Raw genomic sequence first — 144,179 nt, 5'->3', positions numbered from 1 at the left:
TTGGACCTACTCAACTTAAGTGTCATGAGATAACTTTAGTTCTGATTTGGCGCTATACAAATAAAATTGACTTGACTTGATTTACATTCTTACAGATGATATTTCTACTCTACAATTCTACAATTCTACAATTTCATTTAGCAGATGTTTTTGTCCAAAGCGAAGTACAACACAAGCAAGAATTCAGACTCATAATTGCATCAATAGGCACCTCAGTATTTCTTAAGTGGAAAACAGTCAGTGACTTGTAATATGAAAAATAAATGCAGGTCATCTTCTGTGAGCTTTGCCCAGTCCAGCATCTCACTTGGTTCATGGCTGTCATTACTGACAAGCTCAGGTAGACCCTTGATATTAATGAACATAGAGAAATGAATATGATCTGCTGTAGGCAGACCGTATAAGAGCTCTGCCTTCTCTACAAAATCATGTACATCAGATGTAGATATACTGAGGTCCAACCAGGATTTAGTATGCCAAGCTTCACTCACGTGTACAGCTACCAGCTGGCAGTAGTTCTTTAGTGGACAGAATAACCTTGTTATCACTGCAAAATTGTCTCAGGTAATGACCAAAAAGTCAGTTAGAATCTGATATATCAGCATTCCCCCCAAGACAAATATGGATGTGTACTCACCTCCTCTTATATAAGACCCTATAAAGGTAAGCTTATTCAAGTACTCATCTTCATTTTTGTGACATTTATATGGAGTATATACATTTAAGATTATAAAATCATTCTTATCATGCACCACCTTGATTCCTTTGCACCAGTCTACATCTAACCTGAACACAGTGACCAATGGATCAATTTTCTCATGCAAGAATATGGCCACACCTCCTGGGATCCTGCCCCGCTGAATACTGGTGTTGAGGTCAGTCGTAGATTCCCCTGCCCCATGGAAATCATTATGCACAGTATTCAGCTGTCCAGATTTTAAATAGCTAAAACAGTCTCTTGCAAACACACCACATCAGCATTCTCAATGAGCTTGTCAATAACAATGTGTTGGGCTGTCACTCCAGTTACAGTCCACGGAAGCTATAAGACACAACTCTCATTGCAGTTTATCATTGCATGGGAAGCCCTTTAGCCCTTTTTTAGTGCATGGCTCCATGCAGGGGACATCATCACACCAGTCCCCCTGTCAGCTGTCTCAGTGGCAGTCAACAGCGAGGGTCCGGGTGCAGGCTCCCTGTAACTTGGGCTGTGGTGTTTGGCCCCCTGACTGGTCATGGGTGTGGCTTCATTACCCTTGCTGGCACTGGGTTGCTCAATCACACTCAGGCTTTGGTTCATGTCTGTGGTTATTCCACGAAGGTTGCCACATGCAGTCGACAGCTCACTCACAACATTTTTTATCTTTTATGAAGGCTATCTCTGCACTTGGGCGTTCAATCTTACTAACCAGGCAAGAGACATCAAGGCTATTAAAAGTCCGTCCATCCATCCATCTATTCATTTTCTACCACTTATCCTGTTTAGGGTTGCAAGGGGTGTGGAGGCTATCCCAGCTGCCTTCAGGCGAGAGGCGGCGTTCACCTTGGATGGGCAACCAGGCAATGCAGGGCCAACACATACACACAGACAACCGTTCACTCTCACAGCCACACCCACGATCAATTTAGAGCATCCGATTAACTTAGTCAAGTCTAGTAAAGTCAGTTTTATTTATATAGTGCCAACTCAGAACAAAAGTTATCTCATGACACTTTACACATAGAGCAGGTCTAGTACCACATTCCGTCAAAGAATTTACACCCAACAGTTCTTCATGAGCAAGCACATCCTGCAACAGCGGCGACGAAAACCTTCCTTTTAACAAGCAGGAATGTTGAACAGATCCGGCCTTCTGCTTTGACCAGTTGGGGGGAAAGAGAGCGGGAGAGGCAGAGACAAAGACAGATCAGGTGGGGCTACGGGTGGCAGCTTCAGCCTCTTCAGGTCTGTAGCCTCCTCCAGCAGCATCCGGCATCTGGGATGTGGGGAGCCCAAAGGCTCTGGAAAAGAAGACGAGTTAGTTATGAGTATGATTTATATGACACATATAGGAGGACAGAGAAGAAAGAGAGGAGAGAGAGAAGCCCAATGCACCCTGGTAGATCCCCGGCAGTCTAAACCTATAGCGGCATATCTAAGAGCCAGCCTAAGTAGCCCTAACTATAAGCCTGATCAAAAAGGAGGGTCTTAAGTCTGCTCTTAAAGGTAGAGAGGGTGTCTGCATCCCGAACCGAAACTGGGATATGGTTTCACAGGAGGGGAGCATGATAGCTGAAGGCTCTGGCTCCCATTCTACTTTTAGAAACTCTAGGGACGACAAGTAACCCTGCATCCTGGGAGTGAAGGGTTCTAGCTGGGTTATAAGGGACTGTGAGCTCTGTCAAATACTGTATGAAGGTGCCTGATTGTTGAGGACTTTGTATGTTAGAAGGAGAATTTTAAATTCTATTCGGAATTTGACAGAGAGCCAATGCAGAGAAGTCAGTACAGGAGAGACCTGGTCTCTTCTACCAGTTCTCATCAACTTGCAAGCAGCAGCATTTTGGACCAGCTGGAGAGTCTTTAGGGACTTACGAGTGAAGCCTGACAGAAAGGAATTGCAGTAATCCAGCCTGGAAGTGACAAAGGCATGGACGAGTTTTTCTGCATCTTTTTGAGACAGGATGTGTCTGATCTTAGCAATGTTATGTAAATTAAAGAAAGCAGTCCTAGAAATTTGCTTCATACGGGAGTTAAAGGACAGATCCTGATCAAAGAGAACTCCTAGATTCCTTACGGTAGTGCTGGGGGCCAAAGTAATGCCATCCAGGGCACCTATATCATTAGATAGGGTGTCTCTAAGGTGTTTTGGGCCCAGCACAATTACTTCAGTTTTATCAGTATAATAAAAGGAAATTATGGGTCATCCATGTATTTGTTTCATGTGGATGCATTGATAAGTACAGCTGTGTATCGTCTGCATAGCAGTGAAAATTAATTGAGTGTTTCCTAATAATGTGACCTAGAGGAAGCAGGTATACCATAAAGAGGACTGGTCCAAGCACAGACCCTTGTGGAACACCATAACTGACTGCAGTGGTTTCAAAGGCATTATCATTAGTCAGTGCAAACTGAGATTGACCGAGTAAATATGACCTAAACCAATTTAGTGCCGTTCCTTTAATGCCAATGACATGTTCCAGTCTCTGTCGGATATGGTAGTCAATGGTTTCAAAAGCTGCATTGAGATCTAGAAAGATAATTACAGAGATGAGTCCCTCATGTGATGCTAGTAGGAGGTCGTAAGTAACTTTGACTAGTGCCAGTGTTTCTGTGCTATGATGAACCCTGAAACCTGAGTGGAAATCCTCTAATAAGCTGTTGCTATGGAGAAAGTCACAGAGTTGTTTAGCAACTGCTTTCTCCAGAATTTTTGAGAGGAAAGGAAGATTTGATATTGGTCTGTAGTTGGCCAAAACTTCTGGATCCAGGGTAGTTTTTTTGAGGGGTGGTTTAATTACTGCTACTTTAAAGGACTGTGGGACGTAACCAGATAACACTGACACATTGATCATGTCCAAGAGAGGTTCTAATGAAGGGTAGAGAGTCTTTGAGCAGCTTAGTTGGGATGGGGTCTAGCAGGCAAGGCAAGGCAATTTTATTGTATCGCCCATTTTCACAAACAGTTTGTCTCAAAGGGCTTTACATGGCATCATAACAATATCCTCTGCCCTTAGACCCTCACATCGATTAAGGAAAAACTCCATAGAAAACCCTTTTAACAGGGAAAAATCTGAGAAACCTCAGGGTGAGCAACAGAGGAGGGACCCCTCACCCAGGACGGACAGATATGCAGTAGATGTTGTTAAAGACAAGAAAACAGTTTACAATACAAAATTTGGGAAACATGGAATTGTTAATAAAAGTTGAAGAAGGAAGCTTCTGGTAGGGGAGGCAGGGAGAGCAAGCCATCTTGATGGGGGACTGGATGGCAGACTGGTTCATGGGAGGGGAGCGCAGGCCAGTGTAACAGCAGGGGATAAAAAAGGGGGTGGGGGGGCGATGCAGGCGGCGTTTGGAGCAGAGAGATGGAGCTCCAATGGATCTGTGGAAACACAGAGAGACTGCGAGACACCAAGGCCAAACTACAAAGTGCAACAAGTAATGGTAATGACGAGAGCTGGGTATCACCACTGACCTCCCGATACGATACGATACGATTTCGATACACTAGGTCCCAAGTCGATACGATTTCCGATACGATTCGATACAGTATACGATACGATATTTTAGTTACAATACCAATTTTGCTTTGGTAATGGAAGAGATTCTCAAAGGACTAATGCTGTAAATTCAATTGTAAAAGTAACCCCTTAACCTGGTGCATAATTAAATATTAATACTGTATTTACATTGAGAACTGACCATTAAACAATAGTTATACAACATCATGCACTTTTTATTTAAATATATGACCGTCATTCAAAACAAAAGGGCAACTTAGACTTCTACAAACCGTCAGCAGCTCAGCAAGATGACTCACAGTGTGGCGAGCTTCAATCGCCCGCGTTAGCAAAACGTGGGACATGAGGGACCAGTTACTGTCAGTGTAATGAGAGGTGATGGTCAAGTAGGAATCCATAGCTCTGCTTGTCCAGCTGTCTCAAGTGATGGCAACTCTCTCTGCTGATTTCATTGCAGTTGCGACATTGTTTTTAACATCTCTGTACATTTTTGAGATTGTGACTTGACTCAGTTGTTTCCGTGTCAGTCGCACATAGCGTGGTTCCAGTGTCTGGATGAGGTGTCTGAAGCCTACATTTTCTACCACACAGGATGGTCTGAGATCCTTGCAGATAAAAATTGCCAGAGCAGAAGTGATGTTTTCTGCACATGGAGGCGTGGATGGAAACTTCATCCCAAGTGCTTTCTCCAGCGAGGGTTGTTGCAGTGACTTGTAGTTTCCTGGTTGTTGAGTGTACTCTGGGTGATGCCCAGTGAAATGGCTCCTGAGATTAGTTGTATTTCCGTTGTACTTAACTTCTACTTTGCACATTTTGCGCACATTATTATTTTTGTCAAGTTGGGTGCAGTTTTCTCGCTTCTTGAAGCCTAAGTGCTGCCAGACATCTGCGCTTAAATTTGCCGGAGATTAAAGTTGCGCTTCCGCCATCTTGTTGTTCTCTGATCGGAGGCACATGAACTGGATCTCGCGAGATCTGATAATCTGACTGCAATAACGTTGCACTATGCACAAAATCACGCCACACTAAAGGGGCAAACAAAAAAAAAAATAAACGGGTAAAATCTAATGCATTTTAAAAGATCGATACTGGGATTTATGTATCGACAATCTTTCCTACAAATGTATATCGATAGAATATCGGTATATAGAAATTTTTAACCCACCTCTAGTAATGACAGTTCCAAAATGAGGAGGAGGGGAGAAGAGAGGGCTCCATGTAACCTGATGTGTCCCCCAGCAGTCTAAGCCTATAGCAGCATAGCTATCAATGGTTCAGAGCTACCTGAACCAGTCCGAACTGAAAGCTCTGTCATAAAGGAAAGTCTTAAGCCTGGACTTAAAAGTAGTCAGAGTGTCTGCCTCTCTGACCCATGGAGAGAGCTGGTTCCAATGTAAAGGAGCCCGCTGATTGAAGGCTCTACCTCCCAGTCTGTTTTTAGAAATACTGGGAATCACTAAAAGACCTGCATTCTGGGAGCGGACTGCTCTGGTAGGACAGTAGGGACTAATGAGGTCTTTCAAATAGGATGGCGCTTTATCATTGAGAGCCTTATAAGTCAGCAGAAGGATTTTGAAGTCGATTCTAGATCCTACAGGAGGCCAGTGGAGAGAAGCTAAAATGGGAGAGATGTGTTCTCTCTTCTTAACTTCCGTCAAAACCCTCGCTGCAGCATTCTGGACCAGCTGGAGACTCTTTAGAGAGTATTTAGGACATCCTGACAAGAGAGCGTTGCAGTAGTCCAGCCAAGAAGTGATAAATGCATGCACCAGTTTCTCAGCATCACTCTGGGAAAGGATATTCCTAATCTTAGCGATACTTCGCAGATGGAAGAAGGTGGTCCTAGTCACATGCTTTATGTGGGAGCTGAAGGAAAGGTCCTGGTCAAAAATGACTCCAAGGTTCCTTGCAGTCGTACTCTGGGTCAGGGTGATGCCATCTAGAGAAGTGATCCGATTAGAGAGCATGTCCCTGAGGTGTTTAGGTCCAAACACGATGACCTCAATTTTATCTGAATTTAGCAGTAAGAAGTTAGAGGACATCCAGGATTTAATGTCTTTCAGGCAGTCTTGCAGATTAGTAAACTGGTTTGTGTCGTCTGGCTCCATCGACAAGTAGAGTTGCGTATCATCCGCATAACAGTGAAAGTTGATTGAGTGCTTCCAGATTATGTCACCTAATGGGAGCATGTTAAGAATGAAGAGCATTGGTCCTAAAACTGAACCCTGTGGTACACCATATGCAACTCTGCTATACTCCAAATGGTCATTATTAACATGAATAAACTGAAACCTGTCAGATAAGTAGGACTAAAACCATTTTGGGGCAGTTCCTTTAATCCCAATTTCATGGTCTAGTCTCTGAAGTAGGATGCTGTGGTCAAGGGTGTATAATGCAGCACTGAGGTCCAAAAGTAAAAGTACTGTACAGAGATGAGACCTCTGTCTGAAGTTATAAGAAGATCATTAGAGACTTTGACCAGTGCTGTTTCAGTGCTATGGTGTTCCCTGAATCCAGACTGGAAGGCTTCAAAGAGATCGTTGCTGTGCAGATGTTCATGTCGCTGCTCCAGGACAACCTTCTCAAGGATCTTGGAGATGTAGGGGAGGTTGGATATAGGCCTATAGTTGGCTAACACATCTGGGTCAAGAGAAGGTTTTTTTAAGTAAAGGGTTAATGACAGCCACCTTAAAGGCCTGTGGCACATAACCTGTGACTAAGGAAAGATTAATTTGGTTCAATATAGAAGTGTTGACTAGAGGAAAGGCATCCTTAAGTCGTCTTGCCGGGATGGGATTCAGCAGACAAGTGGCTGACTTGGAGGAAGTGACTGCAGAAGTTAAGTCTGACAGGTCGATGGGGGAGAAGCTGTCCAAGTATGCACCAAGTCTGGGAGGTGCTTCTATGGGAACTGTAGTCTGTCCTCCATTACTGGCAATCTTTGTTCTGATATTCACAGTCTTTTCAGTAAAGAAAAATTGGAAGTCATTACTACTGAGAGTTGGGGGGATGCATGGCTCAACAGCACTATGGTTCTTGGTTAGCCTGGCCACAGTGTTGAAGAGGAGCCTTGGGTTGTTCTTATTCTTGTCTATTAAGGATGAGTAGGAAGCGCTTCTAGCATTACGGAGTTCTTTTTTATATATTAATAAACTATCCTTCCAGGCTTGGCAGTCTTCCTCATGCTGGCTGAAATGTGTCTTCCTTTCCAGTTGTCTGGTCTTCTGTTTGAAGGCACGCAGCTCTGGGCTGTACCAGGGAACTATTCTTTTTTGGTTGATAACCTTCTTTTTCAGGGGAGCTACGGCATCAAGTGTCCCAAGGAGTGCTGCTGCAGTGCTGTCCACAAGATAGTCTACCTGCGAAGGGGTGAAATCAGCATAACTGCCCATTATATAACTACAAGGTGTGGCAGCAAGCTCTGCTGGAATAAGCTCCTTAAATGTAGAAACAGCAGTGTCAGATAAACATCGACTGAAGCGGGATTTTTTCCCAGGTAGGATACAAATGATAAATAAGTAAATTCAAATGTAATTAAGGAGTGATCAGACAAGACAGGGTTCTGAGGAAGAACTGTGATGAGGTTAGCTTCTATTCCATAAGTGAGTACTAAATCAAGGATATGATTAAAAGTGTGAGTGGGTTTGTTTACCCTCTGACAGAAGCCAAAAGAATCAAGGAGCGACTTAAATGCAGTGGCCAGACAATCATCTTCGACGTCCACATGAATGTTAAAGTCACCCACTATAATGACTTTGTCTGAATTCAATGCCAAGTTTGACAGAAAGTCAGGGAATTCTTCTAAGAACTCAGAATAAGGTGCAGAAGGACGATACACCACAGCAAGTAAGAGTGGTTTCTCTGCTTTTCAGTCTGGGTGGGAAAAGCTGACAGTAAGGCTCTCAAATGAATTAAATGAACAATTAGGTCAAGGGTTAATTTTAAGGGTTTAATTTGACAGAAGACAGGTAGACAGTTTAGAGGATGAAATTATTGAAATGAGCTCATGAAGGCTAATGGGAGAAAAACTCTTAAAATATATGTCTGGTCCTACAGCTGCCTCTAAAGCTTCTGAGGTTATAAGTGCCATGTTGTCATCTGATGGCAGGAGAAGATGAATTTTCTCTCTAATAAGTAGAATTTTGTCATTAAAGAAATCTATGAAATCTTTGCTACTCAGGTAAACAGTAATACTTGGTTCAATAGAGCTGTGGCTCTCTGTCAGTCTGGCTACAGTACTGAAGAGGAACCTGGGGTTCTTCTTCTGCTCCTCGATTAGTGTTGAGTAGTAGGCTGCTCTAAAGTGCTCAAAGGGCTATCTTATAGGTTTTAAGGCTATCTTGCCAGACTGTATGTGACTCCTCCAGTTTGGAGGAGCGCCATATTCTCTCCAGTTTCTGGCAAGGCAAGGCAAGGCAATTTTATTTGTATGGCCTGTTTTCACAGTTTGTCTCAAAGGGCTTTACATGGCATCATAACAACGGGGTTTTTTTGTTTAAGCTGTCTGGTTTTGGAATTGTGCCAAGGTGCTTGTTTCCTCTCCTGTTGTGAATACAATGTTTAAAATTCTTTATATGTGATTGTAATGTTGCAACTCTCTATTTATTGAATTATCGATCAATCTGCGATTTTATCGATGAATCGGATTATCGCATTTTTTGCACTTACCTTTACAATTTAGCATGAAGTTGTTTTGGGCATGTTTTAACTGACAATAAAGACAATAAAAATTTAAAAAATAAAACATTTATTTTTCATTTGAAAAAATACATTCTTGTCATTTCATGTTCTTGATTCTATAATCTGGCACACAGCAGGTATAGATGTATAGATGACGTAGATGTCTCCGCTTTAAGCTGCAGGGCTGCATGCTAAAGCCTGGTTTCTATTACTGCTCAAAGCTTGGATCCGATCTAGACCTGCCTACTGTATCCGGTAATTACACATACAGATGCACATACACGCACATAGTGTTTCCGTCCAAGACCGGATCAGCAACCTGCTAAGTAAAGTACATTTTAAATGTTAAAAGCCATGACAACTCAGTCTGCTACAGGCAAGCCCACAAGTTAACTTACTGAGACGAGTCTTCATCCAGCTCCGTTAAAACTCCTACGTGCTTTCTGCTCCGATGTTCATTCATGACGGTCGTGTTCCTGTGTCAAGGGAAGTCCTTCTTGCAAAGTTTGCAAGTGTGAGAAAATGAGCTTTTGATCATGTTCTGTTCATATGTCACCACCATATCAGGAGTTGATTGTGTATAAGTACATGACGTGATTGTTTATGTTAAGTTGTGCAGGCTGCTAGTTGCGCCCAAACTGTCAAGGCTGAATGACGAAAACAACAGGACAAGACGACCTGACTGTGCAGGAGGCTGGAGTACTAATCAAGAAGTGCATGAGTGTAAAATTACGTATGCAAAAAATGTGTGGCTTCAAGCATATATTCACTGTCTGTTAATATCTTATTCAGACTCTCTGCTGCACTCTCAAGGTGCATGTAGTGGGGTCTCCAGATATATCTGTGTCTGCTTTGTTGTGTGAAATAAAGAGTTGATTTGATCTCTTCTCATCAACGGACCCGGTGAAGTCGGCATACTTCAACACAAGTAATTTGGGCCTGAGCCAGAAGGTACTTCTGGCGAAGACCCTATTATGTTTGCTTGGCATACTCGCCACTTTAAAAGTTAATTTGACCCCCTAAACATGCTCGAAAACTCACCAAATTTGGTACACACATCGGGTGCGGTAAAAAATTTGATAATTAAAAAAAAAAGAGGCGCTCTACTCAATAGCGCCACCTACATACACAAAAAAACCCGCCACAGGCTGTAGGAATGTCCTACAGACATGGGACCAACACCATTGGACTCGTCTCATCAAGACGGATAAATCATACACTCACACCCCTGACCTAACTGTAACAGGATGTCCACAATTTGGACACTAATGTCTAATTTTGGACAATTTTGCACCCCGAACAAAATCTATCTCCTCCTAGGGCATTAATGCTATCGCTTCCAAACTCTCACACATTACTCTCCCAACTGTGCTGATTAAAAGTTGTTCAAGGTTAATATACTACTCGCTCGGTTTGGATTTTATAAGCCCTCAAATTGGGGGAGACACTTTTCGCCTTACAATGGAAGTCTATGGGGAGAGCATGTCCTCTCAGGGTACATACTGTCAAACAAATGCTTCTCATGTCTACACCATACAACCCACAGCTTTTAAAAACACACCACTGTATTCCTGACAAAAATTCCTACAAAAATATGGTATTTTGTGTTACTTTTGACCAACGTATGCCGATTTATTCAGCTTTTCCACACTACAATTCTGTTAATCCTCCACTCTCTCCACTCTAGCACACATCAGAGACAGTGCAGCGGGGGAGGGGTTCTTAAAGGGCCAGCTGGCAGTTCTGCTCTCACTCTCTGCAGCACACTGAACCTCTGCTCTCCACTCTGACACAGATGGCAGAGAGCGAGCAGAGAAGGGAGGGGCTCTTAAAGGGCCAGCTCTCAGCTCTGCTCTCAACTCTGCACTCACACTGTGCAGCAAACTGAGGCTCGTATCTCCTAAACTACAAGGCCTAGGGATTTGCCCATTACACCGTTGGATTCGGGCCGGTGTCAAGGATGCGGCCATAGGCCGCGTGGGGGCTCAGGCCCTAACAACGCTGCTTTCAGCTTTAATTTTTTTTCTTTTCTTTAATGAGTGAAATACTCCCAGACTTTAGCTCTTTTCATCCTGTCACTGCAATGGACGCCTCCATTGTTGTTGTGATCTGCGGTCGCTCGTGCGCCCTGCGCACGCGCAACTCTTACAGAAGCGAGATGGCTCGTCTCCCCCTTACATTCGCGGCATTACATGTCGAAAAACACTTGCCTTTCTTTGCCGATGAACTATCGATAATCAAATTTGTTTGGCAACAAATTATTAGTATTAATTGACTTTTAATGGATTTATCTATTCATTGTAGCAGCCTTATGTGATTGCTTCACTGACATTTCAACTAATAGTGCGTAACTGTTCCATAAGGAAACAAAAGGGTCCAAAAATCATTCAGTAATGTTTAACTAAAGTTAGGAATGTTTATGAGGCAGTTAAGCATCTATAATATGTTTGCTAAGGGATACATGTGTTACACTTTACAATGTTTAAAAAAACAATCACTAATGGTTAACTATGGTTAAGTAATGCTCATGAGTTACCCCTATACATTTATTAAGGTTTATGTCAGGTTACTAATGTAAATTAATTATTTATTTAAGTTTAGGTAAGGGCTACCTGATGGCATACACATCACAGCATTAGAAAATGATTACTTAAAACTCTAATCGTTTATAAATGCCCATCTAGGTAACATGTACACCATTAGCAAATTAGTAGATACATTACGTAGCTGTTAATTAATGTGTATTCAACTCCCCAAAACAAAAACCATTAGGAAATGATTAGTAAAGGCATTTTTTAAAGGTTTCCTAATGTATTAACTAATATCTTAATTAATACTAAATAATACATACATAAGGATGACTAATGACATTGTGTAACTTCTTTTAATGCTTAATGTATTAATTTCCTGAGCAGTATACATATATTAAATGCTTATTAATGCATTAACTATAATGAGAAGTAATGTTAAGTAACACATACATTACTTAAATATGAATAAGATTCTAATTAATACTTAATAATGTAATTATTAATGTTAATTAAGGAACACTTATAGTAAAGTGTTACCCTTGAGGGTACTAGTCCAAGCACAGACCTTTGTGGAACATCATAGCTTTCTGTCGTGGTCTCAGAGTTATGATCATCAAGGGTAAAAACTGAGCTCCACCTAGTAAATATGACCTAAATCAGCAAGGCATTTGCCAGCAATTTGCAGGCAACATAGAAAACTGCCGTGAATTTCCAGAAATTGCCTTGCTTGGCCTGTGACCCCCTTCCCCCTAATTCTGGAGTAGGCTTTAACATGTCAATGAAAATGCTGTGACCTATAACAATGTAAATCAGGGGAGCAGGGGGAGTTTTACTCCCCACTGACCAGAGGGGACATCTTTTTTTAATGCTTTTTGTGTTATATATGTTATGTTATGTTATTTGTTATATATGTGTTATATATTTTTAAAGTTATGTTTTCCTCATTTAATGCCGGTCTCCTGGCTTTCTTACACTACATTACTTATTTGCAGTACCCTCAACACACACTGGTGTAGCCCCTAGATCATTCATGTGGTTTAGCCAATAGGACTTGTTGTTATAATCCCCAAGATAATCAGCACTTATCTGGTGTTTGGAATGGGGAAGAAGCAATCAATTCATTTTTTTTTTACCTGCATGAGGGCCAAAGGCTTCACTGGGGTCATCAGGTGGGTGCCCTCCTTCATCTGTGTTTTGTTGATAGGCCCACGACTCCTCGGGAGGGGTTCAACAGTGACACCTGCATGCTTCGGGTGTGCCCCCCTCTGCCTCTGCTCCTCCTGTTCGTTAAAATTGGGAATGGAGAAGAGTCATTTTATGCTTTACAAGGTCTTTGAAGTCTCTTGTAGGTCTTTGAAGCTTTGAAGTCTCTTATGGTACTTTTGTCATTATGACATCATTGTGATATCAGGTGTTCCTCCTCCACTTTTCCTCACATTTGACATCGAGCAGCCCAAACGGGGTCCTTCCTCTTTATCCAAAGCCAATTGCTGCCTCTCTTCACAGCCTCTGAGCAATTTCACACCTTGTCGGAGGGCCTGGCCTCGGATTCCCCTGCTTTTCGGGAGTCTTATTGTTGATGTGGCTACGAATCCTACACCCGACCTCCACAGGGAGCGCCTGTGTATGCCCCTGTCCCTCAGGTTTTTGCGCTCATAGGCTTCATCCACTGCAGACTCCCATGGGACTGTTAGTTCCACGATGTACAGGAGTTTCTGCGAATTTGACCATAAGATCAGGGGCCTCATGTATCAATACTTGCGTGGATCTCATACTAAAAAAACGGCGGTCGCAAGAATCCCGAAAGTTGCGCACGCAAAAAAAAAAAAATCCAGATATATCAATCTGAGTGAGCGGCGGAATCCACGCATGTTTCCTTGATACATCCCAATCAGCGTGGAATTGAGCACAGATGTCGGAGTGACCGGGCCCTCCTCCATTACGCCCACCTATGAATACGCAAATTTATTTAAATAGGGTCTCCGCTGTCCGCACCCGCAAAACAATGTCAAAGAAAAAGATGTTCACGGAGTGCGAGCTGGAGGTGCTGGTCAGGGAGGTGGAGGAGAGACAGCAGATTTTGTTTGGCAGCCTGTCCAGTGGTGTCAGTACAAAAACAAAACGTTGTGAGTGGGATAAGGTGTGCATGAGGGTGAACGCGGTGGGTTCGGAGCAACGCACCCCTGCGGAGATTGAAAAAAAGTGATCGGACCTCAAGGTGGAGGTCAAGCAGCGTAGAGCTGCCCTCCAGAGGAGTGCCAGCCAGCACCATACTGCAGCCTCTTCCCAACAGTGCTGTTGGACAGAATGTGCGAGTTGTGCATTGAACCAGGCCACCTCGTAACAATGTTGAGCAGATTCATCTGCACATCGCAGATGATCTGCACATTGATGGAGTGGAAACCCTTACGATTAATGTAAGTGTATTCCTCATGGGATGGCGCTTTTATGGCAACATGAGTGCAGTCAATGGCTCCGATTACATTAGCCAATCCGGCTATTGCTGCAAATTGCACTTTAATATTGGCCTGTTCAACCGCACTGTAAGGGAATTTAATGTACCTGTGAGGAGGCGGATGATCAGATCCACCACCAAGGGCATGGCCCGGTTGAGGGTCGAGTGGCTCACCCTGGAACGGTCTGCCATCTCCCGCTGGAAGGAGCCAAATAATGTCAGTTACCAAACACCGCCACACAGTGTCGCCAATGGACCAAAGTGCAGTCAACACAAGAATCAGCTTTCCGCCAACTTCTGTGGTACATCTGGAGTTACCTACTTGGTAAATGGACTCAATTTTATATAGCTCTTTTCTACCTTAGCGGCACTCAAAGAGCTTTACAGTGTCATCTCATTCACCCATTCACACACACACACTCACACACTGATGGGGGAGGCAACCATGCAAGGCACCAACATACTCATCAGGAGCAATTACGGGTTCAGTATCTTGCTCAAGGACACTTCGACATGGTCACCGGGGTCGAGGATCGAACCAGCAACCCTTCAGTTGCCAGACGGCCACTCTACCCCTGAGCCATGCTGTCCTCCTTGAGACTTACGGTGAGCATGTTGCATCATTTCCTGCCTGTAATACTGTCGCTGTGTTGTTCGACTCTCTCAATCCTCCCTCAGGTGTACTGCTAACTTAATCGCTTTAAGCACCACTGTATACTACGTTTTGGTGTAATACATAGGTTTCTGTCACTTAAGTCTTGAGCAGGACTTTGCTCTGAAATTCCTCGTTCTATTTGTTATATTTGCCACAGGTCCACTCGTTCACCTTAGCATACTAGCTATGGCCGCTCTTTCCGCCTCTCCCCCCACCTCTCCCTCCCTCTCCTGCTTCATGTGCCAGATGTTTAGTTACTCCTCTGCCTCCTTTAGTGTTAATGGTACGTGTAATAACTGTAGTTTGTTTGTAGTCCTGGAGGCAAGGCTTAGTCCCTAGCTTCAGGAGCTTCTCAGTGCACCTTAGCTTCTCAGTGCACCTTAGCGGGTGCGGAGCTCCCGAGCAGCCGGGAACTAGCCAGCTGGGTGACATCACGAAGGAAACCTAGACACAGTAAGCCCGTGTTTGCCCACCAACCCCTTCATGTTTCCAACCACTTTTCCCCACTCAGCGACACACCCGCTGAGAGTAAAACTCAACATGTCGGCTCTGTTGCTTGCAGCCCCGCTGTGAAGCCGACATTAGACTTTGGCAGCTCTGTTCTCCACAACGTGAAGGTAAAGACCCCAGCGAGCATAAAGTGCATCCCAGGGGCCAGAGCGGGTGACGTTGAGGCTAATCTAAAGCTGCTGGCAAAACAAAAGGTTAAATACAGTAAGACTGTAATACATGTCGGCGCTAATGACACCCAGCTTCGCCAGTCGGAATTAACTAAAGTTAACGTGGCTTCAGTGTGCAACTACGCTAAAACAATGTCGGACTCCATAGTTTTCTTTGGCCCGCTGCCCAATTTAGCGAGTGACGACATGTTTAGCCGCATGCGTTCATTCCATCGCTGGATGTCTAGGTGGTGCTTAGATAACAACGTGGCTTATATAGACAATTGGAGCTCCTTCTGGGGAAAGCCTGGTCTGATTCGGAGAGATGGCGTCCATCCTACTTTGGTTGGTGCATCTCTCTTATCTAGGAACATAGGCCAATTTATTAGCCATACTAATCCCTGACAAGCACCCAGAGTTCAGACCAGCAGGCAGAGCTGCAGTTTAACACGCCCCTCTGCTGGTTCCTTCGTGTTGTCACCCACCCAGCCGATAGAAAGTGTGTCTGCCCCGAGGCTTTATAAGCCTGCACCCAAATCTGGAGGAGTAACTTATAGCAACTTAGTTAAAATTAAAACCACTGCTCCAGCAAATCAACCCAATACAACTATTAAATGTGGTTTGCTTAATATTCGATCTCTTGCATCCAAGTCTCTCCTAGTGAACGATTTAATTACTAATTATCAGATTGGTGTATTAGCACTCACTGAAACCTGGGTGCAGCAAGATGAGTATATTAGTTTAAATGAATCTTCCCCTCCTGGCTACATTAACTACCATGTACCTCGCACCACTGGCAGAGGAGGAGGAGCAGCTGCAATCTATCAGTCAAATTTGGTGCTTAACCCTCGACCTAACAGTTCATTTAATTCATTTGAGAGCCTTATTGTCAGCTTTTCCCACCCAGACTGGAAAGCAGAGAAACCACTCTTACTTGCTGTGGTGTACCGTCCTCCTGCACCTTATTCTGAGTTCTTAGAAGAATTCTCTGACTTTCTGTCTAACTTGGCATTGAACTCAGACAAAGTCATTATAGTGGGTGACTTTAACATCCATGTGGACGTCAATGATGATTCTCTGGCCACTGTGTTTAAGTCGCTTCTTGATTCTGTTGGCTTCTGTCAGAGGGTAAACAAACCCACTCACACTTTTAATCACATCCTTGATTTAGTACTCACTTATGGAATAGAAGCTGACCTCATCACAGTTCTTCCTCAGAACCCCATCTTGTCTGATCACTCCTTAATTACATTTGAATTTACCCTAACAAATTATATCCTACCTGGGAAAAAGTCACGCTTCAGTCGATGTCTATCTGACACTGCTATTTCTAGATTTAAGGAGCTCATTCCAGCAGAACTTGCTGCCACATCTTGTAGTAATATAATGGGCAGTTATGCTTATTTCACCCCCAACCAGGTAGACTATCTTGTGGACAGCACTGCAGCAGCACTCCTTGGGACACTTGATGCCGTAGCTCCCCTGAAAAAGAAGGTTATCAACCAAAAAAGAATAGTTCCCTGGTACAGCCCAGAGCTGCGTGCCTTAAAACAGAAGACCAGACAATTGGTATTGCATGACCACCATATATTTTCAGTTTTATGTTGCACTGGAGCAGCCTTGGTCATTCACTTCCTCAGAATAACTTCTTAAATATTTTCTCTGACATTATTGTAAAGCCACAGCCTGTGTCTACTTCATAGATTACATCCTTCCCATTTACTTTTAACACTTGTCTTATTGGTTCCTCTCTGGGAATGATTATTTCTTCCTGCATGTTGTATATGCCACTTTCGTTATCCTTTATGTGGTAAATAGTGAAAACTTCCTCCTTATCACTATCCTCCCCCTCTTCCTGCGTGAAATTTGCTCTTTTGTCAAATTTTTCTTTCTCTCCTCGTACATGCTTAGTGTACAGTTATGACATCTCTCTCTGGCAAACCTGCAGTCCATTGCCACGTGGTTGTCACCCTTGCATCTGTAGCATGTCCTCATGTCCTGCTGAGTGTTGGCGCGAACATCGCTCACTCTGTGCACCAACCCCACTGCTCGGTTCCAATTTGCCTGCTCTTTGGCTCCCTGTAAATCCACAATGTCTCTATTTGCCTCCATTGCCTGCGCCATCTTCAGTGCCTTGTCAAAGGTTAACCCGTCCTCAAACAGTCATCTCCGCTGTACATTGTCATCATTAATGCTGCAAACCAGCCGGTCCCTCAACATCACCGTCAGTGTGTTTTCAAAGTTACAGTTGTGTGCGAGCTTCCTCAGCTCCACCACATAATCACTAACACTTTCATCTGGCAGTCTGTTCCTTGTATTAAATTTCCACCTCTGCATTATCTCGCTGATCTTGGGGTGATAATGATCTTTCAATAACTTCACCAGATCCTCGTAGGAGCGATCTCCCGGTTTAACCAGGCTCAGCAGGTTCCTCATCAGGGCATAGGTCTGTGCTCCCACGCTGCTTAGCAGTACAGCTCTTTTCCGTTCTGCCTCCTGTACACTCAAAAAAATAACTCTTTTGAATGAACTTTAAAAAATCATGGAAAGTATTTCCACATGATTAAATGGTTTTCTTTCAGCATTGAAAAATTTTGTTCGTCCAACCTGATGTACTGATGTTGTTTCAACTTAATCTATTAGGGTTGATTAAACTAATTTACTATTGGGTCCAACTCAATTTAGTTGGGTTAGGTCAAATGATTCATTAGGGGTCATAACTTGTTTACTATGGTTGGGACTGACTAAATATAATAGTTTTTTACAGTAGTAAAATTACACCACTATATTAATTTGATCCAACCCAGGTAAAATAAGTAAGCCCAACAGAATTGCTTATTGCCCAAAGCCATTTAATCAAATGGAAATACTTTTCATGATTTAATTACAGTCATTCAAAGAATACAATTTTAACTAACAGTTCGGTGTCAAGTGGAAAGAAACGTAAAACAGATGGTAGACATTTCCATACAATTTTATTTTTCAAATTAGTCACAATGCTTAACACTGGCACGAATACCAAATGGAACAATGTTTTACACAAGCAGTTGCTTGCAACAACACAAATGTTTCCTTTTTTGGCAAGCTGAAATAAACACCATATAAACTAAATGGTGGGCATTAACAGAACTTTGAGAAACAGGAAAATGCTGCCATAAAATAGTTTTTCTCCAAATAGGCAATAATAGTATAACAAAAGCAGTTGCTTTAACAAAATGAAAATACAGTTCTATTTTTTTGAAAAATAGTAAAATAATAGAGCACACTGCTTCCCTGCATTTTTAAAAATGCCAAGAGAATAAATCACAGTACTTAGTACTTAAGCCATCAAAAAACACAAAGGTACTGTTAACTTAAAATAGTTTCTCTTTTTTTCTGACTGATAAAACAATACAGCACTGCTTATTTTTTAGGGTTAGTACAAATCAAATGGACTGCAGTACTTGATACTTAATCCACTAAAAAGAAAAAAAAAAGGCAGTATATAAAATGAGACTATGGCAAGATCATGTCTTGCCTAGCTTTTGACCTTCGACCTGTTGGGAAATTGGACAACACTTCCACAGCTGAGAAACTCTCCAAAACACAGGTAAACAAAAGAACATAGCCATACCATCTTTAGGGGACATTTTTTCAACCTGCTTTTAAGCTATCCGTGGGCAGTCTCAGACACTCCTTTACAGTATAGCAAACCAAAATGCAACTGAGAACAATAAAAGTTAAGAATCAGTGTCACAGTTCTTCACATGTAACTAATCAGAGCTCCAAATCCTCTATCAATTTCTGTGAGAAGGATTCTCCATTACTTCACCAACGGCAATGGAATGTTTTGAGAGCTTGGACTTTTCTGGATAGTCTGCTTCCATCTAGTTCCATTATGATCTTCTGAAGTGCTTCAAAGGTATATTTCAACTCCGGAGGGTAGCTCAGGTTTAGGGCATACACAAGCGCGAGCAACATTGCAACAGCAAAAGGAACATCTCTCAAGTTGTTAAGTACTTCCTCCCCTTCCAGAATGATTCCAACATCCTCTGGGTCATCACTAGGCTCGGCTCCTTCCCGTCGGTTGACAAATATTACAAAGACCATCTCTGCCATAGCTGTTCCAAAGCTTTCGTCATCGGCCTGCCAAAATAGTTTCGAAAGGGCAATGATTTTTCACTGATATACATTCGATCCCTTTTTTTCCCCCAATTACCCTAATTCACATAATCAAAACAAATGACACACAGTGTTTCCCACAAACTGTTCAAGTTTCCAGACAAATCGAAAGGAGGCTTATTTGATAGGCAGAACTCATGTATGTACCAGCTGGCCTAATAATTTTTTCTGTTAAGACATCAATTTGGAAATACACACGTGGTTTGTTTACAAATGCAACGCTGTCAGCATGTAGGGAGAATTTAAAAAGACATTTTTAGGACCTTATCTTTCCCAATTTTACTGCTGATTGGAACCCACAGGAAAACATCTATTTTAAGTGATCAAAACCTTAGTAAACATAAAAGTTAAATTCACATACCATGTATTCCTTCACCAGTTTCTCTGGATCTTCATTCAAGTAGACACAAAGACCTTTGAGGATGCATTCTCGTCTGATGTCAATGCTGTCCGTCTAAGTAAGCAGATCAGAGAAAATATGAAAAAAAAAAACCTCTTCAACATTAGGAACACTCTCTCAACCTAACAGCAGAGCAGCGTTCACCTAGCTGAGACAACTTTTAACTTTTAAAACAGAACCCTTTTGGAATAGTCTGGCATTTTCATGTCTGACGTATACAATTTCAAATTGAAAAAAGTTCATACCTTTTCTTATGTAAATTTCCCCCTTAGTTAAATCTATAATTGTGTACAGGAGTAGGAGGAGGATTTGAGTTATATATCTAATTTCCAGAACATTAGTAATTTCCACAATAGTGAAGATGCAGTACAGGGAGAACAGTTTATTTTCTTTTCTCATCGTTGTCATACCTGGGTTGTGGGTACCATGATGCTCTTGATTTTTTTTCCCTTCGCCACCTTTTTTGACATACACCTTGAGCAGATTTCCAGAGTTTGCATCCAGCTCAGAGAAGAACTTTGCAGATGCAGTGTTGTGATTCTCTTGAATTCGGAACTCACCTACAGTACAATTACAATAAAGAACGATGGTAAACAAAACTCAACTCTGCTTATTTTTATGTCAATATCACACTTGATTTAGCAGCTCAGGTCATTCAAGACATGCAAATGCATGACATGCCTTTCTCTCTCTCTCTGTCCTTTCTATGCCATACACAGTCCCGTCAGAGACAGACAGGTTCAGCAGAAGGACAGACATCCTTACTTATGAGGTCTCACAAGGAGTTTTCCTATAATGTAATGTTCCCTGTAATGTAGCAGTGTATTAAATTTATATCAGTTTGTCCCATCACACATTCATTCACTCACCTCGCGCACATTGAAGAAAGCTGGCCACCTTGTTTTGAAATCGGCTATCATAGGTGCCTCTCCAACTACCGCTTCCCTTCTGAGGGCAAAGGTCTTGTCCATCATCATTTCGACCTTGTCATCATTATTTCTTTTCTGTACTTCTTACAGGAGGGCCACTCTGACCATTTCTAGTGTCTTTGCTGTTTCACCAGTTGGATAGGCAGGGCAATAGTTCACCTCTGCTTTTTTCGGCCTCTTAACACCATAGGCAGGACTGCACTTGCCATCAGGTTTAAGCTTTAGGGCATTCACTGTAACTTCTGGACAGTCAAGCCCCCTGAGCTTTGTTCTGTAGTTACCGAGTTTATACTTAAAGCCATCCACCATATCCAGAGACCGAACCTGGCTCTTTCAGACATGGATGCTTCAATATAAGAGCTTCTGCCACATCCTCAAACTCTGAGTCAGAGAGGTACACTTTGTACTTGATTATTATTTCAGCTAAGCCATTAAGAATGGAGGATTTTAGTCTTGCATCAGGATTCAACAAATTTCTGGTTTCTTTGAAAGCAGCATTGGCCCTGTCAAGCTGTAGCTCAGTATCATAGGAGAACCTGGGAACCAGGAAGACTACAGGCCATGCAGACGATCTTGAGGAGGTGGACTCAGGAGAAGACAGTATGTCAGTGTCAAATGAGCAGCAAGATGAAAAGGATGAGGAGTCATCTGGAGAGCAGGAGGAGGCAGAAACTGAGGAGGGGGGGTGCGAGGGGAGGAGGAGCTGAGCCATCAGACTGACCAAGTGCATCTGAAATAAAGATGAACTTAATGTTTCCTTTGTCCTGGACATCTGACATTGACAGCACGTTGGTGAATTCATTCCCAAATTCTGCATCTATGAATTGAAGCCTGAAATGCCCCTCTATTCCAGACTCTGTCAGTGAACTCTCAGAGCAAATAAAGACAGACTGTGGAATCCCATCGGGAAGAAACAATCTCTGGGAATTGTTTTCTCCCAGGATGACTCTTAGTTTCACCGGGGCTGCCATTACACAATCTGTGGAAAGAGAAAGAGAACAATAAGGAAATTTAAGTTTTAACAAGAGTAGATCTGAAATTTAACAGAGCAATGAGAGGACAAAAGAATCATTCAACATTTAACCCTCTTGGTCCTTCTTTTCTTCTCTTCTTCAATACCTCCTCTTCTCTCTCCTTTCCTTCCTTTGATCCTCAATTTCTCCATCCTTCTTTCCACCACCCTTTTCACTTCCTTCCTCCCTGTCACCCTTCTTTATTTCCACAACCATTTTTCTGCCCCCCCTTCTTTCCCTCCATCCTCCTTTCCTCCTTTCTTAACCCCACCTGTTCCCCTACTCCATTTTTCTTTCTCCCTCCATCCTTCCTTCATTTTCCTTCCCTTGAACCAGGTGGACAGCAGAAGGGTTAATCAGTTACTGCACTTTATAAATGTATATATCTTTTTAATGTCACCATTCTGAGATGTCCAACAAAGTAGTCTGCTAGAGGGTAGTAATCAGCAAGTTCACCAAACTCAATCAAAACAGTTTCTCTGGCAGGACATGCACCCAGCTCAAAGGCTCTGAAATGTTCCCTGTACCAACCAGAAAGCCTTTTCAGCATGAAACATAGTTTCTCACGTATAATGCAAATCTGCAGGATCTCACCAAAATCAGGCAGTCCACCATGAGCAACTATCATCCCATTTGTGAATTGTACACCTTTGCTTGACACGCACTTCGTGAGGTGAACTTCTGTTCAATAGTCTGAGCCATTTCCTGTTTCAAAACATCCACAGGAACTGTTGACACTTGTAATCTCGCAGGCAGTTTTTTCAAACTGGATGATCTCAAGTGATATGAAATCATTAGCTGATGCTTAGTAGCAAGTGAGAGGGGGATATTTTTCAAGCAATTGGTGTGTCCCACAACCTGCTTAAAAAAACATGATTTTCCTCAAATCGCATGGTCCGGAGTGACACAAGTGGACCAAACATCCTGATCAGATGGGGATAGTGCTCTAAATAATGGTGTTTTGGGAGCAGATTCACATCAGGGAAGAGTTCTTGGTACTTTTGTCTGTGCTCTGAAAGTCTTCCCTCAAGATAGGCAATGGACTCATCTGTGTGTGTTGGAGCAACTACAAGCTCTACAATGTCTTTGAAGTCCATCTGTATTTGCCATGCCATTTCATCCTCTGGTACTAGATGTCCAATTATGAATGGCAGTAGTCTTAAGAGCACCCAGTTTTCATGGGCGTTTCCACCTCTTGTTTTCCTCGATGAAAATGTGTATGGAATCGCATGCAGCCAACTTGTCTTGTCTGCCCACTTGTAGGGGAAATGCAGGATAGATTTGTTGAGGGTTTCCAGATTGAAATATATTGTTACCATCTGCTCTGGAGACAAAGGCCAGGACCCGGTAGGTAGAGACAGGAGTAACAAAGTTTATTCAGAAAAGTGCAAAACAAATAGTCACGTGGGACAAGTATCAAAACAAGACCGGAAAACTTCGCCTGGAAAAAGGTTAACATAAAGCACCTCACAAAAAGGTGAAGGAAAATACAAAACCAAAAATACCTCTGAGGGATAACAAGACTAAGCAAAGTACCAAAGCAAAACTACTACCGGCAAGCACACAGCGAGTGGTAGGTACTGGTAAGAGGACTGGAGCCGAAAGCACAAGGAGATACGTGTAGTCAGGAGATGGAATCATCCGGCACTGAACCACTGGCAGCGCCGACAGATATAGGCTAGCCAAACGAGCCAAATGCAATCAGGTGTGAGCTCAGTGTCACCTGGCCCCGCCTCCTACCAGCCTCAGAACTGCAAGAAAAACAAACACTAACAGAAACACTGGATCAAAAAACACAACACTAACAAAACAAAACTTGGAACACAACATATTTTTTGGAAATCAGCAATGCAAAACAATGTGCAAGCTCCACGGGCACAATGCCCTCAAACACATCATGCATGACATGTGGTGGATAACCTGTATTAACACTGAAGTAGGCAAGAGTTTTAGTGATAACACAGTGACTTTTTACCCCAAAACAGCTTGTGCCATTCTCCTGAGCTGATTTCACATGACAGTCATGTAGTTCTTTAGTCCTGAGACTGAATGCACCTGATTACACTTCTTCTGTTTGGATGTCTGTTCTTGTTCCTGTGCAAAATCGGCAGATATACCCAGAAGAAAAGGTCTCATTGAAACCAGCTAAACTGTGGGCTCCCAGGTTGTCTGCTGCAACAAACTAAATCGTGCCTTTGAGACATCTGCCAAGCGATGGAACGAATACTCCCTCTTCCTCCAGAGTTTTTTTATCTTGAGGAAGAGGATGCAAGACACGGTTATAACCAAACTTGTTCACATCATCCGTCTTACACAAGACTGCCAAGTAAATTAAAGATAGTGATGAATGTGAGCCTGGAGGGAAATTATTCAAAGTCCAGTAGATTCCACAAAACTTATGTTTCCTACGAGAAGTACCTAGAGGGTTACAAACCTCAAAGTCATCTATGTATAAGCTAACCAAAATTGTTAACTCATCCCCTGAGAGAAAACTGTTTCCCTCAGAAGATTTGTAAGTATGTTGCTCATCAGTCACCTTGTTACTCTGCTGGGCTTTGTGGTTTTCATCTACCTTGTCTACAACATCTCTCCTGTCAAAGAGTTGCTGCAAAGACTTCAGTACAGGCACATACTGAAAACTTCTTTTTTCCTTTGCATCAAGTATGTACTCGATGGGTTCAACAACCTTAAAGCTTTGTTTATAATATTGCTTGCGGAGATAAGATGTGCTCAGGGAACCACCCTTCCCTATGGCTTTGACCAATGGGTTTGATGCACATAGAGCAGTGGCTACTTCTCTTATCACAGACTGATCAGTTGTGGGACTATGTTTCTGAAAAACACTCTCAAGAGTGTTAATGGAGAGGGATAATGTTGCTGAATTTAGCAAGTAGTGCAGTTCCTCTAAGAACTCATCAATTTTTGTGCCTGGCACATGTGCAAAATGCTCCAACTTGAGCAACGCTGCAGCAAAATTTTGCTCAATTACTTCCGGTAAGTTCTTCATTACATCTACATCACTACTCGAACATGCATGTGCTGTTTCAAATGCAAAGTCATATTGATCAAGTGTCTCTTCCTCAGGATAATCAGCAGATTCTTGTGAAACTCCAGTGACTTTAACTACACCTGGCTTGAAATCTTTCAATGTATGTGGGTTGTGTTTCCTATGCTTGAGAGAGTGAAATGTTCCATACATATTTGTTCTAAAACTGCAACCCTCAAACATACAAGAAACAGTTTCGTTACTCCTCAAATGAGTGCCAATATGTACAAAATAATCCTTTTCTGTTGGCAGATCATTACAAGTGCACAAATGACATCTGAATGTTGACAATTCCGGCAGCTCCTGAGAATTTTGTTTCGAATGGACTCTACTTAAATGAATGTGAACAGCTTTCCATGTCTTAAAAGTACATGGGCATGTTGTGTGGGGGCATGGGTAACGTTGCCTATGACAGTGCTGTATATTAATATGTTTAAGCAGCTCGAGTCTACTGGATAGAGATACAGTACAGTCCTAATACCTCCACATCTCCTCACCTAAAATACATTCACTGTTTTAGAGAGAACTCCAGGTCTGGCAGGATGAAGTGTTCCCAGCAGGCACTTCTGCAGTTGAACGCAGACACAGGTTAAGTCGGACAGGACCCTCCAGCGATCAGAAATTGAGAGAACAATCAATTAATGCCCATGAAAGTCAGCATCACTGACACACCTGGATCTGGATGAGTGGAACAGGTAGCTCAGAGACTAGGGATTGATCATTCAACATAGATACGATAAATTCAAAACATATACACTGCATATTCTTTTAATTGTGTTATGGTGTATCTATCAAGAGAATTTTCACACAATGCATTTGGCTGAAACTGGCACACTTCAAAAAATAATATGCAAGATTTCTAATCTCTAGATGAGGCATCGCTGCAGCCACACTGCAGTCCTGCACTGAAAATGTTTCTCCTCCGTCCGCACGTGTTGAGATTATCATTTTTAGCATTAGCACTGGACTGCACTACGCTGTTTATGTGTGTCTCAAGTCGCTCAAAAGTTAAAATATTTTAACTTTGGCAACAGGTATCTTTTACACACAGGCCGAGCAACGAGGCACGGGAAGTCTGGGGGTGGCCAGGGGCTGAGCAACAAGGCATGGGAAGTCTGGGGGGCGGCCCACGATGCCTTGAAGAGCAGCAGTAGCATGAGACCCTCGGAGCAGAATCCTTTGCGCTGGGACAGGTGGCTGGTTTGCAGCATTGAGACCATGCAGTAAATGCGCTCGCACGCAGCAGCTGCGTCAGCTGATGGTGGGATGTGCACAGTTATAACAATAATGTGTGAAAACTCTGGTGGTATGTAGTATGGCTGAAAACTGACTTCTAGCATCTCAAAGTCTCTACTAACTAATAGTGATGTGCCCAGGTTTAGTTTAGTTTATTTGTTTAGCACAGTTCAGTACATGACAAAAACTTTGCACGGTAGGAACGAAGCCTCTTGAGGCTTGTACAAAGCTGCACACTCCACAGGTTTGCACCAACTATTGTTAAAAAGCACACATAAACCTCTGCCTTTCTTCTTGCTGCTCTCCGACACTTTCTGGTCCACGCGCACAAGGGTGGCATTTGGCATTTCAGTGTGAATTAGCCCAGAGGGTCGGAGGGCTAACAGCTGCTCCCGGGAGTAAACAATGGAGCCTTGGCTGAAGGGGTCACCTAGTCTAAAGTCTAAAAAAAAAAGAGTTGTGCAAAACTTATGAAACTGAAACAAGGTGCACAGTTCCATAAGGGTTTGAAGTTAGTTTATTAGGGATAAACTCCTTCAGTTGTCTCACCTCATTTTTGAGGGGGTCCCTACACATAATAAATTACGAAACAATACAATAGAGACAAAGTACGATAAATAATATACAAACAATAAAATCAAAATAAAATTACAAGACAGGACAGTAATTCATTATAACATTCACACAGGTTGCAACCTCAGTTTGTAGGGTTTTCATAAAGAGGAATAGAAAACAAAATACTAAAAAGCACTAATTGAGAGAAGAAACATGCGAGAGCGGCTGCAACTCGCTGCCACTCACACAGTGCCATATTGACATATGGCTATGTGTAAACCTTAGCACCAGCCACCATGTGGCCATTCCTTTCTAGCTCTGCGGCCCTCAGGGAATATACTACATAATGTGACAGCTATGTGTAGACCTTGGCACCAGCCGCAGTGTGGCCATTCCCTTTGGGCACCACAGCCCAAGGGGAATATACAGTACTATCTAGAACCTGCTGTGTAGGTGTTGACACAGGTTGGCCATTCCCTTGCCCAAGGGGAGTATACTGTCCACCGAGCGTGAGTTAACTATATCCAACAGGCATGATACAAAAGAATGGCCATAAGGGATGATGCGAATAGCAAAGTTAAGGTGCCTAACAAAGATAAAAGATCTCCTTCAGAGAAGGTAGCATTAGTAGACCAAGATTTGATGGCTTTTCCAATGCAAGAGAGCTTGTCGTGTGGCAGAGAAGCTTGGATGAGCACACTACCAAGAATTATGTCAAGAAATTCCAAGCCAGTAGAGGGGCCTACAGTCTTTCATGACTTAGAAAGCATTTACAGTGTCTGCTTTGCCCAGCCAAGCACTAACCCCTGCTGACTTAATCATTTGCACTGCATTATCTACAGAATCATAAAACAAGGTAAAAGGCTCTTGAGGTATCAGGCTATTAATGTTGGGTTGGAAAAAATTATGGGGAGCTGAAAGACCAATAGTAAGATTTGTTTTAATATTTCCTATTGGTAACACAAATTAAACTTACTAGGGAGATAGAAACAGTGCATTGTAACACCGGACCTGTCATGTATCCTTTTTACCTCTTTTGCTTGGAGCTCATCTCCTACTTCTTCTGCTTAAGAGCAGACTGCAGGTTTTTACAGACGTGCTACTTAAGGGAGCTAGCATATACCTGCCAGGAATCCTTGACCTAGGCCAGTGATTAGGTAGTAAACAAATATCTGTTAAGGTTATGTGACAGAACTTTAGATTGAGCTGAGAAGCTGGCTGCCTGCACACCAAGTATACACATGAATACATTTACAGTTTGGGACAGTACAATTATTCTCATTGAAATTGAAGCAGAAAGGACTCTTATAACCTGAAGGGAAATGTAACTGTTGCTTTAAAGGGTAGATTATGGAATAAGAGAGTGGGCCAGGACTGATATTTGGCTGTTGAAAGTTCTTGCTTTCCGAATCAGAAATAGCGAGACACATGGTCAATTTAGTCAAAAGACAAGAAAGTAAACGCAGTTGCATATGTGAGGTCGGTAAGTCTGACTAATATTAGAAGCGGCAATGATGCTGAATGAGGCAGTTAATTGACAAGCAGAAGGAGGGCTGGGAAATTTCCTTGGTAAATAGACTGCCAAATAAGAGGGTGTGTTCAGTGACTAAGTTGAGAGTCAACATATCAGATGTAAACAGTTGATCAGTTGAACTGAACTAGCTCCAGTGTCACCCCATTTTATAAAACATAGAACTATCAAATTTGAATCCTTGTACAAGATGTACAAAAACAATTTTGGAGATGGTCTTCGGACTTTGAAATACTATAAAGGGTCATTGAAAAACTTGCAAAACTATTGACCAGCATCTGCAACTGTCTTTTTAGTTTACAAAAGTACTCGTAAATCGAAAAATGGCAAAGTCATACAAACAAGAACAAGGAACAGACACCATTTTAAAATTTACAGTTCAATTTAATTACCTGAAAAACTTTTCACAGCCAGACTTGATAACTTAATTGAGAAACACAATCTGCTGAGCAACAGTCAGTATGGATTCTGAAAAAGCAGATCATTAGCACTAGCATTAATGGAACTCAGAGAGGAAGTAACAAACATTATAAATATGAATAAGAATTCAATAGGAATTTTCATAGGTTTAAAAAAGCCTTTGACACAACTGATAATATTTTAGTAGAAAAATGGCATCAGCGGAATAGGATTCAATTTGTTAAAAAGTTATCTAAAGGCTAGACAGACAATTTGTTCAAATAGGAGAATGTAAGTCTTGATGTCTTAACATTACGTGGTGTGTCCCAGGGTTCAATATTTGGGCCAAAATGGTTTCTATTATATTTTAACTGAAAAATTTGTTCCGTTCACAACAATATTACAATTTTATGCTCTAGAGAAGATTTACAGCTGCTTTTGATGAATATCACAAGAGAAAAGTACAAAGTGAAATGGTGGTGAGCCAAAAACAAATTGTTGCCAAACTTGACAGAGACCAGAATGATGATATTTGGAAAAAGAAAAAAATAAGATATACAGTTGCTAATCAGGATAACTAACCTCTTCCACTCACAGCATATTTTCAGGAAAAAACGCCTAAAAAGACATACCCATAGTAAATGTGTAATTACTACACTTTACTAAAGGTTATATTCTTGTATCATCTAGGGGCTTCAGAGAATGCTTTCCAAGTGTCAGAAGTGTTGTATCTGTCATTAAGCCTGAGTAAATTGGAATAAACCAGAGGAAAAATTAAGTTTTTTTACTCTCGCCAAAATTTTATTTTTTTGACAGAGGAAAACACTCTGCCAGCAATGATTTCATACACCCAGACACCACTGATTAGCTTCATCCACTCCTTGACCACAAATTTACCAAAGTTGATAGAATTTGGGCTAACAGTGAAGCCTACATCAAGGATTTTGTAAGGATACACCCAGGCGAGAACTAAGTTTGGCACAATTTGGCACGAAAGTGTGCCAAAGGGATTATTTTCTACCTAAAACCGGCTCCAAATTGCAATAAATTTTAATGTTAGTTGTCCACTACTAACTATTGGAGCTTTTGGATATGAAATTTACCTTGTGCCTCATCATTTTTTATTTTACATTCTGCAATTATATGTCTATATGCAATACAGAATAATGAAAATAACAGGAACTTCTACTTTTTTGGCTCCACGGGGAGTATATTTATTTAAGTGCAAACATAGACACAAACAACCATTCTGTGCAAACAATGTAAAATAAAGTAAGAGTGCAACAAATATAAAATAAAAAAACCTATATATAACAATATGAAACACAGCAAACACAATTAGAGCAACAAATTGAACTATTTACAATTTGCAATAAAGGGATGGAATGGCTTTCCAGCAGCAGTTCTTTTGGTAGAAAAAAGTGACAAAAATAAATAAAATATAAAGAGATCAATGTTACTGTGGAGGAATGGAATGTGCAAGTAAAAAAAACACAACACAACAAACAATATAAGAGTAAGTAAAAAAAAAAGTGCAACAAATCAACTATTTACAATGGGCCTTCAAGGGATGGGAGGGATGGCTTGAAGGAATTGATGTGGAATATCACAATAAGCAATTACTTTTTGTGATATTCCACAAAGCAATTCCTTCCAGGCACAAGGCAAAGTGACACGTTGCACTTGGAACAGTACACAGGTGTCTTCATGTCCTTGGCCTTGTAGCCCTGCATCTGCTTGGCCTTGTATTTTTCTTTGGCCACACAGACAACACATTTCCTGCGCTGCTGTGTGCCCCCCCCTCCCCGAACAAATGCATGCAGGGTGTGCTGACGCTAGGGCCCAGACTGGCTGCAGCAGCCACAGCTGTAGAGTGCTCCACCATTTCCCACATCAAAACTTCCCGAAACTTTTTGTGGGACAAGGGGGTCTTGTTTTGTATTGTGTTTACTGCTTTGTGGAGAAGGTAACTGTTCACCACAGCAATATCAATGAAGTGGTAAAAAAATGTTTTATACCACCTCATTGTCTTGCTGTGGACGGAGTAATAATGAATAAGTGCATCTGACAGGTCCACGCCACCCATGTGGATGTTGTAATCCCTGCATGCATCAGGGACATCAACAGGACCCCTGCGCCAGCGTCCACCTGGTCCCTTCACCCTTCTCTGTACAGTGGTCCCACTGTATGCCTTGTGGATGGTGCTGCAGATGTTCACAATTTTTGTGTCCATCCAACGTGCAAAGAGGAGATTCCCCTTTCTAATCCACCTCATGTCTCCCCTCTCAGGTTTCTTCGGGAGGTCGTTGTTTGTTGTCGTCATCATCTTCCGCTTATTCCTTACTAGTAAGGGTCGTGGGGGGGCTGGAGCCTATTCCAGCATCAACGAGCGAGAGGCGGGGTACACCCTGGACAGGTCGCCAGTCCATCGCAGGGAGAACATACAGAGACGAACAACCATTCACACCTACGGTCAATTTAGAGAATCCAATCAGCCTAGTCCCCAAATTGCATGTCTTTGGACTGTGGAGGAAGCCGGAGTACCCGGAGAGAAACCACACAGGCACGGGGAGAACATGCAAGCTCCACACAGAAAGATCCCACGCCCGAGCCGGGACTCGAACCCGGAACCTTCTTGCTGTGAGGCCACAGTGCTGACCACTGCACCACCGTGCAGCCCGTCGTTGTTTGTAGTTTTTGGAAATCCCTCCCTATTGATACGCATGGTGCCACAAGCTGCAGTATCATTTTCAAGAGGTTTTTTGAAAAAACGTGGACTGGTGTAAAAATTATCAATGTAAAGATGATAGCCTTTCCCAAGAAGGCCAAAATTCATCAGGTCCATGACGGATGTGACGCTGAGGCCATCCTCCTTCTTTTGCAACTTTGAGGGGAAGTCTGTCAGTTCCACTGGTATGGTTCTCTTGTCCAAAAAGCGGGACCAGAAAGACTAGGAATTTGTGTACTTCCTGGAGACATTGTAGAAATGGCAAATTATTTTCATAAAATTCTACAAGTGACCGACTGAGTTGTTGCTTGGGAGCGTGGAGACCTAAAACAAACGGCCGCTTCACTTGTATAAAACAAGCAAGTAAAAAAAACAAAACAGTGCACTGGTTAGTAGTAAGTTACTCACAAGTCTTGGCAGGGGGTAAAGGGGAAAAAGGGGCTGGAACCATGGCTGAAAACCTAGATGATGAGAGGAGGGAGAAGCGTGGATACTGGCGGTACTGGCACACACAGTTCACTAAGGCAACCCTGGCGCGAAGCACATCTACTCATCCAAAAAGGGTCCAAGGATGGCGTGCTGGTTCACAGTCTGATAGATGTGTACAACACCCGTTTTTAGTCACTTAGATTTAATACAAAATTATTAGCTTAGCATATCATGTCGAGCTTTACACACGTCATCATGCTAACGCATATTAACCACACAATGCAACAGTATGGGCTGCCAAGTGATTAACATGTGCTACTGTAGTACTAGTGTGTTAATATGCTAACCACATTTAGAATTATCGCTAATGACAGCATGGAACAAAACTAAACATTACACAAAATACACAGGTTAGTTTTACCTTCTGCAAGCGATATGATGTCTGATACAGCTTGATGAGACTCTTCATCTGCATCCCTCCACGTATAAACACCATACACTGCGACCACGTTTCCAATGTCTTTATGGTTTGTCTGTTTACCTCTGACTAAACCCTGTTATACACAGTATGGGGTCTCCTCTACATCCCGCCTTGTTACACCTCCTACTGGCCATTAAATTAACCAACAACCAGCTTGATCGAATAAAACCCAATATGTTCAACCTTATACCCTGCAAGGCTAGGTTGTACACTAACATTGTATGTGCATATCAACCAAACTTTCTCCAGTAACATGAATTACACCAAACAATATGACAAAGATTAATCAATCAACTGATAATGGTTTTAATTACTTAAGTGTATTTAACTCTTTTAAGGAACCTGTTTTTTAATCAAAGTAACCTTTTGACATTTATTTATTCAATTATTTACATATTCATTGGTCTTAAATGTAATATTTTTAGACCCTGCTACAGAGATAAGCTTAATACATTTTACAGCGTTTTAAAGATTCATGGACTTCAAAATTGCTGCCAGTTCAAAGTACTGACTTGACTAGAACTGGCTTAGGGTCAAGTAGGAGTGCTGTGCTTGTCTCTGTTCTTTTTCGGTCTTTAATTTCACAGATTCAGGCAGAGATTTATTTATTTATTTTTTGCTTTCATCATATTCGTTCAAGGTGTCCACATGAGAGGTCATTTTTTTGTTTTGTTTTACTGAGTACTTTGTTTTGATCATCATCCACAGGCCCTTTTGTTTGCCCTGTTGTTTTGTTTTGTTTCCACCTACTTTGTTAAACTTATTAATTTATCATTTATATCTGGTATATGTTTTTGTTTCCCCTTGCAAGCAGGGACTCAACAATGAATCCAAAACCTAGTTTTTTTAGTTGACATAAAAAACACAACTTAATGAAATACTGCATTTGGTCCCAACGTTTGTTGATGCGGGAGATGACAGGAATGTTTCAATCTTTATGTACTCTGAGATAAATAAAGCAGATTTTCTGTGAGTGTTAGTTTGAGATACAGGTTGATGGACTTCCTGCTGGGCATTGCTGCCTGATGCAACTCCACCAGTGCTTTGATGTGCAGGTGAGTTCCTGAGAGGCTCCCACCTTTGGACGCCTCACTAAACACCTCATCGGGCCTAAATGGAGTCTTTATGTTTCACTCTTTTAACCCCAGTAAATTGCTTAATAGCGGAGCAATGACCCCTTGCTGATGCCCTAGGTGTTGTTTGGCCCCCAACTCCTGTGCTCCAGCCTGCTCTTTTGTAGCTTTTGGACACACCACTCCTACGCATCCCATGTCACAGAGGAGCCCAATGGTGTAGCAACCCATGAAGCCACGGCAACACACTTCCAGCCTTCCAGCCCGCTTCCCTGCACTCTGCAGCCATGTCAGCATACTTGGTTTGCTTCTGCTGGTGGGCAGCATCCCCCCCCATGGAACAGAGAGCTCCACCAGCAGGACCATCTTGCTTGTCACAGACCACAACATGAGGTCAGGCCAAAGTGATGTTTCCATAATCTCCCTGGGGAACTGGAGCTGTCTCCCGAGGTCGGCTCTCATGTGCCTGTCGTGGCCTGGTGAGGGGAGTCTTGCGCTTTCCTTGTGGCGGGGGTTAATTCTCTCTCCAAACCTAGCAAACTGGATGGAGTGCTTGGCTGAGGCAGAAGTCCTGCTGTTTCCCTCCTGCCTCCATGTTTCTGCCACCCCTGCTAGCTTCTTCAGCACTAGAAGGTGCTGCCACCTGTAGTTCCCTTGTGACAAATCATCTTGCAACCAGATAGGATATGCTGAAGCCTAGCATTGGTAGTGTTGCAAAGGGGGGCATTCTCCTCAGCGCCAAACCATTGGTTTTGGGGATAAGGCAATGTGTCATAGGTTGCTCAGATCCAGAAGCTGAGCCTGGTTTGCGGCTATGTTTTCTGTTGTCCTCATATGAACGATCTTTATCGTGGGACATTTCCAAATTGGAACTTTCTAATTTCCAGCTGCCTGAACATATAAATAGATCTGAAAGTCTGATTGATCAAAAGTCTGTCATAAAAATGTTTGTCTCTCTCTGACAAATATTTTACATATGTATACACGTTTCCACAATATAATGTGAAATACATGAGTGAAGTACACAAGTACATGAACACAGTGACAAAGATACAACCTACTCCTCATCTCACTTTCACTACATATAGATACATACACGCACACACACGCACACACACAAGGGTGTCAGAGTTAGGTGTTGCTCAGCAGATAATGGCTAGGTGACAGGTCAGAAGCATGAGAGAGGATTTGAGAGTTAAGAGGTTCAGTAATAGCACTTTTGCTGATTAGTTATGCTCCCATGGGATGGGAAAGGCACTAAGACATGACATCATACTGTCCCTGATAGAGAGAGAGAGAATAAGAGAGAGAACAGGTTGAAGGTCGAGAGGTCATAAAAAAGAGAGCAATGGATGATTGCAATAACACCATATGCATGAGGTCAATAGATCATCATCATGAAATTGATAAATGTGGTAGCTAAGAATGAACCCACATGTGTCAGGGTAGCAGCGGCATTTCTTTCAAACCAAGGCAGAGTATATAAAACAAAATAAAAATTAGAACTTATTTCTATGCATCCTTTTTTCTAATATCATGTTTATTGAACAGATCACTTATGATCTGTGAGGACAGCATTAGTTTAGTTGGGGACAACTTCCAGTCTGCCCATCTGCAGTACTGAATACGAATACAGCTGCATTTCTCTCAACTAAAACCTGTTTTTTTTCTGCAGTGTGAACAGCTATGATCAGCATTGTCTCCCAGGTCAAATGACTCTGAGCAGACATGGGTATTTATCAGCACCGATGGGAACATAAAACTTGGGTGAACGAGGTAATTTGCAGCCAACTTCTGGCTCTTTCAATCTCAGACCCATAGACATACTGTACCACAAGCGGTCAGGGCTCCACTATCAACAATATACTTTGGGGAAGAAAAGCCTGTTACCTCTGATAGCAACTTCAGTTCCTTCATTTCATTTAGGCTACAAATTCTACCCATCTTTGTTCAAGCAGCAGCACTCAAAGATTATTTAATCAGCATCAAGTTGGAAGAATGGACTAGAGCAAAGACACACTGTCACTGTTGTCCAATTACAGCTATCAAAGACTTGTGCACTTTTGCGTGCAATCCAGCAGAATGACAATTGCAATTGAAGCCGAATGACTCCAAGTTAGATTGGCCTTTCAGTGACTGATATATCGCTGATTCATTCTTCACACCCCCCATGATTGCGTAAATATGTCCTTGAGCAAGATACTGAACCCCTAATTGCTTCTGATTAGTAAGTTGGTGCCTTGCATGGCAGCCTCCACCTTTAGTGTGTGTGTGTGTGTGTGTGTGTGTGTGTGTGTGTGTGTGTGTGTGTGTGTGTGTGTGGCAATATTATAGAGTGCTTTTTGTACCACTGAGGTAAATAGAGATTATATAAAAATGAGTCCATTTCAGTAACTACACTCAATTGGCTTCAAGTTGTCATGTGGATTTCTATAGTAGCACAGTAGGGAGTGTGAAGTCTGGATGAAAGGTACTCATATTTTAGGTTCACTTAAAATGCAGGCTATACAGTCCAGTCTGTTTTTAATTATTATGTGTTAAATTTTCTGAAATACAAGAAATAACATAACATAACAAGACAGTAGCTCCTTAAGCCAGTATGAGAAAGAGGGTGGGTTGGTTTTTTCCAGGTTAGAAGAAAAGGTTTTTTACCCATCGCCATTCCTAGGCGTAAAGCAGCCCAGAAGTCATGAGGATGTTGCATGGAGTCTCTGCAGAGCATCCTAAAATTGCCAATTCATGATTAGGCCAAATATCTCTATCATAGGCCTTTGAAAGCCATACATAGTATCAGAGTCAAAAACTTTGTACCATGGGGCAGAACCAAAGCAGGTGTTCCATTGAACCCTCAGCAGAGGGGCACTTATCATATTTAGGAGACACAAATGGGAAAATACAATTCAGTTTGGTTTTGAGTTATGCAATCTGTACATCACCTTGTGCTGGACCAGCCTGTACCATGAACTGATAGAGCAACAATGGATATGGGACATTGCCTCATCCCACAGTTCTGCAGTTATGTCAGAGTTCACCTCCTTGGCCCCTGCCTCCCGAGTGTATTCTGTTGTAGCAACTGTGATCAAGATTTTTATTGTAGCCACTTGAAGTCAGAAGAGAGCAAGAGCTTTTCAAGAAAGGTTGGAGGGTTGGTAGAAATGGGGCTGAAATGATAACACTCTTCTTTAACAGTATAAGTTAAAGGTAGCAAAAAGGTTGAATTTTGAGATTAAAAGTAGTTCTTATTTGAATGAATGGTGCAAATTGGCCATAGACGCACAGGTCAATGAGGGAACTGATGCCCCCCTCTCTCCAGACACTATCCGACTTTATGTGGTGGAGTAAGAGTCGATAACAAAAGAGCAGGAAGCGAGCAGCTTTTGACAGTGTAGGTTTCTAGCTGTGGCTGAAATGTACGAATTTGAATGGATTGTCTCTCCAGCAATGTGCTCGTGTAACCGTTAAAAGACACTGAGAAAATCCAGGTACATGTTGGATAAGCACCCCCTGCTGTCTATTGTTTGTATTACTGGAAAGGGTACGCAAAAAGGGATTGTAGGTAATCCTCAGTGAAAACGAGGATTCAAACGAGATATTGTGGCAAAAATGTGGTTTACGGTTGTCAGTCATGTTAAAATTAAGATAATACAGTGTATCAAATTTCTGTATATTTATTGTTAATTTGTCTATGCTCTCCACAACTGCCACTGTGTTTTTGCTGTGTTTTGTCATCGAGAGAATATTGCACCACAGAGCTAGTAGTATTAGCTTAACACAATGCTGTTTTCTTCTGTAGAGACCGCTATGCCCATAAGAGAGGAGAGAAAAGTGACTTACCCTGGCCCTTTTTGTCATACATGCAGGTACGTGTGAGGATGTTAAAGACAACAGATGTGTGGTTATGTTATGTTTAAAATTATTTTTTTTAATCCCATGCCAGCCTCTGTTATGTTGAATGTCTGTCCATCCATCCATCCATTCATTTTCTTCTGCTTATCCTGTTAAGGGTTGCAGGGGGCTGGAGCCTATCCTAGCGGCTTTAAGGTAAGAGGCAGGTGTTGGGGCTCGTAAAGGGGGGAGAGGATTGGCAATTACTTAAATTAAACTATAAAGAAAATAATCAAATATTAAATGTGATTATTGCACTATAATTTATTAACGGGGCACCACCCTGGAATCAGGGAACAGCCAATCCTCTATTAACGACCTCAAAGGTGAAAAGGGAAAGTAAATTCAAATCTACTTGGCCAAATTCAACACCTATTAAATCAATTAAAATTAAACAATTAATTATTTAATTAAAATCAATTAATGTCAGGTCTTTTCAGTCTCGATCAAGTTGAAGGTGTGATCCCGAGCACTGACCCAATCAAACCAGCAATCCAAGTTCAATCCACACACAATAAAATCAGGAGTCATATTGTTGCAAAATATAACAAATTTATTACCACGATACCAATTTTACAATTAACACAGCAATAATAAATAGGTATATTTCACGACTACAAACTAGTATCTAACATCTACTTCTAACACAGTGTGTGTGTGTGTGTGTGTGTGTGTGTGTGTGTGTGTGTGTGTGTGTGTGTGTGTGTGTGTGTGTGTGTGTGTGTGTGTGAGAGAGAGAGAGACAGAGAGGCCGCCCTGACTTCCGGTGAGTAGGAAGAGGGGGGGGCAGGGAGGCTGCAGAGTCCTAGCCACGTGTGGAGGTGTGAAAGGTGAGAACAGTGTTGGGGGAGGAAAGGAACTATCTAACCTTACTGTAGATTCAGACCAAATTTATCAGTAACAACAACCTGATCGTAGGCTCCTGTAGTTCGATTGCACAGGGTGTCAAACCTTGAACCAAGAATATGTTCATCTGGGTCTACCTGCCCCCATTTCTCTACAAAATACTGTCTTCTTTTACTTTCAGAATTGAATGCATAAAAATGGGGGGGGGGGGGGGATTCAAAATACTGATTGACTTTGCACTCTATGTCACTTTTGACAGGTTCTTGTAAAGACAGACTACTCTTCACAGATTCTTTTGCTTGACTATGAATATCATTAACTATCTCTTCCATGGAAATGACCAAAGAGTTGATAGTTGATTGTTGATTCACCTACACCCGCCAATTTGAGTTCAGCTATTGATGCAGCACAATTGTGCACAAGAAATTCTTGTAGCAGGACTGAATCAGGAGGAGGAATTATAGGTGGCAAATCATCACAAAGACTTCATATTTAATCTTCAGCTGTAGATGGGCCTTCACCAGGATGAAAGGTTCATATGCTTCATTAAGATGTTTTCTGAACCCAGAAAAAGTGCCATAAACTTAAGCACAACCAGCCTGAGCACATTTAAGATGAAGTGTCTTGCCAGAGCATGTCACGATCCCTGTCTCGTGCTTCCTGTTTTATTTTGTAGTCATGTCCTGTCTTCCTGACCTCCCTCCTGTGATTACCTTACGTGTCTCATCTGGGTGATTGCACCACCTGTGTCTCTTTTTCCCTCATGTATTTAACCTCTGTGTTTCCCCTGCTCGGGGTTGATCCATTGTTGTGTTTCGTCACGTTGTTGCGTGTGATGTCATGTGTTGTGTGTCTTTTGTTCATGGTGTCACTGACCACATTTCCCAGTCTCAAGTCAAGTCGTCAGTTTCCAGCTCTCACGTCAGTCTCCAGTCTCAAGTCAAGTCATCAGTCTCCAGTCTCAAGTCAAGTCGTCAGTCTCCAGTTCTCACGTCAAGCCTCCAATGTCCTTGTCTCAAGTCACCCCGTGAATTAATAAAAACTCTTTTTGTGCATCATCCTACAGTCTGCATTTGGGTCGACTTCACCCCTCACCACCCACACGTAACAGAATGGACCAACCAAGACCCAGCAGACTAACTCCCCCCCACGCATGATAACTCTCCTCGAATATTTTTGCCACTTGGCAAAAAAGACAGAGGAGAAACGGTCTCAACATGTGGAGGACTTCACGGGCACCCGGCTGGCCTTTGGAGGCCCTTGCTCGTGCAGCGAGCCCTAGGGTCAGCTTGGCCCCCATCTGGGAGACCGAGGAGCTCCCAGCCAGAGGGCAAAAAAAAGGCTGGCCGCTCTCGTGCTCCTAGGCGATCAGATCCAGCCCTCACTAGAGCAACGCAAATGCCACCCACGGACGGCACTCTGTCTCGGTGTCGGGGAACCCGGCGGATGCCACTCCTGTCTTGGCATCAAGGGTCCTGGCAAGCATCGCCACAGCGGCTGCTACACCTTTCCCCCCCTGACTCTGTGTGATGGCTAGGCTCCCAGGCACGAAGGGTGAGTGTTTTCGGGTTCATTCACTGGGTTTCTCTGACTCTTGGAGAGTCTCTCACCAAGACCATGGATCAATTTCAAGTGCTTTGTCAGAGAATTAGCATTTGTCTATGGGCTCTTACGAATAAAACACAACATCTCATTCACCTACCAAAGTGGGTATGTTGGGTCTTAACCAGTCCTACTATCCCTCAGCGGGACCTGATACCAGTGAGCGTGTTACGTCATTTCCTGCCTGTAATACTGTCGCTGTTTTGTTCGACTCTCTCAATCCTCCCTCAGGTGTACTGCTAATTTAATCGCTTTAAGCACCACTGTATACAACGTTTTGGTGTAATATATAGGTTTCTGTCACTTAAGTCTTTAGCAGGACTTTGCTCTGAAATTCCTCGTTCTATTTGTTATATTTGCCACAGGTCCACTCGTTCACCTTAGCATACTAGCTATGGCTGCTCTCTCTCTTTCCGCCTCTCCCCCAACCTCTCCCTCCCTCTCCTTCTCCATGTGCCAGATGTTTAGTTACTCCTCTGACTCCTTTAGTGCTAATGGTACGTGTAATAAGTGTAGTTTGTTTGTAGTCCTGGAGGCGAGGCTTAGTGAGTTAGAGACCCGGCTCCTGTGAGAAAATGAGCTGTTGATCATGTTCTGTTCATATGGCACCATTATATCAGGAGTTGATTGTGTATAAGTACATGATGTGATTGTTTATGTTAAGTTGTGCAGGCTGCTAGTTGCGCCCGAACTGTCAAGGCTGAATGACGAAAACAACAGGACAAGACGACCTGACTGTGCAGGAGGCTGGAGTACTAATCAAGAAGTGTGATATGCATGAGTGTAAAATTATGTATGCAAAAAATGTGTGGCTTCAAGCATATATTCACTGTCTGTTAATATCTTATTCAGACTCTCTGCTGCACTCTCAAGGTGCGTGTAGTGGGGTCTCCAGATATATCTGGGTCTGCTTTGTGGTGTGAAATAAAGTGTTGATTTGTCAAAAGCAGACGACTCCGGTTGATCTCTTCTCATCAACGGACCCGGTGAAGTCGGCGTACTTCAACAATTTGGGGGCTCGTCCGGGATGAGAGTGAGGTCTTAATTTGGCTGTTTTGACTGAGCACAAAGGACACCACAAACTCTGGTCGACCAACAGAAAACGGTAAGCAGAAACCTGTTACAACAAATTCTGCACATTTGAGAATTTTACCAAATTAAGAGTTAACAGTGTCCTAGTGTTAAGTTCCAAATTATGGAGTCTATGGTGAAGAATGAAAAGTGAAGAAGAGTTGATATTGTCCTTGATTTGGCAACCCCACTATTCTCAGAGGGAATAGGGCCTTGGGTCAAAGTCCTATGAGGTGCTGGGTTGGAGTCCTGGGGAATTCAGGACCCCCGAATTCTATTACATGTTCTATATTGTGTGGTCACAGTGGACCAGGAAATTTTAAGTCTCTCCGAGGGAAAGAGTGATTTGTGTGTCTCAAACATAACGTCTCTGTTTCACGGAAACCTAGCGGTGTTAACGAAGTGAACAGAACCTCACAAGACAATATTGTTTGACTGGGTCAGTTGCTCGGGTGAACTCCATACAAACTGACTGGCACATCTCACCGTTAGGCAGGGACAGAGGGATGGAGAAGTTGATAGAGAGATTGTTGATGTTTGGGGCCCAAGGACTCAATGGAGGCCGCTGGGGCAGCAAATGAAAAATATTTTGGTTGTAATTGGGAACGTGGTTTCAGATAAAGACAAAGAAAAGGCAAGAAGTGAGGCAAAGAGAAGGATAGAGGAAGTGTTCAAAGAAAGCAGAGCAGGGAAAGAGGACCGGATGGCACTTGGTAAGTTGTTGTGGGAGAAGAAGAGAGAGAACAGGGAAAAGAGAGATGAGGCTAAAAAGAAGGGTGACCAGGCAGGGCTATTGGAAAGAAAAAGTGGATGAGAAAAGACAAGAGGAAGAGAGAAGGGTGTAGTATGGTCTGGCTATGTTTTGTCAGGGAGTGGAACATGCAAATTGAAAAACCCTCCCCACCAAGGATGAAGGAGGAAGACGGTGAGAGAAGAAGGACCTCATAACACTCAACGAGATAGAACTCAGGAGTGAGGTATCAGGACCCGCTATCACAAAATCCAAAACACGGCCACCATGTAGTACATCTAACATGACACTGCCACAAACAAGTGCCAACACAATACCCCTTGCTGCAAATGGGAGAGAGCAGAGGTGACATATACAAAACTCTTGCGTTAGGTGATGTGCAATCAATCGTTGATAAAATGCCCCCCCCCCCCCCCCCCAGCAGAGGGAGGCGGACTCTGGTTGACAAAATTAGATATGTTAACCGCTGGACAGAAACTAGCACTCTGTGATTTCAGAGCTGTAGCATCCCACTGCATGTCCCGACATGACTTGAAAGACATTGAACTAGACGCTGACACTAGTGAAGACCCGAATGACATGCCACTAACAATAGTCATAGACACCTTAGGGCAAGCTATTAGGAGCAAATTTCCACTCCCTAACACGGCCGTCATTCCTAAACTAACCTGGACCTCGTCTCAGCATCCTCGAGAATACATAACTCAGTCTAAAGATGAGTGGACCAGACACACCGGGCGCCACCCGGGAAGACTGGGGTTCAACAGGAATGGTTTCGCAAAGCTGTGTTGGATGGAGTGCCTGAATCGGTAGGAGAAAACATTCCCTGACTTACCAGGAAGTGATTCTAACATATGGGAAAAGGATCTTGTGCACCACCTGCAGAGAGCCAAAGATGAGGCGAACAAAGAAGAAAATTCAGTAAGAGATCTTCAAACACAATTACTGAAGCTGCAGCTGGGAGAGGCGAGACAAAAGGTAAATGACAAAAAGAAAAAAGAAACTATGATGCATAAACAAATGATGTCTAGCAGTTTGCAGAAAATGGCTGGGGAACTGTGTCCCGGCTGCCCCCCTTGAACCAGAGACACCAGATCCGTTCCCAGTACCCCGGTGGACCCCCCAACCGAGACCGCATGGTCCACCAAGGGGACCAGCTGCCCAAGCTCAGAACTCGTGGGGAGGATACAGAGGAGGAGCTCGAGGTGGAAGGGGCTGGGCGAGAGGTGGAGGAGGCCGTGGGAGACTGCCTCAGGGACAGCAGGCGGGAGGTGAGTGCTACATGTGTGGACAACTTGGACACTGGGCAAGAGAATGTCACATGCAGGGACCTGCACCACGTGGGCATGGCGGACCACCCAGAGGAATGAGGACCCCTGATCCTCAGGCTGCACCGGTCCAGGATGGACAATATCCCCTGATAGGAGGGGACGAGTGGGAGGAGCCTGGCACCTATCAACAACAGTGACACACCCCACAGAGAAACCCAGATGACATAGGTGAGGCAGATCCTATGTTGTCTCTAAGGGTGTTGGATGACGACCTGTCATTTTTGCTCGACAAGGGAGCCACACTCTCAACTCTAAACTCTGAACCACCACAAGAGACTATCTCCTCGAGAACGGTGAACATCATGGGCTTCTCTGGGGTTGGACAGAAACTGCCGATCACAATACCACTGAAAACCCAATTAGGTAAACACTCTTTTGCATCCATTTGTTGTCTCTCCTGGTGTACCTGTTAACCTGTTGGGGCGAGATCTTCTCATCAAACTAGGAGCCTGCATCCTGTGCAGCCCGGATGGACTCACTGTGACTCTACCAGATGGAACATGCCTCCGATGTAATTCTAACACCCATGGAGCAGGGCAGTACCTTCTTAAGCCACTGGAGGACGAGCTGGTGGACATCTATTGGGGTATGTTACAGCCTGAAACCCCCCTATGTAATAGCCTCCTGTCTGCCTACCTGCAGTGGAAACACCTGGATCTCCCTACGTCCCTCCGCCCGACCCACCTCATGTTACCCTCTTCTACGACCGGATGAGCAATGAGTGGCATCAGGAAGAATTCGAAGCACACCTGGAAGGTAAACAATGGCACATCACAAAATATTTATGCAGGTCCAGAGGGTGTAGCCCCGGCCACAATCCTCTCCAAGGAACAGATGGTATGGTATCGTATGCAGGACGAAGCAGTTCCACACATTTCCCTGGCATTACATCCTAACCATCAAGCTAAAGATCTTGGCCCGATGGTCAAAAAAGGCCACAGCAGCCACCGATTGGATAACGACTCAGATACCTGCTGTCTCGTTCTCACCCACCTGCAAAACCTACTGCATTAACCTAAAAGTAACAGACACAGTTGCACTACAACATGATGACGTTCCCAGAAACCACGGTAGGGAAAAGATGGACCACCCGTCAGTGGAAGAGATGCTATCTACCCTCCCTGAGGAATTGTGGTCCCAAGGGCCCACGGATGTCGGGCTCACTGATTGTCAACCTGTTACATTTTCTGTGGTAGACACCACTCCCTTATGGATCAGATAATATCCCCACAAACCAGAACCAGAAGCAGGTATAGCTGACACTATTGCAGGTCTCATCAAATCCGGGGTATTAGAACCATCCACCTCCGCATGGAACGCTCCCATACTCCCGGTCAAAAAACAAGAGACAGGTAAATATTGCATGGCACATGATCTAAGAGCTATAAATGAAATTCTGACCACAGCCACCATTCCTGTGCCCAACCCCTATGTGGCACTCACTAATTTGGGACCGCACCAACCATGGTTCACATGCATTGATTTGGCTAACGCTTTTTTCTGCTTACCACTAGCAGACGAATGCAGAGACATTTTCTCCTTTACCTACAGAGGACAACAGTGGCGATACACCAGGGTACCACAAGGATTTGCGCTGTTACCAGGACTATTCAATCAGGTACTAAAACAATCCCTGGATGGTTGTCCGCTTCCTCCGGACACCACTCTAATCCAGTATGTAGATGATCTTCTCATTGCAGCACCGACACCAGCAGCGTGCCTGGCCGCAACAAAGGCTGTCCTCATCTGATTGGCTGGACGCGGTTTTAAGGTCAGTAAAAACAAACTCCAAGCGGTCAGGACGCAAGTTACCTTTTTGGGCAGAGTGCTCTCGCGAAAAGGAGCTGGCATGTCGCCTGCACATAGATCTACCATTCTGCATCACCCAAAGCCCATGACTGTAAAGGAAATGTTGTCGTTTCTCGGTCTGACTGGGTACAGTCGCAATTACATTCCTGAATATATGGGCACGACACAGGCTCTCCGCAACTTGATTAAAGAGCATGGCATGCGTAACCTCAATGCTGAACTAAATTGGACCAAAGACCCCGAGTCAGTCTTCATACAACTCAAACAGGTGTGGCCAGGTCTGCAGCCTGTGCTAGTTTCTGACTTCCAGCCTCCATTTTTCCTCGACGTTTCTCAAACAGAAGGAGTGGTTAACGGTGTTCTGTTTCAGAAAAAAGGGGGAGAAAGGAGCATACTCATGTACATCAGCATAATGCTAGACTCGATGGAAAAACGACACCCAAAATGCACACAACATGCAGCAGGGGTAGCAAAACTGATTCAAAAAACAGCACACTCAGATTCAGATTCAGATAACTTTATTTATCCCCGAGGGGCAATTAAAGATCACAACTCAAAGCCTGATACAACTATCACAAGCCGTCACAATTATTACAGATTGAAAGTAATAATGGTACACTGAAGAAATTTAACAACAGCACATATACATTTGTTGTGTATGTACGCTAAACTTGAGCAGTCCGTTGACCCAATGGAGGCAAGTGAGAGTGAGGCGTCGCAGCAAGAGCCGCGCCAACCAAGCCCAGGCGGGGCAGGCTGCAGCCAACAGGCGCTGCCACCCCAAGGGAGGTGGAGAGGGCAGAGGTGGGGGTCAGGAACACACGGGGGAGGGGGGGATAGTACGTGCCATTTGCATCACCAAGGCAGAAGGAGTTCTCCTGGAGGATAAACTGTGGGCAAATGACCTTCAGTAGCCGATAAGGTTGCTGTGTTTGGGTTAGGGCAGAGGAGCACAGATTCCAATCCGTCTTCTCTTTCAGTCCAATCCAAATTGTAAGTTAAAAATTTTCTGGTCTTCAACATCATTCTCCTCTTCGCAAAGCGGCCAACTGCTCCGAGATGGTTTCCATCCTGCATTTCAGTTCAAGAGTCTGTTGTTTCAGTTCAAGTGTCTGTTGTTGCCCCGCTTTGCCAGCCTCAATAATTGCGTTGTAAATGACGGTCAGTTGTGGAGGTCCAGATCTGGTGGCAGCCGTCGTCTTGCCAATTTTGCGGTATGTGAGGGCACCTCCAAGTCCGAGGAGGAGAAGCCCCACAACCATGAGCCCAAATAAGTAGAGGTCCTCGATGTCCTCCACGGAGAGAGGCGTCAAGCACGCGGTACGCCATCTCCCCCAGGAATCGAGAACGTAGCCCGCAGGGTCGGTTCCATGCGGACAGGCAGGTTCCTCCGGTCCTGATTTCCTTGTCGAAAAAAGTGATGGGACACCCCCTAAGGGTACTCACGTCACATAGCATTATAGCATATGTCAACTCCCAGACATTCACCCTGACATCACTAAGGCAACAAAGACTTAGTAAAATACTGGAAGCACCAAACATCACATTCACCCATGAAGGAATCAACATGGCGGATTGGATGGGAACCGGACCACCGCATGAGTGTGAACATGAAGCACAAGAGGATGAAAAGGTACGACCAGATCTGAAAGCTCAACCATTAACAGATGCTGAAGAAATGTTCAGACGGATGTTGCTACAAAGATGAAAAGGTGGACTGAAAGCAGGATAAGCGGTGGTGAAGAAGGAAGAACCCAACTGGGTGACAATAGAGGCCCGGCAACTAGAAGGACAGCAATCCGCACAAAAAGCAGAGGTAATGGCTCTCATTGCAACTCTCAAACTAGGAGAAGGGAAACAAATAAACATCTATACGGACTCTGCCTATGCCGCCGGAGCAGCACATGTGGAACTGGGACAATGGATCAGAGCAGGATACCTCATGGCAGGTAACAAACCCATTAAACACGAGTGGGAAATGAGAGAATTAGCAGAAGTTCTGCAACTTCCCCAGGAGGTGGCTATCATAAAGTGCAAAAGTCATGACAATGCCATTACAGAAGTAGCAACGGAACCAAGAAGCAGATGCGGCAGCAAAAAGAGCGACAGGTTATCTGCCCCAACTACAAATGGTGAGTATGGAAGAACTACAAATGTCTCCACAGGTCACGCTGACTGACATCAGCCGATGTCAAAAGGGGGCCTCACCACAGGAAAAGACAACATGGAAACAGAGAGGAGGACTTGAAACTGAGGGGCTCTGGCGAGGGCCTGATGGACGGCTAATACTGCCCCCTGGAATCAGAGAGCGGGCACTGGAAGAAGCACACGGAATCGGTCATGTGGGAGCGGCTCAGATGACTCAAAATCTGAAAGAATGGTGGCATCCGTTTTTATCAGACATAATAAAGAATTGGGTAAAAAGCTGTTCCATGTGTTCCCTGTACAACTCTAAGCCAACCATTAAACCCGAGACAGGTATGTTTCCGCTGGAGACCAGGCCAGGCAGGGAGATTGTGATAGACTACACGGACATGGGGATGACGGTCAGAGGGTACAGGTATGCGTTGAGGTGTGTGGATGTGTTTTCAGGATGGCCAGAGGCGTGGCCAACAAAGAAGGAGGATAGCAAGTCAGTGGTGAAGTTTTTGATTAATCAATACATTCCTCGGCACAGGTTCCCACAGAAAATTAGATCAGATAATGGGACACATTTCAAAAACCAACATCTACAACAGGTGGAGGCAATGTTGGGGTTGAAACACTCGTTTGGCACCATGTATCACCCTGAATCACAAGGTAAGGTTGAAAGAATGAACCAAACCATCAAACAAAGATTGGCTAAAATCTGTGCACAGACAAATTTAAATTGGTTGGATGCTCTACCGTCGGCTCTAATGACAGTTCGATGCTGTGTTAATCAGGGAACAGGTTTCACCCCATTTGAACTCTCCATAGGAAGGCACTTCCCAGGACCAGGAGCAGGTCTGCCACCAGTGGAGCTGGAATTCGAAAGCGGGCACAAAGCATATTTTACTGAACTCCAAGCTCTCATTTCAGGTTTCTCCAAACAGGTCCAGGATAAAAGACAGGCGAAGGTCGAGGGCATCCTCCCCACTGCTGACTGGGTCCTGCTGAAGGTCATCAAGCGGAAGTGGTCTGAACCCAGGTGGACCAGTCCATTCCAGGTGACTGAGAGGACGTCCCATGCGGTGCGGCTCAGAGGGAAAGGAGACACGTGGTACCATTGGAGCCAGTGCGCAACGGCAGAGGAACCAGGCAGATCGGTCCAGGAGATCCACGCAGACCTTCAAAGACGGTGCACTGACTCGGCTGAGTCAGAATCAAACCCTGACCTCAACAAAGGGGCAAAATAATCCCCGGTCAGTGGCAAGGTCACAGGGTAGTCGACCCCTGTGACTGAAGAAGGAAGATACCACTCAGAACGGCTGACAACATAAATGATGGACAATTGATTCTGCTCATCATCCTGTCTCGTCGTATGTTTTACTTTTCTTGCAGCTATGCTCAAGTTAGCCCTCACAGGCAGCACTGTGTTTTAACTGCTTCAAGCTGAATCAAGTGTATTAAAAGCTTCTTTGCATTCCTCCACTAATTGACCAGCCAGAAGATCCTGAGGAGGAAACTGATTTTCAACATTACCAATTAGAGTGATCTCCTAAAGGGGGAATTGTGAGAAAATGAGCTTTTGATCATGTTCTGTTCATACGGCACCATTATATCAGGAGTTGATTGTGTATAAGTACATGATGTGATTGTTTATATTAAGTTGTGCAGGCTGCTAGTTGCGCCCGAACTGTCAAGGTTCAAGGCTGAATGATGAAAACAACAGGACAAGACGACCTGACTGTGCAGGAGGCAGGAGTACTAATCAAGAAGTGTGATATGCATGAGTGTAACATTACGTATGCAAAAAAGGTGTGGCTTCAAGCATATATTCACTGTTTGTGAATATCTTATTCAGACTCTCTGCTGCACTCTCAAGGTGCGTGTAGTGGGGTCTCCAGATATATCTGTCTGCTTTGTTGTGTGACATAAAGTGTTGATTTGTCAAAAGCAGACGACTCCGGTTGATCTCTTCTCATCAACGGACTTCAACACTACGCACCATGGAAGCTAGCACTAGTCCTTTACCTTCAGTCCACCTTAGCGGGTGCGGAGACACCTAGCCTAGCCACCGCTAGCAGCTCCCCTGCAGCTCCCGAGCAGCCAGGAACTAGCCAGTCCCGCTGGGTGACATCACGAGGGACACCTAGACGCAGTAATCCCGTGTTTGCCCACCAACCCCTTCATGTTTCCAACCGCTTTTCCCCACTCAGCGACACACCCGCTGAGATTAAAACTCTACATGTCGGCTCTGTTGCTTGCAGCCCCGCTGTGAGGCCGACATTAGTCATTGGCAGCTCTGTTCTCCGCAACGTGAAGGTAGAGACCCCAGCGAGCATAAAGTGCATCCCAGGGGCCAGAGCGGGCGACATTGAGGCTAATCTAAACCTGCTGGCAAAACGTAAGGTTAAATACAGTAAGACTGTAATACATGTCGGTGCTAATGACACCCGGCTTCGCCAGTCAGAATTAACTAAAGTTAACATGGCTTCGGTGTGCAACTACCCTAAAAAAATGTCAAACTCCGTAATTTTCTCTGGCCCGCTGCCCAATTTAGCGAGTGACGACATGTTTAGCCACATGCATTCATGCCATCGCTGGATGTCTAGGTGGTGCTTAGATAACAACGTGGCTGATATAGACAATTGGAGCTCCTTCTGGGGAAAGCCTGGTCTGATTTGGAGAGATGGCGTCCATCCTACTTTGGATGGTGCATCTCTCTTATCTAGGAACATAGGCCAATTTATTAGCCATACTAATCCCTGACAAGCACCCAGAGTTCAGACCAGCAGGCAGAGCTGCAGTTTAACACGCCCCTCTGCTGGTTCCTTCGTGTTGTCACCCACCCAGCCTATAGAACCTGTGTCTGCCCCAAGGCTGTATAAGCCTACACCCAAATCTGGAGGAGTAACTTATAGCAACTTAGTTAAAATTAAAACCACTGCTCCAGCAAATCAACCCAATACAACTATTAAATGTGGTTTGCTTAATATTCGATCTCTCCCGTCCAAGTCTCTCCTAGTGAACGATTTAATTACTAATTATCAGATTGGTGTATTAGCACTCACTGAAACCTGGGTGCAGCAAGATGAGTATGTTAGTTTAAATTAATCTTCCCCTCCTGGTTACATTAACTGCCATGTACCTCGCACCACTGGCAGAGGAGGAGGAGTAGCTGCAATCTATCAGTCAAATTTGGTGCTTAACCCTCGACCTAACAGTTCATATAACTCATTTGAGAGCCTTATTGTCAGCTTTTCCCACTCAGACTGGAAAGCAGAGAAACCACTCTTACTTGCTGTGGTGTATCATCCTCCTGCACCTTATTCTGGTTTTTAGAAGAATTCCCTGACTTTCTGTCTAACTTGGCATTGAACTCAGACAAAATCATTATAGTGGGTGACTTTAACATCCATGTGCATGTCAATGATGATTGTCTGGCCACTGCGTTTAAGTCGCTTCTTGATTCTGTTGGCTTCTGTCAGAGGGTAAACAAACCCACTCACACTTTTAATCACATCCTTGATTTAGTACTCACTTATGGAATAGAAGCTGACCACATCACAGTTCTTCCTCAGAACTCCTTCTTGTCTGATCACTCCTTAATTACATTTGAATTTACCCTAACAAATTATATCCTACCTGGGAAAAAGTCCCGCTTCAGTTGATGTCTATCCGACACTGCTGTTTCTAGATTGAAGGAGCTTATTCCAGCAGAACTTGCTGCCACATCTTGTAGTAATATAATGGGCAGTTATGCTGATTTCACCCCCACCCAGGAAGACTATCTTGTGGACAGCACTGCAGCAGCACTCCTTGGGACACTTGATGCCGTAGCTCCCCTGAAGAAGAAGGTTATCAACCAAAAAAGAATAGTTCCCTGGTACAGCCCAGAGCTGTGTGCCTTAAAACAGAAGACCAGACAACTGGAAAGGAAGACACATTCCAGCCAGCACGATGAAGTCCGCCAAGCCTGGAAGGAGAGTTTATTAAAATTTAAAAAAGAACTCCGTAATGCTAGAAGCGCTGACTACTCGTCCCTAATAGAAAAGAATAAGAACAACCCCAGGTTCCTCTTCAACACCGTGGGCAGGCTCACCAAGAACCATAGTGCTGTTGAGCCATGCATCCCCCCAACTCTCAGCAGTAACGACTTCCTATCTTTCTTTACTGAAAAGATTGTGAATATTAGAACAAAGATTGCCAGTAATGGAGGACAGACTACAGTCCCCATAGAAGCACCTCCCAGACTTGGTGCATACTTGGACAGCTTCTCCCCCATCGACCTGTCAGAATTAACTTCTGCAGTCACTTCCTCCAAGTCAGCCACTTGTCTGCTGGATCCCATCCAGAAAAGCCTCCTTAAGGATGCCTTCCCTCTAGTCAACACTTCTATATTAAATCAAATTAATCTTTCCTTAGTCACAGGTTATGTGCCACAGGCCTTTAAGGTGGCTGTCATCAACCCTTTACATAAAAAAATCTTCTCTTGACCCAGATGTGTTAGCCAACTATAGGCTGATATCCAACCTCCCCTACATCTCCAAGATCCTTGAGGAGGTTGTCCTGGAGCAGCTACATGAACATCTGCACAGCAACGAGCTCTTTGTAGCCTTCCAGTCTGAATTCAGGGAACACCATAGCACTGAAACAGCACTGGTCAAAGTCTCTAATGATCTTCTCACAGCTTCAGACAGAGGTCTTGTCTCTGTACTTGTCCTTTTGGACCTCAGTGCTGCATTTGACACCATCAACCACAGCATCCTACTTCAGAGACTAGACCATGAAATTGGGATTAAAGGAACTGCCCTAAAATGGTTTAAGTCATACTTATCAGATAGGTTTCAGTTTGTTCATGTTAATAATGACTATTCAGAGTACAGCAGAGTTACATATGGTGTACCACAGGGTTCAGTTTTAGGACCGATTCTCTTCACTCTTTACATGCTCCCATTAGGTGACATAATATGGAAGCACTCGATCAACTTCCACTGTTATGCGGACGACACACAACTTTACTTGTCGATGGAGCCAGACGACACAAGCCAGCTTACTCATCTGCAAGACTGCCTAAAAGACATTAAATCCTGGATGTCTTCTAACTTCTTAATGCTAAATTCAGATAAAACTGACGTCATCGTGTTTGGACCTAAACCCCTCAGGGACACACTCTTGAACCGGATCACTACTCTAGATGGCATCACCTTGACCCCGAGTACAACTGCAAGGAACCTTGGGGTCATTTTTGACCAGGACCTTTCCTTCAGCTCCCACATAAAGCATGTGACTAGGACCGCCTTCTTCCATCTGCGAAGTATCGCTAAGATTAGGAATATCCTTTCCCAGATTGATGCTGAGAAACTGGTGCATGCAATTATCATTTCTCGGCTGGACTACTGCAACTCTCTCTTGTCAGGATGTCCTAAATACTCTCTAAAGAGTCTCCAGCTGGTCCAGAACGCTGCAGCGAGGGTTTTGACGGGAGTTAAGAAGAGAGAACACATCTCTCCCACTTTAGCTTCTCTCCACTGGCTTCCTTTAGGATCTAGAATCGACTTCAAAATCCTTCTACTGACTTATAAGGCTCTCAATGATCAAGCCCCATCCTATTTGAAAGAGCTCATTAGTCCCTACTGTCCCACTACAGCACTCCGCTCCCAGAACGCAGGTCTTTTAGTGATTCCCAGTATCTCTTAAAACAGACTGGGAGGTAGAGCCTTTAGTTACCGGGCTCTCTACTATGGAACCAGCTCTCTCCATGGGTGAGAGAGGCAGACACTTAAACTACGTTTAAGTCCAGGCTTAAGACTTTCCTTTATGACAGAGCCTTCAGTTAGGACTGGTTCAGGTAGCTCTGAACCATTGATAGCTATGCTGCTATAGGCTTAGACTGCTGGGGGACACATCAGGTTACATGGAGCCCTTCCCTTCTCTCCTCTCCTCTCCTCTCCTCTCCTCTCTCCCCCTCTCTCCTCCTCTCCTCCCCGCACATTTTTGGAACTGTCATTACCATTACTTGTTGCACTTTGCAGTTTGGCCTTGGTGTCTCGCAGTCTCTCGGTGTTTCCACAGATCCACCAGAGCTCCAACCGCGGCCTGCATCACCCCCCCCTCCTTTTATTCCCTACTGTTACACCGGCCTGCGCTCCCCTTCCATGAACCAGTCTGCCATCCAGTCCCCCATCAAGCTGGCTTGCTCTCCCTGCCTCCCCTTCCAGAAGCTTCCTTCTTCAACTGTTGTTAACATTTCCATGTTTCCCACATTTTGTATTGTAAACTGTTTTCTTGTCTGTAACAACATCTACTGCTTGTCTGTCCGTCCTGGGTGAGGGATCCCTCCTCTGTTGCTCACCCTGAGGTTTCTCAGATTTTTCCCTGTTAAAAGGGTTTTCTATGGAGTTTTTCCTCAGTCGATGTGAGGGTCTGAGGGCAGAGGGTGTTGTTATGATGCCATGTGAAGCCCTTTGAGACAAACTGTTTGTGAAAACGGGCTCTACAAATAAAATTGCCTTGCCTTGCCTTACCTTAATTCTGTAGTGGAGTCCTCACAGAAAAAAAAGAATCTTCTCAATGCAGCATCCTAGCCCTCAACTCTGCAACTTGAGGATTCACCTTGGTTGTCTCAATATCAGTTTCATAAATGGTTGTCTGAAGGAAGTTGTACACATTGACAAGATCGTGGTTGCACGAAGTGCCAAAGACAAAGTGGGCTTGAAAAAAACTCATCAAAACGGGGAAGGGAGCTAGATGACTTACAAGGTATTGCATGTTTGTAAATGACAATGTAGTACTTGTGAATCACACTCCTCCGAGTTCCCACTGGAAGCAGGTATGGTTGAAGGCTATCGGTGATGCTGTTGAGATGCCCCTGGATGCTAGTCCCTGTCTGTGACACAAAGAATTTCATTAGGATGCTATTAAAATGAAACATCTGTAAATAGCTTGAGAAAACATTAAAAAAACAGATGACATGATTGTTCATTATTTGAGATTACAGTTCATAATTCACATTGAAGCAGTTAAAAAAAAAGTAAATGGTACAAGCTTTCATTTGTAATGTTGCACATTAAGACCACGAGGTGGCATTAGTGTTGAGTCAACTTGAAATAAAGTAAGAAAGGTCAATGTTTAGAACTTAAGAAGAATGTTAGGAAATGTTAGCTATAGGAAGAGAGAGAAATGTTGATATATGCAAATTATGAGTTTTCTTCAGTAAAAAAACAATAAGATATGATGAGGTGCTTGTGATGTTTCCTGTATGGCAGCCTTACTTTGATGAGCGTAACAAGATGCTCACTGGCTTGTCTGACGGAGAGCTTTTCCGGTCTCTTGTGGCGAAGAGGTGACGGAGGCAGCAGGTGCACAAGGATCAAAATGGACAACATGTCATGGTCCCATCATGAAATGACAATAAAATAAAAAAGAAAACATTTAAAAACCACTTCCAGGATTGTTTTTATACAAAAATCAAAACAGTACTTGTTGTACCAAAAAGAGCCAGTGTTGCACTTCTAATGCTCCCATCCATCCATTTTCTCCCCTTATCGTGTTAAGGGTCGCGGGGGGGGGGGGGGGGGGGGGGCTATCCCAGCGGCTTTCAGGCGAGAGGCAGGGTTCACCCTGGATAGGTTGCCAGTCCATCGCAGGGCCACACATATAGACAAACAACCATTCGCACTGACAGTCATACCTATGGTCAATTTAGAGTATCCAATTAGCCTAGTCCCCAGTTGCACATCTTTGGACGGTGGGAAGAATCCAGAGTACAGAATGCAGAGCATGCAAACTCCACACAGAAAGACCCCATACCCACTTGAACCCAGAACCTTCTTGCTGTGAGCCCACAGTGCTAACCATTGCACCACCGTGTCGCCTCTAATGCTCCCATTTATACAAAATAAAATAAATGGGTCTTATGCCCAGCTCCACTATTTCCTGAACCTAAGCCAGCTCCTTTATTTCCTGTCTTACATTACTGGACAAGTTCATTTATCATCCATCCATCCATCCATCCATTGTCTTCTGCTTGTTCCTATTAAGGGTTGCGGGGGGCTGGAGCCTATCCTAGCGGCTACAGGCGAGATACACTCTGGACAGGTCGCCAGTCCATTGCAGGGCCAACATACAGAGACAAACAACCATTCACACTCAGTCATACCTACGGTCAATTTAGAGTTTCCAATTAGCCTAGTCCCCAATTCTATGTCTTTGGACGGTGAGAGAAAGCTGGAACACCAAGGTCTCATCCGTCAGCATGAGAAGGTGCTGGATTTTGGTGATGTTGGGCAAATACGTGTGAGAAGCTCCTGAGCTTCATTGTGATTGTCCCTTTCCACTCTTCAGAAACAGAAGGGCTGAAGAAGGTGGGAAGAAGCTGGAGTACCCGCAAGCACGGGGAGAACATGCAAACTCCACACAGAAAGACCCCGTACCCACAATCTTCTTGCTGTGAGGCCACTGTGCTAACCACGGCACCACCGAGTTGCCTCTAATGCTCCCGTTAATACAAAATAAAATAAATGGGCCTTATGCCCAGCTCCACTATTTTCTGAACTTAAGCCAGCTCCTTTATTTCCTGTCTTACATCATTGGATAAGTTTATTTATCTGTTTGTCCAATTTTTGTATATTTTTGTCCTATTTTGTATAAATGAGAGCATTAGAAGCACAACACTGCCATCTGCTGACTCTTTGTGGAATAGCAAGTAGTAACTTCATCAAGTGCTCTTCCTTAAAACAAACATTAAATCTCATCACAACCAAAACAGTACTATATAATCCATCTTTTTTTGCCTTATCACTCTCCATTTCTGTTGTGTTCTGTGCATTCTGGATGAGGTACTGCAGATCATCTGACTATGTGAGACCACAGCTTTGTTGGAGGACTTTTTGTCTGTAGATGGTGGGCCACTTTTCCAGGAACTTTGTAGAGAAGGCATCATCAAACATCAAAGTAAAATCTTGCTCAATCTGCAGAATAGATGAAGTCACATTGTTTAATGTCATGAGCTCATACAGTTTTAATAGTCATTTTTTTCAAGTATACAAGTCAACATTTACAAGTTAAAATTAAGTTAAGTTTAACATACTAATCCTGGTATGTCCAGGAATCTTGGGAAGTACAGAAAGACATCAGTGGACTTCACTGGATCACAAATGATCTTTTGGGGATAGTTGAAGGTCTGCTTCATCTTCGTCGTGACAATTCCGTCATCAACTGTATGATTCATCAGCGCAATGGCCTCGGAACACAAGTCGTCTGTCATTAGCCGATTGTCCTCCCTCAAGTCTCTGTCAGCTGATGGGCCCCCTGTAACAGTGGATAACGATGTGACAGTATCCTAGGATTTAATAAACAACACTTGGGAACTTTGCCATGATTTTCATGTTTGCAGTTGGGTTGCAGGTAAACTTCAGTCTCTTCGCCAGATACCCACTCCCATCTTCTGCATTGTAAAAATGCTCCCAAACATGATTGAATTAGCAGGATAAAATATCTTCACACATAATCTTAAAACTGCAGCAGCTGAGCTGAACTTGCTCAAGTCTGGAGTGCTAAACTTGAAAGGGTTTTAACCATTAGAGATGGTGGACTTGGATAAATTTTAACATCATTAGTTTTCCTCAAACCATAGCCAAGCAGTTAAAAAAATCCAGATGTACATCATGCCAAAAAACTGTCTTGAGTTTAAAAGTGAAGAGTAAATAGGTTGGATAAATTGTTTTCTGTACTTACATAACCAAACTTGCTTTTTGGATCAGCCAGGTATGGGAACAACTTGATGAACCTCCTTGCGTAGTCATCTTTGGCACACCTTGAAAGACTTGTCCTACACATATACACACAAACGGTGAGCACTGTTAAAAGTATTGAAGTGTAAATGACACCTTCAGAAAGTAGGCATGGGTGGTGCATACAAAACATGAGTTGTGAAATATTATTTCAGCATACCCATGTTCACTTGTCATATGTGCAACTAATATCTTGACCATGTCACAACACCTGCCATCTGTTAGGCTTTTTGTCCAAGCATACTCATAGATGATCCTCTCTCCACCAGGTTTGTTCTTTGGAAGATTTTCAATTATCTGGGTGACATTAAAAAACATTACACTACTATAAAATCAATGGGAATGGTGGTGCAGTGGTTAGCACTGTCGCCTCACAGCAAGAAGGTTCTGGATTAGAGTCCCGACTTAGGTACAGGGTCTTTCTGTGAGGAGTTTGCATGTTCTCCCTGTTCCTGCGTGGGTTCTCTCTGGTACTCCAGCTTCCTCCCACAGTCCAAACACAGGCAAGAGAGGACCAGGTTAATTGGATACCCTATATTGACCGTAGGTGTGGCTGTGAGTGCGAATGGTTGTCTGTCTATGTGGATTGATGGATGGATGCAATCAACTGAAAATTGCCAACCTTTTCCAATATTAAAATAGCATGCTGTGACCTAGGCATATAAATAAGTATAAATAGCCAGGCTGATAATGGCTATAGGTACATGTTGGATTTATTATTACCTTCATCATGTTGTAAATTCATTCCTGTCCTCTGCTGTTGCCGAACACACACATCACTCCTCCCATAATAAAGCAATGTACAACACAAGCAAGACTTTAGACTGGAGAGAAAAACCTTATGACAAAGTGCTTCAAGGTTGGTTGGCCACAGGTGCTGCCATCTAGTGGCCGAAGAAATGCTAGGTTTTTTTTTTAAATATAATGTAAACACAAATGACCAAAACCAATAATTCAGCATTAACAATATCTTTCAATACTTAATATTCAGCATTGTCAGTGCTACGTATTCACTGAGAGCTGGGTCTTAAAACTTTTGACTCATTCTTCCCTTGCTGACAAAGAGGAGAAGGGTCAGATTTAAGTGCCTAGGTGTTCCCTGAACAGTTGAGTCTTCAAATGTCTCTTGAAAGTAGAAAGGGACTCTGCAGATTGTATGGAGTTGAGTAGTTCATTCCACTGTTTGGGAACAACAAAGGAAAAGTATCTCTCACAGGCACAGCATAGTAGGCGAGAGGGATTGTACACCTGCTGCATGAGGGATTCCAGGAAGGCAGGAGCCGTTCTTGTCACTGTTTTGTAAGCCAGAAGAAGAACTTTGAATTTGATTTGAGCTGCCACTGGAAGCCAGTGAAGAGATATTAATACCAGGGTGACATTTACAGTTTTGTGCAAATTAAAGAGCAGATGTACTACTGCATTCTGGATCATCTGCAGAGGTTTAAATGTAAATGTAGGGAGGCCTGCTAGGAGAGAGTTGCAGTAGTCAAAGTGTGAAATCACAAGGCACTGTACCAGAAGCTGTGTGGCTTGTTGTTTTAGGTAGGGTCTGATTCTCCTGATTTTAGAGAGTGCCACATGCACCTAAAACGTCAGCTGATCAATCATAGCACCCAGATTTGTGGCACATTTTTTGGGGCACAAGTTGATTTAATCTGAGCAGAATTCTGATCTGTGGTTGAATGGAGGGACATGCTGGAAGGACAATGAGCTCAGTTTTGGACAGATTTAGTAGAAGGTGGTGTTCCTTCTTTTGTGTGGAGCCAGACATTCAAGATTCAAGATTCAAGATACTTTATTTATCCCCAAAGGGCAATTCAGTTTACAGTCTACCAGACGATTACATAAAAAAATCACAGCATAAATATACAGTTATTCTGTCAGTGACAATCAATAAACACATAGAGGACAAAAGTAGTGAACATATGTAGCCGGTCTGGGCCTACTTCTCAGCAGACCTTCGCTACTGCTCTGCATTGTGTTTTGTGTTGAGTGGGAGAAAGAGATTCAGAATTTTGTGTTGGCCGAAACAGATGGCATAATTTATTTCTGCGCAGAAACAAACAAAAACAAAAATGCAGCAGCATTTACACACCGGACCACAGCACACAGTGTTAGGAACTAGATTCCAGCAATTTACACTGATTGTAACCACATAGAACAACTCCAGAACCATAATCTCAAAGAGCACAAACAAAACACCCACCTCCCCACACACTCTGCACCACGAGTGAGGAGGGAGGGGAAACAGACATACGTATGACACGTCCATACAGGAACAGAAGGCTTCAAAATAAAAGCTCCCAAATAATCCACAGTAGAAAACACCACAAAAAAATACAACAGTGACAATAAACAATATAGGGACAACAAAACAACATACAAGGATTCTTGGTGGAATGCATACAAATAACTCATACATCCCTACACATACAGCACACAATGGAGGAAATAAATGATAATACAAAACAGTCTACATTAATCATAAATAAATAAATAAACAAATACAATGCCCTTTCTTATCCAGGGAGCTCAGATCAGTCATGGAGTAGATGCTTATAATCTTGCTTAGAGTATACTTGGCCTTCACTAGCAAACAAATAAAAGAGAATGGTTGTAGCAACTCATAATGTCATAACGGCTCATAATGTAATAACTTAAATTTAATAAATGTTCATAATGTAATAATTGGCTCATAATGCAATATAATCATGAGCCCATAACGTAATAGTGTTGACGACGTTAACGTAATTTATTACATTATTAGCCCAACTATGTAGCAACTCATAACGTAATAACAGCTCATAATGTAACAATGGCTTATACTGTGAGAAAAGTGTTGCATTATCACCATTTTTTACTTTTGCCATTCCTGCAGGGTGAAAGGTCATGCATTCACTAGATGCACCATGGTTGACCATCAGATGCCGCGATTTTGACAGCATGGATGAATTCACAACAGTAGGTATGACTGTGAGTGTGAATGGTTGTCTGTCTATACAGGATGGCCCTCCGATGGACTGGTGAACAGTCCAGGGTGAACCCTGCCTCACATCCGAAGGCTGCTGGAATAGGCTCCAGCCCCTCCTCGAACCTAAACAGGATAGGAGGTAGAAAATGGAAGGATGGACGGATGGCTGGATGGAAAATGCTCTCAAACTACATGAACTACAGTCCCCCTCCCTGTTCCCTAATCCACCCTGTTACTTTAGCGCCACCTATGTACAAATGATAGTCAAACACAGGCCTCTGCCTGTCAGTGAATTCTAAGTAGTCCGTGTGCAGGTGTGGTTGTTATGGACTTAATGCTCCACCACGTTTTGCAGAAATTTTGTGATTCTGCTTACATACAGACAGACAATCACAGAGGTGAAAGCATGACCTTTCACCCTGCTGGAATGGCAAAGGTAAAATATGGTGATAATGCAACACTTTTATAGTATAAGCTATTGTTACATTATGAGCTGTTATTTCATTATGAGTTGCTACATAGTTGGGCTAATAATGTAATACATTGTTACATGATTACATTATAAAGACATTACATTATGTGCTCATGATTTTATTACATTATGAGCCAATTATTACGTTATGAACTTTTATTACATTTAAGTTATTACATTATGAGCCGTTACTACATTATGAGTTGCTATAATGTTAAAAGACTTTCAATAAAGGAATGATAAAAACAACATAAAAGATCGGTACAAACATTAAAAGAATTCAGCTGCCCCATTAAGTGGATCCTCTATTGTTCCTTCTTTGGAATCACCTCTGTATGTTTATCAAACCTGTGCTTGGAATCAAATAATGCATGCTGATATCCGAGCTGAGGCAGTTGTGTCTTCGGTTTGAAAAGACAGGCAAGGCTTTTATTTGTAGAGCCCGTTTTCACAAACAGTTTGTCTCAAAGGGCTTCACATGGCTTCACATGGCATCATAACAACATCCTCTGTCCTTAGACCCTCACATCGACTGAGGAAAAACTCCATAGAAAATGGAGGAAGGGGAGCGCAGGCCGGTGTAACAGTAGGGGATAAAAGGGGGGGGTGGGGGTGATGCAGGCCGCGGTTGGCGCTCTGGTGGATCTGTGGAAACACAGAGAGACTGCGAGACACCAAGGCCAAGCTGCAAAGTGCAACAAGTAATGGTAATGACAGTTCCAAAAATGTGCGGGGAGGAGAGGAGGAGAGAGGGGGAGAGGAGAGGAGAGGAGAGGAGAGGAGGGAAGGGCTCCATGTAACCTGATGTGTCCCCCAGCAGTCTAAGCCTATAGCAGCATAGCTATCAATGGTTCAGAGCTACCTGAACCAGTCCTAACTGAAGGCTCTGTCATAAAGGAAAGTCTTAAGCCTGGACTTAAACGTAGTTTAAGTGTCTGCCTCTCTCACCCATGGAGAGAGCTGGTTCCATAGTAGAAGAGCCTGATAACTAAAGGCTCTACCTCCCAGTCTGTTTTAAGAGATACTGGGAGTCATTAACAGACGTGCATTCTGGGAGCGGAGTGCTCTGGTCGGACAGTAGGGACGAATGAGCTCTTTCAAATAGGATGGAGCTTTATCATTGAGAGCCTTATAAGTCAGCAGAAGGATTTTGAAGTCGATTCTAGATCCTACAGGAGGCCAGTGGAGAGAAGCTAAAGTGGGAGAGATGTGTTCTCTCTTCTTAACTCCCGTCAAAACCCTCGCTGCAGCGTTCTGGACCAGCTGGAGACTCTTTAGAGAGTATTTAGGACATCCTGACAAGAGAGAGTTGCAGTAGTCCAGCCGAGAAGTGATAAATGCATGCACCAGTTTCACAGCATCACTCTGGGAAAGGATATTCCTAATCTTAGCAATACTTCGCAGATGGAAGAAGGCGGTCCTAGTCACATGCTTTATGTAGGAGCTGAAGGAAAGGTCCTGGTCAAAAATGACCCCAAGGTTCCTTGCAGTTGTACTCTGGGTCAAGGTGATGCCATCTAGAGTAGTGATTCGGTTCAAGAGTGTGTCCCTGAGGTGTTTAGGTCCAAACACGATGACGTCAGTTTTATCTGAATTTAGCATTAAGAAGTTAGAAGACATCCAGGATTTAATGTCTTTTAGGCAGTCTTGCAGATTAGTAAGCTGGTTTGTGTCGTCTGGCTCCATCGACAAGTAACAGGAAATGCTGTGTCATCAGCATGGCAGTGGTAGGAGAAGCCATGTGAGAGGATTACTGCACCGAGTGAGGTGGTGTCTGAGGAGAAGAGTAGGGGACCGAGCACTGATCCGTGGGATACCCCTGTTGACAATTGTCAGACACTTCTTCCCGCCACAGGATCTACCTGTGTGGTAGGACTTGAATCATAACAGGACAGATCCTGAGATGCTGAGTTTAGAGAGTGTGGAGAGGAGAATTTCATGATTCACAGTGTCATAGGCAGCAGACTGGTCCAGCAGCATTAGGACAGAGGACTGACCAGCAGCTCTAGCCGGTCACAGAGATTCTGTGGTTGACAGGAGTGCAGGTTCATTGGAATGGTCACGCCTAAAGCCAGATTGATGGGAGTCAATCAGGTTGATCTTCTGCAGATGCTCAGAATCTTGGTTAAACACTGTGCGCTCAAGTATATTGGACAAGAATGGCGGAAGTGAGACCGGCCTGTTTCTCTCCAATCATCGCCCCCGTTTCTGGAGTTACCGGGCAAGCCCGCCGTGCCCTGGACCTGCTGCCTGCAATCCATTGAGAACTACCACATAGCCTTGGGGCTCAACGAAGTGAGTGACACTAGGAGGAAAGCTCTGTTACTGCACTACTTGGGAGTTGAGGGACAGCGCCTGCTGGAGAGGTTGGTGGACACGTCCGATGTTTTGTCCACTTATGCTGCGATCATGGGACGTATGAAGGACCACTTTTCTGCTCTGCAAAGTGCACTCATGTGGTGATTTATTTTTTGCCAGTAATGCCAGCTGCCGGGTGTACAGTAGGTTATGGCAAACCTACCATCGCCATGGACAATGGCCCCCAGCTGGTCTCTGCTGAGTTCACTGCTTATCTGAAACACAGGGGACTCCATCATGTGCGCACTGTCTACTGCCATCCGCAGGCCAATGGTGGTGTGGAGCGCTTTCATCAATCCCTGAAGAATGGCTTGAGGGCTCATATGACCCAAGGTTGCTCCTTCGTGCAGGCCATCCGTCACACCTTGCTGCACTACAGGGCTACGCAGCATTCCACTACGGGCGTCTCCCCTTCTTCCCTCATGGTAGGCCGGGAGATGAACACGCCTCTTGACAGGCTCCACACTCCTAAACCCTGGGCCCCTCCACCCAGTGTCCGGGCTACTGTTGCCTGCCGGCAGCGGAGTAAAAAGGAACATATTGACCAGTCAAAAAGGGCCAGGGCCCCAGGCATCAAAAAAATCTGACTGAGTCAGAGTCCGAAGGCCTCACCGGGATAATAAAATGGCCTCTTACTAGTTTGGGGCCTCATGTATCAACGCTGTTTACGCAAGAATAACTTGCGTACGCCAGGATCGACGCTCACGTTCAGATGTATCAACACGAAAAGTTTGTTGATTCTTGCACTGTTTCACGCCAACTCTGGAGGTGCCGTAGAAGTTGCCAGAAAGCCAATTCTTGCGTTGACTGCACTTTGGTCCGTTGGCGACACTGTGTGGCGGTGTTTGGAAACTGACATTACTTCAACACAAACACAAACTGTTGGCATTACTTAAGCGGCTATGAAAGAGCCTTCACAATTGTGCTGAATGTGCAACTTTCAACAATGGCAGCACTTGCGCTGTTGGAGGACATGGAAAACGATGCAATAAAACGGGAGCAACATTTCAGGGACACAAACACTTGCTCCACAATTCTGACGAGTGGCTGATGAGCTGGTTGCGGCTACCGCGGGCCATCCTCCTGCAAATTTGTGAGAAGCTGCAACCGGCGCTCCCCTCCATGAGGAATACGCTGACGTTAATCGTAAGGGTTTCCACTCCATCAATGTGCAGATCATCTGCAATGCGCAGAGGCTGGAGGGATGGACGCTGATCCCGGCCGGGTAGCCATCCTCGCACGCCAGAATTTCATTTCCACAATGTGAATGGGTAAGAAACTACGACACGATTCATGAAGCCAGATTAATTTATTTTATCCACTAAACGTTCAAGTCACTCAGTGATCCCCGTTATTCCGCTAATGTCCTCCTGTGACTGCAGGACCGCCTGTGTGAGGACCCTCCCACTGGATCCGTGTGGGCCGGAGGACGCTGCTTGTCAGCCTGGTGCTGGTGCTGGGGCCGGGGGACGGGCTGGCCCGAATGCCGCTGGTCCTGGCGGATGACTCTGAACTGGCGGACAGGCTGGTGCGGGAGCCGGCAGGGGTGCTGCATGTCGGTGGCATGGCTGACGGATCAATTTCTGTTAAACATTAAACATATTGGTTCATTTTAATGGCTGATTCTGTATATTTGTTGCATTTACATCTGTGGCAAAGCATGTGGAAATGTTGTGTAAGAAATGGAGTTGCCACTGACCCTCCAGGCTCTCGGAGTCAGCGTGGGTGGCAGCGACAATCCCCCCCACAAAGGTGCTGCCCATGACTGCCGCCACCCGCTGCTCAAATTCCGTCCGGTACCCCTCTCCCTGACCCCCACCTGTCTGGCCAGCACTCCTCCGGAGGGCAGCTGTACGCCGCTTGACCTCCACCTTGAGGTCCTGTTAGTGCCATTTTTCATATTGTTATTTAAAGTTAGATTTAAGCCAATTGATTATTGTAGTTATTGCATTTAGTGATTGCGCAGTGTTGAATTTTGTCATACGTTTAGCTTGCATTGTTTAGGAAGTTAGAATTGCAGACAAGATTCGAAATAGAGATAGGAAATCTTTCAGAGTGCTAGCAGTGGTGTAAGCACGTAGTTATGCTCATGCAGGTTTAGTGAGAAAAACTGTGTGCTTTGTATCACTTTGATTGTTCAGTAAAGGACGGAGCGAAGACTGTTTTCTACCGTCATCATAAAACTTCAAACTCGTTCTTTCCATCATTAGAAGTGGTTAAGATGTATGAACATGATGATAACCAACACTGGTGATTAGAAGTGAACTTTAGCCCATAACAGGTCAGACCACTTATTTTTTTAATCTGCGCGGGGGTGCGTTGCTCCAAACCCACCGCGTTCACCCTCTCGCACCTTATCCCACTCATAACATTTTTTTTTTTTTGTACTGATACCACTGGACAGGCTGTCATCTGCTGTCTCTCCTCCACCTCCCCGACCCGCACCTCAAGCTCGCACGCCGTGAACCTCTTTTTCTTTGACATTATTTTGCATGTGTGGACAACGGAGACCCTATTTAAATAAATTTGTGTATTTATAGGTGGGTGTAACGGGGGCGGGCCTGGTCACTCCGACATCTGTGCTCAATTCCACGCTGATTGGGATGTATCAAGTAAACGTGCATGGATTCTGGCGCTCGCACAGATTGATACATCCGGATTTTTTTTTTGCATGCGCAACTTTTGGGATTCTTGCGACCGCCGTTTTTTAGTACGAGATCCACGTAAGTATTGATGCATGAGGCCCCTGGTCCCTTCCAGTTCACCCACCGCCTGGTGATGTATCTTCTGAACGATGGCTCTCGGTGGCACTCCGGCCGGCTTTGATGGGTGCCAGCTCCACAAAACACAGCTGGTGTTGCACCCTGGGTTTTCCCCGTTTTTTTGGCAGGAAGCCCTAGGACCTCAGACTGCCCCTGCGCTGACCCCAGGCATTCCAGGGGCCCAGGGGGAAGGCCCACAATCTCCTGACATTTGTGAGCCACAACTCTCAGTCCCTGCTCTGTCTCCACCTCAACCTGCCCAGCTGTGTACCTCCTCCTGACCTGCTCACGACCTGGTCACCTTGAAGACTTTGTTTCAACTTTTTATGTATGACCTCCTGCAAGAGGGGGGGAAATGTTATGTCCATGCACTGGGCATAACATGTGAAATGTTATATATGTTGTTGTGTTGTAAGATGAAGGTGGTGGTGCTGTTGCTGTATTGCGCCTGGCTGGGAGCTCAGTGATGGATTGGTTGAACGTGTTTGGTGTGGTTGTCGTGCCAGAGGAAAGTGTGTGAATGCTACAACGTTGTGCGGCGTCTTCTTTGGACCCTTTCTCAGACATAATAACCTGTCCTTGAAACACTTTTGCTCTTAGTCTGATTGCTTATGCGATTCTGTTCAGTTTTGGGGGGGAATTTTAAAAATATATATATTTATATATTAACACTACAGTTACAATTAGCACTGTCGCCTCACAGCAAGAAGGTTCCAGGTTTGAGTCCCAGCTTGGGCATGGGATCTTTCTGTGTGGAGTCTCCATGTTCTCCCCATGCCTGCATGGTTTCTCTCCAGGTACTCCAGCTTCCTCCCACAGTCCAACGGCATGCAAATGGGGATTAGGCTGATTGATACTCTAAATTGACTGTAGGTATGACTGTGAGTGTGAATGGTTGTCTGTCTATGTGTGTTGGCTCTGCCATGGACTGGCGACCTGTCCAGGGTGTACCTCGCTTCTCTCCCGAAAGCCGCTGGGATAGGCTCCAGCCCCCCCCGCAACCCTTATCAGGAATAAGCGGAAGAAAATGGATGGATATATTTTTGAAAACATTGAAACATAAAATTCAGAAAATGTTTGATTTGATTTGATGCCAGACACTCTAAGATAAGGCATTGTTTGAAACATAGCAGCTTATTCCAATAGTCCTTAAGTTTGTGTCCCCTCTGATTTGGTGTTGGTTTGGATCCTTTCCCTGCCCTTGTCTCTTCCTTGTCATTTGTTTCAAAGAATCAGCCTTGCCATATCACCACTCACTGACTACAGATTTTGGCTTCTTTTAAACTTTTGGACAACAACCATGTTATCTGCTCGTGCAATTTTACAACTAGGATGACCATCTCGACTCGAGCCCAGAGTTTCAGTGTCCCTTGGAGCGTCTTTTGCAGCATATAGCAGATCCTGATATGCTCTGTCTCCCTTTGCCAAATTTTCTGGGAGAGTAACTTTAAATTTTATGTAGTGTTACTTTGGCAGCTGATTTTAATTCAATCTTAAGCAGTCTTGATAGTTTCAGTCACATTTAATCATTGTATCCTTCAGTTTTAATGTAGATTTAGTTATCAAAGTAGGAAATTGTTTTAGTCCATAATTCATCACTTTTTAGTCAACTGATTACCCAATGTTAACTGGCTCATTCTTAAGTCTTAATGGTAAATTTGGAGAAATTCCTTAAAAGCATTCTTGAGCTATTTATATGAGTTGACATTGACCTTTGAGCACCAGACATCACATTACTAAAAAATGGGTCTTCTGGACAGATGGACAAATAGTCAGATAGACAACCTACAATCATAATGCCTCCAGCTGACAGCTTTCATCAGTGTGGAGGCATGAAAATACTGTCAGATTGAAAGACATGTTTTTTTTTTTAACCAAATGTGTAACTTAAATTTATGTAAGTCAATATAATATCCTTTGAAATGATGGATACATGACTTGTGTGTGTTGTTTGTGTGTGTATGTTTGGGGTGGTTGGGTGGTTGTGCAACCCAGCTGCCACTGAGCTGCCCTCCACATTCTCCAAGGACATTTGGCTGACACAGACAGCAAAGGGTCTCCCCGACTCTCTCGTTGTTCAAGCTTAGGTACATAATAGTCTCTCTCTTTTACATTATTTATCCTTTAATTTATTCTTTATCATTTGATCGTCTATCTCCATTTTTTGTACCTGTTTTTCAGAGGGAACTGATAGTTGTGTGGGGTTTAACTCCAGGCCCCTTAAAATCATATTCATTCATTTCTGAGGCTTGCCTGTCACCTTGTGGCAATAGAGAGAATAGAACACAAGGTATCTACACTAAGCATTTTCTCATGAAATAGTGACTCAAATTTTAGAAGTTGTGTAGGTGATTATTTTTGGTAATATGCTTTATTCCAGGTCATTATTTTGAGAAAATTACTCATTATTTACTGAATTATTTTGAAAATATGAACTTAATATTTCAAAATAATTCAGTAAATTGCTCATTATTTACTGAATTATCTTGAAATATTAAGTTCATATTTTCAGATATTCATTATCTTGAAAATATATCTTAGGCTAAGAAATATATACCTATGGTCAATTTAGAGTATCAATCAGCCTCGTCCCCAATTGCATGTCTTTGGTGGGAAGAAGCCAGAGTACCAGAGAGAACCCACGCAGGCACAGGGGGAACATGGAGACTCCACACAGAAAGATCCCGTGCCCGAGCCAGGACTTGAACCCACAACCTTCTTGCTGTGAGGCCACAGTGCTAACCACTGCACCACTGTGCAGCCCCAACTGAAAAGATTTTTTTTATATTACTTAACATAAAAACATTTTTCATGGAGTGATAAAACTACAAGACCTTGCAGAAATCTTGCTGGATATATTTGGGGAAAAAAAAGGATAATTGGAAATCATCATCTCACACCTTGTTGGCCGTGGAAGCCATTTTTCAAAATTGCTGAAATTTTCCCATCTCACACGGGCCCACATGCAATAATGGAAATGGTTTAGGCCCCAGTAACTTCCAGAACCAAATACCATCCATCCATACATTGATTTTCTTCGGCTTATCCTATTAAGGGTCGCGGGGGGGCTGGAGCCTATCCCAGTGGCTACGGGCAAGAGGTGGGGTTCACCCTGGACAGGTCCATCTCAGGGCCAACACATAGAGACAGACAACCATTCACACTCACACCTACAGTCAATTTAGAGAATCCAATCAGCCTCGTACCCATTTGCATGTCTTTGGACTGTGGGAGGAAGCTGGAGTACCAGACAAAACCCACGCAGGCACGGGGAGAACATGCAAACTCCACACAGAAAGATCCCGTGCCCGAGCCGGGACTTGAACCTAGAACCCTCTTGCTTTGAGACAACAGTGCTAACCACTGCACTGTTTTCTTATTATTCTTATTAGCTGTGATGTTTACAATAAATGGTACAATTGATGAACCATTTATAGGATGCCTAAGGTGTAAACGGGCTCTGCTCAAGGTTTTGCCACAAATAGCCTTTTTAAAATCAAAATAAAGAAAATTTCAGCAATTTCATCAAGCATCAGAGATGCACTTCTTCTGCCACTAGATGGCAGTACCTGTGACCAAATCACAACTGAAGCACTTTTGCTCTTCCTATGGACTTTTCCTTAATTAGGTCTAAATTCTTGCTTGTGTTATTCATCGCTTTTGACAAAAGCGTCTGCTAAATGAAATTGTAGAATTGTAGAACTTGTAGATCAGAGGTTTCCAACAGTGTGTGGTGACCCCTTAATTCTGATCTTAAGGATGATGCTGTTATATTAATTTCCTGAGTTTAGCTGCAACTACTCCTCACCTGTAATATGGGTTTTTATGTCTCATATTACATAAGGAAGGGTTTGCTTTTTGTGAGTGAAGTATGCAGCTCTGGGCTTCTTCTTGTTTGGAGGAGACCAATACATGATACTTGCAGCTGATAATCAGTCGCACTAACTGTTACACTGTCTCTACCAAAATTTACAGAAATACAAACCTTACACAAAGCTGTAATTTAAATGAACATGTGTTTGATGGAAATGTCTTTATGAACAATTAAATGAACAATGTAGGTAAAGGTTCCCCCTCATCCAGGTCTGGCTTTTATATGGCCGTGGTCAGCTGAACTGTTGAAGTTTTCTTGAAGATGTTTAGTCTCTCATCCAACTAGCCTTTTTGGATGAGAGGCAAACCATCTTCAAAAAACTGAACTTTATGAAGAAGTTCAGACATTTCTATTACAAAGTTCCAAGGAAAGTCAAAGAAATTAGAAAAAAGCAATAGAAAGAGGACTGATACACAGGAATGTGCATTTTTAGCTATAAAAGTAAACAATGGAGCAATGGAACAATTTTTCCACCGTCATTTGCACCGGTGAGGGAGACAGGTCCTTAAAAATGCACCATGAAAAAAAAACATTACATTGGTTATTGGAAGAATTTTGCATAAAAGTTTTGGGTGACGGCATTATTTTTTATTTCCAAATTTTTGGGGAGCGCAGGAACAGTAAGAGACAGTTATGTGGAAGAAGTCCTGTTGATCCGCACTCCAGGCCACAAGGAGGCTGTAATGCACTTGGAATCTATTTGAAACCGCCATTATTTGACGTACATTCGTCGAGTTTCCTTTCCCACAATCCACAGCGACAGTCGGCACTCTTTAAATTCGAGCGTGACTTCCGTTTCTTCCTCTTTGACTGAAGGAAGGGCACATGGTAAGTGTGTTTCAAAGTGCTAATTGCAGTTGGTCCATGTTGAAACGGTGTTGGTTTCTTTGATCTTGAGAAAACGCTATGAAGGGCACGATGTGTTCACTTAAAAAGCTGTTGTATATTTGTGCAATATTCACGTGCATGGAAGTCGATGAAGAAGGCAGACCACCACACATTAAAGCAGGCAAATTCGTTAAATACAGCTACAGTTAGCTAATGTTGGACTAACACACAAACGATACGGTGGGACACATTAAAAAAGGGAAAGGAGGGGAAGTAGATAGATATAGATAGATGTATAAATAAATATAAAATCAACTGAGGGTCCATTATCGGTTTAAATGCTCACATAGGACCATCTCAAGGCTTGAGGAGCTAAGTTTTTTTTTTATTTTTAAACTGTGAGAATGTGCAGATGTTGCATTTTACCCTGTCATGTGACAATATTGTACATTTCAGGGAAAAGATCTTGTTGTGAACACACCAGGCTGTTTAACAGTCATGAGATAAAACATGAAATTGCCAAACCTCCCTTTTAAGCCTTAAGGTAAAAGCACAACTTCTTGTTGATAAACATTTTAAGATGACTATATTGTGTGGCAGCATCTATTATTCCAAATGTGGTTACAGAGGGAAACACGAGTACTACTCCAGGAAAGATGCTGTGTGTCTGTGTATATTTGACCATTCAACATAAAAATGATGCTGTCTAAATCAGGCCAAGCAAGATTTCTCTCTCTGATTTGTGAAGCAGTTTAAACCAGTTGATTGTATCAAACAATACATATGTGTAATACGATCAATTACGTGTGTTTGTGTATCTCAGCAGATGTGTTGACTTTCAACATTGTTTCCCACCTGCTTTAAATGAAAGTGTTTAGAAAGCTGCCATAGACTGCTACTCGTTTAAGGTTGGCCTACCTTAAGGTGGCCTAGGTAGCTACAAGAAGTGTTTGTACAGCCTAAGATTAAACAGAAGATGAAGTTCTCATTTACAGCAATTGAGAAATGTTTCCAAAATGGGAATCTTATATCAAACTTTGTCTAAAGATCATTTGATGACATTTTAAATTGGAAATGTAAAATATAGTACAGAAATATCAATGTTGCGCTTTGGCTACTCTTCTGTCTAAAGCTACCACTTTGCAGGATTTCATTAAAGTTTTTCTTTTAAGTTCAAAACAACCCAAAAACATCAGCTTCATGCTGTAGAATGGTGCTTTACAGAAAACTATCAAATCATTGGGTTTTGGTTGTCAGAAGTTTGACCTCCCACCCTTGTGCCATTTTGCCTTGACATAATGATAAAGTTGTACCTTTCAGAGTATCCTGGTGAAAATGTGGCAGTCCAGCAGTCATGGAATGAAGTGACAAGTCCGCCTTCATACCTGGAGGTATAGGTCCAGCTTATAGATGTAGATTGAAAGAAATGTATGCAATTGGAAAACAGTGTCCTTTGCATCTCAAACAAGACTTCAAGATTTTGTATTTGTGTAAACATGTAAAAGTGTGAATGGAAATGGAAACACCCCCCAGCTCTAAGTCAGCTGTCCAGGCAGCAGTGTCTGACTCAGTGTTACAGTGCTGGTAGAGAAAGTCTCTGTAGTGGTCCTAGGTTTTGCAGATTCTGTTTTAGAGTCTGCTACTACTGAGTGGCTGCAGAGGCCAGGCCCCACGAGAGTAGCCTGTCCTGTCCCAACAGCAGGCCAGGCTTAGTGCAGGGCTGCACACAAACTGACATCACGAGGCTCTGTAAGAGGTGTAGGATTGTTGGGAAGGAGTAATCCAAGTTAAACTCTTGCATCACATCTACAAAGTTTATTAGGCTGTTAGGAGCTTAAAGTCAATTGTTTGGATGTACTCAATTTCTGGGCACAAATAAATTTTACTTAAAACATTCTGGAATAAGAAGTGTACATTAAAGTTTAATGCTTAGTTGTGGATGCTCAATTAATATTTTAGCAATACTATCTTTTGAGTACCTTTTTTTTCTAGGCTTTCATGCATACAGGCAAATGTAGCTACATTTTAATAGAAGTGCAGTATTTTACATTGCAGTGAAAAATTTTCACATTGGATAAAGTATCACCAAAATAATCCATAAACTGTTAATGGTAAGGAGGGAGGGCTTTGATTTGGTGTAGTTAATGTTGTGCTCGGTGTTTTTGTTACAGGCTCAGTCTCCAAGCTGCTCTGACCTGCTAGTGCCACTGCATGCTGAAGGTGAGTGGCAGAACCAGTTGTGCATGTCTAAATCAAGGTTGAGGACCTGGATACAGAGAGCTAACCGTTGGAAGCCAGTTTAACTTGGTGTCCAAGCTTGCGTTGTGAAAAAAGTGTCTATAAAGGGATTTTTTTTCTTAAATGTTACGATTTCTGTTAATAGATAGATAGAACTTTATTGATCCCACAACGGGGAAATTTGTGTGTAATGACCAATAATATTCATATAAACTCATCATGCAGAGATTATGAAATTTATTATTGATAGATCATAATAATATTTGAGCCACTGATCCATTAACATTTGGAACATCTAGAAAAGCTGTACAATTAACAGCTTTTATTCCACTCAATTCAACATTTGTCTAATTTGGAAGTTGGGAAGTTTAGCAGGCAGAAGGCTCATATGCAGCTCATGGAGCACGCACACTTGTGTTCACTTCATACTCAAGCTAAACTTTTTTGCTTAATTAGTCAATGTGAGTTGAGCTACCATAGGAACTGGTGCTGTAACCACTTCTCTTTTACATCCATGGTCCAGACTGTCAAAATACATGCTGTGATGTCTCTGTTAACACATCATGCTGACAAAAAGACCATGGTGAACTTCAAACACTGAGCATGATGGCTGGCTGGCTGACTGGTAATTATGCTTGGTAATGTGCTTTAACTAAATACTTTTCATCTGTCTGCCTCTACATGTACAGCAGCTGACCTGCAGGGGGAGTAAGGGTGCCAGGTAGGTTTGTTGTGAAAGTGATTGTTTCAGGTTGTATCATCTTGTATAGGTTAAGATCCTCCGATTGCTTGATTCATTTTCAATCTAAAAGTACAGCTCTATGAACTTTGGTGTCTGTCTTTCAACCTTAAGGATTAGTCTGGTGCATCTCCAGTATGAAACTTGCCTGTCAGCAGACCTACTTGCTTGAATTAATTTTGGTTTATGAATCTTACAGTTCTTAAATGTTTAGGAATGAATGTAGGCTAACTCTAAAATGCTTGTCACATTTGCTTGTCGCTAGGGTAATTTGTGTAGTACAATACAACAAAATTCAAAGTTGAGGTTAAAGACTTGGCGCAAGATGAATATGTCAAATCTATTTACACCAGTAGCAATGAAACATTGCAGCACATGCACACTTCTAGCCACAAGAAATCTCCAAGGTATCAATGATGGCCCCTTGGCCAATCCGTGTTGGGATCATGCTGTGTCTGTGCTGACTCAGTGACTGAGATCCTCCCGCAACGTAGTGAATGTGGTACAGACTTGAAACACTCCTAAGTGTGTCTCTAGTATGGAAGAGGAGTGACTACAAGCAGAAGCGGTTTACTGTGTTTGAATTCAGCTGTTCTTCATGTGGGCTGATATGAGAGCAATTCCCACACAGAGCAGATGATTATTTGATCAGAAATACTTTCTGTTGACAATTGGGAACTGAACGGCGCTGGAAGGAAATGGTGTGCATGTCCTGCGATTATAGCAGGTGGAGGGCTGTATGTTGTTGTTGTTTTAAACATTGGTTTAAGATTTTTAGCTGCTTATACTAGTGTCTCAAATTGACACATTTGCTTTTGCACTTGGAGCCATAAGGTTGTATTTGCCTCAATAAATTCAGATTCACTTTGTCATTGTAACGAGTTCACCAAAAGGTAAGGTGCAGGCTTTGCAATGCAGAGAAAAAAATATAGCTGTATATCGATCTATATCTAGATGTAGATCAATGGAACAAACAATATACAGACTTAGGAAGTCTAGGACGGTCTAAAGGGAAGGAGACGTTATACAGTACCTGCTGCATTAGACCTCAGTTACTTTATTTATGGTGCATGTTTGCCTGTCACATTCATCGCTTGCTCATTTCAACAATGTATATTGAGTGTAAATTTAAGGACAAAGTAATGCTGCATGATGGATGAGATGCTTCAAATGACCCTGTGACATGTTCCAGTGACTAACACCTTGATGTATGTGCTGTGTGAAACTGTAAACCCAATATCGTACTGCCATGTCAGAGCTCCTCCTCTGCTGTGGAATCATAAAATTGGGAGAGAAATTCAGGGCTTTGGCACAGGTTCAAGTAAAATCAGTTTACCACAACCTGACTGAAGACCTGGAACATTCCTTTTATCTTAGGGTCCTTGTACAATTCTGAGATAAGAGACATTACAGTTAATAAGGACAAGACCAAATGTGCACAGGGGAATCTGACAAATGTGTTTGCCACATTGTTTTCAACAGACCCCCTCATGGAAGAAACACCAAGTGCGATGTGTACCCTGCTCAGAGGGGCACCGGGGCCCCGCCCTGGAGCCAGGCCTGTGGTGGGGGCTCGAAGGCGAGCGCCTGGTGGCTGGGCCTTGGTTCGTGGGAACCGGCCGGGCCCAGCCCAAGAAGGAGACACGGGCACGTCCTCCCTTGGACTCACCACCCATAAGAGGAACTGGAGGGGTCTGGTGCAGTGTGGTTTGGGTGGCAGTTCAAGGCGGAAGAGCTGGTTGAAGTGGCTGGGGAGAGGGCAGTCTGGGCTTCCTTGCTGAGACTGCTGCCCCCACGACCCGGACCCACTGGATGAAGCGGAGGAGGAGGACGACGACGACGACGACAATGTGTTTTGTGTTGTCAGTGTAGCTGCCTCACTGGTAAGGGAAGGACTAACCTATAAACACCAAAGAAGGCAGGGTAGCTGCAGATTTTTGGATAGTGTTCTCTCCACAAACTTAAATTAAAGGGACTGGTCAATGTGAAATGGAAGTTTTCTCTTTTCTCCTAGTACTCTCACCAAGACTGATTGCTTTAAATGGATCATATAAGTTGTAGTATCAGGTTTAGGTTACTTGGCTCACTTGTTGAAGCTGCTGTTGAACTGTAGTTTTCACTAATATGTTGTAGAACAAAATAAGTTACTGGAGACATGATTTGTGTATTGTTTACTGACCACCTTGTCCCTCCCAATGTGGCATCTATTTATGTCTATGGTTAAAATGTCCTGTAGTAACTGAAATGGGTGTTCTCTGATGTTTGGTGGCAGTTGCCTGGCTGATGTGACGGACTCCAGTCTACTGGACTACACTGGGATGGGACTGCTGCTACAAGGACATCGGTGTACTTGGAGGTTTCAATCACATGAGCTTGCATATCTGCACCAGAACTTAAGACCATCATTCCTAAGCGTCCCACAAACAGAGACTTTAGTAATCTTACAAGTTAAGTGCCAGCAACACTTTGTGACACTGCTCTAAAAACTTGTTTATGACATCAATACAGATTGTGTGATGATGGCACCTCCTGAATCACGGGCTGCTACAGTGAAAGCCAGTGACCTCATCTGCATTTCTGACTCATTCTATGGAGAGAGATTTGTTTCAGTATTATATAAGAAGAGAAACAAATTGAGAGCAGAACGTTTCACACTGAAAAGAAAAGATTGGAGAGCAACTCTTAACAAAGTGATCAAAAATGTATTGAATGTTGCTCAAATCTTTTGTTTTCAGTGTGAAAAGTTTTGCTCATTTTTTTTCTGCTCAATTTTATTTCTTATATAATATTGATGCAAATCTCTTTCCATACATTCCTACTGGTTTGTCAGTAGGGGAAGGTGGAATCCATGGTCACACAGTGACATGGTTATCCTAGAATTCTAAAAATGTCAGTGGTCTCTTTGGAAGGGAAACCTCTAACCACCATCTTTGAACCTCTCACACTGCGACTTGAGGCAACAGGCAATGTTATTGCCACATTTCTCATCTTTGGTCTGAGAGCCCTAAATCAGTGTGTACCTGGCTTTAACTGGAATGGGATATCTGTTAATGTTGAATAAAGTGAACTACCCTGATGAGTTGACTGCACCTTGAATTTTTAAGTTTTTTTTTTTTTAATTGAAGGGCTATAAGGATGAGTAGGTAATATGAACAGACTACATTAAAAGATCGGACACAGATTGTTTGTTCTGAGAGTTGACTTGGCAGGATTGAAACTACTTACATTATTTGCAGAGAAACTGTACACTCATGGACATTGAAAAGACAATGTAAAACTAATGTGTATTAAAATCTCCAAGCGGTCTGAAAAAGAAATGAGAAATTTAATCTGATCCCAGTTGAGCTGGTTGTAAGAGGTTTGTTTGGAATAAAATGTAGACACGCAAAGAAGTCTTTATAATATGAGGCTGTGCCAATACATGCATCCCAGTGTCTTGGTAAGTCTGGCCATGAGGGATTGCTAAAGGTTCTAAAATGCCTTAAATCTTGACTGCTCAAACTGGTCCCTGCCAAATGAGAAATAATTGCATAGTAAAGCAGGGTGATGCTGCTCAGGTTGATGCTAGTAAACTGAACACCATGGTCTTCTGTCCTCAAATCAACTATTGCTTCACATGCTACTACGTCACATGAGACGTGTTTATGACATGGGAAGATGTGACTCGTGACATCTGAACAAGTCCTGATGAGCGGTGCTTTAAAAGACTGACGAGTGAATTTAGGCAAATGAATTACTAACTAGCTGATATCTGTTCACTGGTGGCGATGTATCACTCCCATAACTATCTGAACCCGTCATTAAGATAGGGAATGAAACTGTTTGGATGATGTAGTTTGCATGAAACCCGCAAAAGAATATAGACCCATTAATGGTTTGATTTCCTCTCATTAAGCCAAGGGCTTCTTAATACCCCGTTTGTAGTCCCGTGGTCCAGCCCACGTGGAATGCGAGCAGAGGAGAGAGAAGTCGAACCTACAGACCTTTAACCAGACGAGCCATCCTCACCTCTGAGCTTCATTTTTGATGGACTTCAACTAAGTAGGCTCAATTACATCATGTGGAGTAATGAGACAATATGATGAAACATTTCCTGGTATTAAATTTTGCAAATTCAAGATAGAGAATTATCTAATTGAACCTATAAGTGAGCCGTTGAGGACTGATGTTAGCCTGAACACTGAACGACTAAAAGTTTGATCAGTTTAGTTCATAACATTTATAAATATACTAACAAATGAGTCCAGCTGCCTGGTGGTAATCATCTCTTGACATTAATGTGTACTGTTGCAGTGAAGATGACGTTTCTTGATCTCGGATTTTTGTGCTTCACTAAGTTTTATTCTGTTGTTAAAGTGGACGTTATTTTTCTCACCTGCCCCATATTACATGCTTTGTGTCTGAACATTATTGTGCAGTCCTTTGATTGAATTGAGTATGTCCTCCCCGAATTTCAAATAACTAAGACAAACTAGGCATATCTAATTCAGCACCGCCAGCTCTTTCATTACCAACGTGGGTTCGGACAGTAAAACTCCGTTAAGCGCATATTGGTTGTATATTTCAACAGTGGGTCACGCTTCATTGTTTGAAAGGATTTGTGCTCCCAGTTCGCTCATAGCTCCCCAACTGAGCCTCCTCTTTCCTCCAGATACAGTTTTGTATTTGAGACCTCCTCAAAAACAATGAGATCCATTTCCGGGTCGCAAGCAGGGGGAGAAGAAGATGGGATGGAAGGTCAAAAGACGTCCAAATTTGTGCATTGACAGTCCAGTGCGTCTCAACGTTAAAGGTCTAACCTGCTGCTATCAATCCGAACAATAAAAAACACCATTTTATCTGAACAAGACGTAATGTCCTCAATCAGAGTTTTAGTGATCAAATTAAAGGACGGTATTGTCCACCGTGCTTCCTTTTCACGGCCTGAGCAAAATTCCTGCCTCCGCTACTCAAATGTGAAGGACATACAGAAGCCTGGCCATCAGGATTGGTCTGGGCAAGATTGGAATCCGGATTAGGGCGATCCAGTCCAGTGTTACTCTTCAAAAAACAGCATCACAATTGAGTATTTGTGGAAAAACCCCGGACCATTGGGTTTCAAGTAGAAAATGTGCGGGCCAGCAGTGAATTGGTGTTGCTGGTCTATTGCGGAGCGGGGGCTGGATTAGGGGTTAGGAAACTGGTGGCTTGAAGGCGGAGTTTTTCCCTGCATGAAACAGCGTTCAGAAGTTTTCCCCCTAAACAGTAATGCGTTAAACTTGGCCGAGCATACAAGGTAAGCCAGAGAGTCACTCCGATGTGTATCTATTGTTGCGTGGTAAAGCTTCGGCTCTTACCAGTTCTGAAACCATGGACGTGATACGGTTAGTGAAATGCCTGGTACACGGAAAAAAAAGAAGAAAGCAGGCGGATGCCGGATGTTTTCTATCACGAGTTTTAGTGAGCAACACCAAAGTAGCTGCGATTCACTTCTACCACCCGAGAACAGGTCGTGCACACTCACGTTTCTCCGCAAAGACGTCCACATTGAACGTGCATGTTATCTAGCGGCGTGAGTGCTTTAACATCACTGCCTGTCACTTCACTAATGCACTGACATGTAAAGTGACAGTTTATGTTATTATCTACATATTTACGTAGATAATTCATTTATGTAGAAACTTCGTTTTTTATTGGATTGTGTCCTATTTCTCATTAACTGTGCAATTTAAACTTTAAAGGTTGTCAGTCTTAATGAACTGGAGTTTGGTAATGTTGTCTAGGTCTTCCTACAAGATATGCATTGAGAGAGTCAAGGCCATTGGCAAACTATAACAATGGATAATGATGACTTAAGTGTAACATTTTACACACATTCTTGTCCACACCATGGTGATGAATTCTTCAAAAAATAATTAATTTTTCCTTGCTAAAATTTCTACTTTCTACTTTACTGTAGCCTGTTTCACAACAGACTCATGATTTGCTTTCTCAATCACTTGTTGCAAACCTGAAAAAGGGGAAGTAAACAGATTGTCTAACATATGTAGAAATCTATCCAGATTTACAAAACTGTTTGTGCAAAATAGTGAAAAAACAGAATAGCATGCATTTGTTGTACACTTCCATTTCAGCAATAAGAACCAGCTCATTCAGTGCATCCCGTCTCCTCTTCCCTCAGACCTGATTCGAGGATAGTGCTGGTCCCTACTGAAGCCTGCTATCATGGCTAGGTACCTAAGATATTTCACCACGGTGGGCGATGAGCAGCCAGGCCAGTGGGAGGATGAGGAGTTGCATGTGGTCAGTGAGGAGCTGGGGCCTGCTATGGGCCAATTTCCAGAAGTTCTGACCTTCAGGGATTCTCTGCGAAGGCTCTATAGCTCAGATCGCTTCCAGGTATGCCAGGTTGTATCTTCATTCACTTGTTTCAAGAGGATTAGGTGAGTGATCCTCCCCTCCCCTCTGGAAGATGCTCTCGAGCACTGTATGTCAAGACCACCAGGCACAACGACAGCTTCTACCCCCAGGTGCTGATGAACTGTAAATAGTCAGTGTCAGGAAATATTAAATAAAAAACAAACAAACAAAAAAATACAACCCAATGCACTCTGGAAATTTTGCACTAGATTGCCTATACTGCACTTTTGTATCCCTACTGTACATTTTTTTATATAAAACATGTATATTTTGTAAATACCACTATATGTCTATTTTCTTATTTTATTATTTTTTCAACCCGACTTATTCCCTTCCCTGTACAGTGAGCAATGCCAACCCGGTAACAAATTCCTTGTTTTTCTCTAACTTGGCCAATAAAGTGATTCTAATTCTGATTCTGATTGATTTGAAAGGTTTAGGGCTCTGACGAGGCTGATTGATACTCTAAATTGACTGTAGGTGTGACTGTGAGAGTGAATGGTTGTCTGTCTCTATGTGTTGGTCCTGTGATGGACTGGTGACCTGTCCAGGGTGAACCCTGCCTCTCGCCCGTAGATGCTGGGATAGGCTCCAGCCCCCCATGACCCTTAACAGGATAAGAGGAAGAAAATGGATGGATGATGGATGGTTAAGGGTTCTCATGTTCCTGGTGTGGTTTCAAATTTATTGATATAATGTACAGTTTTCGTTGAAATAAAAATTATGACGACTTAAAATGATATGGACTAAACTTGCACAGGTTAGTCCCTCAAATTCATTCGATCAGAATGTAAACCAGAGTTTCATCTCTACCTGTAACAGTCTTTTCTTCAGGAAAGCAGTGTTTCTCTTGGTTGGTTCTTGATTTACACTGTATATCACACCACCAAAAAATGCTCATAATAGAGAATACCAAGCTCACTGCATTAATGAGAACAGATGTGTACAAGTAGCAAGCATATTTAAAGAATTATTTAGATAGGCTATAGCCTCAAGTATTCAAATGCCTTTGGTGAGCGTGAAACACAAGAGAAAGCATTCAATTAAACAGAGACAATACTGTCAAATGGGAGAAGATGCAGTCTGAAGTTACTTTCCTTGAGAAACACAACAGAAAATACAATTTAAGAATTATTTGGAAGGAATCAAAGATTATATCATGGCAGACCAACAGAGTATGTAAATATTTCATGAACTTTTTTGCTGAGAAGATTTAGGCTTTATGCCACCAGCAAACATTGCATAATGCCCAGGAAAAGAAAAAGCCTCACTGTGTGATCAAAAGATTAAATAGCTTTGAAATAAAGCAGCATATAAACTCACCTTGCATCTGAATGGAGGAAGAGTCCAGCAGAGCTGAAGTACAGGAAAAGCAGGATTTTCTGTAAACTGTAGGCTGCCACTGAACAACAGAAACAGACCTCCAGTCTGGTTTAGATGTTCATCATATTTAAATAGACTCATACCTTTTCAGAGGTGATGAACTCTGACAACTGATATTAAGTGTACTTTAGATGATAGAGTCACCTTACCAATGGCTGAAGGCTAGACTATTGGCTGCCAGTAAGCATAAATAACAGGTAACATAAAACAACAAATCCAAATAATCTCAATTAATTCATCGTCTATACTGTATGCCAGATTCATTCTCTCCTCTCACTCACCAGGTGAGTAATTTTGTGTCTCCATTATGCAATCAATCAAAATAATTTTGACAGTTTTACTTTCCACAGTGTAATCAAAAAATAGATTTGAGAGTGGCACGGAGGTGCAGTGGTTCACGCTGTCACCTCACAGCAAGAAGGTTCAGAATTTGAGTCCAGGCTCGAGCACGGGATCTTTCTGTGTGGAGTCTGCATGTTCTCCCTGTTCCTGTGTGGGTTCTCTCTGGTACTCCAGCTTCCTCCCACAGTCCAAAGACATCAAGAGGGGACGAGGCTGATTGATACTCTAAATTGACCGTAGGTGTGACTGTGAGTGTGAATGGTTGTTTGTCTCTATGTGTTGGCCTTGTGATGGACTGGCGACCTGTCCAGGGTGCCCACCTCTCGCCCGCAGGCTGCTGGGATAGGCTCCAGCCCACCCCACCCCCCACCCCCCCGTGACCCTAACAGGATAATAGTAGAAAATGGATAGATGGATGGAGCTTTCAAAATTGCATACAGTGTAGTACCACCAAAGTTACTTCACACGTCCATGCTCCCTCGCTGGTTATACATGACCTCTAAGTTTTGTACTCTATCAAATATTCAGTTACCTCATGTTTATACTGTGTAGAGCCACCAAAATCTCTTCAAACGTCATTGGTTTCCTACTGGTTAGTCTGCTGAGCTTAGTTTGGGAAAATAAACAGTGCTTGTATAAATTGAGGGACTTTGACAAAAACATCCTTAACTTCACTTTTTACAGGGCAGTACCACCACACTAGGTTGGAGGCGGTCTGTATACATCACTTAGTTCTGCTAGTGTTTCAGTATTGAACTCAGGTCAGGGCCATGCCATGGTTAGCAGTTACAGAAGTGTTTACATTCCAGGCAATCTTAGGCAATCAATTTATGTTAAGGGATGTGGCATTTCTGACACACCATCAGCAGCTGGGCAATGATAATTGAGTTGACTTTTTGGAGGAGGGGACAGAAGCCCAAATATCCTGTTTCTGACAGGCTAGATCCATGTCCTGTTGAGCTGTAGCTATGCCCCTTTTGACTGTGGCAACATGCTTATAATATTAATACGGCAAAAAGATGAAAATATTAAGCTGTGAAAATAGAATGATACGGCTACTTTAAACAGCTGCCTACTGAAGAATCTTCTCTCATCCTTTCCTGCAGGTGCTAGTGGTGTGTTTGGTAATCTTGGATGCTTCATTTGTTCTGGCGGAGTTGCTCATTGATTTATCTGTTATCCAGTTGGAACATGGCCACATTGCACCTGAGGTGAGACAAATACTTTTATGTTTAACTCAAACTGTTACAATTCAGACCTGTATTTCAGGTAATGTATGGACACACTTTGCAGGTGTTTCACTACCTAAGCCTGGCCCTCCTTACATTCTTCATGGTCGAGCTGGCTGGTAAACTGTTCGCATATCGCTTGGAGTTCTTCCAGCACAAGTTTGAGGTGTTTGATGGTTTGGTGGTGGTGTTGTCCTTCGTGTTGGACATAGTTTTCATCTTCCATGAGGATGCCTTTGATGGAATGGGTCTCCTCATCTTGCTGCGTCTCTGGAGGGTGGCTAGAATCATCAATGGTCAGTAACACCCATTTCTTTTAATTGTTTACAGGGTATTTACAATTAGGGGCAGTTATATCACACACCTCTTGCTGTAAAGAAACCTGTGATCTTGGATTGGAGTCTAATCATTAGGCTGTACGAAAGTTTTCTTGATATTTAGGTCCAAGGTCTTTGAGGGGGGTGGCACGGTAGTGCAGTGGTTAGCACTGTGGCCTCACAGCAAGAAGGTTCGGGGTTCAAGTCCCGGCTCGGGCGCGGGATCTTTCTGTGTGAGTCTCCATGTTCTCCCCGTGCCTGCGTGGGTTCTCTCTGGTACTCCAGCTTCCTCCACAGTCCAAAGACATGCAATTGCGGACGAGGCTGATTGGATTCTCTAAATTGACCGTAGGTGTGACTGTGAGTGTGAATGGTTGTTTGTCTCTGTATGTTGGTCCTGTGATGGACTGGTGACCTGTCCAGGGTGAACCCCGCCTCTCGCCCACAGACGCTGGGATAGGCTCCAGCCCCCCGTTACCCTTAACAGGAATAAGCGAAAGACGATGGATGGATGGTCTTTGAGGGGTCTTCACCAACATGAGGAATAGTTAAATTCCTTTTTTTTTTTTTTTTTAGGGAACTGTAAAGGCCTTAGAAACTTTTAACAGGTAATTGAAACAAATTTAATTAGATATAGATTCACCTAAATATTTGCACAATAAAAACAAAAGAAAATTGTTTCTATGTAATTTCAAAGAAATAATTAGTCCCCGATTTGGATAACCTGCTCTACCTCCTTAGACAAAGCTGCCCTAAAGGAAATGCAAACAAACACGTATCACCCTGTACTGCTCAAAGCAGTAACTCATTCAAAAAGTGTATCTCTCTTTCAAGTACTCGCATATAGGTGTCTTGGGCTCATGTAGGCTTTTTTCCCACCTGCGTTACTGCTCTGTGATTCCAAAATGCAACCGCATGTTCAATCATCCACAAATATTTGAGATTACAAATACAGTACCTGTAACCTTTCTGGTTCAGCAGTACAGTGAACGAGAACAGGTGAGCACGAGCAAGTTGGTTTAACTGATTGCACCAGCTGGTTGTACTTGATTCTACCATGAACAAGAGCCAAACTGGAAAGATTCTAGTTAGTTTGTTCTCTCATCAGTGTTTGTCGAACATACAGATGAACATATGTACAGTACATACTGAATATATGACTACTCATATTTTGTCATTCCCTTTGACCTTCAATCTCTCTTTATAACTGCCCCTGTATTGCCTTATCTATCTTTGTCTCTGTTTACGGGTTTCTTGCCCCCAGTCAAAGCAGATGGCCATGCCCCATAGAGCCTAGGTCTTTTTGATGTTCATGTCTCTTAAAATTAAAAAAAAAAAAAAGAAAAAGTTTTTTGTCAGCACTGTCACAGATGTACTTGTTCATAGGGAACTGTTAGGTGTAAATTAATTGAAAGAGTGCGGTTCTAGAACGACTTCCCTTGTAAAATGTAATGAGATAACTTTATGATTTGGCACTATTGACATGACTTTGATGGCTATATTAAGAAGACTAAATCATAAATTAACACTTGAGAGTTTGTAAACTGATTTTTGGACAATTTTGCTGTCACCATTTACTTTAAGCTTGTGGCTTGCTCCTTCCGTATTCTTGAGCCATCAAGAAGTGATGCCAGAGAGAAAGAAAAAAGTCGTGGTGGGCTTGACACATCTATTTGCTCTTTTTGGATGAAGTTAAAAAAATGATGCTGTGCCTCCTTAAATGTCATGTGGGGCCCTCCTTAAATAGAACAGTGAGGCTTTTTGTCATATCTTTATTTTTCCATATGATTGTGTTTTAAGCTCCACAACTAAGCCAGTGTGCCTTTGTGCTCTGAAATGACTAGGCTACAGCAAAATTTGAAGAGGCTGAGGCAGCACTGTCCATAGTAGTGAAATACAGTGATTGAGATAAATAAACTGACAAAGAGAACATCATGTTTTGGTATTCCAATTAAGTTTCAGCCAATATCAGGGAAGTTAAGGAATGGTGGAGAGTGGTAAAGTACAAGGAAAAAGAGAAAACTGCCTACAAACTGATGAATGTAGATAAAAAAAATCATTTTTGGTAATCACAATTACAATTACAATAATACCACTCACCTAGCTGTTGTCTACACACTGGAATTTTAGATTTATTGCATGACATTTTCTCTCCAACTGCTAAAATGCAACCTCTCAGTGTTTGGCCTCCTTATTCATAAATTAAGTACCTTGTGGGGCTCCTACATGCAAAGTTTCTACTTTGACAGGCACTGTAGGATGTTGACGTGTCTTTGCTTTCAAAAAGAAAAGAGGAACATTAGAAGTCTCATCACCTAGTGTTGACAATGCGATCTATCTATCTATCCATCTATCTATTACAGGGATTCTAGTGTCGGTGAAAACCCGTGCAGACCAGAAAATGCACAAACTAAAGGAGAGCTACGACCATCTTGTACACAGAGTCACAGAGCTGCAGGAGTGCAAAGATAAACTGGTAATGTCACTCTACAACATTTCAGATTAACCCTATCCACCCTGAGCAGTTTCTGCTTCTGTCACCATTTTATTATCAATGGGCTTTACTTAGCAACTGAGGCTAGAAGAAGTGGGGAGTCAATGACAGTGCAGTTTTAATGGGAAACATAATAAACAAAAAAACAAACAAAAAGAAGTTGAATTGTTTTAATGTTTTTTTCCAAAAATTTGAAAAAACATGGAATCAGAATAAACAACCATTGTAATTATTGGCAAAATAAATATTGACACATTCAGCCATTTACATGTTTACGACCAGCCTGTATTTCAACTAAATTCTCACTGACAGTGGGGGCCAGAGTTACCTAACAAAAGTTCAATCAGTGTTTCAGAGTTGGCCTGACAGTGCAGATTTTTTCATGTTTTTCTACAGGACCAGGTTGGTGCTAAAGTTAAGTAAAGAGACATGTTGAATAAAAGGATAATGACAGCTTCTTACAGCTTCCGAATATTACAATGCCTTGATTTTGTTCTTTTGAAGAATTCAAGGCAATGTAATGTGGTAGATACTGTACGTGAACAGAGATTGACACATGGAGAAATAATAAATGTAAAGGTTTGTTTTTTTTTTTTTTTAAAGGAGAATGCAATAAATCAGGCCAATATGTCACCAAATATGAGCATGGTCTTTTGGCTAAATGAGTGCCATGTTTGCATTAACTCAGGCATCTCTGTATCTGTCCCTAGGAACAAGAGAACCTGAAACTTAAGGACCTTCTCAAGAAGCATGGCATAGACTTCTGATTCATCAAGCTATGAGCTGCAGTTCAATGTCATTCTATCACGTACTTTCCTGCACCATGTGTTGTACTTTATCAGACTATACACTCCATCATAATGCTTTCTTTTCAATCAACCTATTTCAGTCATCTTTACAGTTTTCACAATGTCTAAAGGGAAGGCAAAATTTTATTACATGTACAATTTGTGGGTGATCTGAGCGAGTTAGTGTGGATTGTCCCTGAGCAACATATGACCAGAAATTTGGGGTGGCCACTCTAGGGTTGGGTGATAAGTCAAATTTTCCTATCTGCCATCAATCAGCTATTGCTGATTTGTCAGCATTAGCAGTGGGCAGGGTACTCACCTCTTCAATAACCACTTTCACTGGGTGCAATTATGGAGGTGCTTGTGGCCAAAAAGAATAGAAATCACCTGTTTGGACTTTAATGACAGACATAAGCAGCACACCAAAAGACTTAACTGAAGCTTTTAGCAAATACAGAGTACTGGTGAAAAACTTCAACACCACCAATTTGCATGAGAATTTGAGAACACATCCTGCTGAGCATGCTATTCTCACACTGATAGAAGCTGTGACTGTTTTAGAGAGTTTAATGGTATCATATGATCGGTGACTCCAAACTGCTACCTCTAAATGAAGGAGCGGGTGCAAAAGAAGCCACTAGAGTGGACAGGTTACTTTTGAAATAATACTAATTAATTTTCACAGCTGACCTCACACTGATAGCAGTGATTACTATTTGAAATAGAGTTTGATGGCGTCAGATGACTGGCACATCAAACTGCAGCCTCCAAATGAAGAAACAGGTGCAAAAGACTCCACTATAGCAGATGGACCACCTTTGAAATAGTATTATTGAAGTTGCACAGCTGATGTTAAAACATGACAACATGTCACAGCAATATGCTCTTAAGTAGACACATTGTGGCATCGGACTGCCAGCTGTGCATCTTAAGAGTGCAAGTTGTGTCCTACAGCAACATCTTCAGCATCTGTCATGTTCTATTCATGTATGCCCATTTCAAATTGTGCCTAAATTTTGATGATTAACTCAGTTGAACTTTCAAGGAAGCAGACCATTAAATAAGCAAAATAAAATGTAAAAAAGACCCAAACATTGTCTCCAAAGAAACAGCAAGAGATGGGCTCAGCTTATTTATCCAACCACCAAACCCTGGTCCACTCCTACTGTATTGATCGAAACAAGGAAGTGCTAACATCCTCCACATGCATATTCACATCCTTGTAGTACAGGCACTACTCCGTTGCACTACAAAAACTATAGCCTCTGGAGGAACAAAGTGGTATTGGGAGATAAGATTAATGGGCATTGGCTGTGCTTGTTAAGTACTACTTTATCCACATTTAGGTTGGCTTTAATTGTATTGGTTAAAGAAAGCCATACATCACATGACATACAGCCAGGGCAAAGCTTCATAAACTGTGATTAGCCTTTGAATATCTGGAGCATTTCTTTACTGATGGGAATGCACAATTCAAGTTTTATCTTTGTAACTTTTCAAGTACTTTATGTTGTTTATGTAAAGACATCAGATTGAAATAAATGAAGGGACGTCATTTATGTAAAGAATGTATTTGTTTGTTAAAATGATCAATGACAATGGTGCCAATGGTGCTTTGCTTTATGTGCTAAATATGAACATACATTGTCGAGTGGCACCTACACCAGATCAGACAAAAGGGAAGAAAAAGTCAGAGGGCAGTTTAGCATTGATGGTGGGTTTAGCTCTAAAACCAGGAAGAGCAGCAGCAGAAACTGGTATGAAGCTCACTGAACTAGTGATCGAGAGAATGCTACTGCCTCCACTCAGCAGGGCCTGTGTGGGAGAAAAAAAGAAAATAGCCTACAGTTAAATATGAACATTATCTCTTGGTAAAATATGCCTCAAGTTATGTGTTTTTTTTGTGTTATTTAACCCAAATGTATACCCACAAGAGCAACACAGCATAAAAATCATATAGAGATTCAAGGTTTTGTGCATGATTCTCACCATAAATTGAGTAAAATAAATCCACCTAAATTACAGTTCCCTTTCTTTGTTGGTTGTGAAAAACAAATATAAAAATCAACCCCATTTTTTTTTCTAATATTGAGCGCAAATTTCTCTTTTATAAGGGCCATTGTTAGACCTACTCAATAACAAATGATTTGTGTGGCCTCAGCAGCATGACAGTAAAAATAAGATGTAGGACAGCACAAAACACTCAAGCTTGTTTTGTTTTTTTATTTCATTTCATTTCTTTCATTTCAGGAGTCTGGTAGACACATACTGTTTCTATTGTTTGGTAGCCTGGATACTCTAAATTGGCTACAGGTGTGGCTGAGAGAGCGAATGGTTGTCTGTCTATATATGTTGGCCTTGTGATGTGATGTGATGGATTGGCGACCTGTCCAGGGTGTACCCCACCTCATGCCTGAAAGTTGCTGGGATAGGCTCCAGCCCCCCCACGACCCTTAACAGGATAAGCGGAGGAAAATGAATGGATGAATGGATTTGCAATAAGGTCAAGAAGAAACGGTCCGACCTAAATGACCCTCCTTGAATAGTTAGAGCTATGTGTCCAACAATCAAAATAATAATTGTGTGCATAACTCACCGAAGAGATGACTCCGACCATGCAGTGCGCCCTCTTGTAACCGAGTACCTACGCTGCTGTTTTGAAAAATGAACGAATTGTCCATGCCTCTAGGCCACTGAGCTACCAGATTCAGAATACTCATTCTGGCATCACTGATTACTTGCACATTAACTGAGTGGTAATTTTTACGATTAATGTATGTGTAATCATTCACAGATGGTGGCACAAGACGCACATGGGTACAATCTATTGCTCAATTCACGTTTGGAAATGTCATAAATTCTCTTTTAATCACAGTTTGCTGAGCATCACGATACAGGAATATAATCAGCAGAGAGGGAACCAATCACCCTCCAAACTGCTGGCATAGTTCGGCTGAGTGACAGCTGGGTTATTTCAGACCTATCACCGATCTCCCGCTGAAAGGACCCGGTGGCAAAAAAAAACAAAGCTTGATAACACTTGCACTGGCACAGGTATGGGAATGGAATGCCGGGTTTCTCTCCTTAATTGGGGTTTTAGTTTGAGCATACCTCCAGGAGGAGATGCCTAGGTAGACGAAAATGACTCATGAGCCACTCATCACTCTCCTGGAATAAATCTTGACGGTCCCGAAAAACCCTCTCTTGCCTGATGCACGCATTAAGGTCAGATCTGCCATTGCTGAGCCTTAACCATTTCACACCCAAAGCTGTCGTTTAAATAGGGAACTGACTAAAAATCCACCTGTCAACATCACATATCTGTTGATATAATAAGTACTTTCAGTTTCGGGATTATTTGTCGACCCATGCCTAATTAAGGCAGGGTTCCATGCACCAATTCAGATTGAAAGGGTAATCAGGTACACAATTATATATTTAAAAAATATTTTTTAAATAACAGGCTACATATTTACCATGAGGATTTGTTGTGACGCCCACATCTTTATCAGCGATAGATCTGCTGTTGAAACAACTCTTCAACTCCGTCCAGGAACCTAAAGTTACCTCACGTCAAATCTAAATTTGTGCACAAGAACTCAGACCTGTCAAAGGTTTCATATCAGAATACGCTCACGCTCAAATTGATAAATGCCACAGCTTGCATAGAAATGAACGTATGCGCCCATTTTAGGTCATACGCTTGTTGGATAAATGAGGGCCAATGTGTTTACCTTAAAATCATATGGATACAAAACTAAGCTCCACCTGAACACTGGTGTTACCACTGAAGTGTCAACTTTTGTCAAGAAAGTTTTCTTGTGTTTGTCAACTTTTTTTGAAAAATTTGTCACAGGCTTCTAGGAGGCCTTGTCATCAGCAAAGGTAAGCATGAATAGTTTAAAAGTTTTGAGCCCTGAGTACAGAACAAGTCGGTCTTTACTTTGACCAGAGCTTCCAGACACTCCTCTGGTCACTCTCACCTGACATCCAAGAAGTTGGGGTTGTGGGCCAGTGATTGCTACAAAGTTGGGGACAAATATGTGTGTGGAGCTTTCAGCAATGTCAATTAAGTATATTAAAGTCCCTCCCTACCATTCTCTCTCTTTGATTTGATTTCATATATGGCTTGCCTGTAATTGCAGATCTTACCAGACTGGTAGTGTTTGTTTGGATTTCTTCTTTGATGCTCACAATCTGAGCTTGGGGATTCACCAAGGATCCATATTTTGTCCATTCAATTTCAAAATGAAGTGACAGTGGTATGCTGCAACTCTGTGCTTCCTGCAATGAAAGATATGCTGTTGAATTGCAGACTCTTCCATGTCCTTGGACTATGGGAGGAAGCTGGAGTACCCGTAGAGAAATTCGGTCAAATTCTGAATTTCAAATAAGACTTGCTCAAGATAGTTGTCTCATTTCAAACTCCACTTACCTTAGTATTATATATGTTCTTGATGGGCACCCAGTCTAGAGGATTATCTAATGGAGAGTTTCCAAAAGCTGATACAAAGTGGGGATAGTTTTGTCCTCGCAGAACATCAAGAATCACCTGGGAAACAAGGGAGCAGTTGGCAGCATCCTCCAGTCTGCAGAGAACCGCACAAGACAGTCACCATGCTACATTTCTGAAAATAAATATCTGGACTGTATCTCAATACTAAACTTACCACAAAAAGTAAGGAAATATGTGTTTGGTAGATTATTTCTTTGTTGTAACACTGCTTCTTGGCAATAAATATGTTACCATTGGAAAGACTATTTATTTCCTTTTTAAATAGTGCCAAATTTAGAAGGAACATGCTTTTATGGGATGAGCAGCAGAGCTGAGTATGTGGGTTGCGCCCATGAAAAATTTGCCAAATCTTTTCTGCCAAATGCCAAACAGCTTTTACCATTGATGGCACCATTTAAAAGGGAAATGAATAGTCTTTCCAACAGTATGACATTTATTGTTAAGAAGCATTGTTACAACAAAGAAATAATCTACCAAACACACATTTTTCTGAGCTAAATTGAGAATAGAATGTATGAATGTGTGATTGTTGTGCCTTAATATGCAACCAGACAGAGCATTCAGGCCAAACAGGACAGGCGAGCGTCTCTGTGGACCCAGCATACAGTCCTGATCCTCAGCAGTGTGAAGAAGAGACAGTGTGTCTCTGGGGTTGATGCTTCTTTCAATTCCAGTGAGATTATGTTAAGAACAAACCCTGCTGGGACATGTGGTTCAAATTCTCAAGAAACCCATTGATCAGAAAAAGGATATACGGCAGTTGTTTGTCCAGATAAAACAGGTTGTCCCACCACATACCCTGGATTTCCACTGTAGTGGACAACCGCCTCTTGAATAACCTCCTATTGAACAGACACAAAAAAAAGAGAGTGCATAACTCACATTGAGTCTGAAAACTCTCTGTATCCTACCCATTTCCTGCTCATGTACAGTATCCTACCCATGTTCACTTTCCCACACGCGTGTGTGTGTTTGTGTATATATGTATATACATACATATATGTACATATTAACACATATACATACATATATATGTATATACATATATATGTTTATGTACATATTGACATATACATACATATATACACACATACATATATACATATACACACAATATATGACGGATGATCTGGCTCAAAAGAAAGGTGAATTTGATCATTGTTCACACACTCCCCCCATTCATTTCGAGTTTTTATGTATATCTATATCTATAGATATACACATATAAATCTATTATCATATACACACACACACACACACACACACACACACACACACACAGAGCCTTCGGTTATCAGGCTCCCCTTATGTGGAACCTTCTCCCAGTTTCAGTCCGGGTTCTACACACCCTCTCTATGAGCAGACTTAAGACCTTCCTTTTTGATAAAGCTTATAGTTAGGGCTGGCTTAGGATAGCCCTTAGATTTGCTGATAAAGGCTTAGACTGCCGAGGGATTCCCATGGTGCACTGGGCTTCTCTCCTCCTCCTCGCTTTCCTCCTGTATTCATGTGTAACCAACTGGTCTCCGGAGACTTTGTGCTTCCCCACTTCCCAGATCCCTGACTGATGCTGCTCCTGGACGAGGCAACAGACCTGAAGAGGCTCAAGCTCCCACCCTTAGCATCACCTGTTCAAGTCCCCATCTGACTATCATTCTCTTCCCTTTTCTCTCCCTCTTTATTGCTGCCCCTCTCTTTCCTTCTGTATATATGTCTTCCTCCATTATCTGTCTTCGTCTATGCCCTGCTCTTCTGATCTCTTTCCCTCCAACCGGTCAAAGCAGATGGCCGTTCCCATTGAGCCTGGATCTGCTCCACGTTCCTGCCTGTTAAAAGGAAGGTGTTCATCGCTGCTGTTGCAGGATGTGCTTGCTCATAGAGAATGGTTGGGTGTAGATTCATAGAAGGAGTGTGGTACTAACACAACACTGCTCTACTTTTAAAGTGTTATGAGTTAACTTTTATTGTGATTTGGTATTGTAGAAATAAAACTGACTTGACTTGATATAAAAACTGAAAATGGCTTGTTTTGCAACTCTACCTGGACAAATGTAATATCAAACTCCTGTTCCAGGGGCAGTGGCACTTCACGGACAAATCCAAGCACGAGTGACACTGTTGCATTCACTATTTGACCAGCTGGGTTGTACTTCATCACATAAAAAACCTAAAACAAATAGCAATTTTTTTTTTGTTTCCAAACTTTATTTAATTTACAAAATATGTATATCAAATGTTTGCTCTTCTCTTCACATAGTAATATGTTGGACTCACCTTTAACACAACGTTAGCACACACTGTTGGGTGAATAAGCTCAGGGTTGATATTTTCCTCCCCACTTAAGTTTAGTTCATGCTGAGTTCCATCTAAAGACTGCAAGACAATTGAAGCCACCACCACTGGAACAACCTAAGAACAACACATATGAATCAACTTTGACTAACATTTCACCTTTATACTCTGCCAAAGCATGCTGCTTCTAATCCATTTACATTCACAATTTCAGTAAGAAAATCCATTTAAATCAATCATATTATGCGACACTTGCTACACTTTATAGTATTGTTTGTTGCAAGATATGGCAAGTGGAAAAGTCAATGTTGTGATATCTCTCTATTCTTTGTACCAAAGTGACTTTTTCTCACAGGCATTAGCGAGTGACTTGATAAATTATTTGTTTCTCATTTTATCCTATCATAATTGTCAGACCCTTAAAGGTGCCAATGTTATGACTGCTCACAGACATACACAGCTTATATGGCTCTTTCATTTCATTCTCACAGCATGGTACGGAGCCCCCTAGGGGACGTAAGTGTGTATGTTGTTTTTGTTTTACCACTTTGTTTTTTGTCCCACCACTTTATTTTTTTTCACCTCACACTTTATTTTTTCTCCTACAACTTTGCTTTTTATATCCTAACAATTTATTTTTCTCCTAAATTTCAATTTTTTCTCCTAAATTTTTAATTTTTCCCCGAACACTTTGTCTTCATTTCCTTCCACTTTTTCTTTTTCTCCTTCCACTTTTTCAAGGAACACTTTTGTCTTTTTTGCTGTTGTCTTTGTGTTTTTGTTCCTTCAACTTTTTTTAAAACTCGAAGTACCACTTTAAACTCGTACTTCGACTTCAAACTCGTACTTCGATTAAACTTGTACTACAACTTTGGCAGACAGCACTGCAGAGCCCGTCCAGCAGGGGGAGTCAAGCACTGCGGTGGCCCGAGCAGTGTGCTCAAATGCTCGGTCAGTCTGTTGGGCGTCCAGCAGGGGGAGTCAGAGGGCTAGACTATTGGCCAAGAGCTTTTATTGTTCATTTCATATTGCCACACTCCGGCTACACAGTTTTTAGGGCCTGAGCCAGTCCCTGGCGAAGACCCTATTATGTTTCGAAGTCACACTCGCCACTTCAAAAGTTAATTTGACCCCCTAAACATGCTTGAAAACTCACCAAATTTGGTAAGCACATCGGGTGCGGCGAAAAATTCGATAATTAAAAAAAAAAGAGGCGCTCTACTCAATAGCGCCACCTACATACACAAAAAACCACGCCACAGCCTATAGGAATGTCCTACAGACATGGGACAAACACCATTGAACTCGTCTCATCAAGACGGATAAATCATACACTCACACCCCTGACCTAACTGTAACAGGATGTCCACAATTTGGACACGAATGTGTAATTTTGGACAATTTTGCGCCCCGAACAAAATCTATCTCCTCCTAAACCGTAAATGCCAGGGCTTCCAAACTTTCACACATTACTCTCCCAACTGTGCTGATTAAAAGTTGTTCAAGGTTAATATACTACGCGCTCGGTTTGGATTTTATGAGCCGTCAAAGTGGGGGAGACACTTTTCGCCTTACAATGGAAGTCTATGGGGAGAGCGTGTCCTCTCAGGGTACATACTGTCAAACAAATGCTTCTCACGTCTACACCATACATGCCACAGCTTTTAAAAACACACCACTATATTCCTGACAAAAATCCCTACAAAAATATGGTATTTTGTGTGACTTTTGACCAACGTAGGCCGAGTTATTCAGCTTTTCCACACTACGATTCTGTTAATCCTCCACTCTCTCCACTCTAGCACAGATCAGACACAGTGCAGCGGGGGAGGGGTTCTTAAAGGGCCAGCTGGCAGCTCTGCTCTCAGCTCTGCTCTCAGCTCTGACAGAGATGGCAGAGAGCGAGCAGAGAAGGGAGGGGCTCTTAAAGGGCCGGCTCTCAGCTCTGCAGTCACACTGTGCAGCGCACTGAGGCTCGTATCTCCTAAACTACAAGGCCTAGGGATTTGCCGATTACACCGTTGGATTCGGGCCAGTGTGAAGGACGCGGCCGTAGGCCGCGCGGGGGCTCAGGCCCTAACAACGCTGCTTGCAGCTTTAATTAGGGCCTGAGCCAGAAGGTACTTCTGGGCGAAGACCCTATTATGTTTCGAAGTCAGAGAAACACGAAGTCAGCGCTAAAAGCAGTAAAAACACACACTTAGGAGCATCACAGGCCTCTAAAAACATCACAGGAGGGTCCGGGGGGGACGGGGGGTGAGGTCCCCCATTGAAACCAATGGTGGCAAAAATTATATCTGAAATTGTTCAGTTTTATTAGGGCCTGAGCCAGTCCCTGGCGAAGACCCTATTATGCTTCGAAGTCACACTCGCCACTTCAAAAGTTAATTTGACCCCCTAAACATGCTCGAAAACTCACCAAATTTGGTACGCACATCGGGTGCGGCGAAAAATTCGATAATTAAAAAAAAATGAGGCGCTCTACTCAATAGCGCCACCTACATACACATAAAACCACACCACAGCCTGTAGGAATGTCCTACAGACATCTCCTAAACTACAAGGCCTAGGGATTTGCCGATTACACCGTTGGATTTGGGCCGGCGATCCGGCCGCGGCTGCACGGGGGCTCAGGCCCTAACAACGCTGCTTGCAGCTTTAATTTCACATTGTCTTTTTACACTTAGGTGGGAAAGAGGAAACTTTGTTTGTTTGCACCAACCCTATGGTTTGCACTATTGTTCCTGGCAGACCAGCTTATCACCCTAGAAGCTTCCACGCCAGTTTAAACGGTAAATAATAGTTTTAATGAATACCGCAGTGCTTGACTCCCCCTGCTGGACGGGCTCTGCAGTGCTGTCTGTCAAAGTCGAAGTACGAGTTTGAAGTCGAAGTACGAGTTTAAAGTGGTACTTCGAGTTCAAAGTGGTACTTCAAGTTTTAAAAAAAGGTTGAAGGAACAAAAACACAAAGACAACAGCAAAAAAAGACAAAAGTGTTCCTTAAAAAAAAAGTCAAAGGAGAAAAAGAAAAAGTGGAAGGAAATAAAGACAAAGTGTCAGGGGAAAAAATAAAAATTTAGGAGAAAAATAAAGTGTTAGGATATAAAAAACAAAATTGTAGGAGAAAAAATAAAGTGTGAGGTGAAAAAAAATAAAGTGGTAGGACAAAAAACAAAGTGGTAAAACAAAAACAACATACACCCTTATGTCCCCTAGGGGGCTCTGTAGCATGGAAAGGGCAGAGGAGTGATTTAGCTAAATAAATGCAGAATTTAAGATGTATTCTAAGTGTCCTTCACAAGCTGGAAGAGATACACACACAATTTGGCCTCAGTGAAACCTTATGGTTGAAATTTTACAAAATAGTCACTCATGCAGTCATTTGAATGGATTATTCACATGACTGTCAACAAACTGTTGATTGACATAACTGAACTTTTTGAGGTCAAAAATACAATGAAGTAGGTATACTTACTGAGGAATTTGTGTTCTTTCCCTGTAGAATGGAAAATATGTAGGTTAAAATCTTCAAAATAAAATAATCTGTTTCTCTTTTTGTAGTTTAAATGTTTTCAAGTTTTTAAGCACAATTAATGATTAAAAAAAAAATCAAACAAAATAAAAAAAAACAAATCCACAAATCTTTGTTGGCTTTAAGCTATGCTTCACCCGAAAAGTGCTTCAGCTCACAATCTTTATTGCCTTCTGCATTACTGCTTTGTGACTCCAGAATTCAGTGCGATAGTTTGTCTTTAACACAACCAGTTCACTGCCTCACTTGTCCAGGTGTCCATTTGTTTTCAGCTCAAAATACTGTTTGTGGAATATTAAGCATTGTCTGGATAAAGAAGCTGTGGATCCTACCAGAAAATGCACTTACTGTAAATGTATCTGATTGGACATTTTTTGACAGTTTGTTGTTAGTCTTCAATCACCAGTTGCTGTAGGTGAAATACACCTGGCTGGTTCTCTCTTCTCTCTTCTTCTTGAGTCACAAAGTAATGTGAAGGGGGAAAAAAAAAGCCTCAAGATATTACTGTCAATTTTACGGTATCAATAACCTAATACACACGTCCTCCCCTTGTGCTAAGCACAGCTTGATTCAACTTAAAATAGTTCTGAGAGCACACTTGACCAAGGCTAGGCTGGTGAAAATTTTCCCTAATATTGACCCTTCATGCCCTCGCTGTAAGAGCCAACCAGCAGACTTCATACATATGTTCTGGTCCTGCCCCAACCTTAGCACATTTTGGGCTAACATTTTTCATGCCTATACTATAATGTTTCAGAAAGACATAACTCCCAGCCCCATGTGTGCCTTATTTGGATTTATTCCTGAAACCTATACTCTTAGAGGCAAACCTTGTGTAGTCATTGCATTCACTTCCCTGATCGCTAGACGAATCATTCTCCTCTCCTGGAAAGATCATGCTCCTCCTAGCTTCTCAAGATGGATTAAAGACACTATGCAATTTTTGAAGCTTGAGAAAATACGATATACCCTCAAAAGGGTCTTTGCAAAACTTTAATAAGACTTGGACTCCCTTTTTAGAGTATTATGAAAGCTTGCAAATCCCATTAAATAAAGCAGACTGAACGAGCTGCGGAACTAGAGTAATAACACCTGTGTGACCCCCCCCTTCCTTTTTTTTAAAATTTCATTTTATTAATCTTTTTAATTAATTAATTTATATTATTATTATTTTCCTTGTTTTTTTCTTCTTTTTCGCCTTTTTTTTTTTTTTTGACACTACTACAATTGAGACTATCCAGGGGCAATTGTGAGGGAGGGATAGGGAGAGTTGGGAGGGATGGGGAAGGGGTTCTTTTGTTGATAATGCAATCTATGCTGTAAACAATGTATGTCCAATATATGTGAAAATCAATAAAAAACTGTGAAAGAAAAAAAAATTTTTTTACGGTATCAATGACAAAGTTGGGTTAATATTGTTGAGGACATACAATGGTGTCAAACTAAACATAGCACAAAAAGTAAAGGAAATTTGTAAGGAAATTTGCCAAATCATCCAATGCCAAAAAGCTTTTTATTTTTCTGTTGATATTCTGAAAACAGTGGCAATCCCATATCTCCACAGTCTGGGACTAAACTCTGTCCTCCAAGACAACACCCCCCACAGAGCAGAGTTTATCAGAGACTACCTCCAGAAATTGGGTGTGGAAAGGATGGAATGGCCTGCCAGCAGTCCTGACCTCAACCCCACTGAAAATTTGTGGGATCAGCTTGGGCATGATGTTCGTGCCAGAGTGACCAACAAAACCACGCAGGCTGACTTGTGACCAATGCTGGTTGATGAATGGGATGCCATCCCACAGCAGTGTGTGACTGAGGGTCCTGTTTGTTAAATGGATCAATTGTTAAATTGCCAATATGTCTTGTTTCTTCAAACATCAATCATCCAATCCACCAAAACCAAACAAGAGCCAACAGCAAAATAAGATGTCTGGCATTGGCAGAGAAGATTTCGCAAATTTTTCATTGGCGCAACCCATGTACTCAGCTCTGCTATTCATTCCACAAATGCATATTCCTTACCAATGTGGCACCATTTTAAAGGGAAATAAACAGTCATTCCAATGGTATAAGATTAATTGCCAAGAAACACTGTTACAACAAACAAATAATCAACCAAACACAAATGTCCTTACTTTTTGTGCTTTGTTTATAAATCTTCCGTTAGGCAAACATTGTAGTTTTTTCTTCCTTAGTGGAAAAGAGAGGAGTGAAGTGGGAACTTCAGCTCACATTGACCCTATTATGCTCATCGTCCTTTGAGCTCCACCCTCTACGGTAGCACAGTAAAAATGGTAGACACTGCCAGTGGTGAGTTGAAATTTAGCAGGCACTTTGGTTTCCTCATGTCATGAAACAGGAAAAGAGAGAAGGTGACAGACACGCAATAAATGATACAGACACTGGTAGACTGCAGTGACATACTGTACGCAGCGGGAAACATGATTAATATGAGGAGCTACTTGTTTTTATTGGTGAAGTCAGATAGCAGTTTTTGGAGGTGGACAATGAACACTGGAGCCAAAGAATGAAATGTCTAAGCCTTCATTTAAAAAAAAAAAAATTCAATTGCAATAAATATCATTTTGTGGATTTGTTACCAAGGAATTGTCGTACTGGGAGTTATTGTTGAATCCCTAATATACACAGGACACACAGATACACACACACACACACACACACACACACACACACACACACACACACAAACACACCCCTGTATTTTCAACACATAATGGGGCGGGAAAAGATTTCATATGGAGGCAGGTAGCAGGACTTCTGACGTCACAAATATTTCTGTAGCCAATCCTGGTCCGACATTCAAAAGATACAAGTGTGATGTGGAGACCTCCAGCACACAAACAGTAGAAACAGACTTGATCGAAAAGTCGGAGACATGTTGTGTCGAGCAGTTACACTTGAGAAATTTAACATATTTTCATCTTTATAGAGAGGTAATGGATGGCATTTTAAGGATTTTCATGCGTTTCTCCAAAAAAAAACAATGTTAGACACACATTACAGTGCACTACAGGATATATTTGTGTCCCAACAAATGTATGTACGAGATCTTTAAAAAGTCCAGCTGCCAAGGCTTAGTTGATGAATAATAGTGAACTCACCTAAGCTAGCTATATAGAATCTTTATAATCATAATTGAAGGGATCTTGAAAAGTTTTATACCTTAAATTTGGGAGAGTTCATCAGTGCAGCATAACTCTGGGACTGTGTTAAATATCCCTTACTAATACACTCTTAGGAATCTTGAGGGTGTTTGATGGGGACATGTAACATTACAAGAATTGAATGGACTCACTGTAAAGAGTTGGATGTTAGTGTAGGTTTCCATACTGAGGCCTGGCAGAGAGCCGCAGTCTCGGTCTAGAACCAGACACCGTGAACATCGGCTGTTCTGCTTCTTGAGGAATGCTAGGATGATAAGGAAAAACAACAATCACACAAAAAATACATTTTTAACACAATACAATTTGTACCACACTATACTATAAAGCTTGCAGGCTATGAAAAACTTAACAAGAAAATAAATCCCACTGGATAATTTACATTTTTAAAAATTATTAACCCATTGACATGCTTTACTACGAACATGGCACGACAACTTGTATCTCAAAAACTTGGGCTCTGCAGCTCTGACTGGACCCCCTCTTATCAGATGTCACTCAAACACAGGGCAGCCAGCAGCAGCAAACATATGCACTACTGAGGACCAAAGTAAAATTCAACAGTTCCCAGTTTCATCCCAGACACCTGGTAGCTCTGCATGTTTGACAGCACATATTTGGTGAAAGCAACCAAAAGGAACAATGACTGGCATGTCAACTTCATCCTGAGATTTTTTCAAGTAATTTATATTGTTTTATTCTAAATCAAAGTGAAATTGCAACAAAGAAAATCCCTTGATGGACATTCCTTGCACACAGACAAACACATTTAATTATGGATTCACGATACAATCTTAGGTGGCACAATGGTGCAGTAGTTCGCACTGTCGCCTCGCAGCAAGAAGGTTCTGGGTTCGAGTCCCGGCTCGGCTTGCATGTTTTTCCTGTCTGTGTGGGTCCTCTCTGGGTACTCTGGCTTCCTCCCACAGTACAAAGACATGCAAATGGGGACGAGGCTAACTGAATACTCTAAATTGCCCGTAGGTGTGAGTGTGAATGGTTGTCTGTCCATATATGTTGGCCCTGCGAACTGGCGACCATTCCAGCGGCTTTCACCCCCCGTGACCCTTAACAGGAATAAGCGGAAGAAGATGGATGGATACAATTTTAGCAATCAAATAAATTAATAATCCTCTCATTCTGTTAAAGAAGAAAACACAACACCTCCCTCCTGAATCTCTGTGGTGTATAACTCTTTAAACTTTTAATGTTGTACTTTGGATAAGGTATATGGTAATATGTTATGACAACAGTCATGTCACATGTGCCTTAATTACCATTTCAGCTCTCTCTGTTTAATATACTAACTGTTCAGGTAGAAGTCATGACATTGTTTAGATGTAGTATTTCAGTTTTTGAAATGCTTCTATGTGGTAGCAACTTTATTGATTTTTTTTATAATTCACTCAATTTTTTGAACAGAGGGCAAACTTCTGTCTACTGTGTACAAGTATTTGGACTCAAATAAAATGAAAGGAAGATTCTCTTTTTTTCCTTTGAGTCACATCAAACATTCAGTCTTACATTGCATGTTAGCTTATTTCTAAGAGAAGGGGAAAAGCTTCACTACATCAAAAAGCTCTGACAACCAGTTGTTTGAAAATAGTGATATAAAGATATCCAGGACATAGATTTTATACGATGCAATCCTTGAACTAAGGCATAGTCATTTTGTCAATTTAAAAAATTCTGGATTCACATACTAGTATACTTATTAGTTGTAAAGGAACACATCAACTTTTGTGAAATAAGTTTATTTCACAAAAGGCACTGAGGCAGTGTAAGTAGTTCTGGGTATGTATCTGATAAAAATAACATTATCTTGCCACCCTAGTTCTATTAACGCAAATAAACATTTTGGACAAAAGTGTATTTATGACTTTTGAGACTGCTTTCTCTACTCCCTCAATGTGAGCAATCACTGCAGCACAGCAAACTAGAAGTCAGCTCTCCAATAAGAGTTAGGAGCTCTGTAATGCAGTGAGGACAGAGGAGACGGGTATCTATCTGCTTGTCTGGATAGATGGATGGAAAGCATAGTGATTTGAATAGGGTCTGGTTTTGTCTGTTCCTATGTTACAGAATCAGGTCAGGAATTTTTTCTATCCATAGTGCTCTTTTACTATTTATCAGTCAAATAATGTTCTCCTCCTGGAACTGTCACTTAATCATGGTGGAGGAGTTTGAGGGCCCTAATGACCCAAGGAGCTACGCTGTTGGGGGCATTTTGCCCCTGGTAGGGTCACCCAAGACCGTTCCTGGGCAAAGGGCCAGAAAAAGAACGGTGCAAAAGACCCTTCATGGGATGAGTGGGGGACATTGAGTCCAAATGGACTATGTTCCACTCTGCCATTGTTGAGGTGGCTGCTGTGAGGTGCGGCCGTAAGGCTGCTGGGGCCGGTCGCGGCGGTAATCCCTGAACCCACTGGTGGACACCAGAGGTGAGGGGAGCCGTCAGTCTGAAGAAGAAGGCTTACAGGGAATGGCTGGTCTGTAGGTCTCCAGAGGAAGCCGACTGGAACCGGCAGGCCAAGTGGTGTGCAGCCATGGTGGTAGCAGAGGCCAAAACTCGGGTGTGGAGAATGACTATCGTTCAGCTCCAAAAAGGTTCTGGCAAACTGTCCGTCGCATCAGGGGGGAAGGCGGCACTAAGTTTACAGTGGGGATGGGAGGCTGCTTACGTCAACTGGGGAGATAATTGAACGGTGGGAGGAATACTTTGAGGAACTCCTCAATTCCACCAACACATATTCCATAGAAGAAACAGATTTGGGGGAGTACCTGGGGGGGGGGGGGGGGGGGGGTTGTCATTCAATCTCCGGGGCAGAGGTCGCTGAGACAGTTGAGCAACTTTACAGTCTTGGTTGACACGTCTCTGCAACATTGCGTGGACATTGGGGGCGGTGCCTTTGGAGAGGCAGACTGCGGTACTGGTCCCCATCTTTAAGAAAGCGGATCAGAGGGTGTGTTCCAACTATCAGGAGATCACACTCCTCAGCATCCTGTCTAGTCTACGCCAGGGTACTGGAGAGGAGGGGCAGGGCGATAGTCAAACCTCAGATCGAGGAGGAGCAATGTGGTTTTTGTCGCGGCTGTGGAACCGTGGATCAGCTCTTCACCTTTGCTTGGGTGCTGGAGGGGCATGGGAGTTTGCCCAACCAGTCCATATGTGTTTTGTGGATTTGGAGAAGGCTTATGACTGTGTTCCCAGGAGCACTTTGTGGGGGGTACTCCAGCAGTATGGGGTGAATGGCCCCTTACAAAGGGCCGTTTAGTCTTTCTACTGGAGGAGTGAGATTCTGGTTCGTGTTGCCATCAGTAAGTCAGACTTGTTCCCGGTGAGGGTTGGACTCTGCAAAGGCTGCCCTTTGTCACCAGTTCTGTTCATAACTTTTATGGAAAGAATTTCTGGGCGCAGCCGGGTGGTGGAGGGGTTTCAGTTTGGTGGTGGGAGGATGTTGTCTCTGCTTTTTGTGAATAATTTGGTCCTCTTAGCTCAATAAAGCCACAACCTCCAGCTCTTGCTGGGACAGTTCGCAGCCGAATGTGAAGCGGCTGGGATGAGAATCAGCACCTCCAATTCTGAGGCCATGGTCCTCAGCCGGAAAAGGGTGGCCTGCTCACTCCAGGTCGGGGGGGAGGTCCTGCCTCAGGTGGAGGAGTTTAAGTATCTCGGTGTCTTGTTCACAAGTGAGGGTAGGATGGAGCAGGAGATTGACAGGCGGTTAGGGGCGGCATCCACAGTGATGCAGGTGCTAAACCAGTCCGTTGTGGTAAAGAGGGAGCTTAGCCAAATGGCGAGGCTCTCGATTTACCTGTGAATCTACGTTCCAACCCTGACCTATGGTCATGAGCTTTCGGTAATGACCGAAAGAACAACACAAGCAGCCAAAATTAGTTTCCACAGGGTGGCTGGGCTCTCCTTTAGACATATATTGTGAGAAACTCAGTCTGGGAACACCTTGGGATTCCCCAGGAAGAGCTGGTGGAAGTGGCTGGGGAGAGGACAATCTGGGCTTCATGCTGAGGCTGCTGCCCCCGCAACTTGAACCAACCAGATAAGCAGAAGATGACGACGACGACGACGCTAATTTTCAGCTGTTTCTAACTAATGTAATAATCTCAAGGTAAGGTAAGAAGGAGCAACCTGCAGGGTTACTGTCCACACAGTGAGCTGTAACACCAGCAGCCGGCAGCCAGAAGAACCCTCTCTCTCCACTCTTTCCTGCTGTCATTATCACATCCAGATACTGAAACCAGAAACAGAGAATGAACATATACAAAAAATAAATAAATAAAGATAGCAGCCATTTGATATATAGGGGTATTAACAAAGGTTTTCCTAATAACGCTTTTGCAAAAGATATTTTGGATTTTCAAAGTACAGGTAGAATTAAGTTAGTTTTGACAGCACTACCCCTAGACAAAAAGGATAATTTACTAATAAAGCAATCAATACAAGTTGATCAGAATACATTTGGCAATTTCAAGGTCGGATTGTGGTCATAAATCAACTGTATCTTATCGGGTTGGCAAGTCTTCAAAAATCATGATCCACACATCCCTTATGGCCCCAATAACTCATCTAAAATTGAACGTCAAATATATTTTAATGAATAACAGAGTTTCTCATTGTTAACCATAGCAATGACATCTGACCTGGTAGCAATTTCAGGATGTTTTGTCGAGATGGAATGGTGCCATGTTAATAAGGTTCCTTGCTAATCATGGCTGTCTGTGACTGGGTAGTTCTTTTAGAAATTCTCAGTCCTAATTTATGTGTTTTGCCTGTCACAAGATTTTACAGTGCAAAGTGTTATCTTTCTAATATTTTGAAACAAAAGCCTATCACTTCCGTTGTCAACACAAGATTTTCTGTCTCAGATGATAAATTCACAGGGTTTTAGGCAGTATGATTTTCTTGGGGTCTTACTGAGGCCAGTTGTTAAACTTGCAGTAAAATGTTGTATATTTAACCATAAAAAGCTATCTCATTCAACTTCAATATTCAACAGTGACTCCTGAAAGACAGAGACTTGCCTGATACCCAGATGAGTCTTGGAGCTTTTCAATTGACAGCTGACCACTGTTGTCTGGGCTGAAAGTAAAGCTGGTGAATTGTTTGAACAGTGACTCAAAGTTGCGGCCAGTTGGAAGAACAGGTAAGCGATGAGAAAATCCATCAACACCTGAAAACAGCAAATGGTTATCAACTGCTATATAACTGATTGTTTTTTTTTTTTCGTTTTTTGTTTTTTAGATGACACTTGTAAAAACGAAGATACATCAGCTTTCCTACACTGGCTTGACATTATTCATGTAGAAAATGTTCTTTTGAATGAATGAGTGGACAAATGTTCACTTGACGATGCCACCAACACACTACATATCTACAGGCGATAGTATTCTGAAATATGTTGAATACTATATATCCAAATCTGACTGAGGAAGTCTCTTGAGTGTGAAGAGCAGCTGAGCAAGGAGAATGTCCATATATAGAAATCCAACAGGAGCAGGTGTAACATCATGCCAAATGTCACATAGTGTTTGAAAGAGAGAGTTCAGACCAGGCTGGTACTGGTGTGTCCTGCTCAAAGGGATTACTGCCACATACGTGTACCTCATTCCTCTACACCCTGTCCCTGTTTAATAACATTCCAGCATCATTCAAGGTTTCATGATCAAAAATGAAGGAAAAGCAAAATTGGTCCCCTTAAAGACTGGTTTAACTCTACCAACTGGTAACAAACAAACAAACATCCAGCATAACTTACAGTTCTGCGACTTAATGCAGAGGATGTCCTTGTTTGTTTCCCTCCGGACAGAGGACATTACCTCTGAGTATCCATCAATGGTACTGCGTAAAGAGTAAGATGCCACATCATAGCTGCACAGCTGCTTGTTGCCACTGCAAAAAACATAAGCACCATGATAAAGATCCCCTCAGACACATCTTACAACAATTTAAAAAAAAATCTGCTTTAAGTAATTGTTGGATATGGGTTTTCAATGAAAATTTAAATGATCTTGAGAAGAATTCTTAAATTTACTTCACTTTCTCTTCTCTCTTTCATTTATTCTTGTATAAATATACAAACCCAAAACTAAAAACACAACATGAGGTTTGAAAAGTCATATGTATAAACAATTTGTTTTCTAACAGATGGTCTCATTTGCAAAAAGGGTGTCATATATATCAGCATGCGTATTAAATTTGGAATGCTTCATAAACAGATAATTGTTCCTGCTTATAGCTTTAGCAAATATGAGGAATATAAATTCATACAGCAAAAGTGAGTAAGGAAAACTGGGAAAAAAAACAAAAAATTATTAATCCACAATGTGTGGAATGAGCTGCCTCTGCATATCAGATTGTCCTTAACACTGCCCTCATATTTTTGAAAGAAAACATTTAATTGTGATTACCTTGACTTGTATTACAATAGCTACTGAGTTGTTATATTAGAAGGAATGTTATCTTTAAATCAATATTCTTTTTTGAATGAAACCTATTCAAATGACAATGGTGTGATTGTTATGGGGATATTTATTGAAGATGTTTTCTAATCTGTAGAACGTGATAGGGATGCAGATATTTTTCAAAATGGTATTCTTCTGCCCACAGTTAGCTGTTAAAAAAATACAACCTTCCTATTATTGCAAAAATTTACACTTGGCCATATCGGTATTTCGATTAGAGCTTGATTAATTATGCAACACTACTTCTTACAAAACAAATGCTTTGGCCCCTGGACATTTGCAATTCTGAAAAAGAATAAGGTTATATTTTTCAAAGTATTATTTTGTATGAAAATTTTGAAGGCCTCTGTGTCCCTGCTGATGATAGTGACTAATTGGTGACCTGCAACCCAACGTGAAAGCAGATTGGAGGAGACTTGCCTGAGAGTGGGCACCAAGCAACCAGTGAACAGAGCCATCTCCTCACCACACTCTCTGTCACAGCAGCAATTGATGTCACATGGATCCTTGTGCTTTTCACAGGGACACAAGCTCCCAACTGAAATACATACAGAGAGAGAGAGAGAGAGAGAGAGAGAGAGAGAGAGAGCGCGAGAGAGAGAGAGAGAGAGAGATTTTTAACAGCTGGTAAGATTATTAATTTGTCCAAAATGTTCACCAGCTGATTAAGGCAATTCATGAGCTACCCTATCGACAAAGTAACAACGTGGACACTTTAAATAGTAACACGTCTGTATGGTGTCCACAACACGCGATTTTGACGTTAGTACATTTACGTTACATTCACATCTTTAATATGTGGTTTTGACCAACTTAGCTGGAGCCACTTAGGCTACCTTACCAGACTAACAGAACGCTGCAAACGTTATGAGTTCTACTTGTGTGGAGGCAATGACGCACGTTAAAACGGTGGCATATGGACTACTAACCGTCCGTGACAGGGATGAACAGGTGTTTGGAGATGGGCAGGGGCTCCGAAAGTAAACTCGATAAGGTTGGTTGGACGAAATCCTCCTTATAGCTGTACGTCGGTGAAACATTAGGGTCTGGAGATACAAAACTTGTTATATTTCTCATTGAATTTTCCATAAAATCCCGGTCGACGAACACAGTTGTATTTAGACTATTTCTCGGTAGAAGTTCGTTTGAACAGACAGCACTGAATGAGGTTATCAAATACAAGCGGTTTAAAACATCCAGAACCAAGCCATACGACGCCGCCATTTTGCTTCACCGTTGCTATGGTTCTCATTCTTTTTCTATGGTGTTTTACGGCACCTGCGATCAAACGTTGTTGTTTACTGCCACCTTGTGGAATTAGTTATTCTTATTAACTATTCCGTCCCGTTTTCACTAGGAAGTCGATCTGGTGTCCTCCACCTTGCACCCCACGCCACCTCTAATCTGAAATGGTGGGGCATGTATATCGACTGACACATTTTTTCCATCAGCCTCCAAGTGACTGTAGTAACCTCCAGCTGCCCCATTGATTCCAATATTAAGTGACGCATGAATTTTCAAGAACATTACAGTGAAGACCACAGGGAAACTCTACATCCTAAATGTGTCAACCCCCCAGCTGATTCACCTTAGAAAAACCCACTTTTCATGTTTGCCAAACATTCTTTGTACTTATTTCTCTATTTTTGAATTTGAATTTTTGTTTAAAACATTTTGTTTCCTGTGTTACTTTGAATACCTCTCATATTCATCTGAACAATGGAAACAATCTTTACCATCTACACTCTAGAATATAGAGTGTAGATGTAGTCACACTATCCATAGTATAGCTAGTCTATTCAAACATAGATATAGAAATCAAACTGTGTTTATTTCCATTAAGATATTAAAATGTAATAACTCTTGTCTTTTGACAGTTAATTTCTTTGAGATGTGTTACATGCATATTTAGAGCAAAAAAAGAAAGTAAGGTTTTTGTAAAACCAAACAAATATAATTTATTGACAAATGGGCAGTTGCAGCTAGTGGCATTCATTCATCAAAAATGACAAAAAAACATGGTCATGATAATTACCAAATTACAGATGAATTTATAGGTATTATCAATTACTACTGATGACTAATCAATTTATATTATGGTCAAATTTCTCTTAAGGAAATGTTAAGACAGTATGGAACCCCCCCCCCCCCCCCTACCATTTATCTGCATTTTTAATTCCTATGTATTTTATTTTGTTGACTCTGTCAGATGTAATAGTTATACTTTATGATCAGCTCTGTGGTTGTAGTTGGTTATGGAGTTGCACTGAATTGCTTTAAACTTTATAGAAAGACATATATTTTTAAATATTCCACTGTTCCAATCCATTTAAATGAAGTTGCTATAAAATTACTGCCAAATACTAACCTCAATAATAAATGCTGTAATTGATATTACTTTGACAGTGTCAATCAAAATCGAACCTTTTCAGATTTGCAAAGGCAGAATTATTGACAGAGCTGTTTTTTTTCTTTTTTGCAAAAAAAGTAACAAAAATGTCTGCAAAAAATGTTTAATGAAACACTTAAGCAGAGATGATCTACTCGAGATGTGTAAAGTTAATCAAAAAATATAAATTAATTGTCAATACAGCCTACTACAATTTTCAAATTGCCATATGGTTAAGTCTTTTTTTCAAGCCATTACACTTTTTGTGGTACTGCAGAAAAATCATGCCAAGATATCAAATTCTACAACCTTAAGAACAGTTTGGGTGCTGGGTAGGGGTATGCTTGTTGTAAAAAAATAAAATAAAATCCCACTATTACACTTACAATGGATTTTTCATTAAAAATGCACATTAATTCAATCATCACAAGTCATACCACAATTGCTGTATCAGTCAAAATAATTAAATACTAAAATCAATAAAATAATGCAGGGCTAATGTACACAAGAATTGCAATATCTTTCATTAGAAGTATCTTCCATGTCCTAGAGAAAAAAAGTCCATACATTTTTCAGCATTTGTATTTGACACAAAGCTTGGCCGAAAATTACTTTAAATATTTCTAAATTCCATAGAATTTTAAAATGAAAATATCATAAATTTACATTGGTGTTATACTACAGAATGACTTGATTTGATTGAATATTCCTTTGTTATTTCCACAACAGGGAAATTCACAAGAAATTAGGCAGTTGAGATTCTCCCATGTGGAGAATTCATAGGGGTCAGATGGTTGGAGTGCAGTGATCAAGCCTCACCCTGAGAGAACCACCTTCATGATCATGGAGTCTCTCTTGCCAGGGAAGTGTAGCATAGAATAGATAAAAAAAAAAAAGCATAGATAAGGTAAGATACAATTCTTTAATTACAATATACTAAAATCATGCAATGAAATATAGGTGCACTCAAGGACTGGGCTCAAATATATTTAAAAATAGAAATTTTCATTCCATTCAGACGTATTCACATTCAACAGGGCTCTAAGGAAGGACAGGGTAACAACTAATGAAAGCATTCTGAGGACCCAAATTTTATTAGACTTAACTTAATTGGAATAAAATGAGTAGTGTAAAGAATTAAAGTGGCATAGAGGAAAAAATGAAGTGATACAATTACTTTTAAAGATAAGGATGAGTAGTAGGTGGTAAAAAATGTTTTGTTGTGTGTGTGTGTTTTTTTTAACACCAATCCATCTGTCCTTGGCAAGAGAGAGAGAGAGGAGAGGTCATGATGCTATCGTACTTTCAGTGTTAAGAGCCTTATCCTCACTGGGTTAGCTTGCTGGCCAAGTACTGAAACTGCTTCTCTCCCTCCAGCAGTTTTCGCTATTCTTGTGTATTCCCCAAACCTTTCCCAAGTAATTACAACCAAGAGTATTACATTATTACTATAATTGTCAGGTCAAATGATTTCACAGCACGTGCGCAACAATAGTTTAGTCTTCCACAAGATGGCAGCACAGTATAATAAAACAGACACAAACAAAGACACAATAAGACACAATAAGACACACACACACACACACACACACACACACACACACACACACCACGTCATCACATTATATATATATATATATATATATATATATATATATATATATATATATATATATCATGAAACATTTTTGTGTGATTATTTAAGACAGGATCAACACTGTGAGAGGTAGCAAATAGAGGACATGCACTAGAAGGCACTAATATAATGATGTGACTGTATGTATATTATGATAAGGCCCCCACTGTGCCTGGAATGTAGTTTCAGCCCCACACACCATGTGGGTCACTCGAAGAAAAAGTAATAATGTAAAAGTCATTAGCCCAACACAGAAAAGAAAATCTCCTTTCCTCTAAAACTCCCGAGAAGGAATCTCGTAGCTTCATGTCAGACTTGGTAGAATTACAGTTAAAAAGTGAATAAACAAATAAATACAAAGGGAATATTGTTGTCTTGCAATGTTACATGGTGAAACAATTACTTTCCAAATCCCCATGTTTTGCCATGAAAGTGTCTAATGAGTAATACTTAAGGTGTGTGATCAGTCATCAGGTGCCCCAAAGCCAAAAATTCAAAATTAGCAGTATCACACAGATGCCAACACATACTAACTTTAGCTGTGTAAACATGAGGTGGTGCTTCAGGCATCAAATACCCAAAAAACAAAACAGTCATTACCATGCTAATGCTAATTAGCATGATCATGGCAATGCTTAGGGAGAGGTCTTTCGTCTGGCAACCAAAATCCCCCCAAAAAACCCTAAAATTATCATTAGCATGCTTCTGCTAAGATAGTATTAGCATTGAATCTTCATCATCAGCATTGAACCTTGACCTTTGACTTAAATGACCGAAAGCTTCGGCAGCATTCATCATTGGGTCAGCATTAATACTGATTTTAAATGTGAAGAAATGTCAGGGCTTGAAAGCTGAAGTGAATTTTGATGGATTTATCTTCATTGACTTACATTGTAAAAAAGTTTTAACAGTCAAATATTTTTTAAAGAATAAAAGTTACAAATGTGATCTGTAATAAGTTTTAAAGCTTTTGAAGTGCAGTACAGTTTAATAGTTGAATGGGTTGTGTTGCTGAAAGTGTGAAGGAGATGAAAACATTGGAATATTTAAGTATTTAGATGTTGTTCCCATAGACAAATTTTGTTAAAAAAGTGCAAAAATTTAAAAAAGTTATTATTGTGAAAAATCCATCTCACAATGTCCTTGAAGAGCTGAACATTGAGATGCAAACATTTTGTCTTTAGGTCAATTATGAAGGAGTTGAAAGATGCCAAATATGTTGTGAGAAAAATAATAACTTTAGGATCGCAATAATGTGCATTCATAATAATAATAATGATAAATAACTTTATTTATTACTATATAGCACCTTCTTATTAAAGTCATAAAGTGCCTAAAAAGGAGAATTAAATTGAGGCAAGGCAGATGAACAATAAAAACCAAAGATCTCTTGGTTACTTATACAGCGTGCAACGTCTTGTCACTAACCTGCCTACCCATCCCACTCTCCTGTTTTCTTGCCTGTTAAAATTAGGGAGAGCATCATGAAATTAAACATGAGTGAATCTTTCCCTATGTGTATGGATAGGGAGGGGCTACAGATCTTAAATAAGTGTATGGTTGCACAAGAATTTTCAAATTTTCTGCTCTTTAATCCTGTATGCATGACATCACCAAAGCCTCATGCAATGTTAAACTGAGCTCTGTTTTGCCTGTTTTATATGCTATAAAGTACTCTTTCTGCTTTCTACATCTTTCAATTCATCTCAGCATTTTGCAGCTTTGCATTAACATCGCATTTTCTACAAAAAATGCAGTTCAATGTAATTTAAAATGAGACATTAAAAAATATCCAAATTAGGGAAAGGAGATGATACTCCTGAATTACTGGCAATGGGAATGCATGTGTTTGTAAGACTATGTACCTGTATACTATCTGATACTTTCAGGAACACAAAAAGACTTAAGACCTGTTAACTAGGGACACCATGTACAATAGGACACAGAGTAACTACTTGAATAACCCGAAAGTGATGATGTTACCGTGTGCGTGTGTGTGTGTGTCCACTTGCTTCCGTGTGCTTGCCTGTGTTCAGGCAACACCATTTAAATGGACAGGTTATCACAAGGTCACCACTTCACTTGCATTATGTGTGTGAAAGATTGTGTGTATGTTTGCTTCTGGGGCATTGAAATGAAGGAAGCCTAATTAGAGCGTTAATTAAAAAGCAAACAGCTTATTGAATAATCCTTTCATTTGAAAAACACACACTAGCCAGTGTCCTCCCTCTTTCCTGATGTCTCAGAGACAACAAAGCTATGTCAGCTATGTAATGATGTTGGTGATATATATGTACTCATCGTTCTTGATTTAAGTGACACATACTGAATGTCATTGTGCTGATAGCCAGGTTGAAATATTTAGTGCAGTGTGCACCCAGGCCAGCGCCTAACTTAGCTTTACTTAATGATATACCTAGTAATATGGTGGAGAGGAAGGAGCATAGCATAATGAGTTCCAGAGAGTTTCACAATGGGCCAAAAATTTCCTGAGAGGGGCTGCTGTGAAGTTAATATCTGAAGCTGATATGTGTTTGTTATTTACATGATAAGTCTTGAGATTGAACAGTCTACAAATGTGATGGCACCAATGTCTTGACAAAACCTACTGCAAGAAAGACCTCACATACTCATAAGTCTAACAGGGAGGCATTCCATGCCCAGTTTGACCTAGTTCATCACACCATTTCTGTTTTATTAGTTCATCATACATGAGATGAGTATAAGCACCAGAACCAGGCAGGGAAGGAGCTGATAGGGCAGGAAACACAAGGAGCAGGGCTATGACTAACAAAGACTGACAACGACCAAACTAAACAGTCCCTAATGTACAGAGGAGGCCCCTTCAATAACCCCAACAAGTGACCACCAAACATTTTCTGTTGCAAACTTCTGTATATTCGTTTAGCTTGCTAAGCTAGCTAAAAAAAAAAAGTTTCATGACAGTACAAATTACTGATCAACTAAAAAGAGTTTCTAGCAAAAATCTTGCCTGGGGCACCAAATTTCTTAGGGCTGCCACTGCTAATGTAAAATAAAGAGTTCAAAACTTGCAGTCCATAATAAATTTAAACACAGGCCTGATGGGAGCATGACACTCTTGACATTATTATATGGACGATAAAACTGATTAATGTTTCAGAAAATAGGCAATTTATTTTTGTATGTTTTACATCCCTTGCTTTTGGAGAAAAACATCTATGGTCACATAATAGCATGTTCTATTTTACCTAAGTCATGAGTATGGAACAGCAATAATGATTTAATAAATATGGTTTATTGAAACCAAGAACTACTCTTAATGGAACTGAAGCAATGAGTAGGCAGGGTAGGCCCTTTTCAGCAGAGCTTGTTTTGCTACTGGGAGTAATCTTTTCGAATATGGGGCAGGCACTTCTCTGCTCTGCCCTCCCAGGTCATGCACATAGCCTCATTTGTTGTGATGTTCACTTGCATATTTTCTTGCTCTTTCTCTTGTAGGAGCTGTCACTCTCTCAATGTGTCTTCTGTTATACAAACAATACACTTCAGTGTAGTAATGGGAACTGTGATTGAGACATTGTTTTAATGTGATTATGATATTGTCTAATACTGGTATTTATGGATTCTTTGTGTTATATGCTTGAGTCCCAACAAATGCTATAATAATTGATATGTGTATGTAATATTTAAAAAAGAACACATCATTTTATTCACCCATCCGTACGAGCAAGGTGCGGTGAGAAGTAACAGGCCACCATCAGTTCCCCTCTCTGTTGTCCCCCTCTGATTCTTCCACCTTTATGCACACATTTTTCAGTTGAGTTGGGGATTAAAGAGGACCACTTTATTTCTCACTGCTGTAAAATTTGATCTGAACAGTATATAATGATTCAACAGGGCCCCATGAATCCAAGTGTCTCTGGCCACGAAATGATCCAAACTGACTCATAACCTACTGTGCATACATGTGGTTGCTCACACGTGCTCCAGATGAGATGGCCAGCACCCTGAATGGCACTTTGACACCATGTGTATGAACATGAGTGTGAATAGGAGGAACCATTGTAAAGTGCTTTGCCTATTAAGGGAGAAAATACTGTCCAAAGTTTACCAGTTACCAAATGGTTCCCAACCACAGTGTCCTGGTGTTGTTTACTCACAACAACCTGCCTACGATAGTATGTGTACATTAGTAGTATATCATGTCCTAGAGTTAAAGAGCACCACCTCTGCTCCTCTAATCCTTTCAGCCTTTCGTTATCTCTGTCTCCATCTATCTGTCCACTTATCTGTCCATCTCTCATCAGGTCATTGTCTCTGCCTCCAAACATCATCCCTCCATCTCTGCTGATACCAGTGTCCTTCACAGAAATTCATACAGATCCACAAATAATTTGCAGTAGTCTGGTGCTCTATCTCCAGAGGAGGAAAATACTCTTTGACACCTTTGCGGTTTCTCAATGAATTTAAACACATCTAGAAAGGCAAAGTCTTCTCTAATGGATGTAGTATCCTGCAAACCTTAAGTCTCTCTCCCAAACAAAGACTGTATTAGGACATTAGTATATTAATACTATCTGAACACCTCGTCTATATCTTCTGTTCTCTCCATCCCTTATCTTCTCTTCTGTCTGTCAGTCTGTAATCTTTCTGTCCTGATAACATCATGTCATCTATTCTTCCAATTAAAACATCAGCCTTATGCCCTTCACTGACACATAACCTGTTAGCCACTCTTAGTTTGTATGTGTGTGTGTGTGTGTGTGTGTGTGTGTGGGGGGGGGGGGGTCACTATGCATTGCCATTATCTTTATAACAAAGGTCAGATAAGGATTGTTACTAAATTTCAAACAGTCAGGTGAAACATGAAAACCTCCGTCTAAGGTGCCCACAAGGGCATTCCCCTGCAACAGTATTGACAACACATTTCAGCATAACCCAGTACAATTCAACTGCACTTCACATTCTCATACTCATTCTAAAATAAAGCCTCATAAGGACAGGATTTTTTTTTCTTACGGATGATACTGCATTAGTTTGAGCTAGTTGTGCAAAATACATTTTCAAGTGCGTTTATTGTACATATCTCAGAATGATTACTTTTTTTTATAAAAATTGTTTAACATGATTCATGACATACATATAGTATGATTCCTTATCATTGTCTCAGTTGAAATGTACCTTGGTGTATTTTCCATGTTGCTTTCCACTCTCCTGACTTGCAGCATCACTGATGCTCACAACAGTGAGCAGTGGGTAACTGATCCTATTTTTTTTATGGATGAGATCAGATGAGAGCAGATTTTTTTTAATCCTTTACAGACCATCTATTTCAGTGTGGATAAAGCTCTGAAAAATAAGTCTGAAAAACAAATTGGTTAAAAATAGATTACATACACACAGTATGTTGTAAAGAATGTGGTTAGGTACCAACTGTTCAGACATAGACTCTGAGAGTGGGTTAGATAGCAAGTGGAGATTAGATTTATCTAAAATGTGGAGAAGAGTTCTTGAACTCATTTGCTTGTAGGCTTTTGAATAGTTTGAGGCAGGAGTTTCCAAAAGCTGGAGCAAATGCAGTGCAAACTGGCTACAGGGGTTCAGGACCCACACAGAACCTGGAGAATGTTCATGGAACCTGGTAGACCTGGCTGGGATCTTGATCCAGAGGGAAGCAAGACTATAAACAGGCAGTTCAGTTCAGGTGGCAGGTGAACTGGGCATAAAAAAGGCAAGTTTGTTTGGACAAGCAAAAATTGAGAACCTGTAACTATAGCTTGAACTGAATGTAGTAAACTGACAATCTGGTGAGGAGCATCTGATAGAACCAGCCTTTAGCCTGCAGGAATATGGATGTAGATTGTAGATGAGTTGCAGGTGTGTGGAATCAAAATCAAGAGGCCCAGAAGTTCCACCCAGACCCACAGTCACACAGGGGCTGAATCCGAATAGTTACTCCTATCTCCTATTCCGATTCACTTTTCCTTGACCCTGGTGGAATATTTTGTGGGGTCAAGGAAAAAAGGACAGAATTATCCAGGAGGGCTGGATTGAATAATCCCTCCTCTCTTGTATTCCTATCCACCACTCCTTGATCCTCATGGAAAACATCATGGGGTCAGGTGAAAGTAGATAGGAGTATCTGAAAAAGAGATAGGACCAGACAGTGTTGGCACTGAGAGAATCCAACTATACACACTAAGTTTCATCATGAAGCCACAACACATATTACAGAGTCTGTTAGTATGAGTAAGTGTGTGTGCTTCATGGAATGGCAATGTTATGTTAATTGACTTCAGAATGCACTTTTCTCCTGTTTTAGCAAAAATAGAACTTAATTACTGAGGTTGTTAACAGTGTTGTGGCTACATTTGCTTATAGTTTAAAAAATACCATGATGGAGCACCTTCACATCAGATGTGACAGCCCTGAACTATTTTTGGAAGATCAAATTCAGCACATTGGGGGAAATTATTTGTTTTGAATTGCATTAGCTAACTGTGTAAGCCAACCTCCAAAAACTAACTGCTTGCATGTGCCAGTGTTAGTTTGTTTTGTTTTTTAAGTTGGTCTTTAGGATCTCTTATTTTTAAGCCCAAAGATAGTCTCAATCAGTCATGCCAGACATTGAGTTTATTTTTTAAGTTCAGCACATTTGATATTCATACCCCTTGAACCTTTCCACACTTTGTCACATTACAACCACAAGCATAAATATATTTTATTGGAATTTTATGTGAAAGGTCAACACAAAGTGGCACAAGATTGGGAAGTAGAAAGAAAATTATGCATCAAAAGTCATCAGCCCCCTTTTCTCTGAATGAGAGTGAGTTTAAGAAATTGCCTGATGATTGATCGAATGTTGACCTAATGACTAAATAGTCTACCTGTGTGTAATCTAATCGCAATACAGATACAGCTGTTCTGTGATGGCCTTAGAGGTTTGTTAAGAGAATATTGGGGAGCAAATGGCATCATGATGTCCAAGGAACACACCACACAGGTCAGGAATAGAGAGGAATAGAAAGTTGCAGAGAAGTTCAAAGCAGGGTTAGGCTATAAAGAGATTTCCCAAGCTTTAAACATCTCATAGCACTGTTCAATCCATCATCTGGAAATGGAAAGAGTATGGCACAACTGCAAACCTACCAAAACACGGCCATCTACCTAAACTTACAGGCCTAACAAGGAGAGCGGAGCCAAGTTGCCCATGGTGACTCTGGACAAACTGCAGAGACCCACAGCTCAGGTGGCAGAATCTGTCCACAGGACTACTATTTGTCATAGGCTTCTGAATCAATAAGGGAGTGGCAAGAAGAAAGCCATTTTTAAAAGAAAAGCATTAAGAATTCCCATTTGCAGTTTGCGAGAAGCCATGTGGGGAATTCAAAACGCTGTGTGATGGAAAACTAACACTGCACATCATTCTGAACGCACCATCCCCAACGTGGTGTTGGCCGCATCATTCTCTGGGGGTGCTTCTTTTCAGCAGAGGATAGGGAAGATGGTCTGTCACGCCACGTAACTAAGGACCCAGATGCTAACTGGAACAGAAGTTTTCAGTCTTTGTTAGGCACAAACACAGAGGGAAAAACACTGTTCCCACTAAGTTTCGATCCCGTGTCTCCCACAGGGAAGTCTGCTGTGCTACCCCTCGACCACGGGGTAATGATGCGCACGGCAGTGTCTTTAAAGTCACTGGTTTCTCTCAGGCGTGAGACCTTGATGCAGGCAGAAAAGCCAAACCTCCAGAACACAAGGAGATGACATGTCCTTTCCACCAGGTGAATAACAGCCAGGGAACAGACGATTGGAGAGTTGGGGACAGGCAAGAGATCAGGAAACTCACGGACAGGCAGCTAGGTGTCAGGGACAGAAGGCGAACGTTGATTGCCAGAGATCAGATAAGCAGACAGGATCAGAGCAGAAATGGGTCGAAACCTTACAATCAGTCCGAGGGCAAGGCGAGCAGGCACGAACAGGAACAGACCGGGTCGGCAACAGGTGATCAGTCCAGAACAGAGTGCTAGAAGGGCTTGCATAATGCTAAGACGATCAGGCAACTGATGTGTGTGGAGCTGGAGCTTATATACCTGGGCTGATGACAGGGATGAGCTGCAGTTCAGGGGCCTCACGTATCAACGAGGTTTACACAAGAAAAACTTGCGTGTGCCAGGATTGACGCTCACGTTCAGATGTATCAACGCGAAAAGTTCGTTGATTCTTGCGCTGTTTCACGCCAACTCTGAAGGTGCCGTAGAAGTTGGCGGGAAGCCGATTCTTGCGTTAACTGCACTTTGGTCCGTTGGCGACACCCTGTGGCGGTGTTTGGTAACTGACATTATTTGATAACCGCACATACATGGGGCACAAAAAAGCCCTCCAGCGAGAGATGGCGGACTGTTCTGGGGTGAGTCAGTCGACCCTCAGCCGGGCCATGCCCTGGGTAGTGGACCTCATCATCCTCCTCTCCCACTCATCGATCCCCGTTATGTCCTCCTGCGACTGCAGGACCGCCTTTTTGAGGACCCTCCCTCTGGATCCGTGTGGGCCGGAGGATGCGCCGCTGGGTATGGGTGGGCTGGAGGACCGTCCGCCTGGTGCTTGTGCTGGGGCCGGGGGATGGGCTGGTCCGAATGCTGCTGGTCCTGGCGGATGACTCTGAGCCAGCGGACGGGCTGCCGCTGGAGCCGGGGGGGTGCTGCACGTAGGCGGCATGGCTGACGGATCAATTTCTATTAAACATATTGGTTTATTTAAATGGCAGATCCTGTGTATTTGTTGACTTTACATCTGTGGCAAAGCATGTGGAAATTTTGTGTAAGAAATGGTTACCACTTACCCTCCAGGCTCTTGGAGTCAGCGTGGGTGGCGGCGAAAATCCCCCCCACAGAGGTGCTGCCCATTACTGCCGCCACCTGCTGCTCAAATTCCGTCAGGTGCCCCTCTCCCTGTCTGGCCGGCACTCCTCTGGAAGGCAGTTGTACGCCGCTTGACCTCCACCTTGAGGTCCTGTTCGTGCCATTTTTCATATTGTTATTTAAATTTAGATTTAAGCCAATTGATTATTGTAGTTATTGCATTTAGTGATTGCGCAGTGTTGAATTTTGTCATACATTTAGCTTGCATTGTTTAGGAAGTTAGAATTGCAGACGCATTAGAAATAGAGAGGAAACCTTTCAGAGCGCTAGCAGTAGTGCAAGGTTATGACGTAGTTATGTTCACGCGGGTTTAGTCATGAAAACTGTGCTTTATATCCAGGGGTGAAAGTGAGCTGGAACGGGCCGGAACACAGTTCCAGCAAAATATTCACAGCCGGAACGGAGTTCCATTAAAAAAAGAAGGGAGTTGTCAAAATCCCATATTGACTAAAGAAAACGACGTCTGAAGGCGGTTTCACACTGAACGCGTCAGACGCAGCGTGCTGCACGGGGTGGGGCACAAGCATGCGCAGTGCTACCGAGTTGCTGGGCTTGGTTTGCGCTCATGTGACGTCACAGCTCGCCCACAGACACAATGAATGGACTTCCCCCGCGCAGCCTGCGCCTTACGCGTTCAGTGTGAAACAGCTTTGACACGGAGTCCTACCCATGAGGCATCTCCGCATCTGAGGCATTTCTGGTTGGCTGACAGACGGACACGAGGGTCACATTACCAGCATTGTTAGTTTAGGTAGCGTGGGAAGGGTGGGGCTATGGGGGCTGCTGCTGTTGTGTGGGGAATAGACACCCGAAAACGGTGGCACATGCTTTTTGGGGCGCTTTTTTTTTTGTACAGTTCCGGCAAGACTTAAGCGACTTTCACCCCTGTTTATATCTCTTTGATAGTTCAGTAAAGGAGGAGCAAACACTTTTCTACCGTTGTCATAACACTTCAAACATGAAGCAACTCGTTCTTTCCGTCATTAGAAGTGGTTAAGATGCATGAACATATGATGATAACCAACACTGGTGATTAGAAGGAAACTTTAGTCAATAACATGTCCGACCACTTATTTTTTTAATCTCCGCGGGGTGCGTTGCTCCCAACCCACCGCGTTCACCCTCTCACACTTCTTATCCCACTCACAATGTTTATTGTTTATACTGACACCACTGGACAGGCTGCCAAACAAACTCTGCTGTCTCTCCTCCACCTTCCCGACCAGCTCACACGCCGTGAACCTCTTTTTCTTTGACATTGTTTTGCGAGCGGTGACAGCGGAGACCCTATTTAAATAAATTTGCGTATTTATAGGTGGGCGTAACGGGGGCGGGCCCGGTCGCTCCGACATCTGTGCTCAATTCCACGCTGATTGGGATGCATCAAGGAAACGTGCGTGGATTCCGGAGCTCGCACATATTGATACATCTGGATTTTTTTGTGCGTACGCAACTTTCGCGATTCGAAACTGACCACAGTTTTTTAGTGTGAGATCACGCAAGTATTGATACATGAGGCCCCTGCTGATGAGGTGGGAGTGGCAGAAACACTGGGTGAGAAACTGGAGATGTGACATGGTCAGAGTTTTTTCGCTGCCATTTCGACTTCTGCCCCGGAGATTGGACGACACCACCCCCCCAGTCCTCCCTGAACTCTTTTTCCTCCATGGAATACGTGTTGGTGGGATTGCGGAATTCTTCAAAGTATTCCTTCCACTATCCAATTATCTCCCCAGCTATTGTCAACAGCCTCCTGTCCCCATTGTATACAGTGTCGGCAAGTTGCCGCCCTCCACCCTGAGGTGAGGGACGGCTTACCAGAACCTTTTTAGAGCCAACCAGTGGTCATTCTCCATTGCCTCATGAACTCCTCCAATGCTTGAGTTTTTGCCTCAGCAACAGCCATGGCTGCACACCGCTTGGCCTGCTGCCTCTGGAGACCCACAGACCAAGTGAGAATATGTGAACTAAAATTTTCTGTAGAGAACACTGAGGAATGTGCTCACACAGTGCAGAGATGCTATCATGAATTACAACTTTGGGTTGTTCTTGTTTTCTGAATTTTTTGCCAGTTCTACAAGGATTGCATTACACAACCTGACCAAATGACAGAACAAATAAATTTAAATTTAAATGGTGACCCAATATTATTAAATGTGTAGTATCACCTTGATAGTTCTGAAATGACAATTTCTGATTGGTGCACAACTGAACTGAACGGAAGTCCTCCCAGTCAACTTTGGTTAATGGTGTCCGATCTATGTTGTACTGATCCACTGGGTATATGTAACTGGTCACACTTTGTCAAATCCATCAAATCACTGCACAACAGTGACTAGATCACATCTCTTTTTTTTTTTTAATAACAGGACTATTTCAGCCCAGGTTAGTGGTCTAACTTCAATATTTGTTGCCTGCTAGAGAGAGGACACTAATATTAAATTCATTCTATGAAATGTAAATTATCCATCATATCAAAGACCTTGGCATTGTCATATTTCCATAGTTATAATGCCAATGAAAATATAAAAACTCAGCAGTTGATTTATCCTGGCCAGTTACGTGTGCAGAGCTCAGCTCATTTCAATCACAAATGGCAGCATCCTGATTTACACTGGCCACAGTTAGCCATGGTCAGATTTAAACTAGTCAAATTAATCAAATACACATTCAATATCTCCCATTCAGTAAGCGAGCTGTGAGCACACAAGGCTTCTCAATATGAATTTTACGGGAGATTTCTCTATTGATTGACAGAGGATGATTTGTGAGATACATTGTGAGGAAATCAATGAGGTGCCGCTCAATAGCTCATAAGGAGAAATGGATTATGGTGACTTGAAGGCCACAAAGTTCAGTCTGCATGTAGTCTCAGATAGTACATGTAAAAATGAAGATGTATTTATTGTGTGCAGTTGCTTCAGCCAATTCCAGTCAGTCTTCCTGCAGGGATACATACTGTACAATGAGGTTTAATAAAGTAGAGAGGCAGAGAGCCTGGAGGAGACAGCAGGGAAGCCAGTGACTTTTAAAGCCATCAAACTTTTGTTTCTGACACATACACAGAGCTTCAAGCACTCAGCTATCTTGTTGGTTTTCCATTATGCTGCTCTGCTCTGTGGTGACACTTCTGTATTTGGGGGGACTTGTGTGAGTATAAAATCTGTTTGGATGAAGTCTATCAATTTCTATGGGTTTTATTTTGTTGATTTATGTTCAGAGATCCAACCAACTGTTCTGGGCTGTGGTGGACAACATTGTCACTTGGTGCGAGCAGAATCATCTGCGGCTCAACTTGGCAAAGACCAAGGAGCTGGTGGTGGACGTGAGGAGAACTAGGGCTCCAGTGTCCCCCGTTTCCATCCATGGGACCAGTGTGGAGATGGTGGAGGACTACAAGTGCTTAGGGGTGTACACGGACAATAAACTGGATTGGACTAAAAACACAAAGCACTCTGTAAGAAGGGCCTCTATTTTCTGAGGTCCTTCAACATCTGTCGGACAATGCTGCAGATATTTTATGAGTCTGTGGTGGCCAGCGCCATTCTCTATACTGTTTTGTGCTGGGGAAGCAGACTAAAGGTGAGGGATGCTGACAGACTAAAACTTATCCGCAAAGCCAGCCATGTTGTGGGAGGGGAGCTGGACTCTCTGACAGCAGTGTCGGAGAGGACAATGTTGTCCAAGATTAGGACCATTTTGGACAACACTTCCCACCCTCTCTATCACGTGCTGGCCAGCAGTAAAAGTACTCTCAGCCAGAGACTCATACCTCCACGTTACACCATTGAGCACCACGGGAAATCATTCCTGCTATCAAACTGTTTCACTCCTCCCTCTAAGATGCAGCCCATCTTATGGAGTCGTTCTTCTCTGTTAAATTGTGCAACAATACAAATATCCCATCCATCCATCCATCCGTCCATTTTCTTCTGCTTATTCTTATTAAGGGTCGTGGGGGGGGGAGGCTGGAGCCTATCCCAGCGGCTACGGGCGAGAGGTGGGGTACACCCTGGACAGGTCGCCAGTCCATTGCAGGGCCAACATAGAGAGACGAACAACCATTCACACTCATATTCATACCTACGGTCAATTTAGAGTATCCAATTAACCTAGTCCCCAATCGCATGTCTTTGGATGGTGGGAAAAAGCCCGAGTACCCGGAGAGAACCCACGCAGGCATGGGGAGAACATGCAAATTCCACACAGAAAGATACCATCCCCGAGCCAGGACTCAAACCCAGAACCTTCTTGCTGTGAGGCGACAGTGCTAACCACTGCACCACCGTGCCGCCTATAAATATCCCATTCAGTGTAAAAATGTAAATACCGTAAATTCCGGACGATAGAGCGCACCGTTATATCAGCCGCAGATGCTTATTTTAGGGAAAAAAAATCAACTTTGTACATGTATAAGCCGCACCGGTAAATAAGCCGCGGTGCACGGTGGAAACACCTCGGCCGCCCGTTCTCGCGTTTTGACCCAGTCTTCCAGAGCGTTTTCAAGTCCGGGCAACCTGCTATTATGACCTCTGAAAGCTTTTGTCGTCATTTTGCATTGGGTCAGTTCGTCATGTTGCCGCCTCCAGCGTCTCACCATCGATTCGTTTATGCCAAACTTACGTGCAGCTCTATTTCCATCTTTAACCGCCAGATTGATTGCCTTTAACTTGAAAGCTGCATCATAAGCATTCCTTCTTCTGCTCTCCATCTTGAGGGTGAGTACAAATGACTGAAAATATTGTGTGATGCTCTTTTTACACTGCACCGCGGCATGGACTGGACGCTCCAAGTACAGTACTTAGAGAAATTACCATAACATTTGGCTAGGAATTTCCCTAAGTACGGTACTTGGAGCTACCATCAGGAACAATAGGGAATTACTGCCCGCTGCCACTGCCTGCCACACCCCAGGGTGAAGGTAAAATCCTCGTATAAGCCGCGGGGCATGAAGCGTAGAAAAAAAGTCGCGGCTTATAGTCCAGAATTTACGGTATGTACAAAAGATACCTCCTTACCTTCTGATTTTCTATTTTATTCTTTATTATATATTGTTTTGGTTTTTTTACTGTCAAATGGAGCACTGCAATCCAACAATTTCCTGCAAGGGATTAATGAAGGATTTCTGATTCTGATTCTTATTCTGCTTATTCTGATTAAGGTTGACAGGTGTGTGTGTGTGTGTGTGTATGTGTGTGTGTGTGTGTGTGAAAAAGAACCCTGACTTTGGAGAAGTGTCGGAATCTAGTGGATAATGAATGGCATCAGTTTAGTCTGTCATTCCACATGGGTGTTTCATGGGGTCAACTCTAATGGAAAAGAGGAGAATGGTGCAGCAGTTTGGCGATGGTGAGAACATGTTCCAACCTCAGTTTGACCATACTACCAGTGTACTCAACAAGTCTGAGCCTAAGCTGCTCCTGTAACCAGGTGTACTTTGCATTTTTTTATGCATCAGAGTATCAAAACTGTTGAAGTTTTGAGTAGAAGAGAAATACAGAAAACCAATGCAAAAGTAGAGGTAGCAATACACAGTTATCTACAAGATTTCCTACCAGTATTTACTGTACACCGTAAAAAAAAATAAAAAAAAAAAACAGTAAAAAAAACTGTAAAAAGTCTGGCAGCAAAGTTTCCAGATGGATACCATCAAAGTACAGTAATCACTGTTCCACAAAATTACATGGAATAAACTGTAAAAATACAGAGCAAGTTTTACAGTCAAAACCCATTAAATTACAGTACATTTATTGTTGATAAATGTGCATTAAACTCCAGGAAAACAGACATATCATGTAAAAACACATGAAGAACAACTACCTTTCAGGTTCATCGCTGTAAATTTAGGGCATTTACTAGTTAATTTATGAAACAACCCAGTCTATCTGCAGTAATTTCCCATTAAAAAAAGTTCATTTGACAGTGGAAAAAGCAAGCATAGTACATCAAAAATAGCTAAATTTAAGGTCAATCACTGTAAATTTAAGCTACTTCGTAGTTACTTTATGAAACTGACCCATCTATCAACAGTGATTTCCTGTAAGATTATGGTTTCTCCAAGTATAAAAAAACTATAATAATGTATAAACACTCGCGGCTTGGGCACGGGATCTTTCTGTGTGGAGTCTCCATGTTCTCCCTGTTCCTGCGTGGGTTCTCTCCGGGTACTCCGGCTTCCTCCCACAGTCCAAAAACATGCAATTGGGGACTAGGCTGATTGAATACTCTAAATTGACCGTAGGTATGAATGTGAGTGTGAATGGTTGTTCGTCTCTCTATGTTCGCCCTGCGATGGACTGGCGACCTGTCCAGGGTGAACCCCTCCTCTCGCCCGTAGATGCTGGGATAGGCTCCAGCGCCCCCGCGACCCCTACTCGTAAGGAATAAGCGGAAGATGACGATGGATGGTTGTATACACACAGAATATGTATTTTTAACAATAAAAAATGTCTGCATATTTTTAGTAGTAGTCCATCATTTTAGAGGATTGTAATGTTAAAAAAAATGCATTGGACAATGGAAAACAAGCATTGTATGTCAAAATACATGAACAATAGCTACATTTAAACATAATCTCTGTAATTCTAGTGTATTACAGTTAAGTTATGGAATTTTCCATTACATCTACAATGATTTCCTATTAAAGTACAGGTTTTACTACGTTCAATGTTCAAAAATGTACTTTCAATGAAACCGAAAGGTCTGTAAATGTATGGCATTAAACAGTCATTTTTATGAACAAATATTTATTGTTAAAAATGTTCACTTTACAGTGGAAAAACAAGCATAGTGTGTCAGAACACATGAAAAATAGCTACATTCAAGGCAATCTGTCAAAGTAAGGTATTAAGCAATGATTTTACACAATTGTCCAATAAAGTGTTTTACTGCCAAAATGTTGGTTTTTATGCAGAAAAAAGGAAATAATGTAGAAATACTTAAAGGAATAGTTCAATATTTTGAACTCTGGGCCCAAATGACATTTTTTCAGTCATTTTTGCTCGGTCCCTGCTCTGCCTGTCCAGCAACACCAGGAAGCCCTAAAACTCTACTACATGGGCAGATGGGACAGTCTTTGAAAACTAAGAAAAATGTCTTTTCCAAACATGACACTCAGTGTTATCACACCAGTGTCAGTATGTTATCTTGAAAAAGCCAAGCTTTCTGTCAATAGTTGTGTGCTTTTTGGATAGGAACAAAGACACAAACACTAACTTCTTAGCTGGTGTTCGGGCCACAAGAACCTGAAGAATCCAAAAATAACTCCCAACAAAAAGGTTGTTTTTTGTTGTCGCTTTTTTTTTTAAAGTCTTTTCCGAGATAACCTACTGGTATCAGTATGATTACACTGTGAGCGTTGTATCTAGAACAACATTTATCATACTTTTCAAAGACTGTCATGTGCCCATGCATACGCCCGTGCCTCCTCCAGTGTTACTGGACGGGCAGAGCAGGGAGCTAGCAAAGTTCTAGTTTCTACTAACGAATTGAGCGATCGTGACAGAAAACATGTCATTTTCAAAATACCCAACTATTCCTTTAATAAGTGGCTACATTCAAAGATAAATGTCTTCATATTAACACAATCAGACATTTAAAAAAGGAATTAACCAGTTTTTACACATTTGTTGTTTAAATATAGGTTTGAAGATGTACAAATGTTGAGTTATTGCAAAAATACCCAAAGTAATTCATGCTGACAACAAATCTCCATTTCAGCTTTCATTTTTAAAATGTTGAGATGCTCAAGAACTCAAAGTACATCACAAGTTGATTTGAAAGCAAATCTTTTCCCATTCACAGTGTTCAGCTGACATTTAAGGGGTTTACTTAAGCAATCCAGTCGCATTAAAATGTAAGTATACAATTTTTAAATATACATAAGTGTATAAAACTAAATAGTCAATTTAGAGTACAGTTGACTACTTTAAACAATCATTTTCTGTATCATTTTAGAGCATGCTCGTGTGCTGAGTGTATCGTCACATCTCTCGTAAATAATAATGGATATTATTGGATCATGGATACATGGATCAAATTTTTAAAAATTGATACTGTCAGAGCAATTGCATGCCGTGCTTTGACGATGCCAAATTCAGATTAAAAACAGTCCACTCTTTCCACACCTGGATTCCCATGATCATCTGCTGTACAGCTCCTCAAGCAGTCTTTCCACATGACCTGAAAGCGCAAAAGAAACAAATGTGTTATGATACCAGGCGCCGGTAAAACGTTCAGTTCTGCTCTTGTCTGAACGAGGGCAGTATAGCAATTGCTACAGCACTATGAGATGGGTTAGATGCTCAGGTTGCAGCCTAAGGTTGTGTGCTGAAGAAAGAAAAACTTAATTTGTAATGAACTTTGTGCCTGTCAGTTCGTGTTGGTTTCCCAGCAAATCTAGGTGAATTTCAGGTTTGATAGCAAAGCCCTACCCTATGTTTCCCAAGGTAAAAAGCAAAGAAACCACACTCTTATTCTTCAATGCTTCATCTCCACTTAAAGCATGGTTGACCACCAGCTATAAAGTTGTGGGCATTGGGATTAAAATACGTAAATCATACAAACTGGACCCTCTACCATAGCAACCCACATATCACTGGCATTAACTTGCTTAACAAGAGCAATTTGGAAATTAAGATACCAGGCTCAACTGTGTTTCAGACGTTGAAGATTTGTCTTATTAAACTGTTCAGTAACATAAAAGTTATTTTACAAGCAGAGACCTTTAGAGGAGCAGGTGCTCAAAGTTAAAAAGGGGCCCATGGAACAACAACAGCAAATCATACTATATAATTCTATATGAGTTTCTCTATTGTGTGTGTGTGTGTACTCGACTCACTTTGGCTGTGGAAGGTGAAGTGTCCAGGAGTGTGTGTCTTCTTTGCCAGGTAAGACATTCTCCAGCAGGTACCATTAATGCTAAAAAAGAGAGAACCAGGTCATTATTTCCACTAGATATTCATCCGGATTTTTTTTTTTAATTGTGAAGCATAATTTCACAATAATAACTCACTTCAGTTCTAGGTCTCCTCTGACAACTGGCTAGATTACAGCAGTGCCATCTTTATGTCTGCCTTGTGGTCCACAAACCACTGAAGGTTGGCAGCAAAGCCAACAATGTACCACTGGCCTCCAAACTAAGAGAGAGACAGAGGGAAGGAATAAAGAGTGATAAATATTCTCTTTAGAGATCACACTCAGCACATTCTTGACTCTACTCCCATCTTCCTCATTATATTCTTAAAGTGAAAATGTTAAACATCAAGCAATCACAGATCCTGATAATGCTTCTCTTTCCAAAATTGACTCATGCAGCTATCCAGAGCTTTACAGACATAACAACATGGCCTTACCTTCTCCAGGTAGGCCAGCATGCACATCACCCTGACCAGAATCCTCAGCAGTGAGTTCCTCATGGCTTCTCCTTTGTGTGTTGTCTCACCTCCTCTGGTGGAAGTCTGCCATAGGTCTTCAGCAGCTCAGACGATGTTAGGAGGATGTTAGGGAAAACCAGGGGTGCACTGTTTAGTTTGACCACTGAAAGCAAAGTATAGATGTCATATTAACCTGTGGGAGGCACGAGTATGAGGTATGAAAGACCTTCTGTCTGCACTTCCTGTCTTCCTCTTCAGAATTATAGAATTGACAGAGCTTCTTCTCAGCTTGTTTGTAGGCCTAACTATTTTTCCTCAAATACAGGGCTGTCCTCTATTAAGATTACAAAGATTAAGAAGTAATTGAAAATAAATGTAAACAATATGTTATACCAGTATTATTAATAAAGAAAAGTTACGTTACACAGTAGTAAAATGAAAATGCTTAACACTGAGTAGACAAAGCAGAAAGTTTATTCAAATGAAATACCATTAAAATCTCAATGCAGTTTTAGATATCAATAAGCCACTAGTTAGCTCAAAGTTTGCATATTACATTGATTGGAAACAGGGAACAGTTAACGTTAGCCTAGCTCTGTCAAAAGCTAAAAAAATAACACAAATTAACACGTTTTATCTCGTTTGTTTATCTGCACAAACAATCACGCATAAAAATTAAAGCTGCAAGCAGCATTGGTAGGGCCTGAGCCCCTGCGCGGCCACACCAAAATCCAACGGTGTAATTGGCAAATCCCTAGGCCTTGTAGTTTAGGACTAGAAGCCTGAGTCTGATGCAGAGAGTGAGAGCAGAGCTGAGAGCTGGCCCTTTAAGAACCCCTCCCCCGCTGCTCTGTCTTTGATCTGTGCTAGAGTGAGAGCAGAGGAGGATTAATAGAATTATAGTGTGTAAAAGTGAAATAACTCGCCATATGTTGGTCAAAGGTGACACGATACCATATTTTGGAAGGGATTTTTGTCAGGAATCCAGTGGTGTGTTTTTTAAAGCTGTGTGAGTTTTAGTGTAGACGTGAGAAGTGTTTGTTTGAGAGGATGTACCCTGAGAGGACACAGCCTCCCCATAGGTTTCCATTGTAAGCGTAAAATGTGTCTCCCCCACTTTGACGGCTTGTAAAATGGACAGGGAAAATTAATACCGTTTAATCAGCACAGTTGGGAGAGTAATCTGCCAAAGTTTGGAAGCGATACCATTAACCTCTTCCACTCACAGCATATTTTCAGGAAAAAACGCCTAAAAAGACATACCCATAGTAAATGTGTAATTACTACACTTTATGAAAGGTTATATGCATGTTCTTTGTGTCCTTGGACATCTAGGGACTTCACAGAATGTGTTCCAAGTGTCATAAGTGTTGTATCCGTCATTAAGCCTGAGTAAACTGGAATAAACCAGAGGAAATATTAAGTTTTTTTTTACTCTCGCCAAAATATTTTATTTTTTTGACAGAGGAAAACACTATGCCAGCAATGATTTCATGCACCCAGACACCACTGATTAGCTTCATCCACTCCTTGACCACAAATTTACCAAAGTTCATAGAATTTGGGCTAACAGTGAAGACTACATCAAGGATTTTGTAAGGATACACCCAAGCGAGAACTCAGTTTGGCACAATTTGGCACAAGTGTGCCAAATTGTGCCAAAGGGATTATTTTCTACCTGAAAACTGGCTCCAAATTACAATAAATTTTAATTTTAGTAGTCTACTACTAACTAGTGGAGCTTTTGGATATGAAATTTACCTTGTGCCTCATCATTTTTTATTTTACATTCTGCAACTATATGTCTATATGCAATACAGAATAATGAAAAATAACAGGAACTTCTACTTTTTTGGCTCCACAGGGAGTATATTTATTTTCAGAAAAGTGCAAACATAGAAACAAACAACCATTCTGTGCAAACAATGTAAAATAAAGTAAGAGTGCAACAAATATGAAATAAAAAAAACAATATATAACAATATGAAACACAGCAAACACAATTAGAGCAAATGAAATCTAAGTAAGGAGTGCAACAAATTGAACTATTTACAATCTGCAATAAGGAGATGGAATGGCTTTCCAGCAGCAGTTCTTTTGGAACTTCTTCTCCCTCCTCACTGCTGCATGAAAGGAGTACAGATATTGAAAGCAACATATTTAGAAGACTGATGATTCACATCAATTTCTACATAGAATAAGACATATAAGTACATAATTGAAGCAGTAAAGAGTGTATTATTCATTTTAGAGACCAAAACTACACAATTGATCTGTACACATACCTTGATATAAGCAGTGACACCTCTCTTGCAGGCAAGGGTGGGGATGGGGTGACTGGTGCAGGGAGTGTTGGAGGTGTGAAAACCCCCGATGGACCTGGACACTCCTCACTCCCTTCATCTTGGAGGCGAAGAAAATGGTGAAAAATTACTATGTAGAACATAAATAAATGATAACATTTGTACATTTCAACAAAGGACGGAAAAGGTGTGTAAATATGTAGCCATGACCTCTACTATAATTTATTTACATTTGTATTTACAGATACAATGCAATATCTGAAAACAAAGTTAGCCAAAAATAAACAAATATGGTAAAATAATACTCAATACTATTGAATTGCTGTCGGAGTCCGACGAATCTTCTATGTCAACGTCGGACCCCCGCTGTATCTCAAAGAGGATGTCAGCTATGTCCCTCTTGGTGTTAAAAGTTTTCTTTTCCATGGTTGAAATGTTTTTTTTTTTATAAGCACTTCAGTGGCTAGCGGTTCGGATGAGATCCCGTGTGTACAGGGTGCAGTTCAGCGGTCTGCCTTCATCTGTGGGGCGCTGCGCGTAAAAGCCAGCGAGAGCGCATAGTTTGCGCAGGTTTTACGCTTGAAGTTTTACGTAGCTGGGATTTGTAGTTCTTGGAATGGTAGGTGTCGATCGATTCAGTAGCTTCTCCCCTTTCCAAAGACTACAAACACTGCCGTAAACTTGTGACATACATCAACTAGTGATGCAACCTGGACACATCATCAGTGATGTTTCCTGGGCTCATTGAGTGTTTCGGGTCTCACAACATCATACACTCTCACCCAGGTGACCCAGCTGGGGGTGATCAATCCCCCAACTTGTGTCCAGGTAGCGCTACCCTACCCACGGATCTCCTCTCCTGATCCACAGCCAACGTGAGGCAACCTCTGCTGCCTCCGTGGCCTCCCTGATGGCCCTTCGCTTACTGGCCCCCGTAATGCCCAGCACGTTGTAAACCCTGCAGAGGGACTGGCCTGCAAACCCTCTGCATCCCACCTCAATGGGCTCACATCTTGCTCGCCACCCATTGCGCCGACACTCCTCCACCAGCTCCTGGTACTTAGCCCTCTTTCGCTCGTTGGCCTCCTCGATGCGGTCTTCCCAAGGGACCGTGAGTTCCAGGAGCACGACCTGCTTGGAGGTTGCTGAGGTCAGCACCACGTCTGGCCTTAGGGATGTTGTGGCCACGATCTCTGGGAACTTTAATTGCTTCCCCAGATCAACTCTCAGCTCCCAGAAGAAGTCTATGCGACACTATTCAACTTTGATTCCGCAGCGGTCGCAAAATTTAAATGTCCCGAGTTCGTACCAAAACAGATTGAAATCACCATAAAAAGGTAACGTTTGCACTAAAACAGACACCCGACCCTGTTTTGTGAGCATAAGAGTTCAAACTTTGATCGAGAATTGAAAGTAAACATTGCCGTCAAATTTCAGTACATTTTTACAGCGCCCAATTACGTCCAGCGTTTTTCGGCCCGTCGGCGGGCTGATCAGGCTCTAATGGTTAATGTCCTAGGAGGAGATCGATTTTGTTGGGGGGCCAAAAAAGTGCTCATTTTGACATTTTTGTCCAAATTGTGGACATTGTGTTGTAGATAGGTGAGGGATCAGACCGTGTGAATTTGACGCATAATGCGCATATTGCCCGCGCTCATTAACAGCAAGAACAGTTTAATACCAGGTTTTGAATGGGTGTGTATGTGAAAACCGGCTTCAGGCCGTCTGGCCGAGCTGCCTCGTGTGTTGGGGGGGGGGCGGGGGGGCTGGGACACTGTTTAGTGTGTGTTTTTAGTGTTGTTAGTGCTGCTAATGTGTTGCTCTGCCGAGCAAACATAATGGGGTCTTTGCCTGAAGTACCTTCAAGCTCAGGCCCTAACAACATGAATTTACGCAGGGGACGTGTGTTGGATGAGTTCTTGGTGCAACGACTGGAGTTTTATCATCAAGTCGTGACATCGTGACTCCCAACTGTTACCAAAAGAACCAGCAGCCTGGGTGTCGCGTAATGCACAATTTAAGGTGACGCTGTGTCATGCTAATATTATGAATAAAACGTGATAATCAATCACACAAATGATACTCACCATCTTAACGTTGCCGCTGAGTGCCGTCTGCAGCATCACGGGTTCCCAGAATGTTAGCGTCTATGGTTAGCGCGTCACATGATGACCTTTCACCTGCCGTGAAGCTACAAAGCAGACCGAAAATTTGCGGCAAATTTTAATTTGAATCTGCGTCGTCTGATTGCATGATCGGCACACGCGGTCTCGCATGCACACGCACGCACGCACACACGTACACACAACACACTTTCCTTAGAGGCATACTGTCTATTTGTGTGTGTGTGTGTGTGTGTGTGTATGTGTGTGTGTGGCCTTGGATGCACACATTCCTCCACAAGATTTTCCCTCAATTATATAAACAACCTTTATTTAATCGGGTAATCTCACTAAGGTAACCAGACATAAGACAACGATACATAGTGTCAGAGACATCACTAAAGATTTGAAGATAAATGTTTATATTACATGATTTTTTCTACAGTAATTTACAGTAAATTACTTTTGTGTCTGTACAAGTACTTTTAATTACCCTAAAAAAAAACATAAAATCACTTGCTTCATGACCTGAAATTTTAAGGAAAACACTTTGAATGAGTACTGATTTCTGTAATTTTACATACATTTCTTGATTATCATAAACAAGTAAAAATCTGTAAAATATTACCTGATTTTTTATGTAAATTACATTTTAATCTGTACAACTACAATAAATTGCCATAAAAAAACATCATATGAGCGTAATATCAAATTATGGTTAATTACCTGTAATTTTAAAGGTGAAACTTTAAATAATGAAAATATCTGTGAATCCACAGGCATTTAATTGTTTTATGGATAAAAGGGAAAAATCTGTAAAAAAAAAAAAAAATACAGAACATTTCCTGTAAAATTACTTTTTTTTTTTACAGTGTATTGCTCTAGCCCCAGACTCAAAAAGGCAAAATAAAGTCTGATTCAAATCTGATCTGACCAATTTTAGTATCCAAGTATTCTAAGTGTATCCAAGAAAATTAAAGACCCACTCCAATGAAAATCAAGTTTTTCATGTTGTTCACATATTTGTTTGGCATTTTTCTGATGCTAGAGGACAAACCTTGAAAGAACTAGGCTCAAAATTGCATTTCTGAATATTTCTGCATTTCTGCCACTGGGCGGGCCACAAGCTCCTGCCCTGCTCTGCTCACTCAGACTCTGGGGAGTGGAGAAGACAATGGCGGATCAACATGTACTGTATGTGCTGTAGCAGGTTGCAGTGCTAAGAAGAAAGGTAATGACAGTAGCTTGGAGTGGGAAGACTGGAGTGGGACTTTAAGTGTATGTTAAGTTGGTTTTTTTTTTTGCCTTTTTCTCTAACAAAGGAATGATTTTTGTTTGTAGCTGTGGCTAATATTAGTGACAATATGAGATGATGAAGAGACACAGGTGAGGAATGGGGGTGGGGGAAAGAGTGATGGTGAGTGAGACAGAGGTTGAGAGTGGTTAAAGGACATACTGCCTGTGGTCATTTCGGGTGATGGGGCATGACTGACCCCAACCTCTCTCTTTCTATCTCTGTCACAAACACACACACACACACACACACACACACACACACACACACACACACGTCAGGGCCTGCAAGGCACTGCTGAGACAGGCAGGATGTTTTAGTAATCTCCACCAATCAGCTGCCTGCTAGTCTGTGTAATAAAGTGAAAGAGAGTAAGCGAGAGAGAAGGATTTGCTCTAGTTGTTTTAAATTACAGCTTACAATATACACTCTCTAGGTGAATAACCTCTCACCCAAACACTTAATTTGCACCCTCCACACCACCCGCACCCCACCCCAACCCTGCCCACCAACACCACTACACTGTTAGCCACCTTGAAAAGGGATGTAAACATAAAACCATAGCCACAGGATTCTGTGAGACAGAAACACAGGGAGTAGCAGGGTTCTGCTGGCTGACCAACCTTGTTATTAAGTGGTCAAACACAAATTAAAGTGGCCCCATAGCGCTGTCACAGGGTTGGCTGTTTCACTCCAGGGCCACACCAGGTGACACCTAGAAACGTGTAAACTGGGGCTGGATAAACAACAAGTAGTTATTTCTAGCTGCACTCAGGGGATGTAGGGTTACATACATGCTTAAGACCTGGAAACTGCCCAGTTCAGCTTCCATTACCACTGAGTTGTTCGGTTTGGCTCAGTGGCCCCTCACATGTTGGATGCAAGTATTTGCAGCCAGACTAGAAACTGGAACCTGTGACACTAATTCTCTTTTATAAACCTTACTGCTTCTGTTGAAGTCCTCATACAATTACTAATACAGTAAAATTTTATTCAGTATAGTTATATGTTTCCTCTGAAAAGGTAAAAAAGAATGGGCTGGGGCTGGATATATGACTGTAGCAGTAGCCACTGGCTTAAACTAATGACAAAAGCAACATAATGTGTGAGAGGTGATGTTAAGAAAACACAAGATAAAAACCATAAGTTAGATACAATTTGACTTTATTGTTTCCAAGGGGGGCAGTTGTTTTTAACTGTGTGATTGATCATTTCTTCATTCAATACACTAAATACATAAAAGAAATATTGTCATCAATTTGAATTCATGCTGATTTCATTAGCAGAGGTCTGTCCACATGCAGTACAATGAATGTTGAAGGCCTGTGCAGAAGCGTCAACTCAGCTCATTTATTCTTTTTGCCATTCTAGCTTTAAGTAAAGTTTTAGCCCCTGTATATGATGGATCCCACATACTGACATTCAGAGGTCACACAACTTGATGCAACATCCATCCTCCCAGAGATCCTACGCACCCTGAAATTCCTTGGAGTGATCATTTCACCAGGGAAGAAGCAGAAGGAGTGGAGAGAGAAAAAACAGAAGTGGGGGAAGAAAGTCGACCTATGCAGAAGGCACACCTGTTTAGACCCTCTCTTACAAACCTTTTCCTTGTTAAAACTGGAGGCTGGTACTGCAAAGCAGGATCCACATGTCCAGGATGACTTCAGTTTGTGTGGTTTGGCAAAGCCAACTTAGAGGAAAAAATTATATTCCTTCAAAAATAAATGGAATATAAATCTGGCAAGAAGCAGCACAACTGCTGCTAGAAGGAGAGCAAAAAAAAAAATTGATTATAATAGTAACTGTGTGGGAGTTCAACAAACGCTGTTTATTAATTAAAAAGGTACAACACAGGAAGTCAGTGTAAAAAGGAAGAAAACAAATTAACAACAAAAGGGGTCATTGATTGGTAATCATCAATATAAACCATATACAAGCACATTTCTAAACTGCTGTAGCACTATTTTATATATGTTTGTGTCAGTTATGCTTTTTAGTCATGGGGTTAATATCCGAAAGAAGTGTTTAAGTTTTGCGGAAAGGTTCGTGTTAGCTTCAGTTTTAGGGTGACCACATTTTGATTTCCAGAAAAACAGGACACTCAGCCCAGCCTCGAGATCCTTAAATGATACTTGAAGTTTACTCAGAGATGCCTTATAACTTTATATTTAAAGTATGCCTCCTCTGTATAGATAGAAAGTTCAGTTTTATAACTGAGATAACAAATCTCTCTATAACCAAAGACACAAATTTGCATTCTCATAGGTTACTGAACAGGCTGTATTATGCCTAAAACAATGGTACAAAAATAACTTAATAATTTAGTTAATAACTAAAAAAAACCCACAAAACAAAAATAGAATCCCCTTCAGTGACTCAACAGAAAGCTGGTTCCTCTGCTTGGTCCACTGGCTCTGCATCAGTGTGAAAACCCTCTCTTGCATTATGACAGGGAAGTGCAAAGACAAACTGTGCAATCTTCAGTAGTTCTGAGTAAAATGCAATGCTTTTGGCACTCTCAAAATATTCAGTCCACTTCTGGTGTACCTGCAGGCCACTGAACTCATCACTTCTGCACCTTTTTGTGAATGTTTTTCAGATTAGTGACCTGGTCAAAACACTTGATCTCGTCAATTGGCACCTTTTCTCCTAGGTACTGGATGCACGCCTCCACATCATTCCAGTCTGGGGGCTCACTCAGATCCATCCACATGAATGTTGAGAACTCTTCCATGGGAGTCATCCACTTTTCAAGATACTCCAGACATGCACTGTACAGGCCTTGCACATCAGCACAGAACTGGTCATAGCCCTTACCAAGTCCATCGCTGCACTTTTGAGCTAGTAGTCCCTTAACTGATTCCCAGTATTTCTAAAAACAGACTGGGAGGTAGAGCCTTCAGTTACCAGGCTCCTTTACTGTGGAACCAGCTCTCTCCATGGGTCAGAGAGGCAGACACTGACTACTTTTAAGTCCAGGCTTAAGACTTTCCTTTATGACAGAGCCTTCAGTTAGGACTGGTTCAGGTAGCTCTGAACCATTGATAGCTATGCTGCTATAGGCTTAGACTGCTGGGAGACACATCAAGTTACATGGAGCCCTTCCCTCCTCTCCTCTCCTCTCCTCTCCCCCTCTCTCCTCCCCGCACATTTTGGAACTGTCATTACCATTACTTGTTGCACTTTGTAGTTTGGCCTTGGTGTCTCACAGTCTCTCTGTGTTTCCACAGATCCACCAGAGCTCCAACCGCCGCCTGCATCACCCCCCCACCCCCCCCTCTTATTCCCTACTGTTACACCGGCCTGCGCTCCCCTTCCATGAACCAGTCTGCCATCCAGTCCCCCATCAAGCTGGCTTGCTCTCCCTGCCTCCCCTTCCAGAAGCTTCCTTCTTCAACTGTTAACATTTCCATGTTTCCCACATTTTGTATTGTAAACTGTTTTCTTGTCTGTAACAACATCTACAGCACATCTGTCCGTCCTGGGTGAGGGATCCCTCCTCTGTTGCTCACCCTGAGGTTTCTCAGATTTTTCCCTGTTAAAAGGGTTTTCTATGGAGTTTTTCCTCAGTCGATGTGAGGGTCTAAGGGCAGAGGATGTTGTTATGATGCCATGTGAAGCCCTTTGAGACAAACTGTTTGTGAAAATGGGCTATACAAATAAAATTGCCTTGCCTTGCCTTGCCTTGCCTTAACTTTAAGGGACATGAAGTTGTTGCTCGTGCGTTCAAGAAGAATGGTGTGGATGCTGTTCAGTATTTTCTTCACCTCCATAATGGAGTTGTTCTCTTTTTCCATTTCTTGAATGTGGGTGTGGAACACAGACATGAGTGAGTGCATGTGCCAAAGGTAGATCTCACTGAAGTCATTTTCAAAAAAACTTCTTGATCACTATGTGTGATTTTTGCTGAGACAGAAAGAATGCCTTTAAAGCTGGAAACATCTGTATCATCCTCTCAATGCCTGGAAACAATGACAGCCACCTTGTCTTGCTGAGAGAAAGCATCCTTCTGTATTCAATGTCAACAAAGTCACAGCACTCTTTCAGGTTCTCAGAGCGCACAGCATAAATATGGAAGTGCTGGTAGATTTTGAACATGACATTCTTAAGGTCAACATATAGTGTGTCTGCCCTCTTTGAGGGCTTCATGAGCAACTTCAACAGAGCAGGGCGCTATAACACCATTCACAATTACTTTGGTCTTTGTGGGAGCACTACTAAACTTTTTGGCAGTGTCAGAGTCTGGAAATGCCTTTTTTAGAAGCAGGGCACACCCTGGACGGGTTGCCTGTCATTGCAGGGCCAACACATACAATTTAGAGAATCCAATTCGCCTCGTCCCCTCTTGAATGTCTTTGGACTGTGGGAGGAAGCCCAAGTACCCAGACAGAACCCACGCAGGCACAGGGAGAACAGCCACAGGCTCAAAGCCTAACCCTGAACCTTCTTTCTGTGAGGCAAAAGTGCTAACCAGTGCACAATCATGCTGCCTCACATTATATAAATATATATAAAACAAAGAACGACATGCTTGAAAAATGTATGTTGACTCAATAGTTACAAAAGTAAGGCTAATTTTTTTCCACACTTGCTGTTTATGTTAGATGATTTTAAAAAAAAACAAACAATTGTGCGCATGTGAAGGAACAATAAGTAGCCTCCTCCCTCCAGCAACCACCAACATCTCCCTACAACCAGCGAGTCACCAGGTAGCAGTCACTAGCCGCTACCAGCTGCAGCCACTGCCATCGGTCACTTAACCTGGCAGATAAAATTGTTACAAGTTTTCAATTACCTTGTATGATTCTGGTCATGTCCACACACATTGGCTATTATAAAAATATAAAAAGATTAACATTTCACATGAGTAGCCTAAACAAAGTTAAAAATTATGCCACTTGCTATTAAAAATAACAAGTGCCTTGCTGATGAGTAGCTTGACATGCCATAATCACGAGCTCAAGGTCACCACTGACACCCTCCATTCAGACTGGATTCTAATCCAATTAGGAGTCAAGCCCAATGCCTTGACATGCCCTGATCAGGAGCTCACTGCTTCTTTAATCAGAACTGGCCTTTTAACAGGTAGGTTTACGGTCTAACAGTAAAACCAACACAGGACAAAAAACATACAGGCATAACACAACATTATGAAACTTAAATAAAACTTAACGAAAAAACTGGAAAAAATGGACCCATAATTCTGCCTTCGACAAATGACAGTAATTAGCATGTTACCTCAGCCGACAAACTTCGAACATCAATAGGCTCGGCAAAGCAACCAAAATAAAACCTCCTGACAACCAGCCTCAAATTTGAAGTAACCCTTCAATAGCTAATACAAACTACCTTTTTAATTCAGAACCTCCATAACTTAAATACTTTGTTAAATCTTAGCAGTTAGTGTGGCGAAGTCAAGCTAGCTAGCACGTGGGCAACTGCTGAAAACCCAACCTAAAGACTGTATAAGATATGAATTTATACCAGCGTTGAAACATTAAAGAAAACAGAATTTACAATGTAAATGTCTGCTCACACAGTAAATAAACTTGATAATTTGAAAGATGACCATATCTTTTCAACTTACCGCTGAAATTGCTAGATGTGCAGCCACTGGACTCAATGTGTTCCGTCGCAGTGACAAACTGTTTGGAACTATTGGAGGCTCCATAACCCGGAAGTAGATCCAAAATTCGTCAGCCATTTTTTTACAATGGAAGTCTATGGCGGTTTGCCACACTGTTATCCAAACCACTCTGAACAGGCCTAAGTCCTGGACAAATTCAAATTACCAACAAAGCCAAGTTCTTCAAAAGACTGAAAATTATTGGGGGACACGGAGGAGCAGAGAACAAGATGAGAGTGACTGTGACGAGGACCGTTACAAACACAGCAACAAAAACAATGAACCTACACCAGACAATTGGAAACACAGAGGTTAAATACACAAGGAAATGAGACACAGGTGGTGCAATAATCACAGGTGAGACATATAAGGAGGCTTTCGGGCATGAGGCAGGGTACACCCCGGACAGGTCGCCAGTCCATCGCAGGGCCAACATCTGTAGACAGATAACCGTTCACTGTCACAGCCATGCCTATGTATGTCTTTGGACCGTGCGAGGAAGCTGGAGTACCCAGAGAGAACCAACGCAGGCACAGGGCGAACATGCAAACTCCACACAGAAAGATCCCGTGCCTGAGCCGGGGCTCGAACCCTGAACCCTCTTGCTGTGAGGCGACAGTGCTAACCACTGAACTACCATGCCGCCCTTTCTCCAAAACCAATTATTGAAAACATCAACCAATTGATGAATTGATTAGTCATTACTTAATAAGAAAAAAAAATGCACATCTTTTTTTCTCAGTTCAAATTTTATTAACATTAAAACATTGAACATTAGTGTTGGAACTCAGCTTCTAAAATGAATGAAACAAAATAAAGATATTTATTTTTTTCATCAAGAAATACTGCGTTAAGCTGTTAGCCTTCTATCCACCCTGAATCATATCTTTCAAAGAGTATTTTCTCTGTTGCCATCAGGATGTCCTTTTGTTTTTATCTGCTTTTAACTAAAGCTAACTGCTTCTTTAATACCTTCTGCAGCTCATCTTTTAAAGTAATGCCTTTTAGAATTATTTATGTATAATTTATGAACATAATCTCCTGTCATGTCTGGCAGGTTTCAGTTCATGTCTGTACATTTCAAATTTTATGTCTTGTCCCTCCTGTTCTATTTCGAAATCACTAACATTTTGTCTCCGTTCCAGATTCACCTCCTGCACACCCCTTCCCCATCTCGTCACACCTATTTCCTATCTTCGGTGATTACCTCTTGTATTTAACCTCGTGTCTCTCACTGTCTTGGGCCAGTTCGTTGCACTTCACAGTCCTCCTCCCAGCATTCCTTCAAAGCCCTAATCATAGTCATAGTCTGCCCATGTTTGACCTTGCTTGTCTTTCGACCTTGCCTTTTTGCCTTTCAACCCATGGATACCATTGCCTGCACCCCCGGACTGCCTACCTGTCTATAGGTCTACCCTGACTGGAATAAACCTACCCTTTCATCTCAACCCGATCTGTGTTTGTGCATTTGTGTCTGCATTGTGTCTGCATTGACATCTACCTGTTCTGTACATGTTCCTGACAGTATGAACTAGCCAGAATGGATGCAGCTGACACAGATCCAGTTCATAATGCCCTCGGATCACAGGGTCAGAAGCTAGCTCAGCTGGAGCAACAGCTCATGAGTGTTCGACCCCACCCCAATGATTAGACTCACCCTGGACGTTTTCTCTTAACATGACTCCAGGAGATAAAAGACCAAGAGGCTATTCTTTAACTCTGAGTGGTTTATTGTCACGATTTGCAAAAACTGGCAGACCCAAAAGCAGACAAACACAATGAAAGTTCAAGGGTGTTTATTTGAACTAAAGCTGAAGATAGGAGGTGGCGGTGTAGACCAGGGGTGGACACGAGCAGGCGGGCAGGCAAGGCAGTTGGTGGTGCAGTCGCTGAGGGGAGGCAGAGAAAGAAGTCAAAAGTCACAAGAGGCAAAAAGTCACGGATAAAAAAACTGGATTTCCAAAAAATACAAAAAGAGCAGAGATTCTCTAGAGCTAATAGGCTAAAACGAGAATTGGCTAGTAGCGTTACCACACACGGGAATTGGTGCAACGATCTGGCATCGCAGGCAGGGCAGATCAAACACTTATAGGCTTCCATTGACGAGCTGATGGCAGGCAGGTGAGGACGATGAGGGAACTGGAACCAGGTGCGCCAGCTGGAAGCCGGAGCCAAGCCACCGCCCAAAAACACACGCCCACTCACAAAACACAGACACTGACAGGGACTGTGACATTTATTCACTATTCACAGCAGTATTACACGTGCAGCAAAGCCCAGTGCTGGAAGAGCAGACCTAGCTTCATGGAAACCCAGTGAGAACTGTCTCCCTAGGTAATTTTTACAAACACTACTCCATGATTTAATTGTATAGTAGCATTTATGAATAGCAGACTTGTAGCATTCTTTGTTGCAGACTACAAGCAGCAAGCATGTTTTTATTGCCATCATCACACCATTTCTTGACACAAAACTATGATTTAACAAATTCGAGACCTGGTTTGTAAGTACATGTGTGTCACAACTATGTATATAATGTTTTAATCATTACGAGTGTACATGATTGGTGTGGAGGGGAGGTGACATGGAGCAAGTTTTCATTTTCTGGAATGACAACTTTTCCCTGTGTAGAAAAAATGTTTTAGGGGTGTGTCAATTTAGCCATGAAATTGCTTAGATTACTAAGGAAAAAAATCGGTATTATTGCAAAAGTCATAAGATGTGATGAGATGTTAAATCACCCTACCTCTGTCACCCACTGAGAAGAGCCATCTCAACGCCGCAATGTCCTATCCCCTTCCTGACCAAAACCCTGACACCTTCATAACCCCCTTCTGGGACTTCACACCTACTTCTATCTGGGTCCCTCTGATGTCTCCCGCCTATTGACACTGCAGACACGCCCACTGTTTCCCTTTTCTCTGAATTTACATTTAACTCAGAGGAACATATGTCTTCAGGATGTTGATTTCCAAATGTTTGCGCCCTTTTGATCTCATTCGGACTCTTTGATGTGACAGTATAAGGGAAAGTCCACAACCATTGTTCAGGGTCGACTCACCTACGAGGACACAGTCTCTGTTGATCAGTTCACCAGCTTGCTGGCTCGCTTTCATTGAAACCTCCTCAACCTCACAGGAACCTTGGGTCTTTGGATTTTATCCATGAATTTCTTCAACTTTACTTTATTTGCTCGACTTCTGTCTGTCCCAACAGACTGTGCCTTTCCTCCGCTAACACTAAGGGCATCTTATAAGGAGGAGGAGGCCCCCTTTTTTGTGATCGCTGTGTCAATACATTTCCACACACAGAGACCTGATACATGAATACAACAACAGCCACACAGGACAGACAGTCAGACAACTAGTGAGATGAATATGGAGGGCATCCTGTTTTTCCATTTACCAAACATTCATTCCATCCCGTCTCCAAATGGATTATTTATACCAGAGTGCTCTGCCATTACTTCGGACAGGGTTTTAAGCCCCAGTAGGGCCTTGGCAACTGATCCATCTGGGGCAGTATTATTCAGGATAAAGACACAGCACTCTAGCCCCAACACTGAGCAAATGCCCCCCTTTTCCAGCCAAGAAGAAGTCCAGCACAATTCTGTTTTTTAGGTCATGAGGGAGGTGGCAACTGTTCATGAAGCCCTATCACTGCATCTCTGGCCATATTGCTTCGTCTTTGGATGTTGAAGTGGATATAACTTATCCGGGCTACACTTGTCAATAATCACCCCACAGAATAGGGATGATTCCCAACCTGCTGCAACTTGGTCGACTAGTTTGTATGTTGTCATTTCTTGATATTTGTACCAGTTTCTCTCCTTGTTTCTTCAACATTCAATAATCCCCCTCTTTCTACCACCAATGGTGCTATGATGTGGCCTTGGGGAGGACGTTCAATTTTTCTTCCCCATATGTCTAAATGGGTTGTTATGAGACAGCTGGGGTTGTGTGTTGGTGGGTTTCCCTTGAGCCTCAGGATAGGAAGGAGGAGGCAAGGGTGGAGCAGCTGGGGCACTCAGTTGGGGTCTCTGATCTTCCTGGTTGTTTTCAGTCATTAATAGTTTCAAACACTCATCATATGCCGCTTGGAATTGAGGTGAGTATATGGCTGTAAACTTCACAAAATCATCCTTTTGAATTTTCTGCATGTACAGTGGTCCCTCGTTTATCGGGAATACGTTCTAAAAATAACCCGCAATAGACGAAATCCGCAAAGTGATCAGCTTTATTTTTTACAATTATTATACATGTTTTAAGGCCGTAAAACCCCTAACCACATACTTTTATACACTTTTCTCAGACATGCATTAACATTTTCTCACAGTTCTCTCTTATTTAAACACTCTCAAAGTTCAAACTTTAGATTTAAAAAAATAAGTACAATATTAGTAAATGAAACCAAAGATCAAAACCTATTTTCAAGCCTTTCAAACATTTTTAACAAATTTAATTTTAATGATCAATCTACAAGGTTTGACACATAAGAAATTATTACCAGTAACTCACGCGTATTTCACAGTTCCTCTGACGGTACCTCTTTGTCCTGGCGCTGCTCCACTGTAACGTCTTTTTCCTCTGAAGGCCTTGGTGCAAGTTTTCTACCCGAAATCAAGTTTTAAGCTTTTAAGTTTTAAGTAGAAAACTTGCAAACATACAGCACTTCAAAGTCACACTGCTAGCGACTGAACATTTATGTAAATCTGGTTAGCCGAACACATTCTGTACTCCCTTAGCCAATCAGGATGCAGAACACAATGCGTGGGTGGGTTGGGTTGGGTGATGGCCCCTCCCCCCAATCTCCAAACACACCTATTTCTTGTACTTGTAAAGTCCATTTTTCAAAAAATATTTGGTTGTATTTTCGGTCGGCTTTTGGTACTTTTTCTATATATATATTTTCTCTATATATATTTTCTCTATATATCTCCAACGTCGCTTT

General features: G+C 42.2%; 3 protein-coding genes, 2 long non-coding RNA genes, 1 other non-coding gene and 1 pseudogene across 8 annotated transcripts; 3 read left to right on the top strand and 4 right to left on the bottom strand.

Annotated features, from left to right (window-relative positions):
* Window positions 1–1,869: 1,869 nt before the first annotated feature.
* LOC147250444 (uncharacterized) lies at window positions 1,870–13,281 on the bottom strand. The gene is made up of 3 exons (XM_086222512.1): window positions 12,872–13,281; window positions 12,569–12,715; window positions 1,870–2,001 (listed from the first exon to the last, which is right to left on the bottom strand). The coding sequence occupies exons 1-3, from the start codon at window positions 13,181–13,183 to the stop codon at window positions 1,942–1,944; spliced, it is 519 nt and encodes a 172-aa protein (XP_086078638.1). The 5' UTR covers window positions 13,184–13,281; the 3' UTR covers window positions 1,870–1,941.
* Window positions 13,282–69,597: 56,316 nt separating this feature from the next.
* LOC147250442 (uncharacterized) lies at window positions 69,598–75,716 on the top strand. Its single transcript, XR_015119071.1, has 6 exons — window positions 69,598–69,663; window positions 70,984–71,054; window positions 71,835–71,883; window positions 72,591–72,622; window positions 74,123–74,523; window positions 74,913–75,716. It is a non-coding gene; the product is annotated as an uncharacterized LOC147250442 (long non-coding RNA).
* On the top strand, window positions 72,438–72,507 carry LOC147250443 (small nucleolar RNA SNORD63). Its single transcript, XR_015119142.1, has one exon. It is a non-coding gene; the product is annotated as a small nucleolar RNA SNORD63 (small nucleolar RNA).
* Window positions 75,717–76,656: 940 nt separating the features above from the next.
* hvcn1 (hydrogen voltage-gated channel 1) lies at window positions 76,657–87,701 on the top strand. 2 transcript variants are annotated; one of them, XM_086222729.1, is made up of 6 exons: window positions 76,657–76,681; window positions 78,801–79,018; window positions 81,871–81,975; window positions 82,058–82,289; window positions 84,674–84,786; window positions 85,515–87,701. In XM_086222729.1, exons 2-6 carry the CDS (start codon window positions 78,845–78,847, stop codon window positions 85,569–85,571), a joined length of 681 nt encoding a protein of 226 aa, XP_086078855.1. In that variant the 5' UTR covers window positions 76,657–76,681; window positions 78,801–78,844; the 3' UTR covers window positions 85,572–87,701. The 2 variants fall into 2 exon arrangements, with proteins under 2 accessions (XP_086078855.1, XP_086078854.1); XM_086222728.1 differs by lacking the exon at window positions 76,657–76,681 and adding an exon at window positions 77,638–77,915 and having other exon boundaries at window positions 85,515–87,700.
* On the bottom strand, window positions 84,954–106,840 carry LOC147250440 (tectonic-1-like). 2 transcript variants are annotated; one of them, XM_086222725.1, is made up of 15 exons: window positions 106,529–106,840; window positions 106,020–106,137; window positions 104,894–105,027; window positions 104,160–104,308; window positions 103,267–103,369; window positions 99,254–99,366; window positions 95,881–95,901; window positions 92,386–92,520; window positions 92,153–92,278; window positions 90,865–90,953; window positions 90,647–90,784; window positions 90,031–90,184; window positions 89,748–89,879; window positions 88,640–88,722; window positions 87,274–87,410 (listed from the first exon to the last, which is right to left on the bottom strand). In XM_086222725.1, the coding sequence occupies exons 1-15, from the start codon at window positions 106,821–106,823 to the stop codon at window positions 87,401–87,403; spliced, it is 1,800 nt and encodes a 599-aa protein (XP_086078851.1). In that variant the 5' UTR covers window positions 106,824–106,840; the 3' UTR covers window positions 87,274–87,400. The 2 variants fall into 2 exon arrangements, with proteins under 2 accessions (XP_086078850.1, XP_086078851.1); XM_086222724.1 differs by lacking the exon at window positions 88,640–88,722 and having other exon boundaries at window positions 84,954–87,410.
* Window positions 106,841–108,704: 1,864 nt separating this feature from the next.
* LOC147250439 (U1 spliceosomal RNA) lies at window positions 108,705–108,858 on the bottom strand (annotated as a pseudogene).
* Window positions 108,859–126,636: 17,778 nt separating this feature from the next.
* LOC147250438 (uncharacterized) lies at window positions 126,637–127,663 on the bottom strand. Its single transcript, XR_015119136.1, has 3 exons — window positions 127,541–127,663; window positions 127,367–127,446; window positions 126,637–126,708 (listed from the first exon to the last, which is right to left on the bottom strand). It is a non-coding gene; the product is annotated as an uncharacterized LOC147250438 (long non-coding RNA).
* Between the last annotated feature and the right edge of the window lie 16,516 nt (window positions 127,664–144,179).

This window comes from Aulostomus chinensis, chromosome 13 (genome assembly GCF_037954235.1).
Source record: "Aulostomus chinensis isolate RoL2024-O1b breed Wild chromosome 13, RoL_Achi_v1.0, whole genome shotgun sequence".
Lineage (NCBI taxonomy): Eukaryota > Metazoa > Chordata > Actinopteri > Syngnathiformes > Aulostomidae > Aulostomus > Aulostomus chinensis.
This window is presented reverse-complemented; position numbering and strand designations above follow the sequence as displayed.

What these genes read in the sequence shown, in the direction of transcription:
- LOC147250444 (XM_086222512.1), bottom strand. Translation starts at nt 13,183, where the DNA reads ATGAGGCCCCTGATCTTATGGTCAAATTCGCAGAAACTCCTGTACATC. An exon ending in TGGGCTGCTCGATGTCAAAT is followed by an intron (nt 12,716 to 12,871) that starts GTGAGGAAAAGT and finishes TTTAACGAACAG; the next exon opens with GAGGAGCAGAGGCAGAGGGG. An exon ending in AGCCTTTGGCCCTCATGCAG is followed by an intron (nt 2,002 to 12,568) that starts GTAAAAAAAAAA and finishes CTTCTTTTCCAG; the next exon opens with AGCCTTTGGGCTCCCCACAT.
- LOC147250440 (XM_086222724.1), bottom strand. Translation starts at nt 106,823, where the DNA reads ATGGCGGCGTCGTATGGCTTGGTTCTGGATGTTTTAAACCGCTTGTAT. An exon ending in TGCTTGGTGCCCACTCTCAG is followed by an intron (nt 105,028 to 106,019) that starts GCAAGTCTCCTC and finishes TGTTTTTTGCAG; the next exon opens with TGGCAACAAGCAGCTGTGCA. An exon ending in CTGCATTAAGTCGCAGAACT is followed by an intron (nt 104,309 to 104,893) that starts GTAAGTTATGCT and finishes TGCTGTTTTCAG; the next exon opens with GTGTTGATGGATTTTCTCAT.
- hvcn1 (XM_086222729.1), top strand. Translation starts at nt 78,845, where the DNA reads ATGGCTAGGTACCTAAGATATTTCACCACGGTGGGCGATGAGCAGCCA. An exon ending in ATGGCCACATTGCACCTGAG is followed by an intron (nt 81,976 to 82,057) that starts GTGAGACAAATA and finishes CACACTTTGCAG; the next exon opens with GTGTTTCACTACCTAAGCCT. An exon ending in GGTGGCTAGAATCATCAATG is followed by an intron (nt 82,290 to 84,673) that starts GTCAGTAACACC and finishes TATCTATTACAG; the next exon opens with GGATTCTAGTGTCGGTGAAA.